This window comes from Lissotriton vulgaris, unplaced genomic scaffold (genome assembly GCF_964263255.1).
Source record: "Lissotriton vulgaris unplaced genomic scaffold, aLisVul1.2 SCAFFOLD_1450, whole genome shotgun sequence".
Lineage (NCBI taxonomy): Eukaryota > Metazoa > Chordata > Amphibia > Caudata > Salamandridae > Lissotriton > Lissotriton vulgaris.
This window is the reverse complement of record NW_028243200.1, coordinates 473,582-617,760: the sequence shown is the minus strand read 5'-3', so window position 1 is coordinate 617,760 and position 144,179 is coordinate 473,582. Positions and strand designations below refer to the sequence as shown.

Here is a 144,179-nt window from a genome sequence, read left to right as displayed (position 1 = left end):
TTCCTCAAGCGTCCCGTGCCACGGGTGACCACAAGTGTTCTTATGGCGCCTCCTGGCGCTGCAGCGCTGACGCAATGGTAGGCATGGTACAAGGGACTATGGGAACTGTAGTCCCTTCGGCAGAGCAATGGCATGTGGTCAGGACGCGGTGACTAAAGCAGCCCCTCCCGGGACCGCTATGGCAGGAGAAACAAACGTTGCAGTCTCTCCCGGGAATGAAGGCAGGTGACAGGTAAAGCCTGCTATAGGAAGGGTTTATACTATCTAATTAGACCTGATTTTTCAGTTTACTATTGGACACAGAAATGTCACGTTCCATACAAGCTGATAAGATAGATTCCAAGCCCTTACACACGGGTGTGAACTCTACGAACCTGGCAATCTGTGAAGTTGCGGGTCAAGCAAGGTAAACTTACATCACTTTCAATGAAGGCATAATAGTACTCATTGCATACAAATCACATTTGTACACAAATGCTGAAATGCATTTTGAATCCACTGAGTAGATACTTACAGCAGTACAAACTGCTGTAGTGAGAGAAAGAGCACTAGCTCAGGGGATATAAATAATTGGCATGACTCCATTACCAACCTTAAAGGCTGTTACAAACACAAGCGTTGCACACACAAAAACATTACATCCATGTGGATACAATGGGCTAATTTTCTCACTGCAACAGATGTAGATTACAGATTTGATCCTACACTGAACACACAAGCATTTTTGCAGTTTGAACAAGAATATCCTCTCCCGAATGAAGTCCTGCCTCTGAACCAGTATGAATATATTATTTATACTGACGGTTCTGCTCAGCCGGCCTTAGGAAGTAAACAGCAATACAGCGAAATAGTAAAGGGGCATATGCGGACGGCAAGTTCCGTACTAGCAATATCAGGCGCTGTCGCTAGGAGATTAAATGACACAGCTGGCAGAACTAAACGCGCTATTACTGGCACTGCAGAATACGGAACCGGAATTCCCCAGACTCGTACTGTGTGATTCGATTTCCTGTGTCCAATCATATAATTCATATCTTTACTATTGGGGCCAAAATGGCTTCTGAGATTCAAAAGGTTGCACAATCTAACCCAAGTTACTTTGAGAAGAGGTGGCGAAGCTGAAAGAAGGCATGCCATGGGCTCGTGTAATTCACATATTGAGTCATCAGCGTGTTAGACTACATATTGTAGGGAATTCATTGGCTACACATAACCGCTTTGCCAAAAGATTGTCCACTCAAGTACTCCTACAGGTTAGAATACGGAACGGGAATTCCCCAGACTCATACTGTGTGATTCGATTTCCTGTGTCCAGTCATATAATTAATATCTTTACTATTGGGGCCAAAATGGCTTCTGAGATTCAAAAGGTTGCACAATCAAACGCAAGTTACTTTGAGAAGAGGTGGCGAACCTGAAAGAAGGCATGCCATGGGTTCGTGTAATTCACACATTGAGTCATCAGCGAGTTAGAGTACATATTGTAGGGAATTCATTGGCTACACATAACAGCTTTGCTTTGCCAAAAGATTTTCCACTCAAGTACTCCTACAGGTTAGATGCATAAAACATTCCATATGCTCAGATTCCAGGAGTGGGGGACAAAGTAATACCAAACATAGTTTGCAGATTAGGTTTAATTCTAGCTGCACACGAGGGTCTGGGTTCTGCACATGCAGGGGTCGCTGCAACGATTTCATGAATGAAGCATTATTGGTGGTCCGGGTTTAGTGAACAGATTAAGAACCTTGTTCTCTGGTGCAACATCTGTCCGCAGATGAAAGCCTGCACCGTAGTACGTCCACCACAGACACCATTATTGATATCTGACAGACCTCTCGCTTGTGTCTATTTGGACCAATGCAGCCCCTTACAATCTGATGGGGCTTACAATCACATCTTGGTGACTGTGGATTCATGCCCTATATTCCTATGGGTTTGGCCTCAGCGCTCGGCTGACGCCCGAACTGTTAAAAAGGATTTGCAAGTCTTCATCGAGACATACACAATTGGCACGTTACATTCCGACCATGGCCCAGCATTTAGCTCTCGGGCTTACAAAGAAGCCATGGGAAGTTTGGTTGTGACCTTACGGTACTCATCCCTATATCATCCAGAGGAAAATTTGAATGTGGCGAGGAAGAACCGTGACTTAAAGCAATCCTTAACAGCGAGGGTATTAGGCTTGGGTGGCAATTGGGTCAATCGCCTACATGAGAACTACAGGGCACTAAACAACATGCCAAGAAATTCCCTGGGAGGCCGTACCGCTTAAGAGGTCCTGTTTGGGATAAGAACGTGGGTATCTGACCTCAACTTTGGCAGCACAGTGTTGGAAGAAAAAGCATTTGACAGCAATGATCGTTTGGCTGTTTTACAGGAACTCAATGAATTCCTGGCATTGCAAAGCAACGCCCAAGTAAAATGTACCTCCACTGGAGAAGTGAAAGTAGTTCCGGCAAGGCCTGCTTACATCCTGGAAGTTGGGGATCTGGTCAGAGAAAAGATTGTGGGCAAGAAAGAATGTGTACACCTGTCCTGGCTGTCATAAGAACAAGAACAGTAATCCTTGCACTCCTTGCCCCCCTTGCAAGCAAGAAAGACAAGAGATTTGTCTCAATTGATCTGATGAAATCATACTATATGGCTGATTCTCAACAGTAGTTTGCGTGAGGCCCTGGGTAGCCACCACTCTTCTCTCGCTACCATACAGGAAGTTCAGATGGAAATACTAATAACGTTTGAAAACTCAAAACAGCAAAGTGAAGGAGTTACCAACAATGGAATGCAATTTGTACCTGTTAAAATTGAACAACATCAAGTCTCAAATGAAACACAAATTTCAGTTCGACCAAATGCTGACATCTATGTGAGTATGTCTCAAAACACGTCATCTAACAGTTCCATAAAACCTGCTGAGCTACCAAAGATAGATCGGACTGCGTCTGGCTACTTCATCGACTTTGACGACTTTTCATCAGATCCAAGTGAACCAGAGACACTGCTATAGCCTGTTCCCTGCAAACAACAAATTTGTGATTTCTACCTTTGGCTGAAAAAGACTTACTTTGTTCATCCCTGGCTCTAGAAATGGCTTGCAATTGATCTACTTTTGCTAGTAATTTGGATTGGTATAGTGACTGTCTTTTTCCTGCTCATAAATGGGCATTATGTTGCAGAATGCTCTGCAGTACCACATGTGAACTTCGTTTTAAAATCACATGCATCATCACACTGTGAACAAGACCTGTCCTTAGTGAACATTACAGCAGTTCCAGTTCCCGAGGGAATAGTTTGGTATGGGGTTTCCTATGATGTATATGGTCCAACTGAACTTCTGAAAATTCTACACCTGTTTAAAATGTCTTTAAATAATGTAATCATGTCTAGTACAATCGCTGATGATTGTGACTTTGAAACTGTGCATACAATGATGTCTGATTTAGAACAATCTGCTGCACATGCACAAAATGAATTGTATGATAAAAAAACTTCTTTTGACACCTTGCTTTGTTACCAGCATTATAGTCACCATTTTCTGCACAAAGATTCAGGGGTACCACTTAAGGGTTTAGTATCCGTAGGCCAGACCCGCACTATGTACAATCAGAACACTCGGGGTGGTAACATCTTACAGTATCGGGAAGTTGTGCCTAGAGTGGCTAAAAACCTTGACATTCTCTGAGGTGAAGCAACACTTGTCCCTGCCATCAGACAACATGGATCTTCTTAGTTTTTTGTTAGGTCCCCAGAAGCCACGTCGAAAGCGCTTCTTATACGCTATTTACAATGAAATATGGGAAATCACCCAACAGCAGGCTGCTGAGAGATTACGTGAAATAGATAGGATTAACCTAAACAAAAAAGGCTTTGGCTGTGGTTGACAATGGCATGGCCACACTCTCGTCCAGAATGTATTCACTGGGCAATATTCGGTCTTCTGCAATCGATATAATGGAACAAAATGTGTTTAATTTACAGCACGGACAATCACAATTGTGCTCCATTATACTGCTAAGCTGGATGCTACAATACTTGCGTTCTGGCCACGTGCCTTGGCATTACATTAAAAAATTCGAAAATCCAGTATTTGTAAAGCACAAACTACTCACCCTTACGGGTCTCAATGTACTGGGGGCCGTTGTGGAAATTAAGTGAGATATTGCCCAGAGTCACATGGTGCTGAGCTGATCTGCCACCAGAGCCGGGATCCAACCGTGAGCCCTGAGCTCTGAAGTCAGATGCCCTAGCCGCTGTACCAAACCTGCCACGGGAGCCCGGATCCAACCGTGAGTCCTGTGCTCCGAAGTCAGCTGCCCTGGCCGCTGCACCGCACCTCTCCACATCAACAAAACATCTCTGTTTTTTGCAAATAACCTCACGGAAAGACAGATAATTATGGCACAAAGAGATGCAAAATACACCATGTTGCAAATTGAAAAAATGGACAGATCACCTTATATCGTGGCTGAGTCACCTTCCACAGAATGGTTAATCCATGGCAATCTTACACTGCCAATCACGACTTTCCAATTTCAATACTGTCTCCAGCACCATCAGGTAGGCAGGTATGAGACCCTGAGTGAGGGGTTCAAACATGAGTACTGGGAATTACCATACCAATTCAGATGTAGGAATGGGGACACTGAAGTTTTTTTAAGTGTCTCGAACTGTGAAAATACTTTTAGTGAATCCTTAGTTTCCAAAGAAATTACACTCCAAGCCACTATGACTCTAATCCAGAGTTGGATGTCCTCAAATCACCTCAAATTAAACCCAGGGAAAACTGAGTTGATTCTGCCCGGCAAGAGCGAAATCAGTTGGAGCCCTAACTTCTGGCCGTCGGACATGGGCCTTCCCCCTAAGAAATCTTCCACTGTAAAAAGCCTGGGGATTACCATCAACGAGGACCTCTCGTTAAAATCCCAAATTGGGACCGTGGTCTCCTCTGGATTTTTTCAGCTGAGGAAAATTAGGAAAATCGCCCATTTCCTCACTCCCTCCGCCTTAATCCAGGTAGTCATGGCCCTAGTCCTCTCCCACATTGACTTTTCTAATAGCCTATACCTAGGCCTACCCGTAGGACAACTGAAAAGACTACAGTACCTGCAGAATCAGGCCGCTAGGCTGATATGCAAAGTACCCAAATGGGAACCTATCAAACCAGGCTTAGAGAGTTTGCATTGGCTGCCCGTGGCTCAAAGAGCCGAATTCAAAGTCGGATGCATCATCTTTAAGGCTCTGCAACACAAGGGACCTCTATTTATCAGACAGCTGATTGGTAGATATGTCCCCTCACGGAATCTAAGATCTGCCCACAAAGACCTTTTAGAAGTTCCTCGTTTTAAGAAAAAACGACAAGGTGGCAGCAGCTTCCACTTCCTAGCAGCCACCCTATGGAACTCTTTGCCACTAGCCCTCAGACAGAGCAAAGACCTCCTTGCCTTCAGAAAGGCTTTTAAGACTCACCTCTTCATGAAGGCTTACCCGAAATAACTCCTCTGGCAGACTCACCTCTTGTTATGTTTTTTATTGTATCAGCGCCAAGAAGCCCTCGGGCGTACGTGCGCTCTATAAGTTTTTATTAACATAACATAACATAACATAACACTTCACAGAGCTTGTAATGCTTTAGTTGGAAACTTGTCCTGTTATTTGAAAGGCTCCCCAGCTGCTGTGATTTATCCAGTATTCGAGTTGCTCTTGAATGGAAGTTACTTAATGCTAAATGATCAAGGCTGCTGTAGGATGGTACCAGGCATCGTATATCTGGTCACAGTAAGTTCCATGGTTACTTGTTAGATGCAACTCTTGTTTACACCCGCCCACAGAGTTAGGGAGATGATGGTATGGCCTTTGCTAGATATTTCCTTTATACTGTTTGATTCTCTGAGCAGAATGAAAGCCATGCTTCTTCAGAAAGCTGTGGCCTTAACCTCAGACCGAGAGACTTTTGATCTCTAGCTCTAGTCTGTACGATATTTCCACTCCACTTTGGAGAAATGGTTCATCATATCTTTAACATGTCTGATACGAGGGGGATTGTGAACCAAGTTAAACGTATGTGTTTTAGACGGGTCAGCACCTTTCAGACAATTTTCTGAGTAATTCCGTCCTTGATACACTTCGTATTGGGAAGCGTTTTTGGAGGGCTTCTGTTGGTCCTACTATTTGTGTTGGGCATCCTGATTTTAATCTATATGCTTCACAATTAACTTCCCAGTTCATGGGGAGATGGAAAGAGCCCTACAGGTGCAACGTTGTCGTGAGCGCATGGTGCTCCATCTGGGCACACCTCGGCTTCGGGATGGCTTTCGATGTGCTCAGTGAATGAACTCATATATGGACTTTATAAGACTTTTAGAGCTCTTTTAGTTGTAGCAGCATCTCTTTTTAATGATTTGTTTCATTTTGACATGTTTAGGTCTCGCCTGAGACAATGCGCTTGCGCATTGCTCCGGCGAGATTATAGTAAGCGGAAAAGAAAAGTCTACCAAAACGGCTGCGGATCGCATACAGTTCATGTGATCTATGCGCCTGCACAGAGCCAGCCACATAACACACCACCATTTGTGCCCCCCCATCAGACTTGAAAGGAAGCCGCTCGCACACCACCATTTGTCTGAGCCTCAGCATCAGACTTCAAAGGAAGCCGCTCCCCCGACCCCACCAGACTTTAAAGGAATGCACTCCCGCGCCACGCAATGCCGAGAGCTTTTTTTTAATTTTTAGCTTCAGTCTCTGTGCTGCTGCACCACTCTCCGCCCCCTGCCTCCACACTTTTTCTCTCCCTCATCCTGACTAGCATATTACTTTGTCGCATTCCACATGAAGGTTTCTGATTTTCAAACATGCCAACACCACAGTAATCTTGGGTGCGGGCACAATATCCTTACATCGCTTTCCGATGCATTCTTTTCGTGTGCATTGCTTTATCCATTAGTCTATTTTTCATGCCATGTACTTTGACCGGGAACCATGCCGACTGCGGAAACCTCGCCACATCAGGCCGTTTCCTACATTCCTGACAATCCATCACACACAGGATATCTAGCTGATAGCGATACCTTCAGAGGGATGAACGCCCCCTTGAGTCTCTCTTCCCATGTACAGTTCGGTGCCCGCTCTTCACTTGTTTAAGCTTTTTGCCCTCACTCGTGTTGTTTACTGATGAACGTGCACTTTGCTCCAGCAAAGATCATGTATGTATCGTGTGTGGGTGCGGTCCTCCCTGTTTTGTGACATTTCACGCTGGACTAGTTGCTTCCACAGTTGCCTTGACAATAGCACACCTGTTGTTGCCCGTATGCACTTAGCTTGTGGTACATACATAGCCGCCTGACTAGAATACCGTAACCTGGCGCACTGCACATCACTCAGGGACACCACCATATCACTCAGGGACACCACCATATCACTCAGGGACACCACCACATCACTCAGAAACACCACCACATCACTCAGGGACACTACCACATCACTCAGGGACACCACCACATCACTCGGGGACACCACCACATCACTCAGGGACACCACCACATCACTCGGGGACACCACTAAGGGGCACCACCACATCACTCAGGGACACCACCACATCACTCGGGGACACCACCACATCACTCAGGAACACCACCACATCACTCAGGAACAACACCACATCACTCAGGGACACCACCACATCACTCAGGCACCACCACATCACTCAGGGACACTACCACATCACTCGGGGACACCACCACATCACTCAGGGACACCACCACATCACTCAGGGACACCACTAAGGGGCACCGCCACATCACTCAGGGACACTACCACATCACTCAGGGACACTAGCACGTCACTCAGGGACACCACCACATCACTCAGGAACACCACCACATCACTCAGGAACAACACAACATCACTCAGGGACACCACCACATCACTCAGGGACACACCACCGCACTCAGGAACACAACCACATCACTCAGGGACACCGCCACATCACTTAGGGACACCACCACATCACGCAGGGACACCACCACATCACTCAGGGACACCACCACATCACTCAGGGACACCACCACATCACTCAGGGACACCACCACATCACTCAGGGACTCTACCACATCACTCAGGAACACCACCACTCAGGAACACCACCACATCAATCGGGGACACCACCACTCACTCAGGGACACCACCACATCACTCTGGGACACCCCCACATCACTCGCGGACACCCCCACATCACTCGCGGACACCACCACATCAGTCGGGGACACCACCACATCACAAGGGGATACCACCACATCACTCGGGGACACCACCACATCACTCAGGGACACCACCACATCACTCAGGAACAACACCACATCACTCAGGGACACCACCACATCACTCAGGCACCACCACATCACTCAGGGACACTACCATATCACTCGGGGACACCACCACATCACTCAGGGACACCACCACATCACTCAGGGACACCACTAAGGGGCACCACCACATCACTCAGGGACACTACCACATCACTCAGGAACACCACCACATCACTCAGGAACAACACAACATCACTCAGGGACACCACCACATCACTCAGGGACACACCACCGCACTCAGGAACACAACCACATCACTCAGGGACACCGCCACATCACTTAGGGACACCACCAGATCACTCAGGGGCACCACCACATCACGCAGGGACACAACCACATCACTCAGGGACACCACCACATCACTCAGGGACACCACCACATCACTCAGGGACTCTACCACATCACTCAGGAACACCACCACTCAGGAACACCACCACATCAATCGGGGACACCACCACTCACTCAGGGACACCACCACATCACTCAGGGACACCACCACATCACTCAGGGACACCACCACATCACTCAGGGACACCACCACATCACTCGGGGACTCTACCACATCACTCAGGAACACCACCACTCAGGAACACCACCACATCAATCGGGGACACCACCACTCACTCAGGCACACCACCACATCACTCAGGGACACCACCACATCACTCGGGGACACTCCCACATCACTCGGGGACACCAGTCGGGGACACCACCACATCACACGGGGACACCACCACATCACTCAGGAACACCACCACATCACTCAGGAACACCGCCACATCACTCAGGGGCATCACCACATCACTCAGGGACACCACCACATCACTCAGGGACACCACCACATCACTCGGGACACAACCACATCACTCACGGACACCACCACATCAGTCGGGGACACCACCACATCACTCAGGAACACCACCACATCACTCAGGGGCACCACTCAGGGACACCACCACATCACGTAGGGACACAACCACATCACACAGGAACACCACCACATCACTCAGGGACACCACCACATTACTCAGGGACACCACCACATCACTCGGGAACACCACCACATCACTCTGGGACACCACCACATCACTCAGGGACACTACCACATCACTCAGGGACACCACTAAGGGGCACCACCACATCACTCTGGGACACCACCACATCACTCAGGGACACCACTAAATCACTCAGGAACATCACCACATCACTCAGGAACACCACCACATCACTCAGGGACACCACCACATCACTCAGGGACACCAGCATTTTAGTGCCGGTGGCCGCATCACCGCACTAAAATGCAGTAGTCACGGATTTACAAAACTCCTCAACACACAGAGGGATCATGGGAGGTGCTCCCTGGCTTAATTCAAGCACCCCATGCAGGGAATTCTTTCCTGCACTATATACAGATAAATATCCTGCAGCCTGAGGCACTCACTCATTGCTGTGGTGATCCATTAAAGTCCTAGACATCAGTCAGAAACACTGTCCCAGCGCTACACTGCAAAAACTAATTGTGATCTGGCGGCCCCTCTCCTGAAAGGACCCTGTAGGAAGGTACCTCCTGACTATGGTTGCCCCCAACTTTTTGCCCTGTGTTTTAGCTGGTTTACGACATAGTTGGCCTGGGACCCTGCCAATCAGGACCCCAGGCCTACTGCTCTCTCTGTAAAATGGATTCCATGTACCCTAGGTACATTTCCAATTGGTACTGGGCCACCCTATCAGACCCTGTAACTCAGGGCATAGGTGTACCCAGGGCCTACCAGGGGCTGAAGCATGTATTATGCCACCCCTGGCTGGCCTCCTAAATCTGACACAACTGGCTGCATGACAGCTGGGGCAAGGTGGTGTACTCACCCCTTGCTGTAGATATAGTATACCTATATCTAACCCTAAAAATGGACACATGTATTCCTGTAAGTCACTCCTATGGCAGGCCTTAACAATCCTGAAGGCAGAGTGCTTGGAATTATGTGAGATGGTGCTCTGGCATGAGCTGAGCCCGTTTGCAGCTTGCGGAACCAAGTCCTAATAGCTGTTCCGTGATAACGCATACCATATACTCTTAAGTGCATTATAATCCTCGCGGTTAAATGCTATCTTTGGTATTGCTTTATCAAAACATGTCGACTAAGGTGTCATACGAATTGGAATACTAACCCCTCGCCAATTCTGGCGACGGGGTAAGCATTCCACCCTTCTAGAGGGACACGACATGTATGTAACCCTGAACCCCGGTTAAAGTTAACTCGAGCCTCAGCATCACAAAATGGATGCTGCTACCACAGACACAAGTCTGACCCCCTACAGCTGGGAGTCCTTCCAGCGAGGGGAGCTTGGACAAACGGTTTCCTGTCAGGGGCGGTGCTAGCACCATCCCAGACAGGGTTTTGTGTATCCTGGGTAGGCAGGGCTTTACAGGAAGGTGACTGCAGAGTGGCACCCCGGTGCTCACTACGCATAGGCCGGCTAGAACCAGTTCCGGGGGCTCACCAGCCCCTGGCCTGGGGAAAGTCCGGCATGGGAGAGGGGTGTAACCACCCCCCTCCTAGTCCCACCCATAGGCAGGACCTAGTCACCGGGTCAGCCCCTTTTCCTAGTATAAAGTTAGGAGCGGGCCCCCTTCCAGATCAGATCATCTTTGGAATCAAGACACGACTTTCTACGAAAGGACTTCAAGATTTCTTCTTCAAGATTCTCCCTTGTGACTAAGGAGTAGTCACCCTGCATCCGCAGGCACCATCTTAAGAACACTGCGGTCTGCTGCAAGTCCTTCCTCCGGAATCCGACTGCCCAGCTCGACGAGAACCGGCTTCCCTGGCACCTCTGACCTCTACCCACCTCTACAGCTAAGCTGGGAACCGTGGGTGCAACGAGACCTCGTGGACCGGCCATCTTCAGGACTGCACGACTTCTTTACAGCACGACCGCCGAGGGATCCTCTGGTGAGTGCTTTGGGGTCCGAGAAGCCCCGACCCTGAGCAGCTCCAGCACCGAAGTTCAGCCTCCCAGCATCTCCCCGATCTGTGTGGGGCCCTTCTGCTTTTTGCTGCTCACCGCGTTGCTTGGCTACTAGCCCGCTGGCTTGTGGCCTTCCTAACGACGCCCGACGACATCACCGCTGCTGGTCTGGTTGCTCCAGACTGGCCCTTCCTCCCTTCCAAAAGAGGAGCACCCTGGACCCTCCTGGTCCACTCAAGACGCCATTTTAGGTCCACCGCGTGGGCTTGAATTTGCCAAGGCTTTGTTGCCCAATCCTGGGTCCAGCGACGTCGACAGCTTCATCCATCGTGGGACAGCTCGCTCCTCCATCCTGGTCGCCGACAACGCCTCCTGGTCCGTGAGATCTGCAGAGCACAGCGTCGCCCACTCACCTAGTCGAGGTGACTACCATCCGGTGCCCTCCTGGTGCCACCTGACTACTGGCTAGTAGTCACGAACTTTGTCCCCTCTGCTTTCAGGTGTCATCCATCTTCAAGATCCAGGCTTGGATCCCTTCGAACTCTCTTCACTGGTCGCCTGCCAGCATCTTTTCTTCAGGCTCCTGGTTCGACAACGAGGATTCCCGACGTCTCTTCAGACCTATGCAGCCGCAGCCCCTGGGCTAGGTAACTTCGGCATTTCGGTGCCCCAGCATAGCCTCACTATCCAAGGGTCCAGATCCACTTTCGTTTTCTTCCTACCAGGTCGGGTTCGCCCGAGAACACTAACTTTGCTTTTACTAGCCTCCATAGACTTTGTCCCGCATCCCGCGTGAGAGTGCACACTCTGCACCCGAGTCCCCTAGGCCTCCTATTCGTAATCTGACGATTCTATAGTCAAGTCCTAGCGATTCCAAAGCCTATTAGTACAGTACTTACCTGCTAGTAATTTCGCATTCCACTTCCATAGTATATGGTTTTCCGTGCCCCTCGGGCATTTGTGTAAATTGTGCAACTTAAAGTATTTTCATAAGAGTTTTGTTGTGTGCTTAGTACCCTGTCCTCATAAAGAGTACAGCGCTGTTGTGATTCTAATAAATACACTGTTTATTTTCATAACACTTGTGTGGTGTCCTTTCACTTGGTGTTCAAGGGGTATATGTGATGGTATAACAGCTGGCTTAACACGCCCTCTAGAGTTTAGCCCGAAGACTGCTCATATCCAGGCTACTAGGATAGCTGGTCTATAAGGTTGACTTACAACCAATCATCAATAAGGGTTGTTGGACTGATACATAGTGATCACTAGAATAGTGAGCACTGCATATCAGGCCACCTTCTCACAGACCCTCCCCTGACTGGATCATTTCTCTGGCTGGTGACAGCTAAGTTTTGACAGAAGAGTTGCATTTTATTTTATTCAACACTACATGGTCAGTTGCCAGAGAGTGGGGTGGGGTGTCCCCTCCATATCCACCGGATTCCAGAGAGAGAACAGGTCAAAGACTGTGCCCATCATATGTTTGCAGCTGGCTCCTGAACAAAACTGAAACCAGCAGAAGCATGTCTCTCAGTAACATAATTCAGCATTACAGCCACAATTTACTTTATGTTGCGCTCCATAGTTACATTTGTTAGATGATGTTTCTGTAATTTGTTTTTCATGCTGCGTGAGCCTGCGCATGTGTGTGGCGGAGCACACAGCGCTATCTCCGGGACACTCAGACAGATCACCTCTGCCACCCTGGTCTGGAGCTGCTGTGGAAACCTGTGATCGTGGGCAAAGACAAGAGTCATGGGCTGGGTAATGGAGCATCTCCCTATATACGAGGCAGCTCCACGCCACTCTTACCAAAGGTAATGGAGCCACACCCTATGTACGAGGCAGCCCCATGCCACTCTTACCCAACAGCATTGGGTTGGTTAGATAGAGAAGTGAACCTGCATCACACTTGGCAACCTTTTCTAAACTAGATGTCACAGCGGTACTATACCCCAGAGTGACACATTATAGGTCGTGATAGAGAACTGGGTGGCTGAGGCTGAAGACGTAAAGAGCTTCTCTCAGTACCCCAGAGTGACACTTTATAGGGCGTGATAGAGAGCGGTGTGGCTGAGGCTGAAGGGGTTAAGAGCTTCTCACAGTGCCCCAGAGTGACACTTTATAGGGCGTGATAGAGAGCGGTGTGGCTGAAAGTTTTAAAACATTTTTTTTTAATTATTTTAAAGGTTTTATAAAGCGCTGGGTAGACCCGGAGGTATCAGAGCGCTTTACATCAGTATCAGACCATAGATTGCAGGTTACATTGTTACAAAGGTTACACAGTTATTAGAGCATTGCAACATAGTTACATGAAAGGTCGAGACAAACAAGAAGAACATATGTACGTAAGGGAAAAAGCAGGCAAGGGTGTAGATTCAGGGGAGGGGGGTAGGAGCAGGGGAAGTAGAGAATGGAGGAGGGAAAGGGGAGGGGAGGATGAGAGACAGCATGGAAAGAGGAGGGGAGGGGGGAGAAAAGGGTGACGGGACACAAACCAGAAGACGAGTCAAAGCTGCGTCCAAAGTCCGGTAAACTGGGGTCCCAGGGCAAGTGGTATCATTTCCGCATCTCTGTTGCGAGAGGCTCCCTGTATGCAGTGGACTCTCTCAGAGGGGTCTCTGAGACTCCAAGGCCTACATACTGGATACTTCCAAAAAAGGGAAGAGGGGGTGCTTTGGCAAGGGGTGCCATACCATACCTCAACTGTGAGTGGCTCCCTTGGCGCTGTGGACTCTCTCAGCGGGTTAGCTGAGACTCCAGAATATAAATGTTGGGTCTTTCCCCAACAAGGGGAGAAGGAGTGCTTAGTAACAGGGCACAAAAGGGCAGGGGGCTAGGTGGTGTAGCCGGCAAAGGGGAGAGATTCAGGGGAGAGGGGATGGGAGCAAAGGAAGTAGACAAAGAAAGAGAGAGAACTCACTGGGAACAAACAGCATCAGTTTGGAGGACAGAACTGTTTTCTCTCTGTTGCCATGAGTTTGCCCCATCTCTAAGGTAAGAGCCTTGCACAGGCCATTCCAGGACATGAAGCACACAGTTAGTAATTCGATTTTTTTTTTTTTTACGATTCACAGAAGTTTATAGTACGCTGCACATCAGCAATCCAGGTGTTAACAAAGTAGGTTCTTGGGTGCAGAAAATGATGCGCAGTTCGCCATGTTGTGTTCCCCTGTTGTCGACACCTGTGAGTATTTGGCGGCTGTGATGGCAAAGTAGGAGGAAACTCTATTTTGCTGTTTTTTTGGCAGCATAGACTCAGAATACCTCAGAGTGACACATTATATGGCATGATAGAGAGCTGTGCGGCTGAGGCTGAAGGCGTAAAGAGCTTCACACAGTACCCCAGAGTCACACATTATATGGCATGATAGAGAACTGTGTGGCTGAGGCTGAAGGCGTAAAGAGCTTCTCTCAGTACCCCAGAGTGACACATTATATGGCATGATAGAGAACTGTGTGGCTGAGGCTGAAGGGGTATTACAAGGGGGATCCTGCTTTGGCCATTTCGGAGTGGCCCGTTGTTCCCAAACCTGGAATTACCTGGTAAATAAATACTGAGCCTGGTTTTACCTGGTGAGAAAACACACATGGTAAAACCACCAAGGCTGAGTCCGGGAACAGTCTCAGCCCAGGTGCCAACTTATCACTTTAACAGCACTATGCAGACCCTCCAGGATTTCGCGATTTCGCGGTTTGCCGCGAAATCGGCACTTTTGTAAAAATGTTGCGATTTTTACAAAAGTTCCCACGAAATCTGCACTTTTGTAGAAATCGCAGCATTTTTACAAAAGCCGCTATATCCTGGGGGGTCTGCCTGCCTAAAGAAGTCCATTTGTTATTGGGAGTGTGACATGCACCGAGCTGCGACGTGTCTCCCAGCATGGGTCATGTGTCAATTTGCATGAAGTGACAACAGCTTTCTAAGTACCCGTGTGCCATCCAGCATCTCTCCTGTAACCTGAGAACCTGGCACTCAGCTGTAGACAAAGGAGTCATCATTACCGTAGCTGGTGGACCAACACCTCCCCCCACCCCACACCCAGGAGGCTGCTATTGCCGAAGTTGGATGAACACTTAACCAGCCCGGTCATGCAGTTTTCTTCAGCAATGAGATCCAAGTGGTGGGCCTCTGCCACAACTCTGCTCACACTCTAAACTTGTGCGACTGCGAAGGGCACACAACACCCACCCACAACTTTGCTGAGGCATATTCGCACAGACTTTCCAGAGTGTCTTACGCTAGTACTGCACGTTGAAGGGAGTCAGAGTTTACTTTATCAGTGCTTTCACTTTAAAAGAAGTATTGGGTGCCCTCATGAACTCTATTGCAAGACACAAACTGACCTGACATGAGTTTACCTGCATAAACAGGGTAATAAACTCTCACCTTGCCAATTCTAGCCCTAGGCTTTCCTAAAGTAGGTTGGTAGCTGCAGCCACAGAGATAGATTGATGTAGAACTGCTAAGAAATACATTTGAAGCATGAAAATTAGGACACTTGCCTCAAATTTGAATAACAGCACTTTGGTAAATCTACCAAAGGTAGTGACAAGAGCCTGTGTTTGGGGGAGGGGAGCGAAGAGAAGATGCATGGTGAGTGCTACAACAATCTGACTCCGAAAACCGCTGTTGTCATATTGGAATAGATTGTATAGAGGCATTGGGCGCTCACCAACTCATGTGTTGGTAGACTGGGAGCTGCCATGTTAAAATCACGTAGTGTACCAGACGTAGTGGCTGCAGTACTAGCTGGAAAAAACTCCTGTACAGTGAGGAGGTGTTGTTGCAACAACAGGGGAAGGATGGGACGGGGAGCAAGATACAATAAAATATGGACAGGAAAGAAATATTCCTTCCTAGTTGTAGATTTGCTGTGAAACTGCAGCAGCCCATAATTGTGAAGCACACTCTCGAGGGAAACAAAGTGTCTACATTCTAAATAAACCAAATATACATAGCTTCATGTTGTTAAATAACTAAAAAACTAAGATATCTGTGTTTGTTGTAGGAAAAATGGCCACATAAAATGCCGCAAAATTGCCACTAAATTTTCATAATTGTGCCGCTAAATTTCCATTTTTGTGCCGCTAAATTTGCTAATTCATGCCGCTAAATCCTGGGGGGTCTGTCTATGTCCCCATAACTGCCCCAGAGTCTGCCCTGTCCACTCACATTCTTCTGACTTCCTGCAGCAGTCTTCTGTGACCCCCATTCCCCATCTGTTTGTTTGATCTTTTTTTTTAAATGTTTTAGTTATTTTGTATACATATAAACAAAACAATATAACAACATTACATTTTACAGGGGTGATGCCCCTTGACGAAACACGTGTTGACGTTTGGCTGTTGTAAATTATATCAAGACTGTACTGCTATATCTACAAGTCTTCGTGATCATCTGGATTGAGAAAATAAAATAAGGACTTTTTTCAAACTTGGATTCATAGATATGGACTATCATTGTTTGAATGGATATTATCTGTAAACCTTACAGATACGCTCATATATTCTTGTGCTCAGGGAACTCTGTAAAATTTGTTATTGTGACAAGAATTACTTTGTAATTTACTGTCTCTTGACAGTGGTGGGTGGTAGCTGTCTGTGGTTCCCTTGATGCCCCTTTTGAGATAATAATCTGTAGATTTATTGCTGCATAGGCTATGCGCTGACAATACCTCACCACCTATTTATCTAAGTGTGCAATATAACAACATTGATCGCATTGTACAGAGCCAGTAGGTAATCATAAAGTCAAGATAAGAAATCAATAGCAGACCGGCATGATCACATCAATGAACATAAACAACACCAATAGTAGCTGTCAACATATCCCCTCAGTCATAGCATCTGCACCTTCCATCAATAAAGCTGATCTAACACATTATGGTGCATCCTAACTGCAACTATGTGCCATGCAAGAAAGCACATAATTACATTTTGTGTGGCTTCCCTCCACCACATCACATAAGTGACCCTCATTCCCCACGTAGATTATGTTATTGCCAGTAAATTCAGGGTGAAGTAGGATATTCCCTGTTCAATAGACTTCATCTTAGAATGCCTGGAATTAGGGGTAGTGATACCGACCAGAAGCAGAAATTTCAACTTTGTTACCACTCCCATCCTGCCCCCTGATGATACTCAATTTGTGCTCAAAGGTCAATGGATTAAAAAATGAGTTAAAAATGATTACACTCAAGAGATGAATGTCTAATAGCTGGCTTCGCCCTCGAGGCCCCACAGTGAGCACTCAGAACAGAGACATAAAATGGTCACTAGCTAAATAGCTTACATATGAGGTCAAACAAAAGGGACAAAAAAGCTGCTGAAGATTTAACGGTGTGGGCAGATATGCTGCAGGTATTGACGACAATGCATGACACAGGGACACAAGATATACCACAGGCGAGGGCTGCAAGGGCTATAGGATTGATGTCCTGATGACCAGGACGTGAAACGGAGGCCACACACAGGATGGATTTAGGAAATGTTTTTAGGTAGAGCCTGGACGCATGCGCAGCTCTGCGAGTTGCGTGCTGGCTTTAGGCTCAATCTAACAAGTAGGTGAAAGAATCTCCGCCCACTCTCCGCCCATATTTGCCATTAGCTTGTGTCCTTGTCTATCCTAACTGCTGCCTTCTAATTCGTTGACAGCCTTGTCCCTCCTTAGTATCGCCTCCTCTTCATTTGTCAACTCCCATGGAGACTGGTCCCTTTACTTCAGCTGTTACATGGTACTGTTATTTAGAGTGTTACCACCATTTTCTTTAGGGTTCTCACAACGTGCTTTGGTGCCTTCTTTTCCACCCCCGCCTCCCCTCCCGTTGCCCGTGCATTCTCCCCCCCTGTTGTCTGTGCCTGGTCCCCCCTGCCCTCCCGTTGTCCGTGCCTTCCTTTCCACCCCCTGCCTTCCCTCCTGTTGTCTGTGCCTTCTTTTTCACCCTGCCCTCCCTCCCGTTGTAGGTGCCTTCTTCTCCCCAACCAGTCCTGTCAAGCATCACGCTTTAGGCGTGACTCTAACGCATTTCAGTGCGGTGTTCCGCTTCACCGCACTGAAATGCATTGTCACGCATTAATGCCACTCTGAAATTGGCTATGCCAGGGTACTAGCGCACGCCCCTGGCGCCTCTGTGTACCTGTGCGTCATCGGCTCTGCTGGTCCATGCAGACTTGCCAGCAGCTCTAGCTCAGTTACTAAACTGTTAACTGATCTTTATTGTCTGCTCAGCTCTGGAGTGCTACAATGTTACAAATCTGCGCCGCCTTGCTGCCGCTGCATATTGAATCCCCCGGCGCGGCTCTCCGTCACTGATTGACCGGCCTTTGACCTGGCTGACCCGGGACCTCGGCCGACGCCAGAGTGGTGTCTCAGCACCCTGAACTGAACTGGGGCCTGCCACCTGTTTGTCGTGCGAGTCGAGTCCTGCACTGGACACACTGCACGAGTCATCGCGGCTGGAGGCCTGTGAGGGAGACAGCCTGGAAGTCAAGTTTCTCCTGAGGTGGGCGGGGCCACGGTGGGAGCATGTGGCAGTGTTACTGAATTTCTTACTTTAATTTGAGTGGCAGCATTTACTCGCACTGCTCGCTGCCAGTGCCCAATTGGTGATCACAGTGCGTCATCATGCCTGCTGCTCTTGGCGCTCCGTTTGCGCACTACTGCTGACTCTAGTGCCTGCACTGGTTGGGCTGCCGCACAGTGGGGCTTATTTTATGGCCATTGCTCAGCTGCCACCAGGATAGTTATAGACAGGACTCAAATGAACAGGCCGCAGCATGGAATAACGCGGGCGCAGGCGGCAAACCAAAGTGAGTGCCCCGAGGGTTCCTGGAGGTTCGCCTGAGCCTGGAAGTTTGCTGCAGAGAGTCGCCACTGTCAGTCATGCAGGGCTGCCTGGCTGAAGATTCAGAACAGTTAGTAAGTAGTTACCATTTGCCACCCACCGAGTGTCTGTCCGACGTGTCCGTGCGTGTTAATTATATCATTTTGAGCGCACTCTCGGGCACATTGGTAGATCAGCGCCGACAAGATGTTGGGACTCCGGTGCTGTTGGGGCGCCGGCTGGCTCACGCCAATCACTCGGATCATAGTGGTACCAGCCCGAGTCCTGACCTGAGATTTATTTTACCGGTAGCGGGAGGGGTTTGGGGGGACCTTGGGATGCAAACTGTATTTTGTTTTTTCTTTTCGTCAACACTAGGTACCAGTGTGTTGTTGCAGTTGTTGGGGCCTCACACATCCTGTGGTCCCAGACGCAGGAGTGAGGCCCAGCCTGGAGTGCTGCTAAGCTGCCCCATTTATGTGTCACTACGTGCAATGTTCCCTCTGCCTTTCTACCCCGTTTCTGCATTAAATTGTAGTGGCAGTCTGTCCATGTCTTTATAATGCCCCCGTGTCTATCTCTCTGTATCTGTGTCCCAGTGTCAGTTAATACATCTCTTTCTGCCTCCTTGTCTCTCAGTTTGTGTTCACAGTATCACTGCACAGAGGCCTTTCCCAGCCTTCTGATGCTCCCATTCAAACTTTATTGATGTATATTTCACAAAGTGCAGTAATGACTGCCAGGCATTTCACTCCTGCAACAAAGGAAGCAGGGGTACACTGAGGAACTAGTACATGGTTTCTCATTGAGTAAATGGTTGCAATTAGAATTTTTTTATATGTTTCTCTTGTCTTCACTGCTTTGTTTTGCTCGCGAGAAAGTGTCACTCATACTTGTTGAAATGTCACTCATAATAACATTGAAATTATAAAAATGTCACACATGGCAATCTGAAACCCTGGCAGCTATGCCCAACCCTCCTGTTGTCCGTGCCTTCTTTTCCACCCCTGCCATCCCTCCGGTAGTCTGAGCCTTCTTCTCTCCTCCCCTGCCCCTCCCGTTGTCTGTGCCTACTCCCCTGCGCTCTCCCTCCCGATGTCTGTGCCTTTTTTTCCACCTCCTCGCCCTCACGACCGTTGTCCGTGCCTTCTTCTCCCCTCCCGCTGTCCTCCAATTGTCCGTGCCATCTTTTTCACCCTCCTGCCCGTTGTCCGTGCCTTCTGTACTGACCTGCTGGTCACTGGTCTAGTGTTCCAAAGTACCAGCCACTCCCAGAGGGCTGGCTCACACCCCACCCCACCATACATGACAATAGACCCGATCCAGGAGGGAGACTACCGATTTTTAAAGCCAAAAATTGCTTTATTTTAGCTGTCTCCCACCTGAAATTGCATTTTCAACAATAGAAGTCAACGAGGAATTTTCATTCTCACGATTTTTTATTTTAATTCTCCCACGTCCCTGTCCTAAAATGTTGGCATGTATGCACCCCACACCGATCCAGTGCAGGCGTCAAAGGACATGTGACCCTGTAACTAAAAGGGTCCAGGCGCACGTGCCCTGGGCAAGTTCTAACATCTAAGTACAGAGTCTGTGTCCTTACTATCAGTGCTTTAAATGGGCCGGTACTCACCGGTACGGAGTACCGGCACTTTTTCCTTTTCTCCCCTTGAGTACCGGCACTTTTCCAATGAACGAAGAGAGTACCGGTACTCATGGGACCCGACTTCAGCCCAGGCAGCGCTTCCTTTATCACCTCCACTCCTCTGCAGCTCCTTTTCCAAGCACTGCAGGGAATTAATCACGGGAGTGCTTGTCACCTTTGGAAGTCTTCAGAGTGGGGAGGGCGGGAGGGGGCCTGCAGAGTGCTTATCGGATCCATTGTTCTTTCACAGTGGGGCTGAGAGGGACTGAAAAATCAAATGGGTGGCGGCGGGACACACTGAACAGAACAGATTTAAAAGTGGGTTTATGGCTGTGAGAGTGATGTCCACGGAGTGTTAACTAACGGCGGCCCATTAAGCGCACCTGGGGGCAGGCGCCAGCTGGCCTGCCCCTGTCGGCCTCGGACCCCTTTGAATACAGGCCTCACTGGCCTGCCCTGGGGGGTGGGGGTGGGGGGGGGGGCACCGTTCTTTACCACTTATTAAGCACTTTGGCTGCCAATACAACTTGGTCTATATTTCGTAAAACTATCACTTGTTTTGAAACGTGTTTCTTTAAAATGGATAAGTGCCAAGTGTTTGTGTACGTGGAGGAGAAAACAAGCTGGAGGAAGGCACTGAACTCTGGCTGGTTTTTCAGAATGAGTCACAGGAATGAACACAGCTAATTCGGAATAAGACACTCTTCGGATACCCTTCAATTTTACTAACATTTTTTTTTTTTAAAACAAATGTTCATGAAATGCTTGATTTCACTGTTGCTCAAATAAAACATACCCTCCACAAATAGACAAGCACCGTAGGCAAACGCACACAACACATTAATGGATACATGCACACAAACCATAATGCACAGACACAGATGAGTACATACTGCACAGATGTACATGCACCACAGATTCATGCCCAAGCACGCACATGCAAACACTTGCGAAAAGCAAAAGCACGGACACACAGCACACACATTCCATCGTTAGACACACACATACAACAAGCACACATACAATTAAACACATACCAAACGCATCCGAACTCACAAAAGAAACTATGGAGCTTCTACTGGTCACCTTACAGTATCTTGCTGCGCCTTTCTTCACAGCATACGTCACATTTCCTTTATGGTTATCTTGACAAATAACTACCACCAATAGTGTGTGCTGTACAAACTGAGCAAAATACACACAATTGATGGACGGAATGCAGAACAAATCAAAACATTACACTTTTGTTGCATAGAGCCTTGTGTTACCTGCAGGTCAAAAGTTAAGATCCTGGTAAAATAGCTTAGTGAGTTATGACCCTGCAGCAAGGACCTGCCTGCAAACAAGAAGGCATATATTTAGAACCTCGCTGTTATTCCCTCAATCTTTTCTTATTTTAAGGATGCTAAAAAAGCCTACTTTGGGTAGTAATAAACACTTATAAGTAAGTGCCATATATATATAATTATTAGTAAGATAACTAATGGACAGATGGATCCGACATTCTAACAATGCATGCAGATTTTGTGCATACAACCTTGCAAAGTCAAAAAGCTAGCTCCGCCCCTTGTCCCACCTTAGCACCGCCCTTAACTCCACCCACTGCTCCTTTTGGTGAGTACCTGCACTTATTTTTTTCCATTTAAAGCACTGCTTACTATTATTGTATGTGGGCCTAGGGCCCCATGACTTGATCCGAAGCCGCCCCCTCCCTAGCGCCTTGAGACCCTCACAAGTGAGTAGGGCGCTATACAAACCCCTGATTGATTGATTGATTGACTTTACACCTTCTTTTCCACCCCCGTTCTCCCTCCCGTCGTTGTCTGTGCCTCCTTCTCCCCTCCTGTTGTCCCGTGCCTTCTTCCCCCGCCTCCCTTTGTCTGTGAGGCCTACCATTTGCAATGCAATAAGTCTTGTGTAAATGCAACACCTACTGCATTGCAAATGCTTGTTTGATATGCATTCTGGTACTGTAGACCTGCTTTCATATTGGAACAAACAAGGATTCGTGTCTATAAATACAAATACCCAAATTCGGTAAAACAAAAAAAAAATTAAAAACCATAAATGCATTTAGAGTTCTAAAAAGTATAAAGTCCCCAACTCCCTCCCCCCCTAAATATAAATTGAATGACGTTTTACCAAAAAGGTTCTCTACAACCTCATCCAAGATGGCTCCTCGATTTTTAATGCATAGCTTGAACCTAGGAGGCCTAGTTGTTGCTCTTCGGTGTTGTCGTGACCCGGAAGCAGTTCTGCTTTCAGTCCTCCAACTTCCATGCTTCTTCAGACATCGGCACTGGGTCTTTGGAGGGCTTCGAGTAGCAAACCGAAGGCAGCAGCTGCAGCCTGTGGGAGGCGCTGCACCCGCAGCCTGTGGGAGCCGCTGCACCCTCAGCCTGTGGGAGGCGCTGCCCCCTCAGCCTGTGGGAGGCGCTGCCCCCCAGCCTGTGCTCGGAAGGGCTCGTCTCTGTCTCTGGGCAGACTCTGTCGGACTTTAGGGTAAGTTTGAAGTGAAAGCATGAAGCGACCCTTGTACTTAAAATGGGTGTTTGGTTATTGTGTCAGATTGGACAGATGTGACATTTTCTCTCTAAACTGCAGAGTAGGTGGAGTCCTGCCTCGTGTCCAAGGTTCTCATCACGCAGATATTTTACTTTCGGTTTGCATTGTGTGGTGCTAGTGTGAGTGCTGCACCGGAGTGTACACGGTCTGGCCTTGCAGGGCGTGGCTGTGTCAACACAGTGTGGACATGTCAGATGGGCAACGACATGGGAGGACAGGTCCCACCCGCGAGATTTGCAGACAAAGCATCGGAAAATCTTCCCTTCACCCATTCTCCTCGCTGACATAGAGTTTAAGTGTGATGCACAAAACCTATTAATGTTCTTCGCTAAACTATGAAGCGCTATAAAATCAGCTACACACGGTACAGTATAGCGCTATATGAACGATCAGGGCAATGCAATACTGGGGTCACCATGTGTTTTACACGTGATTGTGTTTACTAACGTTTGCCATTCCACCACGAATGGTTGTAAATCTCGTGCTGTAAAAGGACATTCAACTTCGGAAGATAATTGTGCTCCGTCTAAAAGTACTCGGGTGTCTGCAGCAGTGTAAGCTCAGTGCTCATTTAAGGAACTCTTAACAAAAGTCACCCATAATACCTTGCGTTCTTGATCTTAATATGTGGGTTGTAATACTGTTACTTCTACATCATTGAGGGTTTCAGACAGTAAGTAGCAGGTCCCTGCTGCCACTTCTTAAGCTACATATTTATTTATTTTAAAGGTTTTATATAGCGCTGGCTAGACCCAGAGGTATCAGAGCGCTTTACAGGAGTGCAAGGAGGAACCGTAATTGACACATTTGGTCAAAAACATTGCCATACAAACCAATATAACAGGATATGTCCTACATCACATTCAAAACACACAAAAATATACAACTCCCCTGCACTGACACCTACTCAGCAAAGGACACCAAACCTTTGGAAGACATAAGCTTGAACGCACCCTAGTAAAGTGTTGGGCTTCGGTGAGCTAAAGCCTGTTTGCCGCAAGTACTCGTATGCTTTGGGCCGTAGGAATAGAGTGTGGCTGCAAAGTGCCACTGTCTCTTGCTGTAACCATCGGGGTGCTGTTAATGAGCCCCAGGGGCAAGGCTGAGAAGGGAAGAGGAGAATATTTCAACACAAGGAAATAGACTTGCCCTCCAGCCCCCAGGCATCCACACTGCTTGAAAGCAGACATGAGAGGAGAGTCTTTATTCTGGCAAGAGCAGGAAGTACAAAAGACAGAGGGGAAGTGACGTGTGTGCTCAGTTATGACAAGAGGGGCGCACAGAATCAGACTGCACCTCCTAATACAACACCAAGACCATAAGCTGCAGCACCGGAAACCCTGACAGTGTTTCTCTGGGAGGGCCCAGTTATTACAACTTTGCACGTTTTGGATTTCTTGTGAACAGGCAGCTGGTTTAGATGCAACTAGAAGTTAGTGGTTCATGGATATTTCCAACTCTCGAACTAAGTTTTGCAAGTGGGAAACAGAAACTGGAGTGACGACTTGTCGTCAGATACGGTGGATTAGTCCAGCCCTTTTCTTGCCAGTTGTGTTCTGGGAAATACTCTCTCTTCAGCCTCCTGCAGCCACCCTGAGTTCGTGGTGCTGTGCCTGCTGTAGGTCTTGAGGCTGGCAATGCCTCTGTAGTTGTCCATGGTGCCTTCACGCTGTTGAGGACACGTCAGGTGGCTTGGATCCCTGACAACTTTGAAGTGATGTCGGATTCTTTTGTATTTTTTTTTGTTTAAATTCTTTTTATTGACAGATTTTAAATATTTTCCACCCTCTGGAACCCAGAGGGGGCGTGGAACAAGTAAACAATAATACATAACCATGGAATATACATACAATACAACTCAGTATACCATAAACAGAAAACTTATTCTTCATAACAACATAATACATCAGTCCCTATTGAGATGGACTCAATATCCTGAAAATTACTTATTGATATCAGTTATATACATTTTATATACATTAGATATTATTATCAATTATATACAGATTATATACATTTCCTATGCACGTCATCCTTCTTCCTTCCATTTCGTTATTACCTCCCATATTTTCAAACCTAGTTTCCTCGAGTTTTTCCCCCTTCTTGAGTAGATTGCTCTTTCTAAATAATATATACTCAACAACCTAGATAACCATTGCTGAAATGATGGAGCCGTTTGTTCTAACCATGCAGATGCAATACATAGTCTATATACTGCCATAGCAATAAAGATACAGTATTTCCCTGCTTCGTCTTCATTACTTCCATCTACCCCTAGCAAAATAATCACAGGTGTTAAATTAGCAACTAGTTTTAGTGCCCTTTGTAAGAACATTTCTATCTCCTTAAGTAATATGGCTAAGCTTGGACATGATGCAAACATGTGAATAGCATCTGCATTTACACTCATACACCTAGGGCAGTGTATACCAGTTGTCGCCCCCCATTGTGCTAATTTAGCAGGGGTGTAATAAAGCCAGTACATGGTCTTATAATGCTGTGCCTGCAGTGATGCGGAACAAAGAATATTTATCCCTAAGTCTAATGAAACATTAAAACATTCTTGTTCTATACCCAGCTTCGTTGACCAAGTTTCCCCCCATTTAGCCATGTCGTCTGATCTATGTTCATTTAACTCTGCGTAGAACCTTTTAATAGTGCAATCTACTCCAGTCTCTATTATTTCTAGTATATTATTTTTTCCAATCCTCTTGTCCCCCCTCTTTTATTTTGTAGGAAACTTCTTACTTGTAGGTATTTGAAGAAATGACTTCTTGGCAAACTAAATTTTTTCTGTATTGTTACAAATTGTTTCACCCCTTGTGTCCCCATAATGTCCCCCAGTTTTAGTACCCCTTTCCGATACCACTCTGTGTATATTGAATCAGAGAATATATCTCCCGGAAATGCCATATTCTCATATATCCTCGTATATCTATTGAATTTTCCCAAACCAAACTTTTTCATAAAGGCCTTCCATATATTATAAGCTCCCAACATAGTCTTAAAGCGTGTTCTTTTAAAGTATGCCGTATCAAAGTTTTTCAAAAAAATGTTTTTGGTTTCTTCACCCATTAGAATGCCATATATTGCCAATGACCCCAGATGATCCTCTCCTTCTGCTTCAGCTCCACCTATTAATCCCATCATATACTGCAGAGCAGTAGCCCAGTAATAAAGCTTGACGTCTGGTAATGCCCATCCTCCTCTTTCACGTGGGAGTGCCAGGAATCTCGCCGCCCTTCTAGTTTTACCTTTGGACCATATGAATTTGTTGATCATATTCTCAATCTTTTTAAACCAGACATTGTCAAACCATAGGGGGATTGTTCGAAAAAGGTACAGGAATTTTGGCATAATTAACATTTTCACAATGTTTACTCTTCCAACCAGAGTAAGGTGGAGGTTGTTCAGTCTATCTAGCTCTCCCCCTACTTTCTGTATAATAGGATCAATATTCAGTTCTATTATTTTTTCTAAAGCTGAGGTTATAGTTATTCCCAGATAGGTTCCCGTTAGCGCCACCCGAGAATCCTGACATAGAGCTTTGTTATTTTTTATGATTTGTGTTTTTCCGGTGTTCAAGGAGTACCCATGTCAGATTCTTTTGATGTTAAGTTGAAGCTCTTTGTCCATATTGGGGTGACCTGGTTTTCTCCTTATTGTGAAAGTTTATTTTTTTTAATCCCCTTGTCCATCCCTGAGTGTGCGGAAAGTTCTATTCGAGGATGTCAAACGTGTTATAGCTGTTTACAGAGCATCTGTTCATCACTCCTTCTTGTGACCTCTTGTTATCATTCTGAAGGACGCCGCTTGTACAGTCAGGGGTCCCACTCCAACCGGATTTTGTGAAGCCTGGATTCCCCCATGAGCCACCCTCCAATGCTACAATTTCACGAGGATATAACGTAATAAATGGAAAACTTGTTAGTAAACCACTCTGGAACGACAATGTGTGACAAGCTCAGTGTCAGAGAGAACAGTGTTTTTTATTTCTTATTTTCTTAATAACATCCCTGGTTTTGCTATTCTTTTGTCTGGTCTGGGAGGAAGCACGTTCATCTAACCTTCACACTGAAGCCTTTATTTGCTTTTAACTTTTTATTTGCCATTGAAGTACCACAAAGCGACGAGATATGCATCCTCTGCATTCTAGAAGGCTTTTTTCTGGCCAAAGGTTCCATTTTGGTGGAAGGTGCTATCCTTCTTCCCCTCTGCCGAATTATAGAACATAGCTGCAGTTCAGCATTTACAAGCCTGTACATTTAACATAAAAAGTTTGCCAGCACCTGGAATTTGTTTGTGCTTTTGAGTTTTTTTCTGGTACTACTTTTCAGAAGACATTCTTCTGTAACTCACATTACAGCTGTGAAATTGTGGCTTCCAGATGTAGTGAAGTTCCTAGTTTCCCACTAGGCCCTGCGCATTGGAATAACATAAACAGTAGTATCGACGTGGAACTGCGGATATTCCAGGCCTCCACTGACTATGCTAAACTTAATTGGGTTGTGTTACCAACTAGCTCAGAGGTCACTGGAAACTTTCTTCTCTGCATAGGAAGTGATCAGCTTCCTTGGCACAGACAAGAAGGGATTCAGTTTTCCAACAACCGTGCAACATGACAACTTTGCTCCTCAGATCAAGAGTCAATCTCTAGGGTCGTGTGAAACAATAGACATAGATTTCACTCAGTCAGTCTGGTGCAGTTTACTTTCACAATATGTAGAGAATAGAGAGACGGGCGTGTATCAATAAAGGTTAACATTTATTGAACAGTCTTTCTTCTCATACAAGAGAAATGTATTGCCACAATTGCAATAACTGTTATTATAAAAAGTACGTACAGTAAGATAAGAATTGCGAAATAGAACTGTAAAAGCATTGATATGGTTTCTTAGCCATACAATGGTTTAAAAGTAATAAAACATATATACAGTCATATATACATTAGGCTAACATACTCAACTGGTGCTTCTAACTAAGCCTACCCCAGTGTGCCTGACCTAGGCCTAACACGTGAGAAGGGGGAGTAAGTAAGTAGCTTAAGTTAAGTTGGTTTTGCCAAGGTTTGTTTCAAGAATTCTCTTCTAAGGGTTTAGTCAACACCATACCTCTGAATAGAATGATGGAGGATTGGTATCTCCTTCAGGGGTCTCTCTCGATATCCCAGTCACCCGCGAGGGTAAACCGGAAGCGCCGGGACTGGATTTCTCTGCACGAGAAATGCAGCGGCTTCTCTCAGCGCGTCGGGAGGAAGGAGGGGTGACAGCGTCCGCGGGCAGCTGGGCTGGATGTCTTCGCAGAGGACGGCTGCACGGCTCCTCAAGCGTACTGAACCACAGTTCGCGCTGTAGCGGCGATAATGGTAATCAGTAGCTTCACCACCACGGGATAGCAGGCTGCAGCGACAGAGTGCTAGTTTTTACCAACACTGGTCATGCAGGCAGCTGGCATCAGCAACAGTAGCTCTCGCTCAACAGCAGCTAGCTTCGCATTGCTTAAGGCAACGTTGGTAATATTTATACCTGACAGGTGCCGGGTTTGACGCAAGTTTGCTGGACATAAGACGTCAATTAAAGATGTCACTAGGAAGTGGCAGCTATCAGTTGCTCATTAGAGTTCTATTACTAATCAAAACATAGCAAGCGGGGATTTCCAGGTTTGCTAAGTTTTTATCTTGTTGAAGAACTCGGAGTGTTATCTAGGAATATCAGATAGTGACTGCTGCTCTGTCATTGCACTAATTGGTCGCAAAGGAAGTAGCAGAGAGTCATGCTGGAATGTGGCTCTGTGGCTCTGCTCGTGTGAGGCCAGAGATGACTTTTCAGAAAATCGCACTTGAACGGTTATGCCAATATAGGGAATAAAAGGGCTTTATAGCCGAATAGGGGCATAAGGTCACAGTATCGATCAGGAACCTAGATAAGCACATGACACCCACTCCACGAATTCATGTCCATCAAAATTACTAAAACTAAGCAATTAGATGCATGTGTAACATTGTGTAACATAGCCCACCCCAAAATACATAAATGCATTCGAAATAGGCGTACTTGTAATACATGGAATTTAGGTACTGTACGTAGTTTTAAAGCATAGTAATCATTCAAAAGGTATTGCATATAAAATCAATGAACGATTATGCAAAAAGATTTACACATGAAGTATCTCTGACAGAAGAAATGCGAGATAAATCATCACATAAAAATGCATTGTAATAACATGTGTGCTAGAGGCTGGTGTAATGTTGTTATGTCTCTAGATGTGTTTAGAAATAGAAGTGTGAAGCTTCTGTTCTCTAAGAATAGTTTTTACGTTAAGCAAAGAATTGTTCGTGCCAAAAAGAGAGGGTCAATATTTAAAAAATTGTCCAATTCAAAGAAAAATCAGTTTACCAAAGCTCCTGGCAGTTTTTTGTTGATCAAAACTGAAGGCCGAATCCAGAGTTCATAGGAACGCTGTGTGTCGGAAAGCTTTTCAAAAGTTATTGTTTCTCTATGGGTGAGAACATCGTATCAGACAGGCTCGCAAAGAATTGGTCTACAAAATCAGGTGATAGTTCAACCAAATTAGATAGCGCTGAAACTTGGCAGGTGTGAGAATGATTGCTGTCATCGAAGTCGGGACCAGCAATGCTCACAGCACGTTGTACCTGGGTGATGTTGCTTTTGTCACTCGCTCCACTGTTACCACTTGGCTGTAGTACAGGAGTCTCCACAAATGCCGTCATCAGGATTGGTAGCCGCTGGGGACAACACAATGCGTGAGCCGTTATTGGACTTAGCAAAGTATCGACGTCCATTGGTACTGCTGATGGAAGTGAAAGACAGATGTCCAACACGCATTCCTCGCCGCAAAGCATACACCGTAGCACAGGTAAAATGCAATTTTGCCATATCGGTCTGAATGAAAGGAACCAGGTCATGTTTAGATCTCTCAGCCTGGCCAATCCGAGGACGTTAGTTATCCTGTCCCTGTAGCGCATTGCTAGGATTGTCTCTTCTATTCCCATGGGAGCTATGTCTGAGCCGAGGCTTGCCATAACGTAGCAGGATGGTCAAAAATAGAATCCCTGCGATGAGTCCCAAAAATAGTGGAATACCACCAAAAATGGAGTGCACAAAATTAGGAAAGATTCCCAAAATTGCCTGGAAGGGTGTTAGCAGTCCCGTAAAGACTTGCTTAAATATGCCTGGGATGCTTGTAGCACTAGACATGTTAAGGAGTTGGTCGAGCATTTGTACGAAATGCACGGGGCAATTTGTTGATAAAAGGTCATGGACTTCAGTAGCCGTCCTTGCGACTAGAAGATCATACGTCTCTTTAGATGACGTTATAGGCACTGTTGTCTGTAAAAGCACAGATTTCATTTTGCTTAATGTATCAATTCGTATAGAATAGAGATTCAGACGAGGCCAGATGGGAGTCACTATGTCTGGAGGCCCGCTCGGGAACAATGCTTGCATACAGCATTTGACCATGGACGTTACTTCTACTAGATAACTTAGTCCGGGCGCGAGGCCACAGCACCTGTGATCCGTTCTTAGAATGTAACTCCCGTTTGCGAGTTGCATAAAGAAGGGCTCTATCTGAGTTGCAGGTGTGACTAGCTGGTGGCATGAGAGGTTGTTTGAATTTCCATCACATGCTCCGTGTAAATTAATACCCTGACACAAAAGTATACCGCTTAGTGAGTGTCTACAGTTGTCACCACTAAGAAATACATTTTTGTCGCTGTCACTATAGCAAGAATGAGTGTATGGTAATTTCCATTCGGATTTTACATATCCTTTACCCAATTGTTCATACTGGCCAGCAGGTATGTATTCAAGGCACTTATGAAATCGGAAAGTTGTAATCGGAATTGTGATAATTCCGTGTATTATCCATTCAATGACAGGGCTCTCTGACATTGTCAATGGTAATCTCTCGAGTTTCTCGATGCTCAAGATTGTATAGTCTGCTCCTTTCTGTGCCAAACTGATCTGTTTATCAGTAAGGTTAAAAATGGAAAACAATGACGTTGTGTTGATTAAACGCCAAGGCACATAGCCTGAACGAAGGTTTTGCAGCGTCCAGCCTAGTTCTATAATAGAGCGTAATTGAGACTGGCCATGTTGTAACATTAGCAAATCTCTGTCTATCACATCAAAGGCAGATGATACAATATTGTCCAAAGAATATATTCTGGAAGACAGAGTCATTAACCCATTGTCTACTACAGAAAGTGTTTTCTCCAAATTAATACGATCAATTTCTCGTATCTTTTCAGCAGTTTCAATTTGCTTTACTTTCCAAGCCTCGTTGTAAGCCGCATAGATGCTGGTCGCAATGAAACGCTTTTGACGCTGTTTGCGTGGTCCAAGAATGAAATCGCGCAAATCAGCACCATCTTTTAATAAAGACAAGTGTTGCTTAATTTCAGCCAGTGTGGATGTAGTTAGCCATTCTAGGCAGAGTTTACCTACACTGTATGTTGTTATTATTCCTGGATGTTGTCTCTGGGAATATCTAGAGTCTAATCTGGTCATTTTTAAACCCTGTGTTTTATTCAGGAACCTATCTTGACAGTTATTTGTGTCTGTAGGCCAGATTAACCACTTTTTCCAATCAGGATGTGTTCTGTTGAAATGTAAAATGTGTGACACGTCTAGCTCATTATCTGCAGTTGCATTCTCAGCTATTGGCTTTGGTATAGACGGTGTTTTCATTTCTTTGTTCTTAGCTAGGCCAAGACAAGATGTTTGGTGTACAGTGTCATTTAAAAATAACATTTGTTCTGGTATCATGCAGGTTCTAAATAGTGCTTCTATGCCTTGCACCTGCCAATCTTTTGTACCCCAAATTGTTTTCGTTTCAATATTATTTTTCCAATAATCAAAACCAAATGTCATCATTTTGTCATAAAATGCTTCTGAATATATCAATTTAGAATTTGTCAGCATTGTTTTCATTCCTGTTTTATCTAACAGTTTATAATAAAACGTTTCTGCATCACTTGTGTTAAACCCTGAGAAGTATTTGAATTTCTCAAAGAATGCTTTAGAACTGCTTTTAGGTGGTGTAGAACAATGTTCCCATTGATTATACATAAAAACATTTCTAGGCTGTGCAGATTTATGCAAGTAATGATCCCCATAGTGGGTGTAACAGAATAACTGCTCATAACTAGATGAACCTTGTAAATAATCATGATCTGTGAATCTAGCTGACATTACTAAATCAGACATCATGTCATTAATACTGTTAAAGTCCCAATCATCAGAGAATGTACTTGGTGTAACAAAGTCACTTAAGGAAACCTTTAGTTGATGAGGATACTTCAGGATTTCAACCGGACCATAGATCTCATAGTCTGTTTTCTCCCATACTACCCCACCAGGTATTGGAATTGCTGTGACATTTACTGCTGACAGTTCTCTTTTCTTCACGTGGGATGATCTGTGTGGTTTCAGGACTAGGTTGATGTTCTGACTTGCTGTGTCCATTGTAATATATTTTCCTTCAATGAATTTTCCCAAACATAGTACCATGATGAGCCAAAGCAGGAGGAAAAATACACCTAGACCGAACCAGAACTCTAGCCAAGGGGAAACAAGGTAGATTTTCTTCAGTTGATGAAAGAGTTCCGTTGCTTTTTTTTTAAAAGACTTTTTTGTTTCTGGCATCACTTCGGGGTCGTTTAAATCTTCAGAGAAGTTGTCGAAGTTGATGAAATAACCAGAGGCAGTTCTGTCAATTCTTTCAATCTGTCTTTCGGTAGCACTTTCTGATGCCACATTAGTGTAGACTGGTGTTGTTTCTTGACGAACTGTTTCAATTTGTGTTTCAAGAGGCACGAGTTCCATGGCTGTATTGTATAGTCCTTCATTGTGCACTGCAGGCTGATCGAATGTGATTAGTCTTTCAGTTTGAACCTCTTGGATTGTTGCAAGTTTGGGTATTCTGTTGTTTCTTGGGAGTCCACTGGGCCTACTGTTGATTATAGGCCACATGCTTGTGGTTTTACCAGATCGATGGACACGATTCTGTTCTCCTTTTTACCAGCAAGGGGCGGTAGCACAACTGATCTTGTTCCGGTGACTGCTAAGACAGGTACTGCTTTTCTGTAAGAAGGCCCAAATTCCTTCTTAACCGCGATCTTTTCTCTGACTAGATCCCCAATCTTTGGAATCCAGACAGGCCTTGCTGGGGCTGTTGCGGGTGGTGCCTCGTCAGTGGTATTTGGCTGTTGCTTTAACTTTATGTTGCTTAATGATTTTCTTGTTTCATTCAGTTCCTGTAAAACAGCCAAACGGTCTTTTACTTCAAACTGCTTTGTTTCTTTTTGTACCACTGACATCTGACTATCGAGGTCCTGAACGTTCATTCTTATTCCGAACAATAGTTCGTATGGGCTGAAACCTTTTAGAGAATTTCTTGGCATGTTGTTAAGACTAGTCTGGACACTTATTAAATGTTTGACCCACCCAGCGCCTGAACCTAATACCTTCGCTGTTATAGATTGCTTTATATCCCGGTTTTTTCTTTCTACCACACTTATGCGACGGACAAGAATACCGCAACCCAATTCCCATGCTGGCCATGGCCCCCTTATAGGCTCGAGAGCTGAAAGCAGGACCCTGGTCAGAATGGAACGTGGTAATTGCGTATGTGCCGATATGGACTCGCTAATCTTTTATAACAGTTCTAGCGTCAGCCGAGTGCTGGAGGCCTCATTATTTAAGTGTATTTCGTCTTAAACGTTGTACACTGGGACGCGCTTCTCTTCTTTGATTGCGCAGATAGACCGCCTTATGCTGTCTAGAAGGGATCCTGAAACTACACTGGCCTGTTCATTACTGCGATCTCTGTTGCAGTTTTCACAATTTTGAGCAAAACATTGAATATCTATACTCATTCCTGGCCACCAGTACTCTGATTGCAATTTTTTCAGAGAGGCTTTGATTGTTTGGTGTCTCAGTCCCAACCCCATGTGTGCTTCCAGTAAGAGGAAGCCCCTCCTGCTCCTGTTTGGAATTACTCTATCCCCCACTCCAGGGATTCGAGCAAAAGGAACGGAGTTTGCATCGATTATGTATGCATAATTGAGTGGATAGTTTACGGGTAGTGCTGCACAGTCGCCTTTTACGGTCGTTCTTACTGCCAGCATGGTTTCCCCGTCTATATACTTATCTGTACGCTTTTTTGTGGCTACGGAAGCCGGGTTAGTTGCTTCCGCTTTGGCTGTATTAGCCAATGAATTCCCTGCAACGTGAACGCCATCACGTTGAAGACTCTGTGCGTGAATCACGTGAGTCATTTGTAGTTCTTTGTGTAAAAGAGCTACCTCGTTCCAGAGCTTTTTATGCTTTATTGTGGCACCTGTGTCATCTTTGTAGTCGTTTTCGATCCAACTCTGCAGTTTGTTATTGAAAGAATTGACGCAAAAATGAGAATCGCACATTATAAGTGTGGGGAATTCGCGTTCTGCATTTTCGAGCGCCATCTTTAAAGATCTGATTTCAGTTCTTTGAGCCGAACAGTACTTAACTGATTCAGTTTTTGTTATTTTCGGTTTGATTTTACCGCACAGCCAACGACATTTAATGATCGCACATGCTGCATCGTAGGATTTTCTCTCTACGTTGAAATGCTGTACAAAGCTATCTGTATAGATTATACAGGCGTATTGTGGGAGAGGCAGGATTTCGATTGGCAGAGGATATTCTTCTTCATATTCTAAATCATTCAGTTCTTTGTATTGCGGGGCGAAATAGTATTTCACATCTTCCGCTCCTAGAGAATCTATACACTGTATCCATTTCGGATCCAGTGACACTGTAGGCCGGTTTACTGGGCTGAATAGCGCTTCGAAGGCGGATTCCGCTGTAAGGATATTAATCCGTTTGCCGTGTGCTAGTTCTCGTTCATTTGCTAATGCGATCTGCACTGCGTTCACAGTTCTTTCTGTGTGACTGAATGTTTTTTCTGCTTGTGTGTACAAGTGAGATTTAATTGAAATAGGTACCTTTTCTCCCTCATTAGAGGTTAGGTACGTGAATCCGCATCTTCCTGGGATGACTCGGATTACAAGATCACGTGTGTTGTCACGTGTGTCTAATTTTGTTTTTGCTAACATGTCTGTTTGCAGTGATCTCAAAATTTCAGTGTGTTTTTGAGTCCAATTGATTTGTTTTAAATCAGGTTTAATTAGTTCGTAGAGAGGTTTAACCCTCTCTGCGTAATTTAGAATGTAAGTTCTTCCGAAATTCAGAAAACCTAGTATTGATTGTAAATTCTTCAGCGTTTTTGGAGCTTGGAGTACAGCGCACTTCTCTAAGAAGTTGTCCGCTAGGCTTTTCCCTTCACTTGATAATTCGTACCCTAAAAACAGTACTGTCAGATGGGCAATTCGGGACTTTTTAAAGTTGAATTTGTAACCCTCTGCTGCGAACCCAAGTATAATGGTGTTCACCCTTTTCAAGTGAGTATCCAAGTCGTCGTCTGTGAGATAAATATCATCTACGTAAGATAATGCTTCATCATCATAGATTTGTAGTAACTCTGTTACCCTAGCTGAGAATAGTCCTGGGCTGTTCTTGAACCCCTGTGGGAGTCGACAGAATTTTTTCTGCGACCCAAATGCGGAGAAAGCGGTCAAGTATCTGCTTTCTGGTGCAATGTTTTGACAAAAGAAACCATTAGAAATGTCTAATGTCGTTTTATATTTTTTCCTAACTATGTTATTCATTAGGGCTGCACTATGCGAGTTTTGTACTGCAAAAGTTTTGCAACATGTATTAAGGTGTCTGTAGTCCAAAACTAGACGATATGAATTGTCTGGCTTGGAGACAGGAAACAAAGGATTGTTCATTTGAGAGGTGCATGTTTCAATCACCCCCTGGTACTCAAGTTGATCTAAGATCTCCCTGACCTGTTTCTTAGCTTCTTGCTTTATGGGATACTGCCGTTGGGCAGTTGGTTCACTTTTTAGCTGGATTTTGTGAGGCGTTGAATCCTCATCCCATCCTACATGATTTTTATACAATGCAGGTGCCTGGGCTACTGCCCATTTCCTTGCATATGTGTATTTTTTATGAATCGGAATGTGATTCGAGAAGGCAGGCATAATCACCTCTTCGCCACGAGGGCACTCCCTGACAAACTCCGGGGGCCAATCTTTTTCAGCTAACAGAATATCATAGCCTTTCGAGAGCTTATCCCAAAATAGACCCTTAATTTTCCTAGTCTTATCACCCTCCATACGCAATGTTATTTCGTATATTTTATGGGGCTCGCTAAGTCTGGCGTCGGCAGTTTCAACCTGAATGTATTCATTCGTGTCCACTGTCTCCAGATGACTCATCAAGTTCTTGCGTGCTATACTGATCTCTGCTGCACTGTCCAACATTGTCAATGCCCACTCCCCGTTTTTCAACTGTGTCCTCAGTATTCTCGGCATGGTTAATTACTCTAATACTGGCTACCTTCTTTTTAGGAAATTGAGATTTCTTATTTTGAGCAGGTTCCTTGTCTTTGGACTTGGTGTGCTCTCCTGGGTCTGACCGTCCTCTTCTTTCCGAATTCTGTGGAAAAGATCGAGAGGGACGTGTATCAATACTTTGATATCTATCAGGTCTTTTTATATTATCCCTATTTCTAAGGTTATATCTTTTCTCAGAGGGCTCCCGTTGGGGAGACTGGCGTTCTCGAGTCGGAGTTCTTTCCCTCCGTCGAGGAGACCTTCCTCTGGACTGGAAAACTTTTTCCTTGGGAGTGGATTGTTTATTTCCATCCCAGCTCTTTTTAGGAGTATTTAAATTATTTTTAATAAATAATTTTTCAGGATTTTCGAGCAGTTGGGGCTTAACTGGTTTTCCACCCAAGCTGTCTCTACCTAATTCTTCATAGCATTTTTCTATGATTTTTGCAAGCTCAACAGGATCTTTTATATCTGTTTCCCTCAACTTCTGGCGAATCGCCACAGATGCTGCTTCTCCCTTTACGTTGGCTAATAATATAGCCGTGACCTGCTTGAAGTCTTTCAGTAATTTCATACCTAGATTTAAAGCTGGCTCTGGACCGAATTCATTTTGAATCTGTTTTAGCACGTCTGGTATTACCGCCATAGACTGAACACCGTGTGTTTTTGTGTAAATGGAAGCAAAGACTGTACCCCAAGTGTCGCAGTCCTCCACGTGTGGTGCGATTCCCATAGGAAGGCAGATGGTCAAGATTCTGTGTTTCTCAATAGGGGTAGTATCAGGAAATACTGCCTCTATTTGAGTGATTTTCTGGGCTAACCAGAAAGGAATTTGTTCCCGTTTTACGGGTGTTTTACCAAGACATGACTGTATGTTCTGTGGTGTAATTTTATTTGTGTTCCCCTGATGAGGGGTCAGCTGTGGTGAATTAACAGCTGGCTGGACTGTTGCAGTCCGTATTACATATTGGACTAATTGCCTATGTATTTTTATTAATGTGTTTAGCTGTGCTAACAGCTCTTCTCTCGACATTCTTGCAATGTCAGGATGTGGTGTGTAGCTGGCTAGAACCGGCCACGTGGCTCCTGGTCTACCTAGTGGACCGAGCCTGGTTATGTGATCATTGTGTTTTAGGGCGCCATTAAACCAGAGCAGGTGCTCTTGAAATTTAAGTGGGATTTCAATCTCCTCGAAAGGAGCGTACTCTCCCGGAGGTTCCTCTATTTTGTAATAGTGAAACTCTTGTTATAGCGTTTACCGCTGGAAAGTTTATCCATGAATAGAATACCTCTGTCTGCCGATACTCGTGAGCCTCTATCACGAAAACTACTGTACCACCTTGAGGTGTCAGTCCGTTTTCTATAAGTTTTAAAGTTATAGATCTTCTTAACTGGACCGGGATGATAATAGCATCCGGGTCTGCTTGTAGGAGACTTGTGTCTTCCTCTATTAGTATGGAAGCCAGCCTAGCTGCTCCTTCATTGTCTGACATTTTTTATAAATGCAGTTTTTGCAGAGTAGGTCTCCAAGGAGACAAAGATTAGATGCACAATATTTTGGAACACTGTATCCTTCAACGTTGAATAAACCGGAGCTTTACATAGGAATCTCTTCCTACTAAGGTCGGGCGGATTTTAACCTTTCACCCACTCCAGACGTCTATTGGAGTATTTACGGGTGAAAGGGGTGTGAAATATGCACGACTGAGTTACTCTACAAGTCTTACGTTAGTTTATCGCCTTACCAAACGTTGGGCGCCATGTAGTGTAGTTCCTAGTTTCCCACTAGGCCCTGCGCATTGGAATAACATAAACAGTAGTATCGACGTGGAACTGCGGATATTCCAGGCCTCCACTGACTATGCTAAACTTAATTGGGTTGTGTTACCAACTAGCTCAGAGGTCACTGGAAACTTTCTTCTCTGCATAGGAAGTGATCAGCTTCCTTGGCACAGACAAGAAGGGATTCAGTTTTCCAACAACCGTGCAACATGACAACTTTGCTCCTCAGATCAAGAGTCAATCTCTAGGGTCGTGTGAAACAATAGACATAGATTTCATTCAGTCAGTCTGGTGCAGTTTACTTTCACAATATGTAGAGAATAGAGAGACGGGCGTGTATCAATAAAGGTTAACATTTATTGAACAGTCTTTCTTCTCATACAAGAGAAATGTATTGCCACAATTGCAATAACTGTTATTATAAAAAGTACGTACAGTAAGATAAGAATTGCGAAATAGAACTGTAAAAGCATTGATATGGTTTCTTAGCCATACAATGGTTTAAAAGTAATAAAACATATATACAGTCATATATACATTAGGCTAACATACTCAACTGGTGCTTCTAACTAAGCCTACCCCAGTGTGCCTGACCTAGGCCTAACACGTGAGAAGGGGGAGTAAGTAAGTAGCTTAAGTTAAGTTGGTTTTGCCAAGGTTTGTTTCAAGAATTCTCTTCTAAGGGTTTAGTCAACACCATACCTCTGAATAGAATGATGGAGGATTGGTATCTCCTTCAGGGGTCTCTCTCGATATCCCAGTCACCCGCGAGGGTAAACCGGAAGCGCCGGGACTGGATTTCTCTGCACGAGAAATGCAGCGGCTTCTCTCAGCGCGTCGGGAGGAAGGAGGGGTGACAGCGTCCGCGGGCAGCTGGGCTGGATGTCTTCGCAGAGGACGGCTGCACGGCTCCTCAAGCGTACTGAACCACAGTTCGCGCTGTAGCGGCGATAATGGTAATCAGTAGCTTCACCACCACGGGATAGCAGGCTGCAGCGACAGAGTGCTAGTTTTTACCAACACTGGTCATGCAGGCAGCTGGCATCAGCAACAGTAGCTCTCGCTCAACAGCAGCTAGCTTCGCATTGCTTAAGGCAACGTTGGTAATATTTATACCTGACAGGTGCCGGGTTTGACGCAAGTTTGCTGGACATAAGACGTCAATTAAAGATGTCACTAGGAAGTGGCAGCTATCAGTTGCTCATTAGAGTTCTATTACTAATCAAAACATAGCAAGCGGGGATTTCCAGGTTTGCTAAGTTTTTATCTTGTTGAAGAACTCGGAGTGTTATCTAGGAATATCAGATAGTGACTGCTGCTCTGTCATTGCACTAATTGGTCGCAAAGGAAGTAGCAGAGAGTCATGCTGGAATGTTGCTCTGTGGCTCTGCTCGTGTGAGGCCAGAGATGACTTTTCAGAAAATCGCACTTGAACGGTTATGCCAATATAGGGAATAAAAGGGCTTTATAGCCGAATAGGGGCATAAGGTCACAGTATCGATCAGGAACCTAGATAAGCACATGACACAGAAGCAGTTACTTAGAGACGGCTATGAATAGACCAAGACGTCCAGCTCTTGACTTCCACCACATCTGCACCTTCATTTATCAATAGCCATCCAAGTAGGCTGCCACTCTAAGGCATCCATTGACGCATCGTCACAGACACTGGTGCATCAATACATTCACCAGCGTGACCTGTTCGCAGGACACCCCCGCGCCGCACGGCCACCAGCTGTGTGTGTGCCCCCGCCTTGCTGCTGCCTGAAGCCTCGTTGTGCCTGCCTCGCCCCTCCGCCGTATTTGCGTGTTTTCGTGTGCCTGAATAATCTTTTTTTCTTCCTATTTGTTTTTATTTGCCTCTGTACTGTTGTCCCTGTTGTCCCCCTGCACGTTGCTGATTAGGTTTTTGTTAGCCAGTCCCCCTGTGCCTGCCCGCCCCGCTTCCCGCCGCCGTGCAAGCAGACACGTCCCCTTTTTGTTTTGTGCCCTCCCTGCTCCTGCCTCCCAGCTGCTCCTCCCACTTGGCCATAAATGGCGACCGCGCGGCGCAGGTGAGTGTGACCTGTTCGCAGGACACCCCGCGCCGCACGGCCACCAGCTGTGTGTGTGCCCCCGCCTCGCTGCTGCCTGAAGCCTCGTTGTGCCTGCCTCGCCCCTCCGCCGTATTTGCGTGTTTTCGTGTGCCTGAATAATCTTTTTTTCTTCCTATTTGTTTTTATTTGCCTCTGTACTGTTGTCCCTGTTGTCCCCCTGCACGTTGCTGATTAGGTTTTTGTTAGCCAGTCCCCCTGTGCCTGCCCGCCCCGCTCCCCGCTTCCCGCCGCCGTGCAAGCGGACACATCCCCTTTTTGTTTTGTGCCCTCCCTGCTCCTGCCTCCCAGCTGCTCCTCCCACTTGGCCATAAATGGCGACCGCGCGGCGCAGGTGAGTGTGACCTGTTCGCAGGACACCCCGCGCCGCACGGCCACCAGCTGTGTGTGTGCCCCCGCCTCGCTGCTGCCTGAAGCCTCGTTGTGCCTGCCTCGCCCCTCCGCCGTATTTGCGTGTTTTCGTGTGCCTGAATAATCTTTTTTTCTTCCTATTTGTTTTTATTTGCCTCTGTACTGTTGTCCCTGTTGTCCCCCTGCACGTTGCTGATTAGGTTTTTGTTAGCCAGTCCCCCTGTGCCTGCCCGCCCCGCTCCCCGCTTCCCGCCGCCGTGCAAGCGGACACGTCCCCTTTTTGTTTTGTGCCCTCCCTGCTCCTGCCTCCCAGCTGCTCCTCCCACTTGGCCATAAATGGCGACCGCGCGGCGCAGGTGAGTGTGACCTGTTCGCAGGACACCCCGCGCCGCACGGCCACCAGCTGTGTGTGTGCCCCCGCCTCACTGCTGCCTGAAGCCTCGTTGTGCCTGCCTCGCCCCTCCGCCGTATTTGCGTGTTTTCGTGTGCCTGAATAATCTTTTTTTCTTCCTATTTGTTTTTATTTGCCTCTGTACTGTTGTCCCTGTTGTCCCCCTGCACGTTGCTGTATTAGGTTTTTGTTACCCAGTCCCCCTGTGCCTGCCTGCCCTGCTCCCCGCTTCCCGCCGCCGTGCAAGCGGACACGCCCCCTTTTTGTTTTGTGCGCTCCCGCCTCCCACCTGCTTCTCCCTCCCTCCCTCCCACTTCGCCATAAATGGCGACCGCGCGCACGTGCAGCGGTCACGCGCAGCGGGCGCGCCGTTTGTGCGCCGAAGGTGCGCCAAAGGCAAGCCCGTCTGCGCCCGTCCGAGCCTGGACCGTGCCCAGTGCCAGGACCCCTGGCTCCAACCGACGCAAGACGACCCGACAAACCTACGACGCCGCCGCCCTCAACGCACTCAATACCGGCCGGATGCCCACCTGCTGCAAGGCCGCCCTGAAACATTTCCACGGACCCTTCACCTGCACAACCTGCAAATTCACCTGCCTCCGAACAGGCACCGCACCCGCCAAGCCAAACTCCAGCAGCGACCTCAAGTGCATCCTGCTCAACACCCGCTCCGTCCACAGACACGCCGTCGAACTCTGGAACCTGCTCGACACAACCTCACCAGACATCGCCTTCCTTACTGAAACATGGATAAACGCCTCCTCAGCCCCCAACATCGCCATCGCCATCCCGGATGGATACAAGATCATCAGGAGGGACCGCGTCAACCAGACCGGAGGAGGAATCGCCGTCGTCCACAAGAACACCATCCGCATCACGACCGACGCCGACGACACCTTCACCGCTGCCGAACACCTCCACTTCCAGATTCACACCAACCCAAAAGATGACCCTCAGAGGCACCCTCATCTACAGACCCCCGGGACCACGCGCACAATTCAGCGAAGACATCACGGACTTCATCAGCCCACACGCCCTCCCCTCCGCCGACTACATCCTCCTAGGGGACCTCAACTTCCACCTGGAGAACAGCAAGGACCGCAACACCGTCACCGTGCTGGAGATCCTCGGACTCAAGCAACTGGTCAACACCCCCACCCACTATGCCGGCCACACACTTGATCCCGTCTTCTCATCCAGCAAGCACATCGCCTTCAGCCACTCCACCGGACTCCACTGGACCGACCACAGCTGCGTCCACTTCAGCTTCAGAAAAACCACAACCCACCACCACCCGCAACAGGCTCCTCACAGAAGCTGGAGCAAGATCACCGCCGACCAGCTCACCACCTCCCTCAGCCAAAACCCACCAGCCAGCACACCGGACCCCAACGAAGCTGTCCGCCTGCGCCGACGACCTCGCACCACTGAAGAACCCTCCCAGCAGATCTAGAAGCAAGAAGGCCCCCTGGTTCACCGAAGAACTCAAGGACTCCAAGAAGACCTGCCGCACCCTCGCGAAAGCCTGGCTCCTCGACCGGACCACTTACAACATGACAGCCCTCAAACTCGCGACCCGCAAGCACCACCAGCTCATCCGCACCACCAAGAAGAAATCACTTAAGGACCGACTGGACAACAACGCCCACGACAGCAAGGAACTCTTCAGCATCGTCAAGGAGTTCTCCAACCCCAGCACCGGCAACATCAACAGCACCCCTTCACAAGATCTCTGCGACTCCCTCGCTTCATTCTTCCACCGTAAGATTGCCGACATCCACAACAGCTTCGGCGCACCATCCACGCTCCCAACCGTCGAACCAACGCACCCCACCGCCACCCTCCGCACCTGGACCACGGTGACCACCGAAGACACAGCCAGCGCGATGAACACCATCCACTACGGATCCCCGACGGACCCCTGCCCCCACCACTTCTTCAACAAGGCCGACTATACCATCACACCCCAACTCCGAGACGTCATCAACACCTCCTTCGACACCGCCACCTTCCCGGAGAGCTGGAAGCACGCCGAGCTCAGCGCCCTACTGAAGAAACCAACAGCGGACCCCACCGACCTCAAAAACATCCGCTCCATCTCGCTCCTCCCTTTTCCTGCCAAAGTCATAGAGAAGATCGCCAACAGACAACTTGCCGCCTTCCTCGAGACAAATGGATCCCTCGACCCCTCGCAGTCCGTTTTCAGAGCCAACCACAGCACCGAGACCGTCCTCATCGCAGCCACCGACGACATCCGAGCCCTGCTCGACAACGGGGAAACAGCAGCACTCATCCTCCTGGACCTCCATGCCAACACAACCTCAATATCATCTCCTACGCCAACGACACCCAGCTGATCCTCTCCCTCACCAGAGACCCCGACACCGCCAGAACCAGCCTCCACGAAGGGATGAAAGACTTCGCCGAGTGGATGAAGAACAGCCGCCTGAAACTGAACTCAGACAAGACGGAAGTCCTCATCCTGGGACCATCACCCTCCGCCTGGGACGACTCCTGGTGGCCCCCAGCCCTGGGCACCGCCCCCAAGCCTACAGACCACGCACGCAACCTGGGCTTCATCCTGGACTCCTCGCTCTCGATGACCAGACAAGTCAACGCCGCCTCCTCTTCATGCTTTCACACCCTCCGCATGCTCCGCAAGATCTTCCGATGGATCCCGACCGAAACCAGGAAGACAGTCACCCAGGCCCTCGTCACCAGCCGGCTGGACTACGGAAACACCCTCTACGCCGGAACCACAGCCAAGCTACAGAAAAGACTCCAACGCATCCAGAACGCCTCCGCCCGACTCATCCTGGGCATCCCCCGACGCAACCACATCTCCGGCCACCTGAGGGACCTGCACTGGCTCCCCGTCAGCAAGAGGATCACGTTCAGGCTCCTCACCCACGCACACAAGTCTCTCCACGACCTGGGCCCCAAGTACCTCAACGACCGCCTGACTTTCCACACACCCACCCGCCAGTTATGGTCTGCCAGCCTCGCCCTCGCCACCGTATCACCCATCCGAAGAGCCACCGCCGGAGGCAGATCCTTCTCCTACCTGGCGGCCAAGACATGGAACTCCCTCCCCATCCACCTTCGACTGACCCCGGACCACCTCTCCTTCAGGAAGCAACTGAAGACCTGGCTGTTCGAGCAGTAGCGGACCCCTTCCCCAAGCGCCTTGAGACCCTTCCGGGTGAGTAGCGCACTATACAAATGTCATGATTGATTGAATGATTGAGCGTGCGTCCTTGCACTGTGGCCCCATTGTGTTGTGGCCATACTGTCCTCAATGCACCAGACTTTCACTCGAAACAAAATGGCATCATGTTATGGGACTTGAAATTCGTCCCTTCCTGATCCCAGCATAGCCATGACAATGCAACCTCTCCCCAGATTTGGGTTTCATGGAGCTGGAGAAGCATTTGTTTTCTCTTCCCTCAAAATGTGTAGATAGTGGCAAGCGTCCATCTTTTCACACATTCATCTTTTCATCCATGCACACATGCTTTTTTTTTTTATTTTTTTTTTTTATTAGATTTTGTATAGCGCGCAGATGCCGCAGCCAAGAGGCGTCCCGGCGCTTTTGGAGATAGAAGACACAACACAACAATGATGACCAAAACACATAGCTATACAGCGGAGAATAAATGGGTTTTTAATTGTTTCCTGAACTGAAACAAATCGTGGATGGAACGAAGTGAAGCAGGCAAAGAGTTCCATAGAGTAGCCGCCATCACCGAGAAAGAGCGTCCACCCATTCTGGACTTTTTAAAACGAGGAACAATGGCCAGATTAGACCCTGCAGACCGAAGAGCTCTTGCGGGGACATAGTGGAGGATGGTCTGGGTGAGAATGGGAGGGGAGGCCAAATTGAGAATTTTAAAAGTAAGGCACAAAGCCTTGAACTTAATTCTTTGGCCTACTGGGAGCCAGTGAAGGTCACGGATAGTGCTGCGAGCTGAAACAAATTTGGGGAGGCCGACCAGCATCCTAGCCGCCGAATTTTTTACCCGCTGAAGACGGGCAAGCTCAGCTTGATTAACACCCAGAAACAGGGAACTGGCGTAGTCCAATCTGGTCAGCACCAGAGCTTGGACTATGATCTGCCTGGTGTCCGCGTCAAAAAATTAAAAAATAGGCCGTAGGCTTTGTAGAGCGCCGAAGCAGGTTCCTGCAACACGTTTGATGTGGGGAATAAAAGACAATTGATTGTCAAGCCATACGCCCACATTTCTGACTTCGGTTACAGGAGTAGGAACAGGGCCCAATTCAGAAGACCACCATTGGTCTCCCCAGAGCTCGCTGTCTCTACCGAAAAGAATGACCTCCGTCTTGGTGGCATTGAGTTGTAAGCGATTGTTCGCCATCCAGCCGGCGACAGCTTTAAGGGCTGCCTGAAAGGTGGGGGCGTTCATGTTGGAATCGCCATTGAGTGACACCGCCAATTGTGTGTCATCGGCGTATGACACTATTGTAAGCCCAAAACTGGCAGCTACCTGCGCCAGCGGTGCAACATACAAGTTAAAAAGGGTGGGGCTGAGGGCCGAGCCCTGTGGAACTCCCTGCAGAATGGGGCGTGGGGCAGAGATGTAGGGAGGAGTAGAAACTTTAAAGGTTCGACCCGTAAGAAATGATCGAAACCATTCAAGCGCCTGTTCTCCAACTCCTGCCTCCGTGAGGCGATGTAAAAGGATGTGGTGGGAGACCGTGTCAAACGCGGCACTTAGATCCAATAGGATCAGTGCCGCCGTCTGACCTTGGTCAAGTATATTCCTGATGTGTTCCACCACCGCCAAAAGAGCGGTCTCGGTACTATGACCGGCTCGAAACCCATTCTGGGAGTTGTCCAGTATGTTTGCTTCTTGCAGGTGGAGGGATAAGATCCTATTGGCGTGAGCTTCAGCTATTTTAGCCATCCAAGGAAGGAGGGAAATAGGTCGGTAATGCTCTGATTTGGAAGGGTCAAGAGACGTTTTTTTTAGGATTGGTATGATAGTGGCCTGCTTCCAAGCAGTGGGAACACTACCAGTTCTAAAGGAAAGATCTATTAAGCTCTGCATCGCCGGATAACAGCAATCTGCGAAATCACGAAATTGCATGGGTCTCATCGGGTCCTCCGGAGAACCTGATTTAACTTTAACCGTCAGATTTAGGAACTCCTCTTGGGTGGGACCTGGAATGGCTAATAGGGATTTAGAGACCGGAGGGGCACTATTAATTTCACTGACAAAAGGCGTGGCAAACGACCTGTATATGGCCTCCACTTTTTCGACGAAAAATGAGGCCAGATCTTCGCAATGCTTTCATCTTTCCAGCTATGCACTCACTCACACGCATGCATTTGCACCCTCTACTTTCAGCCCACCAAAGCCTTAGTAGCCCAATAGTTCCATTCCCCCAATGGAAGAACCTAGGCATCGGCATTGATCTCTTATTTATAGATCTTGCCTACAGATGCCTTTTAGCTCTCTGTGCGTAAAAGACGTGCTGTGAACCAAATCAAAAACGTCCAGTGGACTTTGTGCCAGCCCATTGCTTATCATTGGTTGCCTGCCTAATCGCTTATTTGCTTGCTTCTTACTTGATCTCTTTTCTTCCTCTCGTGTTTGTCATTCCCTTGGAAAATAGCTTCTGTACAATCCCTTTGACTGGATGACATCTATCCTTCCGCTGCTCACGGTCATATAACTACTTTTTTACGTCTCAGCCTATCAAACAGTGCAGCTGTCAGGTTTGCTAAAGACATTGGAGACATTCAGAAAGTTGACCCAGGAATGCGTACTGCTTGTTTCTTACCATTAGCTTTGTGGTTTGTTTGCTGGCTTTGTTTTAGACTGTTGAGTTTGTCCCTTCCATTGCCAAAATCTTGTATACCGTGTTCTTCCACAAACTCGCTTTCTGTAAACCTGCTTTTAAATCTTGTTCTTATCTTGTCACCTTTGCTGTGCAATCCAAGACAGAGGTCAAATGTTAGGATATGTCTTGCTAGGAGCTCGGTGTTTATTTTTATTTCTCTGATTTAAACATGAGACGATTTATGTGACAATCATGCTGTATGTGGGGATCTGCTTGAGGAAGGCTGTACAGATTTTCTTTTCCTTGCACACAACAAAATTTCAATATCGAAATAAATTTTGTTGATGATCAAATCAATACATTGGGTGATGACTTTTCCACACATTATCATTTGTGTGCTGTATACTTTTATCAGTAAAACTGGGTGTGATTGCAATTGTAAAGGTAATTTCAATTGAAGATATGTGGTCTGAAATGGCAGCATGCTACCATATCATGCATACTCCACGTGACCCCACTGTACTCTACCCCGCGCCACTGCACTCTTCTCTGCACCGCTCAACTCTACGCCACTCCACGTCACTGTACTCTTCTCTACACCACTCCACGCCAGTGCTCTCAACCTCACACTACTCTACTATGCTCCACTGCACTGTATGCTAATGCACTATACAACACTTTACTTTAAATCAATGCACTCTACGTCAATCTACTTTAGACCACTGCACTCTGTCACTGCCCTCTACGCCATTCTATTCAGCACCACTGGACTGTACATCAATGCACTCTTTGACATTGTACTTTGTGCCACTGCCCTCTATTCCACTCCACTATACTCCACTCCACTGAACTTTACAACAGTATGCTCTGACACACTGCACTCTCTGCCACACTGCACTCTCTGCCACACTGCACTCTCTGCCACACTGCACTCTCTGCCACACTCTGCCACACTGCACTCTGCCACACTCTGCCACACTGCACTCTGCCACACTGCAGTCTCTGCCACTGAATTCTGCACCAATCCACTCTAAGCCGCTCTGCACTCTATGGCACTCTACTCTATACCACTGCACTCTTCGCCACTTCACTCTACTCTAAAAAAATCTACTCTGCACTGCAGTTTGACACTCTATTGCACTCTACGCCACGCAAGTGCACTCTACCCCAATGGACTCTTCATCACTTTACTCAAAACCAATACACTCTATGCCACAGCAGTCTATGCCAATCTACTCTGTATCACTGTGAAGGCGTAAAGAGCTACTCACAGTACCCCAGAGTGACACATTATGTTGGACAGGCCACGTGAAGGGCCGCTCCCCCTCTGCCCGACCAGGCCCGAGCCCGGCCCCTCAAGTGTCACACACCACCACTTCACGTTTTCCGTCCCCTCCGGGACCCTTGCCTCTGAACATATCGACCTCGTGGGCCCGATCCACTACCGGCCCGCGCCCCCAGCCTGGGCGCCATCTTGGACCCTCCACCACGAGGCCGCGTGGCTCCCGACCGACCCCAACCCTGGGCCTGGCCAGGCCTCAGACATCCCGGCACCACCATCCACCCAGGAGGTGAGCGGACTACTTGGCAGGTCAATGGGAGAAAGAGGTGTCGATGGCTCTCCCCCGCCAGGTACCGCTCGCCCACAACCTCCCCGGGCGCTGGCTCCACCCCCCTGCTGGGTGTCTGGACTCCTTTATCCCGGACCCCCCGACCTCCAAGTGCGAGGGTCCGGACATCAAAGGGCACCAGCCCTATAACTGGGGCAGCTCCAGAGCAGGAGGGCAGTTGTATCCTGGAGTCGAGAGACGCAGAGAAGAACTCATCCTTGACGGGCTATTGGCGCTGCCGTAGCTCGGCCTTGCGAACTATCGTCCTGCCTGCTGGCGCTGCCGCAACCTTCGTAAACCTTCATCGTCGTCGGGACCTGCTGGCGTGGCCGCGGACCGTTTGTAACCACCATCTTCATCGGGACCTGCTGGCTCCGCCGCGGACCGTCGCTTCCTTCATCCATCTCGGGACCTGCTGGCTCCGCCGCGGCCCGTCCATCTAGAACGCCGAGCTCGAGGATTGAGAGCTATTCCATCTATTGGTAACAAGACTGTCCCGCTACCCTTTTCCCAATCCAGAGACCAGAATCGAGGGGACCCCTGAGTCCAGACCTCCTTGTATCATTTCACCGTACTTAAAGAATTGCTTATAAAGTATCGTTAAACCTTAACCTGGTGTGGTGTCCGTCTGTGGGGGGGAAGTTACTTGTCTGTACGATCGCTGGAGGCGGCTCTCCCCGGAGACCTCTCCCCTTATCCTCGGCCGACCCTCTCGGTCCGTCTAACATTGGTGGCCAGCGGCGCGATCCGAATCACCGCATAATCGTACAGAAAGTAGCTCACCCCACGACGAAATCACGATGACAACCAAAGAAAGCGGATCCACCGAGAAATTTCAGATGGAGAAATTGGACGAGTACAGCCATCGTGAATTAAAACAATTCTGCATCGAACTAGGTATCGCTACCACCGGTCTAAGTACCAAAGACGATTTCAAGCATGCCCTAGAGTCCTGGGCAGAAACCGGGGCCGTCGGAACCACCGACCAAAGCATCGCAGCAGTAGAAAAAAACACCACGGCCCCCGAGGAGCAAAGAAAGGGTCTCTCGCAAGACGAGATCCAGGAACGAGAAAAAACACGGCTACATGAGCTAGAAATGGCCCGGCTCAAAATGGATGTTGAACTTAAGTTGGCCGAACAAAAACTGAGCTTAGAGCACCTGCGTCTCCGAGAAGAAAGAGAGGAAAAACAGAGACAAAGGGAGCTCGAGGAAAAGAGACTGGCATATGAACACGAGCGCAAGTTAGCTGAGATAGACTTACGCAAGCAGAACAAAGAATTAGGAGTGCCCGAGCAACCCCCCACCCCAGGGACAACAGATAAGAAGGTACACATCCCCAAGGATGTCGTTCGAGAATACTTCCGAGAGGACGACATCCAGCAATGGTTCAAGGCCTATGAAATCGCTATGACCGCCCACCGGATCGATCGAAGCGACTGGGGAGCCGGTCTATGGGGGAGATTCCTCAATGAGGGCCGCGATGCCCTGCTACAGCTCCCGGACCACCAGATGACCTCCTATGACCACATGAAAGCTGCCCTCCTCACCCGCTATGGGCTCACACCCGAGATGTACCGTCAGAGGTTCCGAGACTGCACCCGCATCCCGGGTACAACTTGGGTGGACTACGTGAACTATTTTAGCCGAGCCTTCGAGGGCTGGATCAAAGGAAGCAATGTCACAACTTACGAACAACTATTCAACCTCATGGTGTGGGAGCATCTATCAAACAATTGCTTCATTGAGCTCCGGCAGCACCTCCTCGACAGCAAATTGACTGATCCACGGCAGCTCGCAGCCGAGGCTGACCGGTGGGAAATCACCAGAGTGGGCCGAAATGGATCCTATGAACAGAACCGGAACAACAACGGTCAGCACCGTCCCCGAGGAGGAGGAGGAGGGGGCCAAGGACGAGGAAGAGACAACGCTCCGGTCGCCCCCGCTACCAGCACCACCCCCCCGGCCAACCGGGGCAGCACCCCGGCGCGACCGGGATACAGAGCCAATGTCACGTGTCACCGATGCCAACGAGTCGGCCACTATGCAAACGACCCAAATTGCCCGCAGTACCAGAGCCCAAGACCCCGCCAAGTGGCCGCTGCTGCTCTGGGGGAAGAACAGATCTCCGAGGAACAGGAAGAATATGAGCAAGAGCATCAAGAATGGGAGCCAGCCGCCATGGTTCTAGCATGCTTAGGGGGGAAAGACATGGTCCCGCGGGTCCCCCTACCCGCTAACACCCGGAAGTACAGCCAATGGGTGAGCATCAATGGACGCCAGGCCGAAGCTCTCCGTGACACCGGGGCCAGTGTAACAGCCGTCCGCTGTCACCTGGTGACCCCCGAACAGTTCCTACCAAACATTCTCTGCCCTGTCCGTTCCGCCGATAACTCGGAAAGTCTGTGTCGGATGGCCTGCGTCCCTTTCGAATGGGGAGGGGTCTCCGGCATGTTGAAAGTGACGGTCCGGGATGATGCCCCCGTAGACTGCCTCCTGGGAAATGACCTTGAAAGCTCTCCGTGGGCAGCCGTAGAACGAAGAGAACACCTGGGGATGTTGGGCATCCCGGACTGGGCGTGCGTCATCACCCGGTCCATGGCCACCCGTGCCAATCCCCGACCGGAGGAACCCGAATGGCCGGCGCCTCCTCCCCCAGTCGCCCCAGTCGAAGACACCGACCGTGCCGTCCCCCCAGAACCAGCTCAACCTCCGGACCTCGCTGGCCTCGACCAGTGGCACCAAGAGGGGGGGCCCACTCAGGAGCAGTTTCGACAAGAGCAGAAGACCTGTCTCTCCCTCGAGGGACTCCGCCAACAAGCCCTCGCCCAGAGCGCAGGGGATACCTCCGGAACACATTGGATTTACTGGGACAATGATCTGCTATACAGTGAGCAAAGGATCGCGGAGCTGGGGGCCAGCCGAGTGCTAGTGGTGCCCCTCCGTTTTAGAGACTTCTTGCTAAACCTGGCCCACGATGTCCCCCTGGCTGGACACCTGGGTCAGGATAAAACCTACAGCCGCCTAGTGACCCACTTCTTCTGGCCCAAAATGAGGAATGATGTACTCCAGCATTGCCGATCTTGCCCCACGTGCCAAGCCAGTGGAAAGAGCGGCCGCAAACTAAAAGCCCCCCTGCAAACATTTCCCGTGGTCACCACCCCGTTCGAGAGGGTCGGGATAGACATTGTGGGGCCCCTGGACCCCCGTACAAGACAAGGACATCGGTTCATCCTGGTACTGGTGGACCACGCCACCCGCTACCCCGAGGCTGTTCCCCTGCGAACTGTGACAGCCCCGGTAGTCGGCCGGGCCCTGATGGGGATCTTCTCCCGTGTGGGCTTCCCCCGAGAAGTCGTCAGCGACAGAGGCACAAACTTTATCTCTAAGTATATGAAGTCCCTCTGGCAACAGTGTGGGGTCACCTACCGATTCACGACCCCCTATCACCCTCAAGGAAACGGACTCGTTGAGCGGTTCAACCGCACGCTCAAAGAGATGATTGGGGGGTTGGAAGAGCCCCTCCGTCGCCAGTGGGATGTGCTGCTGCCGTGCCTCCTCTTCGCCTATCGAGAGGTCCCCCAGAAGTCCCTCGGCTTCAGCCCATTTGAATTATTGTATGGACACCCCGTACGGGGGCCCCTCAGTCTAGTCAAGGAAGGCTGGGAAATGCCCCCTCTAAAGGACCCTCCAGATGTCTTCAAATACCTCCTAACCCTCCGCAACCAGACCCGACGGTTCAGAGAGCTGGCAAAAGTAAACTTGGAGGCCAGTCAAGAGGACATGAAAAGGTGGTATGACCAAAATGCCTCCTCCATCGAATTTGAACCCGGACAACAGGTATGGGTGATGTCCCCCACCGAACCCTGCGCCTTGCAAGACAGGTGGACGGGGCCCTTCAAAGTGGTCGAGCGCAAGGGTCCCGTCACCTATCTCATCGACATGGAATCTTCACGGAACCCCCTCCGAGTCCTCCACGCTAACAGACTGAAACCCCACTTCGTACGTTCAGAACTCAGCCTCCTGATGGCCACGGACAATGGAGCCGAAGGAGACTCCGAACCCCTCCCTGACCTCCTACGGACTCGGGAGAAAGATGGCGCTGTGGATGGGGTCCGACTCTCGGAGGCCCTCACCCTGGAACAACGCCAGGAATGTCGAGACCTTCTGTTGCAGTTCGCCGGCCTGTTTTCCCTCACCCCAGGTGTCACTTCCTGGTGTGTGCACGACGTGGACACGGGGGACAGCCCCCCTATCCGCCACCGGGCCTACCGCGTACCAGATCGGGTACGGGCCTGCATCCAGGAAGAAACAACCAAAATGCTCAACGACATCGCTGTGTACAGCCACCATTGGTCCGACCACCTCCACCACCTCCGAGCGGTGCTACAGGCCCTTCAGCTAGCTGGCCTCACGATCAAGGCCAGCAAATGCCAAATTGGTCAGGGGTCCGTAACCTACCTCGGACACCAGGTGGGAAGCGGCCTGGTGGCCCCTCTGCAGCTCAAGATTGCCGCCATCCAGTCCTGGCAGCCCCCCATCACCCAGACCGAGGTACGCGCCTTTCTGGGACTCACGGGCTATTACAGACGGTTCGTGAAAGACTATGGTACCATAGTGGGGCCCCTCACCGAACTCACGTCCAAAAATCAACCCAAGAAAGTCAACTGGACCCCAGATTGTCAAACAGCCTTCGAACAACTGAAGGCCGCCATGTGCTCCGCCCCTGTGCTCCAGGCCCCCGACTACAGCCGGGAATTCGTCGTCCAGACGGATGCCTCGGACCACGGCATTGGGGCGGTCCTGTCTCAATTGAACACCGAAGGCCTTGATCAGCCAGTGGCCTTCATCAGCAGGCGACTCCTACCTCGAGAACAACGCTGGAGCACCATCGAGAGGGAGGCCTTCGCTGTGGTATGGGCCCTCAAGAAGCTCCGGCCTACCTCTTTGGCACACACTTCCGGGTGCAGACCGACCATCGACCCCTGCAGTGGCTGATGCAGATGCGGGGGGAGAACCCAAAACTACTACGTTGGTCCATCTCCCTACAAGGGATGGACTTCACTGTTGAACACCGGCCTGGGCCAGATCACGCCAACGCGGATGGCCTGTCCCGCTTTTTCCGCCTCGACGAGGAGAGTCCCCAAGAGGATGGGTGACTCTCCCCGCCTTCAGCTGGGGGGGACGCATGTTGGACAGGCCACGTGAAGGGCCGCTCCCCCTCTGCCCGACCAGGCCCGAGCCCGGCCCCTCAAGTGTCACACACCACCACTTCACGTTTTCCGTCCCCTCCGGGACCCTTGCCTCTGAACATATCGACCTCGTGGGCCCGATCCACTACCGGCCCGCGCCCCCAGCCTGGGCGCCATCTTGGACCCTCCACCACGAGGCCGCGTGGCTCCCGACCGACCCCAACCCTGGGCCTGGCCAGGCCTCAGACATCCCGGCACCACCATCCACCCAGGAGGTGAGCGGACTACTTGGCAGGTCAATGGGAGAAAGAGGTGTCGATGGCTCTCCCCCGCCAGGTACTGCTCGCCCACAACCTCCCCGGGTGCTGGCTCCACCCCCCTGCTGGGTGTCTGGACTCCTCCATCCCGGACCCCCCGACCTCCAAGTGCGAGGGTCCGGACATCAAAGGGCACCAGCCCTATAACTGGGGCAGCTCCAGAGCAGGAGGGCAGTTGTATCCTGGAGTCGAGAGACGCAGAGAAGAACTCATCCTTGACGGGCTATTGGCGCTGCCGTAGCTCGGCCTTGCGAACTATCGTCCTGCCTGCTGGCGCTGCCGCAACCTTCGTAAACCTTCATCGTCGTCGGGACCTGCTGGCGTGGCCGCGGACCGTTTGTAACCACCATCTTCATCGGGACCTGCTGGCTCCGCCGCGGACCGTCGCTTCCTTCATCCATCTCGGGACCTGCTGGCTCCGCCGCGGCCCGTCCATCTAGAACGCCGAGCTCGAGGATTGAGAGCTATTCCATCTATTGGTAACAAGACTGTCCCGCTACCCTTTTCCCAATCCAGAGACCAGAATCGAGGGGACCCCTGAGTCCAGACCTCCTTGTATCATTTCACCGTACTTAAAGAATTGCTTATAAAGTATCGTTAAACCTTAACCTGGTGTGGTGTCCGTCTGTGGGGGGGAAGTTACTTGTCTGTACGATCGCTGGAGACGGCTCTCCCCGGAGACCTCTCCCCTTATCCTCGGCCGACCCTCTCGGTCCGTCTAACACATTATATGGCACGATAGAGAGCTGTGTGGCTGAGGCTGAAGGGGTATTACAAGGGGGATTCTGCTTTGGCCATTTCGGAGTGGCCCGTTGTTCCCAAACCTGGAATTACCTGGTAAATGAATACTGAGCCTGGTTTTACCTTGTGAGAAAACGCACATGGTAAAACCACCAAGGCTGAGTCCAGGAAGAGTCTCAGCCCAGGTGCCACCTTATCACTTCCACAGCACTATGTCCCCTTAACTGCCCCAGAGTCTGCTCTGTCCACTCACATTCTTCTGACTTCCTGCAGCAGTCTTCTGTGACCCCCATTCCCCATTTGTTTGTTTGATCTTTTTATTAAAGGTTTTAGTTCTTTTGTATACATGTAAACAAAACAATATAACAACATTGATCGCATTGTACAGAGCCAGTAGGTAATCATAAAGTCAAGATAAGAAATCAATAGCAGAGCGGCATGATCACATCAATCAACATAAACAACAACAATAATAGCTGTCAACATATCCCCTCAGTCATAGCATCTGCACCTTCCATCAATAAAGCTGTACTAACACATTATGGTGCATCCTAACTGCAACTATGTGCCATGCAAGAAAGCACATAATTACATTTTGTGTGGCTTCACTCCACCACATCACATAAGTGACCCTCATTCCCCACGTAGGTTATGTTATTGCCAGTAAATTCAGGGTGCAGTAGGATATTCCCTGTTCAATGGACTTCATCTTAGAATGGCTGAAGTTAGGGGTAGTGATACCGAACTGAAGCAGAAATTTTAACTTTGTTACCACTCCCATCCTGCCCCCTGATGATACTCCATTTGTGCTCAAAGTTCAATGGATTAAAAAAAAGTTTAACATGTTTACACTCAAGAGATGAATGTCTAATAACTGGCTTCGCCCACGAGGCCCCACAGTGAGCATTCAGAACAGAGACCTAAGATGGTCACTAGCTAAATAGCTTACATATGAGGTCAAATAAAAGGGACAAAAAAGCTGCTGAAGATTTAGCGGTGTGGGCAGATATTCTGCAGGTATTGACGACCATGCATGACACAGGGACACAAGATATACCACAGGAAAGAGCTGCAAGGGCTATAGGATTGATGCCCTGGTGACCAGGACGTGAAACGGAGGGCACACACAGGATGGATTTAGGAAATGTTTTTAGGTTGAGCCTAGAGCCTGGACGCATAGGCTGCTCTGCGAGATGCCTGCTGGCTCTAGGCTCAATCTTACAAGTACGTGAAAAAATCTCCGCCCACGGACCGCCAATATTTGTCATTGGCTTGTGCCCTTGTCTATCCTAACTGCTGGCTTCTGATTAGTTGATAGCCTTGTCCCTCCTTAATATCGCCTCCTCTTCATTTGTCACCTCCCATGGCGACTGGCCCCTTTACTTCAGCTGTTAAATGGTACTGTTATTTAGAGTTTGAGCACTATTTTCTTCAATGAGGTTCTCACAACGGGCTTTGGTGCCTTCCCTCCCATTGTCCGTGCCTTCCTTTCCACCCCCTGCCTTCCCTCCCATTGCCCGTGCCTTCCTTTCCATCCCCTGCCTTCCCTCCTGTTGTCTGTGACTTCTTTTCCACCCTGCCCTCCCTCCCGTTGAACGTGCCTCCTTCTCCCCAACCCTCCCGTTGTCCGTGCCTTCTTTTCCACCCCTGCCCTCCCTCCTTTAGTCTGAGCTTTCTTCTCCCCTCCCCGCCCCTCCCGTTGTCTGTGCCTTCTCCCCTGCACTCTCCCTCCCGTTGTCTTGCCTTTTTTCACCTCCTTGCCCTCCCTCCTGTTGTCCGTGCATTCTTCCCCCCTCCCACTGTACTCCCATTGTCCGTGCCATCTTTGCCACCCTCCCGCCCTCCTTCCCGTTGTCCATGCCTTCTGTAGTGACCTGCTGGTCACTGGTCTAGTGTTCCAATGTACCAGCCACTCCTCGAGGGTTGGCTCACACCCCACCCCACCATACATGCCAATAGACCCGATTCAGGGGGGAGACTACCGATTTTTCAAGCCAAAAATAGCTTTATTTTAGTTGTCTCCCACCTGAAATTGCATTATTATTATTATTATTATTATTATTAGGTATACACCTGTTACAACGCAACTTTTACAACTACCTACTATTACAACGCAACTTTTACAACGCATACCATTACAACGCATTGCGCTGGGGGGCGCTCTAGGATAGGGAATAAGTTTAATTTACTATCCAGCACCTTCCCTAGTGTCCACGGGGACTGGAGTTGGAATAGTAAATTATACTTACCACTATCCAGGACCTCTAAGCGCTATGCGTTGTAATGGTATGCGTTGTAATGGTAGCGTTGTAATGGTAGGCAGTTGTAATGGTATGCGTTGTAACATGGTACATCCTTATTATTATTGTTATTATTATTGTTATTATTATTATTATTATTATTATTTTCTTATGTTAAATCTCCTACGTCCCTGTCCTAAAATGTTGGCATGTATGCACGCCACACCGATCCAGCGCAGGCGTCACAGGACATGTGACCCTGTAACTAAAAGGGTCCGGGCGCACCTGCCCTGGGCAAGTTGTACCATCTAAGTACAGAGTCTGTGTCCTTACAATTATTGTATGAGGGCCTAGGGCCCCACAACTTGATCCGAAGCCCGCCCTCCCTAGCGCCTTGAGACCCTCACAGTTGAGTAGCGCACTATACAAACCCCTGATTGATTGACTTTACACCTCCTTTTCACCCCTGCCTCCCTCCCGTTGCCCGGTGCCATCTTTTCCACTCCCGCCCTACCTCCCGTTGTCCGTGCCTCCTTCTCCCCTCCTGTTGTCCGTGCCTTCTTCCCCCCTGCCTCCCTTTGTCCGCGATGCCTACCATTTGCAATGCAATAGGTCTTGTGTAAATGCAAAACGTATTGCATTGCAAATGCTTGTTTGATATGCATTCTGGTACTGTAGACCTGCTTTCATATTGGAACAAACAAGGATTCGAGTCTATAAATAGAAAATCCCAGCGCAAAATCCCTGGGTGCCATACTCGACAAAAATCTCAATCTAATCTCCCACATCAACTCCATTGCAAAGTCTGCTCGATACCAACTACGCCTTCTTTGGGGACTTCGTCGCTTCTTCCCGGAGCAAGACCTTAACACCCTTGTCCAATCACTGGTCCTCTTCAGACTGGACTACTGCAATTCTCTTTTCACTGGCCTCCCCAAATCCCACCTGCCCCCCCCCTAAAATCTTTTCTCCATTCAGCAGCTTGCTTCATTTATGGGGCCAAAAGAAGCGACCACATCACACCCATGCTATCCACCCTCCGCTGGCTTCCCATTGAGGCAAGATCTATCTACAAGACTGTCTGTATCACCCACAAAGCCTTGCACTCCTTGCTACATGGCGAACAAACTGAAACTCTATGGAGGCTCTAGACCATCACACAATGCGGAAAATTTACTGCTTGAACCTCCCACTTTCAAGAAGGAAAGATTGATGGCCCAATCCTTTTCAGGCAACGCGGTGAGAATCTGGAACTCACTTCCGCCTCAACTCCGCACCACCACCTCCTCCCAGGCCTTCAAAACTGACCTCAAAATTCTCCTCCTTCAAAGACACTTCCAAATGTAATTCACACCCTCTCTATTATCTGAAGGAAGACCCTCCATTATAGAGAATCCCTTTCTCAATGACTATGGAAGTGCCTTCCCGGTGTGTTCTTGTGGTTTGAGTGTCTGCTATTTATTGCAGTATTATCCTTCTACCTGTGTTTGGTACTCGTTTGCAACATGCACACGTCACTTTTCTCTTGTAACACACTGTTTGCTACCTCTTACATTTTGTTTGCTTTAGATACTTCCACTGCTACAGCGGAACTCCAAAAATCATTTTAATCATCATTACCTTTTCCCTAAAACCTCCTAACACATATTCATTCGTCAGTGGGGCCCATAACACTGGGCATTTACCTTGTTCTCTTAATTCGGTTTCAAGGATTGGTGAAACACAAAGGAGTAATGCTGTAACATTTGGCGGAGTGTCTACCTATTTAACCAGTTATTATTTACACCTATAGTTTTATACGATTTACCATGGTCTTAATAAACATGAATTTTATTCAGACACACCACCATAGTGGCAATGGATCTGCTAGAAAGAAAATCAGGCGAAGGAAAAATTACAAGACCAGCTTTAATATTCAATTTTATTAAAAGCAAAACTTTAATATGTCTGACATTTAGGTATTAAGTAATTCTTTTTTCAGTAAAATCTTAAACTTTATTTCAGAATGATCATTTTATTTAGAGCTCAGAAAACAGTCATTTATTTAGAAGTCAGTTAAAAGATTAGCAAAGAATAGATAGTTCCAAACTCATTCTCTCCTAACATCCCTAACTAACTCCCTCGTCTTATTCTTCAGTCCTGCAAAGCAAACAAGAAATAAATCAAAGTATCTTACATCCAGAAATCGATCTGCAATCCAACAGCACTTCGAGAGGAAATCGAAAAAGCGACACTCTCTAAGCAAAATCAGGGGGGTTTTATACACTAATTTCCTAACTTAAACTATCTAAATCTATCTAAAAAGTATCTAACATCACCAATTTGGGTTCTGATTGGACACATTTGGGATGGGTGAGCATCTCCTCACCATTACATCATCATATTCACAGGGAATCAGCATTTTAATAAAGGGGAATTGTTTAGGACAGTCTTTGGCCTGGTCACTTCCTTGACTTGTAACTTCGCATTACTCTACCACGTTCAGAACACTCTAGTGTCCATGTTTTGGCATCCATCCTGACTTCCAGGGCAAGGTAGCCTTGAACTTCCCATCCGAGCACAGGCAGTTCGCTCTCTCTTGCAGGCTTTTGGGTGAGCATGCGCAGTCCAGCACTTGCTCGCAGTTTACCAGAGCTGCCATGTTTTCGCTAGGCCTCAGAGGCCACTTTTGGCACTATCATAGAAACAAACACAAATTCATGTTAAATGACTTAGACATATTGTGAACCATATCAAAAACTTCCAGTGGACTTTGTGCCAGCCCATTGCTTATCATTGGTTGCCTGTCTAATTGCTTGTTTGCTTGCTTCTTATGTCTTTTCTTCCTCTTGTGTTTGTCATTCCCCTGGAAAATAACTTCTTTACAATCCCTTTGGATGACATCTATCCTTCCACTGCTCACATTCATATACCTATTTCTTTTCTTCTCAGCCTACCAAACAGCGCAGCTGTCTGGTTTGCTAAAAACATTTGGTACATTCAGAAAGTTGACTTAGGAATGCATTCCTCTCGTTGTTTACCATTAGCTTTGTGGTTTGTAACTCACATTTTCTGATTGCTGGCTTTGTTTTAGGCTGTTGAGTGCGTCCCTTCTATTGCCAAAATCTTGTATACTGTGTTCTTCCACAAATTCGCTTTCTGTAAACCTGCTTTTAAATCTTGTTCTTATCTTGTCGCATTTGCTGTGCAATCAAAGACAGAAGTTAAATGTTAGGATGTGTCTTGCTAGGAGCTTGGTGTTTATTTTTCTTTCTCTGATTTAAACGTGAGACGATTTATGTGACAATCATGCGGGCTAGTGGGGATCTGCTTGAGGGTGGCTGTACTGAATTATTTTTCCTTGCGCACAACAACATTTGAATATCTAAATGAATTTTGTTGACTATCAAATCAATACATTGGGTGATGACTTTTCCACACATTATCGTTTGTGTGCTGTATACTTTTATCAGTAAAACTGTGCGTGATTGCAAGTGTAAAGGTAATTTCAATTGAAGATCTTTTGTCTGAAATGGCAGCATGCTACCATATCATGCATACTCCACGTTACCCCACTGCACTCTACCATGCACCATTATACCTTGCGGTACAAAAGGGAGTGTTTGATTGGTTCAGATGCTCCGTCCATTACCACCCCCTTTTGTTCCGCTTTTGGCCGCCATAAGTGTGGCAGGGTATGCTCAGACGTGAGTCCCTTGCTCACTTTGCCACTGGATTCAAGCAAGCCGGGCTGAAGACGGCTGGAATGCCAGAAACCGGTACTCGGAAGCTTGTTTCCGGTCCAGGGAAGGCATGGCTTGGCAGTTCGGGCTGGACTGTTCCCATGAGGCACAGGGTCAGACTGATTTGCATATAGCCATGTCTGAACTGGGGTGGCAGAGTGGGCTAAAGAACGGTGATGGATTAAACCCAGATCTTTTGACTGGGTGTGAGTGTTTGATTGGTTCAGATGCTCCGACCATTACCACCCCCTTTTGTACCACATTATACCTTGCAGCACCCCACTTCACTCTACTCTATGCCACGGCTCTCTACACAACTCTACTCTACACCTCTGCATTCTACCCTGCACCACTCCACTCTTGTCATTTCACCCTTCTCTACGCCATTGCGCTCTACATCACTCCACTCTGCGTCATTACACTTTACGCCACTGCAACCTAATGTGCCCCACTCTACTGTACGCCAATGCTTTCTACACCACTTAACTCTAAACCAATGCACTCTACACCAATCTGCTCTGCACCTCTGTACTTTACGCCACTTCACTATGCCGCTCTGCTCATCTCTGATGCTCTACTCCATTAAACTCTGCTCCACTGACACTCTGCTCCACTGTGTGCCAATCCACAGCACTCTACTCCACTCTGTGCCATTCTAAAACACTACTCCACAACGCTGTGCGCAATTCCCTCTATACCCCTCCATGCCAATTTACTCCACTCTGTTCTATGACCCACTACTCCATTCTGTGCCACTCCACTCTGTCAGTCTACTTCACTGTATGCCACTCTATTCTACAGCACTCTACTCTACTCTAAGCAACTCCCTCTATGCTACTCCACAACACTCTATGCCACTCCACCGTACGAGACTTTACTCAAAACTCTGACACTGTGCTCCCCTCTGCGCCACTCAACTACATGCCCTTCCACTTTATGACACTCTACACCCTCCAAGACACTTCACAACACTGTGCGCTACCCATGACACTCCACTCCACTGTACGCCACTCCATAACGCTCCACTCTACTCCACGTTACGACACTCCACGCCACTCTCCTTCACCCAACTTACTCAGCCATGCTGAGCAGCAGCCACCCTGGTGTACAACAGTGCTAAAACATATTGGCACAGCCAATAGCTCTTGCAAAGGCGAGACCTATTGGCTTTGCCAATGCTTGTTTCCCATGGTAAGAGTAGGAATGAGTGCTATATGATAAGTAAAACACTCTGACTCAGATGCTCTGTGTAGACTTGTTATCTTTGATGTGAAAATGTGCTGTTGTAAAGCGCTCTGATACCTTTGGGTCTAGTCGCTAGTGCTATATAAAATTCTCAAATAAATAAATAAGTGAAGGTGGCTGTGCTACTGTCTGTGTGTTACCAGTTATGTGGGAGGGAAGCGCACACTGCTGCTGCCTCCAACACATGGCCGTGGCTGTAACGTCACTTCCTCTCCCATAGGTGGTACTACCATTAATTTTATGCAGGAGACTGCACATTTTGTTAGCAAAAAAGTATTATTTTTATGAAAGTAGGTCTTAAAGTCCCCCCCCCCAACCTAAATACAAGTTAAAGGTGTAATCATTTTACCTTGGTTTGTCTTTGAATCTCCCTCTTATTTTTATCCCAAATGTTGACATAGATATATGCTGTGGATGAAATAGAACTGGTGGTTGTCAGACTCCATTCGGGAAGGAGTGAGGGAGGGGGCTTGAGGGCTATGGGGTAAATGGGGGCTACAGGTAATTCACTTTAGGGGTTGCTCAAAAACAAATTGGAGGGAGCAGTAAATAGCACATAATACTATTTCTGCCTTTCTTAATCTCTCAGTGTTTTCTACTATTGTAGCTTTAGCAGTGCCTGTTACAAGCTGCAAAGTGACAGTGGGGACGGGTCATGGAATGAGTAGCATTAACACAGGTTCTAAGTTAACTCCTCCTACTATCTGTATATTGAATATAATTTAGATTCATTCTTGAAGTGGTTTCTGATGACTTAATCTGTATAATTCGAGAGTTGTGACTTTGGTCTGGTTTTTGGGCTGACACTGGTCTGCTTTGGGCTAAATTTGGGTTTATACTTGTGCAGCTTCGGGCTTGGGACTGGCCTAAAAATCTGGCAACACTGTCATTCAGTCAATTTTCTATATTACTTTTGTTCTCAGCTCCAGATGCAAGGATTTGAAGGAAGCTCAGACCAATAACGGTTCAGTCTTGGTTCAGATTTTCTGGTGAGTGTTTGATAATCCTGTAGCTCCTCTGGTCAGTGCTCTGCTGCTGATCCTGTACCCCCACCCCCTCCGGTCACCTCTCTGCTGCTGATCCTGTAGCTCCTCAGTGCTCTGCTGCTCATCCTGTAGCTCCTCCAGTCAGTGCTCTGCTGCCTATCCTGTACCTTCTCAGTCCTCTGATCTCTCTCCATCCTCAGTGCTCCTATGAGCTCCCTGCAGCCTCAGTGCTCCTCTGACCCTCTTCCTGCAACCTCAGTGCTCCTCTGACCCTCCTCCTGCAGTCTCTATGCTCCTCTGAGCCCTCACAGTCTCTGTGCTCCTCTGAGCCCTCACAGTCTCTGTGCTCCTCTGAGCCCTCACAGTCTCTGTGCTCCTCTGAGCCCTCACAGTCTCTGTGCTCCTCTGAGCCCTCACAGTCTCTGTGCTCCTCTGAGCCCTCACAGTCTCTGTGCTCCTCTGAGCCCTCACAGTCTCTGTGCTCCTCTGAGACCTCACTGTCTCAGTGCTCCTCTGAGCCCTCACAGTCTGTGCTCCTCTGAGCCCTCACAGCCTCAGTGCTCCTCTGAGCCCTCACAGCCTCAGTGCTCCTCTGACCCTCCTCTTACAGTGCTCCTCTGAGCTCCTACAGCCTCAGTGCTCCTCTGAGCCCCCTGCAGCCTCAGTGCTCCTCTGAGCTCCTACAGCCTCAGTGCTCCTCTGAGCCTCCTCCCTCAGCCTCAGTACTCCTCTCTGCTCCTCCGCAGTCTCAGTGCTCCTCCGAGCCCCCGCAGTCTCAGTGCTCCTCCGAGACTCCGGCAGTCTCAGTGCTCCTCCGAGACTCCGGCAGTCTCTGTGCTCCTCCGAGTCCCCGGCAGTCTCTGTGCTCCTCCGAGTCCCCGGCAGTCTCTGTGCTCCTCTGAGTCCCCGGCAGTCTCTGTGCTCCTCCGAGTCCCCGGCAGTCTCTGTGCTCCTCCGAGTCCCCGGCAGTCTCTGTGCTCCTCCGAGTCCCCGGCAGTCTCTGTGCTCCTCCGAGTCCCCGGCAGTCTCTGTGCTCCTCCGAGTCCCCGGCAGTCTCTGTGCTCCTCCGAGTCCCCGGCAGTCTCTCTGCTCCTCCGAGTCCCCGGCAGTCTCTGTGCTCCTCCGAGTCCCCGGCAGTCTCTGTGCTCCTCCGTCTCTGTGCTCCTCTGAGCCCCCCGCACTCTCGGTGCTCTTCTGACCCACCTCCTGCACTCTCGGTGCTCTTCTGACCCTCCTCCTGCAGTCTTGGTGCTCCTCTGTGCCCTCGCAGCCTCTGTACCCCTCTGAGCCTTCAGCCTCTGTGCCCCTCTGAGCCTTCAGCCTCTGTGCCCCTCTGAGCCTTCAGCCTCTGTGCCCCTCTGAGCCTTCAGCCTCTGTGCCCCTCTGAGCCTTCAGCCTCAGTGCTCTTTTGAGCTCCTGGAGCCTCAGTGCTCCTCTGAGCTCCTAAAGCCTCAGTGCTCCTCTGAGCTCCTAGAGCCGCAGTGCTCCTCTGACCCTCCTCTTGCAGTTTCCGTACTCCTCTGAGCCCTTGCGTTCTCCGTGCTCCTCTGAGCCCTCGCAGTCTCCGTGCTCCTCTGAGCCCTCGCAGTCTCCGTGCTCCTCTGAGCCCTCGCAGTCTCCGTGCTCCTCTGAGCCCTCGCAGTCTCCGTGCTCCTCTGAGCCCTCGCAGTCTCCGTGATCCTCTGAGCCCTTGCAGTCTCGGTGCTCCTCGGAGCCCCCCGCAGTCTCGGTGCTCTTCTGCCCCACCCACTGCACTCTCGGTGCTCTTCTGACCCTCCTCCTGCAGTCTCTGTGCTCTTCTGACCCTCCTCCTGCAGTCTCTGTGCTCCTCTTAGCCCTCGCAGTCTCTGTGCTCCTCTGAGCCCTCCTATTCTCCGTGCTCCTCTGAGCCCTCCTATTCTCCGTGCTCCTCTGAGCCCTCGCAGTCTCGGTGCTCCTCTGAGCCCTCGCAGTCTCGGTGCTCCTCTGAGCCCTCGCAGTCTCAGTGCTCCTCTGAGCCCTCGCAGTCTCGGTACTCTTCTGCCCCACCCACTGCACTCTCGGTGCTCTTCTGACCCTCCTCCTGCAGTCTCTGTGCTCCTCTTAGCCCTCGCAGTCTCTGTGCTCCTCTGAGCCCTCCTATTCTCCATGCTCCTCTGAGCCCTCCTATTCTCCATGCTCCTCTGAGCCCTTCTATTCTCCATGCTCCTCTGAGCCCTCGCAGTCTCGGTGCTCCTCTGAGCCCTCGCAGTCTCGGTGCTCCTCTGAGCCCTCGCAGTCTCGGTGCTCTTCTGCCCCACCCACTGCACTCTCGGTGCTCTTCTGACCCTCCTCCTGCAGTCTCCGCGCTCCTCTTAGCCCTCACAGTCTCCGTGCTCCTTTGTGCTCTCGCAGTCTCCGTGCTCCTCAGTACTCTTGCAGTCTCTGTGCTCCTCTGTTTATTTATTTTATTTATTTATTTATTTTAGGAAATTTGTTAAGCACACAAATACCTGAGGGTGTCTCGGCGCTGAGGGTCCACTATACTTGTCCGTGAGCAATTATTGTTTAAAGAGCCAAGTCTTTATCTGTTTGCGGAAAGAAAGAAGGGAAGTACAGGTTTTGATGTGGCTTGGAAGACTATTCCAAAGTTTGGTAGTGGTCGGACCTGTCGCCCCAAGAGACCTTCTTAGTCCTTGGGACCTGCACAAGACCGGCAGTAGAAGAGCAGAGGGATCTGACAGGATTGTAGGGGCAGAATGCATCCTTTAAGAAAGCAGGTCCTTGACTGTGGACTAGCAGGTCTGTGCCCTAGCAGTCTCCGTGCTCCTCTGTGCCTTAGCAGTCTCTGTGCTCCTCTGTGCCCTAGCAGTCTCCGTGCTCCTCTGTGCCCTAGCAGTCTCCGTGCTCCTCTGTGCCCTCGCAGTCTCCATGCTCCTCTAACCTCTTAGAGCCTTAGTGCTCCTCTGACCTCATAGAGCCTTAGTGCTCCTCTGACCTCTTAGAGCCTTAGTGCTCCTCTGACCTCTTAGAGCCTCAGTGCTCCTCTGACCTCTTAGAGCCTCAGTGCTCCTCTGGCCTCTTGGAGCCTCAGTGCTCCTCTGACCTCTTAGAGCCTTAGTGCTCCTCTGAGCTCCTAGAGTCTCAGTGCTCCTCTGAGCCCTCACAGTCTCAGTGCTCCTCTGAGCCCTCACTCCCTCAGTGCTCCTCTGAGCCCTCACTCCCTCAGTGCTCCTCTGAGCCCTCACAGCCTCAGTGCTCCTCTGAGCCCTCACAGCCTCAGTGCTCCTCTGAGCCCTCACAGCCTCAGTGCTCCTCTGAGCCCTCACAGCCTCAGTGCTCCTTTGACCTCCTGAGCCTCAGTGCTCCTCTGAGCTCCTACAGCCTCCGTGCTCCTCTGATCCTCCTCCCTCAGCCTCAGTACTCCTCTCTGCTCCTCCGCAGTCTCAGTGCTCCTCCGAGTCCCCGCAGTCTCAGTGCTCCTCCGAGTCCCCGCAGTCTCAGTGCTCCTCCGAGTCCCCGCAGTCTCAGTGCTCCTCCGAGTCCCCGCAGTCTCAGTGCTCCTCCGAGTCCCCGCAGTCTCTGTGCTCCTCCGAGTCCCCGGCAGTCTCTGTGCTCCTCCGAGTCCCCGGCAGTCTCTGTGCTCCTCCGAGTCCCCGGCAGTCTCTGTGCTCCTCCGAGTCCCCGGCAGTCTCTGTGCTCCTCCGAGTCCCCGGCAGTCTCTGTGCTCCTCCGAGTCCCCGGCAGTCTCTGTGCTCCTCCGAGTCCCCGGCAGTCTCTGTGCTCCTCCGAGTCCCCGGCAGTCTCTGTGCTCCTCCGAGTCCCCGGCAGTCTCTGTGCTCCTCCGAGTCCCCGGCAGTCTCTGTGCTCCTCCGAGTCCCCGGCAGTCTCTGTGCTTCTCCGAGTCCCCGGCAGTCTCTGTGCTCCTCCGAGTCCCCGGCAGTCTCTGAGCTCCTCCGAGTCCCCGGCAGTCTCTGTGCTCCTCCGAGTCCTCGGCAGTCTCTGTGCTCCTCTGAGCCCCCGCAGTCTCGGTGCTCTTCTGACCCACCTCCTGCAGTCTCGGTGCTCCTCTGTGCCCTCGCAGCCTCTGTGCCCCTCTGCGCCCCTAGAGCCTCAGGGCTCTTCTGAGCTCCTAGAGCCTCAGTGTTCCTCTGACCCTCCTCCTGCAGTCTCCGTGCTCCTCTGAGCCCTTGCGTTCTCCGTGCTCCTCTGAGCCCTTGCGTTCTCCGTGCTCCTCTGAGCCCTTGCGTTCTCCGTGCTCCTCTGAGCCTTTGCGTTCTCCGTGCTCCTCTGAGCCTTTGCGTTCTCCGTGCTCCTCTGAGCCTTTGCGTTCTCCGTGCTCCTCTGAGCCCTTGCGTTCTCCGTGCTCCTCTGAGCCCTTGCGTTCTCCGTGCTCCTCTGAGCCCTTGCGATCTCCGTGCTCCTCTGAGCCCTTGCGTTCTCTGTGCTCCTCTGAGCCCTTGCGTTCTCTGTGCTCATCTGAGCCCTTGCCTTCTCCGTGCTCCTCTGAGCCCTTGCCTTCTCTGTGCTCCTCTGAGCCCTTGCCTTCTCCGTGCTCCTCTGAGCCCTTGCCTTCTCAGTGCTCCTCTGAGCCCTTGCGTTCTCCGTGCTCCTCTGAGCCCTTGCTTTCTCCGTGCTCCTCTGAGCCCTTGCTTTCTCCGTGCTCCTCTGAGCCCTTGCGTTCTCTGTGCTCCTCTGAGCCCTTGCGTTCTCTGTGCTCCTCTGAGCCCTTGCGTTCTCTGTGCTCCTCTGAGCCCTTGCCTTCTCTGTGCTCCTCTGAGCCCTTGCCTTCTCCGTGCTCCTCTGAGCCCTTGCCTTCTCCGTGCTCCTCTGAGCCCTTGCGGTCTCCGTGCTCCTCTGTGCCCTAGCAGTCTCCGTGTTCCTCTGTGCCCTAGCAGTCTCCGTGCTCCTCTGTGCCCTAGCAGTCTCCGTGCTCCTCTGTGCCCTAGCAGTCTCCGTGCTCATCTGTGCCCTCTAAGTCTCCATGCTTCTCGGACCTCTTAGAGCCTTATTGCTCCTCTGACCTCTTAGAGCCTCAGTGCTCCTCTGAGCTCTTAGAGCCGCAGTGCTCCTCTGAGCTCTTGTAGTCTCTGTGCTCCTCTTAGCCCTCGCAGTCTCTGTGCTCCTCCTAGCCCTCGCAGTCTCTGTGCTCCTCTTAGCCCTCGCAGTCTCTGTGCTCCTCTTAGCCCTCGCAGTCTCTGTGCTCCTCTGTGCCCTAGCAGTCTCCGTGCTCCTCTGTGCCCTAGCAGTCTCCGTGCTCCTCTGTGCCCTAGCAGTCTCCGTGCTCCTCTGTGCCCTAGCAGTCTCCGTGCTCCTCTGTGCCCTAGCAGTCTCCGTGCTCCTCTGTGCCCTAGCAGTCTCCGTGCTCCTCTGTGCCCTAGCAGTCTCCGTGCTCATCTGTGCCCTCTAAGTCTCCGTGCTTCTCGGACCTCTTAGAGCCTTATTGCTCCTCTGACCTCTTAGAGCCTCAGTGCTCCTCTGAGCTCTTAGAGCCGCAGTGCTCCTCTGAGCTCTTGTAGTCTCTGTGCTCCTCTTAGCCCTCGCAGTCTCTGTGCTCCTCCTAGCCCTCGCAGTCTCTGTGCTCCTCCTAGCCCTCGCAGTCTCTGTGCTCCTCTTAGCCCTCGCAGTCTCTGTGCTCCTCTGTGCCCTAGCAGTCTCTGTGCTCCTCTGTGCCCTAGCAGTCTCCGTGCTCCTCTGTGCCCTAGCAGTCTCCGTGCTCCTCTGTGCCCTTGCAGTCTCCATGCTCCTCTAACCTCTTAGAGCCTTAGTGCTCCTCTGACCTCTTAGAGCCTTAGTGCTCCTCTGACCTCTTAGAGCCTTAGTGCTCCTCTGACCTCTTAGAGCCTCAGTGCTCCTCTGACCTCTTAGAGCCTCAGTGCTCCTCTGGCCTCTTGGAGCCTCAGTGCTCCTCTGGCCTCTTGGAGCCTCAGTGCTCCTCTGACCTCTTAGAGCCTCAGTGCTCCTCTGAGCTCCTAGAGTCTCAGTGCTCCTCTGAGCCCTCACAGTCTCAGTGCTCCTCTGAGCCCTCACAGTCTCAGTGCTCCTCTGAGCCCTCACTCCCTCAGTGCTCCTCAAGGGCCCTCACTCCCTCAGTGCTCCTCTGAGCCCTTGCGTTCTCTGTGCTCCTCTGAGCCCTTGCGTTCTCTGTGCTCCTCTGAGCCCTTGCGTTCTCTGTGCTCCTCTGAGCCCTTGCGTTCTCTGTGCTCCTCTGAGCCCTTGCCTTCTCCGTGCTCCTCTGAGCCCTTGCCTTCTCTGTGCTCCTCTGAGCCCTTGCGGTCTCCGTGCTCCTCTGTGCCCTCTCGGTCTCCGTGCTCCTTTGTGCCCTCGCGGTCTCCGTGCTCCTTTTTGCCCTCGCGGTCTCCGTGCTCCTTTGTGCTCTCGCATTCTCCATGCTCCTCTGTGCCCTAGCATTCTCTGTGCTCCTCTGTGCCCTCGCAGTCTTCGTGCTCCTCTGTGCCCTAGCAATCTCCGTGCTCCTCTGTGCCCTAGCAGTCTCCGTGCTCCTCTGTGCCCTAGCAGTCTCCGTGCTCCTCTGTGCCCTAGCAGTCTCCGTGCTCCTCTGTGCTCTAGCAGTCTCCGTGCTCCTCTGTGCCCTAGCAGTCTCCGTGCTCATCTGTGCCCTCTAAGTCTCCGTGCTTCTCGGACCTCTTAGAGCCTTATTGCTCCTCTGACCTCTTAGAGCCTCAGTGCTCCTCTGAGCTCTTAGAGCCGCAGTGCTCCTCTGAGCTCTTGCAGTCTCTGTGCTCCTCCTAGCCCTCGCAGTCTCTGTGCTCCTCCTAGCCCTCGCAGTCTCTGTGCTCCTCTTAGCCCTCGCAGTCTCTGTGCTCCTCTGAGCCCTCGCAGTCTCTGTGCTCCTCTGAGCCCTCGCAGTCTCTGTGCTCCTCTGAGCCCTCGCAGTCTCTGTGCTCCTCTGAGCCCTCTCAGTCTCTGTGCTCCTCTGAGCCCTCGCAGTCTCTGTGCTCCTCTGAGCCCTCGCAGTCTCTGTGCTCCTCTGAGCCCTCGCAGTCTCTGTGCTCCTCTGAGCCCTCGCAGTCTCTGTGCTCCTCTGAGCCCTCGCAGTCTCTGTGCTCCTCTGAGCCCTCGCAGTCTCTGTGCTCCTCTGAGCCCTCGCAGTCTCAGTGCTCCTCTGAGCCCTCACAGTCTCAGTGCTCCTCTGAGCTCCTAGAGCCTCAGTGCTCCTCTGAGCCCTCGCAATCTCTGTGCTCCTCTGAGCCCTCGCAGTCTCTGTGCTCCTCTGAGCCCTCGCAGTCTCTGTGCTCCTCTGAGCCCTCTCAGTCTCGGTGCTCCTCTGTGCCCTAGCAGTCTCTGTGCTCCTCTGACGCCTCGCAGTCTCTGTGCTCCTCTGAGCCCTCGCAGTCTCTGTGCTCCTCTGAGCCCTCGCAGTCTCTGTGCTCCTCTGAGCCCTCGCAGTCTCTGTGCTCCTCTGAGCCCTCGCAGTCTCGGTGCTCCTCTGAGCCCTCGCAGTCTCGGTGCTCCTCTGAGCCCTCGCAGTCTCGGTGCTCCTCTGAGCCCTCGCAGTCTCGGTGCTCCTCTGAGCCCTCTCAGTCCCGGTGCTCCTCTGAGCCCTCTCAGTCTCGGTGCTCCTCTGAGCCCTCGCAGTCTCCGTGCTCTTCTGACCTCTAAGAGCCTCAGTGCTCCGCTAAGCTCCTAGAGCCTCAGTGCTCCTCTGAGCCCTCGCAGTCTCTCTGTGCTCCTCTGAGCCCTCGCAGTCTCTCTGTGCTCCTCTGAGCCCTCGCAGTCTCTCTGTGCTCCTCTGAGCCCTCGCAGTCTCCGTGCTCCTCTGTGCTCTCACAGTCTCTGTGCTCCTCTGTGCCCTAGCAGTCTCGGTGCTCTTCTGACCCACCTCCTGCAGTCTCAGTGCTACTCTGTGACCTCGCAGACTCTGTGCCCCTCTGAGCCCTCAGCCTCAGTGCTCCTCTGAGCTCCTAGAGCCTCAGGGCTCTTCTGAGCTCCTAGAGCCTCAGTGTTCCTCTGTCCCTCCTCCTGCACTCTCCGTGCTCCTCTGAGCCCTTGCGTTCTCCGTGCTCCTCTGAGCCCTTGCGTTCTCCGTGCTCCTCTGAGCCCTTGCGTTCCCTGTGCTCCTCTGAGCCCTTGCGTTCCCCGTGCTCCTCTGACCCTTGCTTTCTCCGTGCTCCTCTGAGCCCTTGCGTTCTCTGTGCTCCTCTGAGCCCTTGCGTTCTCTGTGCTCCTCTGAGCCCTTGCGTTCTCTGTGCTCCTCTGAGCCCTTGCCTTCTCCGTGCTCCTCTGAGCCCTCGCAGTCTTCGTGCTCCTCTGTGCCCTAGCAATCTCCGTGCTCCTCTGTGCCCTAGCAGTCTCCGTGCTCCTCTGTGCCCTAGCAGTCTCCGTGCTTCTCGGACCTCTTAGAACCTTATTGCTCCTCTGACCTCTTAGAGCCTCAGTGCTCCTCTGAGCTCTTAGAGCCGCAGTGCTCCTCTGAGCTCTTGCAGTCTCTGTGCTCCTCTTAGCCCTCGCAGTCTCTGTGCTCCTCCTAGCCCTCGCAGTCTCTGTGCTCCTCCTAGCCCTCGCAGTCTCTGTGCTCCTCTTAGCCCTCGCAGTCTCTGTGCTCCTCTGAGCCCTCGCAGTCTCTGTGCTCCTCTGAGCCCTCGCAGTCTCTGTGCTCCTCTGAGCCCTCGCAGTGTTCCTCTGTCCCTCCTCCTGCACTCTCCGTGCTCCTCTGAGCCCTTGCGTTCTCCGTGCTCCTCTGAGCCCTTGCGTTCTCCGTGCTCCTCTGAGCCCTTGCGTTCTCCGTGCTCCTCTGAGCCCTTGCGTTCTCCGTGCTCCTCTGAGCCCATGCGTTCCCCGTGCTCCTCTGAGCCCTTGCGTTCCCCGTGCTCCTCTGAGCCCTTGCGTTCTCCGTGCTCCTCTGAGCCCTTGCGGTCTCTGTGGTCCTCTGTGCCCTCTCGGTCTCCGTGCTCCTCAGTGCCCTCGCGGTCTCCGTGCTCCTTTGTGCCCTCGCGGTCTCCGTGCTCCTTTGTGCCCTCGCGGTCTCCGTGCTCCTTTGTGCTCTTGCGGTCTCCTTGCTCCTTTGTGCTCTTGCATTCTCCGTGCTCCTCTGCGCCTTAGCATTCTCCGTGCTCCTCTGTGCCCTAGCAGTCTTCGTGCTCCTCTGTGCCCTAGCAATCTCCGTGCTCCTCTGTGCCCTAGCAGTCTCCGTGCTCCTCTGTGCCCTAGCAGTCTCCGTGCTCCTCTGTGCCCTAGCAGTCTCCGTGCTCCTCCGAGTCCCCGGCAGTCTCTGTGCTCCTCCGAGTCCCCGGCAGTCTCTGTGCTTCTCCGAGTCCCCGGCAGTCTCTGTGCTCCTCCGAGTCCCCGGCAGTCTCTGAGCTCCTCCGAGTCCCCGGCAGTCTCTGTGCTCCTCCGAGTCCTCGGCAGTCTCTGTGCTCCTCTGAGCCCCCGCAGTCTCGGTGCTCTTCTGACCCACCTCCTGCAGTCTCGGTGCTCCTCTGTGCCCTCGCAGCCTCTGTGCCCCTCTGCGCCCCTAGAGCCTCAGGGCTCTTCTGAGCTCCTAGAGCCTCAGTGTTCCTCTGACCCTCCTCCTGCAGTCTCCGTGCTCCTCTGAGCCCTTGCGTTCTCCGTGCTCCTCTGAGCCCTTGCGTTCTCCGTGCTCCTCTGAGCCCTTGCGTTCTCCGTGCTCCTCTGAGCCCTTGCGTTCTCCGTGCTCCTCTGAGCCCTTGCGTTCTCCGTGCTCCTCTGAGCCTTTGCGTTCTCCGTGCTCCTCTGAGCCTTTGCGTTCTCCGTGCTCCTCTGAGCCTTTGCGTTCTCCGTGCTCCTCTGAGCCCTTGCGTTCTCCGTGCTCCTCTGAGCCCTTGCGTTCTCCGTGCTCCTCTGAGCCCTTGCGATCTCCGTGCTCCTCTGAGCCCTTGCGTTCTCTGTGCTCCTCTGAGCCCTTGCGTTCTCTGTGCTCATCTGAGCCCTTGCCTTCTCCGTGCTCCTCTGAGCCCTTGCCTTCTCTGTGCTCCTCTGAGCCCTTGCCTTCTCCGTGCTCCTCTGAGCCCTTGCCTTCTCAGTGCTCCTCTGAGCCCTTGCGTTCTCCGTGCTCCTCTGAGCCCTTGCGTTCTCCGTGCTCCTCTGAGCCCTTGCTTTCTCCGTGCTCCTCTGAGCCCTTGCTTTCTCCGTGCTCCTCTGAGCCCTTGCGTTCTCTGTGCTCCTCTGAGCCCTTGCGTTCTCTGTGCTCCTCTGAGCCCTTGCGTTCTCTGTGCTCCTCTGAGCCCTTGCGTTCTCTGTGCTCCTCTGAGCCCTTGCCTTCTCTGTGCTCCTCTGAGCCCTTGCCTTCTCCGTGCTCCTCTGAGCCCTTGCCTTCTCCGTGCTCCTCTGAGCCCTTGCGGTCTCCGTGCTCCTCTGTGCCCTAGCAGTCTCCGTGTTCCTCTGTGCCCTAGCAGTCTCCGTGCTCCTCTGTGCCCTAGCAGTCTCCGTGCTCCTCTGTGCCCTAGCAGTCTCCGTGCTCCTCTGTGCCCTAGCAGTCTCCGTGCTCCTCTGTGCCCTAGCAGTCTCCGTGCTCCTCTGTGCCCTAGCAGTCTCCGTGCTCATCTGTGCCCTCTAAGTCTCCGTGCTTCTCGGACCTCTTAGAGCCTTATTGCTCCTCTGACCTCTTAGAGCCTCAGTGCTCCTCTGAGCTCCTAGAGCCGCAGTGCTCCTCTGAGCTCTTGTAGTCTCTGTGCTCCTCTTAGCCCTCGCAGTCTCTGTGCTCCTCCTAGCCCTCGCAGTCTCTGTGCTCCTCTTAGCCCTCGCAGTCTCTGTGCTCCTCTGAGCCCTCGCAGTCTCCGTGCTCCTCTGTGCCCTAGCAGTCTCCGTGCTCCTCTGTGCCCTAGCAGTCTCCGTGCTCCTCTGTGCCCTAGCAGTCTCCGTGCTCCTCTGTGCCCTAGCAGTCTCCGTGCTCCTCTGTGCCCTAGCAGTCTCCGTGCTCCTCTGTGCCCTAGCAGTCTCCGTGCTCATCTGTGCCCTCTAAGTCTCCGTGCTTCTCGGACCTCTTAGAGCCTTATTGCTCCTCTGACCTCTTAGAGCCTCAGTGCTCCTCTGAGCTCTTGTAGTCTCTGTGCTCCTCTTAGCCCTCGCAGTCTCTGTGCTCCTCCTAGCCCTCGCAGTCTCTGTGCTCCTCCTAGCCCTCGCAGTCTCTGTGCTCCTCTTAGCCCTCGCAGTCTCTGTGCTCCTCTGTGCCCTAGCAGTCTCTGTGCTCCTCTGTGCCCTAGCAGTCTCTGTGCTCCTCTGTGCCCTAGCAGTCTCCGTGCTCCTCTGTGCCCTAGCAGTCTCCGTGCTCCTCTGTGCCCTTGCAGTCTCCATGCTCCTCTAACCTCTTAGAGCCTTAGTGCTCCTCTGACCTCTTAGAGCCTTAGTGCTCCTCTGACCTCTTAGAGCCTTAGTGCTCCTCTGAGCTCTTGTAGTCTCTGTGCTCCTCTTAGCCCTCGCAGTCTCTGTGCTCCTCCTAGCCCTCGCAGTCTCTGTGCTCCTCTTAGCCCTCGCAGTCTCTGTGCTCCTCTTAGCCCTCTCGGTCTCCGTGCTCCTTTGTGCCCTCGCGGTCTCCGTGCTCCTTTTTGCCCTCGCGGTCTCCGTGCTCCTTTGTGCTCTCGCATTCTCCATGCTCCTCTGTGCCCTAGCATTCTCCGTGCTCCTCTGTGCCCTCGCAGTCTTCGTGCTCCTCTGTGCCCTAGCAATCTCCGTGCTCCTCTGTGCCCTAGCAGTCTCCGTGCTCCTCTGTGCCCTAGCAGTCTCCGTGCTCCTCTGTGCCCTAGCAGTCTCCGTGCTCCTCTGTGCTCTAGCAGTCTCCGTGCTCCTCTGTGCCCTAGCAGTCTCCGTGCTCATCTGTGCCCTCTAAGTCTCCGTGCTTCTCGGACCTCTTAGAGCCTTATTGCTCCTCTGACCTCTTAGAGCCTCAGTGCTCCTCTGAGCTCTTAGAGCCGCAGTGCTCCTCTGAGCTCTTGTAGTCTCTGTGCTCCTCTTAGCCCTCGCAGTCTCTGTGCTCCTCCTAGCCCTCGCAGTCTCTGTGCTCCTCTTAGCCCTCGCAGTCTCTGTGCTCCTCTTAGCCCTCGCAGTCTCTGTGCTCCTCTGTGCCCTAGCAGTCTCTGTGCTCCTCTGTGCCCTAGCAGTCTCCGTGCTCCTCTGTGCCCTAGCAGTCTCCGTGCTCCTCTGTGCCCTTGCAGTCTCCATGCTCCTCTAACCTCTTAGAGCCTTAGTGCTCCTCTGACCTCTTAGAGCCTTAGTGCTCCTCTGACCTCTTAGAGCCTTAGTGCTCCTCTGACCTCTTAGAGCCTCAGTGCTCCTCTGACCTCTTGGAGCCTCAGTGCTCCTCTGGCCTCTTGGAGCCTCAGTGCTCCTCTGGCCTCTTGGAGCCTCAGTGCTCCTCTGGCCTCTTGGAGCCTCAGTGCTCCTCTGACCTCTTAGAGCCTCAGTGCTCCTCTGAGCTCCTAGAGTCTCAGTGCTCCTCTGAGCCTTCACAGTCTCAGTGCTCCTCTGAGCCCTCACAGTCTCAGTGCTCCTCAAGGGCCCTCACTCCCTCAGTGCTCCTCTGAGCCCTTGCGTTCTCTGTGCTCCTCTGAGCCCTTGCGTTCTCTGTGCTCCTCTGAGCCTTGCGTTCTCTGTGCTCCTCTGAGCCCTTGCGTTCTCTGTGCTCCTCTGAGCCCTTGCCTTCTCCGTGCTCCTCTGAGCCCTTGCCTTCTCTGTGCTCCTCTGAGCCCTTGCGGTCTCCGTGCTCCTCTGTGCCCTCTCGGTCTCCGTGCTCCTTTGTGCCCTCGCGGTCTCCGTGCTCCTTTTTGCCCTCGCGGTCTCCGTGCTCCTTTGTGCTCTCGCATTCTCCATGCTCCTCTGTGCCCTAGCATTCTCCGTGCTCCTCTGTGCCCTCGCAGTCTTCGTGCTCCTCTGTGCCCTAGCAATCTCCGTGCTCCTCTGTGCCCTAGCAGTCTCCGTGCTCCTCTGTGCCCTAGCAGTCTCCGTGCTCCTCTGTGCCCTAGCAGTCTCCGTGCTCCTCTGTGCTCTAGCAGTCTCCGTGCTCCTCTGTGCCCTAGCAGTCTCCGTGCTCATCTGTGCCCTCTAAGTCTCCGTGCTTCTCGGACCTCTTAGAGCCTTATTGCTCCTCTGACCTCTTAGAGCCTCAGTGCTCCTCTGAGCTCTTAGAGCCGCAGTGCTCCTCTGAGCTCTTGCAGTCTCTGTGCTCCTCCTAGCCCTCGCAGTCTCTGTGCTCCTCCTAGCCCTCGCAGTCTCTGTGCTCCTCTGAGCCCTCGCAGTCTCTTTGCTCCTCTGAGCCCTCGCAGTCTCTGTGCTCCTCTGAGCCCTCGCAGTCTCTGTGCTCCTCTGAGCCCTCGCAGTCTCTGTGCTCCTCTGAGCCCTCGCAGTCTCTGTGCTCCTCTGAGCCCTCGCAGTCTCTGTGCTCCTCTGAGCCCTCGCAGTCTCTGTGCTCCTCTGAGCCCTCGCAGTCTCTGTGCTCCTCTGAGCCCTCGCAGTCTCTGTGCTCCTCTGAGCCCTCGCAGTCTCTGTGCTCCTCTGAGCCCTCGCAGTCTCTGTGCTCCTCTGAGCCCTCGCAGTCTCTGTGCTCCTCTGAGCCCTCGCAGTCTCTGTGCTCCTCTGAGCCCTCGCAGTCTCAGTGCTCCTCTGAGCCCTCACAGTCTCAGTGCTCCTCTGAGCTTCTAGAGCCTCAGTGCTCCTCTGAGCCCTCGCAATCTCTGTGCTCCTCTGAGCCCTCGCAGTCTCTGTGCTCCTCTGAGCCCTCGCAGTCTCTGTGCTCCTCTGAGCCCTCTCAGTCTCGGTGCTCCTCTGTGCCCTAGCAGTCTCTGTGCTCCTCTGACGCCTCGCAGTCTCTGTGCTCCTCTGAGCCCTCGCAGTCTCTGTGCTCCTCTGAGCCCTCGCAGTCTCTGTGCTCCTCTGAGCCCTCGCAGTCTCTGTGCTCCTCTGAGCCCTCGCAGTCTCTGTGCTCCTCTGAGCCCTCGCAGTCTCGGTGCTCCTCTGAGCCCTCGCAGTCTCGGTGCTCCTCTGAGCCCTCGCAGTCTCGGTGCTCCTCTGAGCCCTCTCAGTCCCGGTGCTCCTCTGAGCCCTCTCAGTCTCGGTGCTCCTCTGAGCCCTCGCAGTCTCGGTGCTCCTCTGAGCCCTTGCGTTCTCCGTGCTCCTCTGAGCCCTTGCGTTCCCTGTGCTCCTCTGAGCCCTTGCGTTCCCCGTGCTCCTCTGACCCTTGCTTTCTCTGTGCTCCTCTGAGCCCTTGCGTTCTCTGTGCTCCTCTGAGCCCTTGCGTTCTCTGTGCTCCTCTGAGCCCTTGCGTTCTCTGTGCTCCTCTGAGCCCTTGCCTTCTCCGTGCTCCTCTGAGCCCTCGCAGTCTTCGTGCTCCTCTGTGCCCTAGCAATCTCCGTGCTCCTCTGTGCCCTAGCAGTCTCCGTGCTCCTCTGTGCCCTAGCAGTCTCCGTGCTCCTCTGTGCCCTAGCAGTCTCCGTGCTCCTCTGTGCCCTAGCAGTCTCCGTGCTCCTCTGTGCCCTAGCAGTCTCCGTGCTTCTCGGACCTCTTAGAACCTTATTGCTCCTCTGACCTCTTAGAGCCGCAGTGCTCCTCTGAGCTCTTGCAGTCTCTGTGCTCCTCTTAGCCCTCGCAGTCTCTGTGCTCCTCCTAGCCCTCGCAGTCTCTGTGCTCCTCCTAGCCCTCGCAGTCTCTGTGCTCCTCTTAGCCCTCGCAGTCTCTGTGCTCCTCTGAGCCCTCGCAGTCTCTGTGCTCCTCTGAGCCCTCGCAGTCTCTGTGCTCCTCTGAGCCCTCGCAGTCTCTGTGCTCCTCTGAGCCCTCGCAGTCTCTGTGCTCCTCTGAGCCCTCGCAGTCTCTGTGCTCCTCTGAGCCCTCGCAGTCTCTGTGCTCCTCTGAGCCCTCGCAGTCTCTGTGCTCCTCTGAGCCCTCGCAGTCTCTGTGCTCCTCTGAGCCCTCGCAGTCTCTGTGCTCCTCTGAGCCCTCGCAGTCTCTGTGCTCCTCTGAGCCCTCGCAGTCTCTGTGCTCCTCTGAGCCCTCGCAGTCTCGGTGCTCCTCTGTGCCCTAGCAGTCTCTGTGCTCCTCTGACGCCTCGCAGTCGCTGTGCTCCTCTGAGCCCTCGCAGTCGCTGTGCTCCTCTGAGCCCTCGCAGTCGCTGTGCTCCTCTGAGCCCTCGCAGTCGCTGTGCTCCTCTGAGCCCTCGCAGTCGCTGTGCTCCTCTGAGCCCTCGCAGTCTCTGTGCTCCTCTGAGCCCTCGCAGTCTCGGTGCTCCTCTGAGCCCTCTGTCTCGGTGCTCCTCTGAGCCCTCTCAGTCTCGGTGCTCCTCCGTGCCCTCGCAGTCTCCGTGCTCCTCTGTGCTCTCGCAGTCTCCGTGCTCCTCTGTGCTCTCGCAGTCTGTGCTCCTCTGTGCCCTAGCAGTCTCTGTGCTCCTCTGTGCCCTAGCAGTCTCTGTGCTCCTCTGTGCCCTAGCAGTCTCTGTGCTCCTCTGTGCCCTCGCAGTCTCCGTGCTCTTCTGACCTCTAAGAGCCTCAGTGCTCCGCCAAGCTCCTAGAGCCTCAGTGCTCCTCTGAGCCCTCGCAGTCTCTCTGTGCTCCTCTGAGCCCTCGCAGTCTCTCTGTGCTCCTCTGAGCCCTCGCAGTCTCTCTGTGCTCCTCTGAGCCCTCGCAGTCTCCGTGCTCCTCTGTGCTCTCGCAGTCTCTGTGCTCCTCTGTGCCCTAGCAGTCTCGGTGCTCTTCTGACCCACCTCCTGCAGTCTCGGTGCTACTCTGTGCCCTCGCAGACTCTGTGCCCCTCTGAGCCCTCAGCCTCAGTGCTCCTCTGAGCTCCTAGAGCCTCAGGGCTCTTCTGAGCTCCTAGAGCCTCAGTGTTCTTCTGAGCTCCTAGAGCCTCAGTGTTCCTCTGTCCCTCCTCCTGCACTCTCCGTGCTCCTCTGAGCCCTTGCGTTCTCCGTGCTCCTCTGAGCCCTTGCGTTCTCCGTGCTCCTCTGAGCCCTTGCGTTCTCCGTGCTCCTCTGAGCCCTTGCGTTCTCCGTGCTCCTCTGAGCCCATGCGTTCTCCGTGCTCCTCTGAGCCCATGCGTTCCCCGTGCTCCTCTGAGCCCTTGCGTTCCCCGTGCTCCTCTGAGCCCTTGCGTTCCCCGTGCTCCTCTGAGCCCTTGCGTTCTCCGTGCTCCTCTGAGCCCTTGCGGTCTCTGTGGTCCTCTGTGCCCTCTCGGTCTCCGTGCTCCTCTGTGCCCTCGCGGTCTCCGTGCTCCTTTGTGCCCTCGCGGTCTCCGTGCTCCTTTGTGCCCTCGCGGTCTCCGTGCTCCTTTGTGCTCTTGCGGTCTCCTTGCTCCTTTGTGCTCTTGCATTCTCCGTGCTCCTCTGCGCCTTAGCATTCTCCGTGCTCCTCTGTGCCCTAGCAGTCTTCGTGCTCCTCTGTGCCCTAGCAATCTCCGTGCTCCTCTGTGCCCTAGCAGTCTCCGTGCTCCTCTGTGCCCTAGCAGTCTCCGTGCTCCTCTGTGCCCTAGCAGTCTCCGTGCTCCTCTGTGCCCTAGCAGTCTCCGTGCTTCTCGGACCTCTTAGAGCCTTATTGCTCCTCTGATCTCTTAGAGCCTCAGTGCTCCTCTGAGCTCTTAGAGCCGCAGTGCTCCTCTGAGCTCTCACAGTCTCTGTGCTCCTCTTAGCCCTCGCAGTCTCTGTGCTCCTCTTAGCCCTCGCAGTCTCTGAGCTCCTCTGAGCCCTCGCAGTCTCTGTGCTCCTCTGAGCCCTCGCAGTCTCTGTGCTCCTCTGAGCCCTCGCAGTCTCTGTGCTCCTCTGAGCCCTCGCAGACTCTGTGCTCCTCTGAGCCCTCGCAGTCTCTGTGCTCCTCTGAGCCCTCGCAGTCTCTGTGCTCCTCTGAGCCCTCGCAGTCTCTGTGCTCCTCTGAGCCCTCGCAGTCTCTGTGCTCCTCTGAGCCCTCGCAGTCTCTGTGCTCCTCTGAGCCCTCGCAGTCTCTGTGCTCCTCTGAGCCCTCGCAGTCTCTGTGCTCCTCTGAGCCCTCGCAGTCTCTGTGCTCCTCTGAGCCCTCGCAGTCTCTGTGCTCCTCTGAGCCCTCGCAGTCTCTGTGCTCCTCTGAGCCCTCGCAGTCTCTGTGCTCCTCTGAGCCCTCGCAGTCTCTGTGCTCCTCTGTGCCCTCGCAGTCTTTGTGCTCCTCTGTGCTCTCGCAGTCTCTGTGCTCCTCTGTGCTCTCGCAGTCTCTGTGCTCCTCTGTGCCCTAGCAGTCTCTGTGCTCCTCTGTGCCCTCGCAGTCTTTGTGCTCCTCTGTGCTCTCGCAGTCTCTGTGCTCCTCTGTGCTCTCGCAGTCTCTGTGCTCCTCTGTGCCCTAGCAGTCTCTGTGCTCCTCTGTGCCCTCGCAGTCTCCGTGCTCTTCTGACCTCTAAGAGCCTCAGTGCTCCGCTAAGCTCCTAGAGCCTCAGTGCTCCTCTGAGCCCTCGCAGTCTCTCTGTGCTCCTCTGAGCCCTCGTAGTCTCCGTGCTCCTCTGTGCCCTCGCAGTCTCCGTGCTCCTCTGTGCCCTCGCAGTCTCCGTGCTCTTCTGACCTCTAAGAGCCTCAGTGCTCCGCTAAGCTCCTAAAGCCTCAGTGCTCCTCTGAGCCCTCGCAGTCTCAGTGCTCCTCTGAGCCCTCACAGTCTCAGTGCTCCTCTGAGCTCCTAGAGCCTCAGTGCTCCTCTGAGCCCTCGCAATCTCTGTGCTCCTCTGAGCCCTCGCAGTCTCTGTGCTCCTCTGAGCCCTCGCAGTCTCTGTGCTCCTCTGAGCCCTCGCAGTCTCTGTGCTCCTCTGAGCCCTCGCAGTCTCTGTGCTCCTCTGAGCCCTCGCAATCTATGTGCTCCTCTGAGCCCTCGCACTCTCTGTGCTCCTCTGACCCCCTCGCAGTCTCTGTGCTCCTCTGAGGCCTCGCAGTCTCTGTGCTCCTCTGAGGCCTCGCAGTCTCTGTGCTCCTCTGAGGCCTCGCAGTCTCTGTGCTCCTCTGAGGCCTCGCAGTCTCTGTGCTCCTCTGAGCCCTCGCAGTCTCTGTGCTCAGTCTCTGTGCTCCTCTGACCTCTTAGAGCCTCGGTGTTCCTCTGACCTCTTAGAGCCTCGGTGCTCCTCTGACCTCTTAGAGCCTCGGTGCTCCTCTGACCTCTTAGAGCCTCAGTGCTCCTCTGAGCCCCAGCGGCCTCTGTGCCCCTCTGAGCTCCTAGAGCCTCAGTGCTCCTCTGAGCTTCCTCCTGCAGTCTCAGTGCTCCTCTGAGTCCTGGCAGTCTCAGTATTCCTCTGAGCTCCTAGAGCCTCAGTGCTCCTCTGAGCTCCTAGAGCCTCAGTGCTCCTCTGAGCTCCTAGAGCCTCAGTGCTCCTCTGAGCTCCTAGACCCTCAGTGCTCCTCTGAGCTCTTAGAGCAGAGGTCTACATAAGTTTGATGCTGAAACCCCCTTGTGAAATTATTTTAGCCTAAAGTCCACCTCCTGACAAAAATTTCTAGAATCTGGTCATCCTCATCGACAACCATACACACCCCAATTCCCACGCCAAATAATTTTTACGGTGGGGAAATAATATTAAACAGTGTTTCGCCAACCAAAGGTCAGTGAGCATGGGGGCGTGGCCAGGGTGTATGAAAACATAGGGCCTCATTTACAAGAAATTGGCATAGGGCAGCGCCGCAAGTCTATTTGCTACGATGCCCTACGCCAATATGAAAGGGCAGGAATGCACCATATTAATGAAATACGGCGCATTCCTGTCCTTTCCCTCAGCATTGGCTCACAAATTGGTGCCTAGCACCAACATAGATAGACAGGACTTTTTGGGCTGGAAGGGCCACTAGGTTTACATGATTTTGTAAATATGGGGCAGCATCAAAATCCATGGGTGTTACATGGGAAACCCCAATCAACGCCTATGGAACACCTTCTTGACGCAGAGTAAGGCAACACAGTGACTTGCGCTGCTTTGTCTCACTCCATATTTATGAGGCCATGCAGGGTGACTTTGTGTCACCTCATAGGTATGATTGAGACACTTGCACCGCCGGAGCATCCAAAAAAGGATGCTCTGGTGGTGCAATCCTCTCCTAAATAAGTTCCAAAATATTCTGTACTTTTTTTAGGTCTTTCACCATCAGTTACATACATATAAAATAATGGGCAGCATAAATGAAAAATACATTTAAAAAAAAGTTGTTACTCAGTGGGAAATACACTGTAGTACATTATGAAACCTCTATTAGTTAATGCACTGCAAATCTATGTGTAACCAGGGAGCCACAAAATTAAATCTTGGTTGGTGCAGTGGAGAAAGTGACTTGTGTATTTTTAGTGCTATGAGGTCAAAGCCTGTGACAGAAAGGACTGTGAATATGCAAGTCATTAAATTATACTTGCATTGCATTTTATTACACACAGTATATCAACAAATCCCTAGGGGTACTAAGGGCCGTGTAAATACAGTTAGGATTAAAAGGAAACACATCACAGCCCAGTTAACTTTTTGCACTACCACTAAAAAAAAGAAAACAAATCTTTGTCATCACAAAGGTTGGAGTCATTCATGGGGTCCCATTCACCCTATGCACGCCTCAGTGCTCCTCTGAGTCCTCGCAGTCCCAGTGCTCCTCTGAGCTCCAAGAGCCTCAGTGCTCCTCTGACCCTCCTCCTGCAGTCTTGGTACTCATGTGACCCTCCTCCTGCAGTCTCAGTGCTCTTCTGACCCTCCTCCTGCAGTCTCGGTGACCGTCTGACCCCCTCCTGCAGTCTTGTTGCTCCTCTGACCCTCCTCCTGCAGGCTCGGTGTTCCTCTGACCCTCCTCCAGCAGTCTTGGTGCTCCTCTGACCCTCCTCCTGTACTCCCGGTGCTCCTCTGACCCTCCTCCTGCAGTCTCTGTGCTCCTCTGACCCTTCTCCTCCAGTCTCTGTGCTCCTCTGACCCTTCTCCTGCAGTCTCGGTGACCGTCTGACCCCCTCCTGCAGTCTTGTTGCTCCTCTGACCCTCCTCCTGCAGGCTCGGTGTTCCTCTGACCCTCCTCCAGCAGTCTTGTTGCTCCTCTGACCCTCCTCCTGTACTCCCGGTGCTCCTCTGACCCTCCTCCTGCAGTCTTGGTACTCATGTGACCCTCCTCCTGCAGTCTCAGTGCTCTTCTGACCCTCCTCCTGTAGGAATGAATGAATGATGCTTTTATTTGTGCGGTTAATCAAAACCATTGCAAAATGCAACATGATTAAAAAGGAAGAGAGCAGCATTTCAAAGTGTAAAACAATAAATATTTTATCAAATCATTTATTAAAATCTCCATTTAATTTTTGTATATAACATAAGACGTTGGTTATAAAAACCTTAATGGGCAGAGCAAGTCAAAGGTTTGATATTGGCTAAGCATCCACGGCCCAGGCCCTCCATTTTAAAGAACCCGAAGTTTGGGCCCCACTCGGCGTGTGGGCAGTTTCCCTTCAATAGAATGCGGATATGGTAAACAAATTTCCCCAAACTGGTTATGTGCTTTACAATGTCCAAAGTGTAAAGTTCTTGGACTGCCTCCTTTGCTGTACAAGTGCCCAATTGGAGAAGGGTCGGCCTAAGGTAAATGCTACGAACTAATTGAAGGGCTAAACAGCAAAGTATAATATGGGCCAGGGATTCTCATTTGTAATTGCAGAAGCGGCCTTCCCTAATACCTGGTCTTGTATTCAGAGTTGGATATAGTTCTTTTAAAGGGAGAGGGTGGAGTCTGGCAGCTAAAATCCTGTGTAGGGCTTGCCACCCCACGACCTGTATTAGATGAAGGTTCCGACTGGTCCGTGTATGTGGTAGACTTTGAGTCTCATGAAAGCCTCTTGCTGCCAGGGATTCCATATCCAGAGTGCGAGAGCATAGACGCAATTGCTTTTTATTGTTGCTTTAACCCCTTCGCTGCTCATGACGACCTCAGCTCGTTATGAGGCACGGTTGAGCTGTGCTTATGACGAGCTCGTCATGAATAAAGGTAACTCTGTGAGTCCAGCCCCGGGGGGGAAAACCTCTAGCAGCCAAGGTGTTAATAATAGTGTAGTTGGTTATGCTAGGGTCCCAGTTCTCTGTAGTTAGCTGCAGAAGACCTTTGGCTAAAGCAAGACAGGCAGTCCATGGGTTGCTGGATTGTAGAAAAATCTATTTTAAAACAGCCTTCATAGAGTTTGTAGGGGCCGCTGTTGTTAAAAAGAAGTATTTCGAGAGTCGCTAGCTCTTCTAGCTTTTGTTGGTTGAGATCAAATTCCAAACAAATTAAGGTATTCCGGGTGCAGGCTGGTAAACGGAAGAACTTTTTTTAGGAGGTGCAATGTATTTTTTTTTTGGTCTTGCTCAAATTTCCCTGGGAATGCCTGTTACGCATAATTGAGGGATGGTAAAAGTTTAGCCCTGAAGACTCTTTGTATGGCCATTGTTGATGGACTGCCCAAAGTCACGTATAGTTTGCAGAGTGCGTAGGTGCCCATTTTCCTCTTCTTCTGCAGTTTGTGGAGGTGCACCCGTGGGCGGCCCGATTAGCTGATCCAAACCACAAGGTAATTATTAGATTGGAAACAGTCCAGGGTGAGCATGCCCAACCCTTTTTAAGTTTTGCCTGAGCCAGCGCTGGCTAGACATTTAGTGAGTGGGCTTTAAAAAGCAGACCCACAGCTATTTGTGTCGCCCCAGAGCGTGCGGTTACGCGCACAGTAACTGTCAAGCGTCAGCTCACGAGATTCCTGTTGTTTCCTTCTTGATGATGCTATTTATTTATTTATTTATTTATTTAATGACATTTATAAAGCGCATACAATTACCCCTGGGCGTCTCGGCGGTGAAGCTAGCTCCCAACTCCTTCGTGAATAAACCAGTAGACCAAGAATATAACACCTGGTGCGACTGATGTACCCACAAGGGAAAGGGGAAGTGGATTGAGAGAAACAAAAAACAACACTGGATCTCTTCTTCTCAGAGACGTCTGATGTAGTTTCTCTTTTTGAAGTGATCTGGGCTACTTTGATTGTCTCCAGGAAATGTATAAACACTACTTCTAATAAACATTACATGTACATTAATCACTTGAACTAACTCACTTTAATCTTCTTCCATACATAAAGCTAGGTTTTCAATAGTACATACCATATTCCTGTAAGCCCATTCTAACACTTCTGTAATTGTTTGACGGCTTGAATCACCCTACTGCTTGAATAACAAAAGATGCACGTTTTTAAAAAACAACAACAATAAATATACCAAGAATGAGAATCAAGAACTGGTTAGTTTGTTGTAAATAGTAGGGTTTGAACTAGCACAACTCAACTCGTCCTACCTTTCAATTGCGTACGATTCTCCTTGCATGGATTCTGAAAGAGAGAAGCAGAAACAACAACCTAGCTACTCTCTGTAGTACTTGGATTCTAATCACAGACTCCTAAACCTCGGAGTCTTTTGTTTAGTTGATTCTAGAAAAAACAACCTAAAAGCATTATCACGGTTTTACAAGGAAGAATAATAAATATCAAATTAGCCCTTTTGGCTACAAGTAATCACAATGTTCGTATTAACCAAGTCCGCTTTTAACACTATCTTTGCCAGGAAATATCACAATTGTGTTCGTCAATTCTTATTTGAATATCACGATTTCCTTTACCAGTGTTTGTTTTTCTGTATTTGCTGATGCGATGAAAGTTTGCTTCTAAATTCACTTGCTGCACCCAAAGCTTATTGTTTTCCTCTTTGTTGCTTAGTAACCCATAAACTTTACTTTTGTTTACAGGAACCGGAAAGTCATCCACTAGCGTCGGGACCGGAAAAGAACTTGCACCGGAATCGAGGTTTCCAGGACTGCTGCCGTCGGAGCTTCAGGGATGAGGAGTCGAGAAGTCCAGGTAAGAAAAGACTGGGAGGGAGCTCCGGGTACAGAAATCCGAGCTGCGCAGGAATGAGGGTGGAGGTCTCTGGGCGGCTGAATGGCCAAAGGGAACCTAGGAGAGGAACGCTCGTGGAGACGCTGCAACGTGAAGCGAAGCATCTCTGTGAGCAAGAGAAAGGCTTTTATAGTCTAGGGCTGGGCGTTGGCTGCCTTTTCACATGCGGTTTCAGAATATTTAAACACGTGCAATACAGGCAATGACAAATCCAACTGGGAGAACCATAAACAAGCATTGCTAAAAAAATAACAAGCATTGCTAGTGTTGGACAGGCCTCGTGAAGGGGCCGCGTCCTCCCCGCATAATGAGATCCGAGCACCGGCTTTCCCGGTGCCACCAGAAGAAACCATCCCGGCAACCCACAGAAGCACCACGCAACCCGTCACCCGAGGCGGCCTGTCCCCGAACACCACAACATCGGCCGGCCCGGGCCACCATCAGCCGCGCTGCCCCGGCCCAGCCGCCATCTTGGACACTGCACCACAAGGTAGCGTGGCCTCAGCTCGACCCCAACCCTGGGCCCGGCCAGGCCCCGACATTGAGGCACCACCATCCACCCAGGAGGTGAACGGACCACTTGGCAGGTCAATGAGAGAGAGGAGTGTCGATGGCTCTCCCCCGCCAGGTGCCGATCGCCCGCAGCCTCCCCGGGTGCTGTCTCCACCCCCCTGCTGGGTGTCTGGACTCCCTCATCCCGGACCTCCGGACCTCCAAGAGCGAGGGTCCGGACATCAAAGGAGGCCAGACCTATAACTGGGGCAGCTCCAGAGCAGGAAGGCAGTTGTATCCTGCAGTCGAGAGACACCTAGAAGAACTCATCCTTGACGGACTGCTGGCGCTGCCGCAGCCCTGCCTTGTGAATCATCGTCCTGCCTGCTGGCGCTGCCGCGGCTTTCTGCAACCTACATCCTCGTCGGGACCTGCTGGCGCTGCTGCGGCCCTCTGCAACCTACATCCTCGTCGGGACCTGCTGGCGCTGCCGCGGCCCTCTACAACCTACATCCTCGTCGGGACCTGCTGGCGCTGCCGCGGCCCTCTGCAACCTACCTCTTCGTCGGGACCTGCTGGCGCTGCCGCGGCCCATCCTTGTGTGAACCATCGCCTTGCCGGCTGGCGCTGCCGCGGCCCTTCTGTGGAGAAGTGTGGCTCAGGGGTTAGAGGCGGCAGACCCGGAAGCTGAGATCGGCCCTGGACCAGGGTTCAATTCTCTGCCTCGGCGGGTCTTGGGCTCAAAAATTCCACGGACTCGATAATTCTCGCTCCGGTGCCTTCTCAACTCACGGGTTCACACTCTGCGACTCTGGGCAATAGCTTGCTTAATCTCCACAACGGCCCCTCGCGGCGGGATGCCTGGCTTTCACCTTGTGGATACCCTGCCGGGGTTATCTCACAGGGGAATACCAGGACGAGTTCCCTAAGCAAGCGCCGGGAAACCCTTTGTGGGTAGCTGTGCGCTATATAAGCTCAAATACATTTACATTTACATTTGTCATCCGAGCCTGCTGGCGCTGCCGCGGCCCGACCTTCCAGACCTCCGAGCTCGAGGATTGTGAGCTATCCATCGTACCACCTCAGTACCAGACCGGTACCAAGACTGTCCCGCTACCCCTTTCCCTTCCAGAGACTAGAATTGAGAGGACCCTCGTGTCCCGATCTCACTGTATCGCTGATATCCTTGCTTCAAGAATCGTATATAAAGAGTGTTGACCTCATCCTTGTGTGGTGTCCATCTGTGGGGGGGAAGTTACTTGTCTGTACGATCGCTGGAGACGGCCCTCTCCGGAGGCCTCTCCCCTTGTCCTCGGCCGACCCTCCAGGTCCCGTCTAACAGCTAGCTACAAGAGCTCACAGGTAGTTACATTTAACAGTCTAACCTCAAATAAACCTCAGTATACACCTAATCAGTTATGCTGTGACATGCAACATGTGATCCCATAACAGTAACAGTGCGGTTACGAGCACAGTAACACGCATTCCTCGCATTGCTCGTGGGAACCCTTACAGCGGGCGATCAGGCGCTATCTGGCTTTCCTCTCATTTGCTCTCCCAAGCGCGTGCTGCAACGCTCCTCCCCCTCCCCCACCACAGAGCGTGTCTCGTCACTTTAACGGCCGTGCGGCCAATGCTTGTTTTTATTTTAAAGTTTCTGGCTAGCTTCAGCATTGATTCCTGTCCCTACAGCACTTTTAGGGCAGCGTTGCCAGTTTTTAAAAAGCTTTCAGCGCGAGGCGCATGCTGAAAGGCAAGTACTCTCCCGCTTTCCTTTCCTTTATTACCTTTTTAGGTCTCGCCTGAGCCAATGCGCTTGTGCAATGCTCCGGCGAGATTATAGTAAGGGAAAAGAACTGTCTACCATCGGGCGGATTATACACAGTTCATGTGATCTATGCGCGTGCACAGCAGCAGCCACGTCACACACCACCATTTGTCTCCAATTAGACTTCAAAGGCTACTGCTCTGGCCCCCCCATCAGACTTGAAAGGAACCGTTTGCACACCACCATTTCACCATTTGTCTCAGACTTCAAAGGAATGCCTCCCGCCCCCGCCACAGCAATGCAGAGAGCTTCTTTTGTACTAGTACTAAAGCGTGTCCCCTTTTACTTAGCCTCATACGATCTTACGTATATTTTTTGCGGCCCTCGGGCTGTACAGCAAAGGGTTTGCTTCGGTTTATAACGCCGTTCAGTACATGATGACGTGCCTCTATGTCACACCCCGTGTCTCGCGTGTTGTTCTATTATACAACGTTATGTAATTTTGTGATGCTCATTTTCCCTCTCTCACCGTCCACTTAATCACCCCTCTCTCTTTTCCATACTCCTCTGCCTACTTTCTCTAACTTCTCCGTTCTCTCCCGTGCACTTTTATTTTCAGTCGGTCAATCACTCCTTTCATCTCCTCGCCTCTAGCCTCAGTCTTTCCTCCTTATTCCTTTATTTTCGTCTTCCTCATCCCACTTTTCTGCTCTTCGACTGCATGCCACACACTGCTGCACGCCTCACACTGCTGCACGCCTCACACTGCTGCAAGCCTCACACTGCTGCACGCCTCACACTGCTGCACGCCTCAAACTGCTGCACGCCTCAAACTGCTGCACGCCTCAAACTGCCGCACGCCTCAAACTGCTGCACGCCACACACTGCTGCACGCCACACACTGCTGCAGGCCTCACACTGCTGCAGGCCTCACACTGCTGCAGGCCTCACACACTGCTGCAGGCCTCACACACTGCTGCAGGCCTCACACACTGCTGCAGGCCTCACACACTGCTGCAGGCCTCACACACTGCTGCAGGCCTCACACACTGCTGCAGGCCTCACACACTGCTGCAGGCCTCACACACTGCTGCAGGCAGCACACACTGCTGCACGCAACACACACTGCTGCACGCAACACACACTGCTGCACGCAACACACACTGCTGCACGCAACACACACTGCTGCACGCAACACACACTGCTGCACGCAACACACACTGCTGCACGCCTCACACTGCTGCACGCCTCACACTGCTGCACGCCACACACTGCTGCACGCCTCACAACACCACCACATCACTCAGGGACACCACCACATCGCTCAGGGACACCACCACATCGCTCTGGGACACCACCACATCGCTCTGGGACACCACCACATCGCTCTGGGACACCACCACATCACTCAGCCCACCCACATCATCACTCAGCACCACAACAGCATCACTCAGCACCACAACAGTACTGTCCTTGCTTTCTACCAACAAGCATTGCCATAGCCAATAGGACTTGCATTAGGAAAGTGTAAGGTATTGGCTTTGTGAATAACAATGCTATTAATTTATATATTTTCAAACCCAACACTTATTAAAAACAATTGTCATTTACAATACCAATAGCTCACACTTTCCTAATGCGAGACCTATTGCATTGCAAATGCTTGTTTTTTCCCCCTTTTACTTCAAGCGCGAGGTGCGCACTGAAAGGCAAGTAAGACCCACAGCTGAAATGCCCTCCTGCCAGGCGGTGAATAACAACTTGGGAAGCACGGGGAGCCTTTTATTTTTATTTAAACTTGCGACCGGCACCATCCACTAACACGCCGAACTTTATTCGGCGGTGTTTATCGAGGACGTGGCCTTCACCGAGGCGGACATCGAGGAGTAAGTCTTGTTCTCTATTTCTCTCTAAAGCCTTGCCGATTCGAACTTGTTTTTTTTTTCCTGAATCCAGTTTTGCACGCCGTGTTTAATATGATTGATATTAAGCTACTCACAGGCTTAAGCAAACAGTAAGTATCTCTTAGACGCTCTGCTGACATGCTGTCTTAAAAGGATGGGGTGAACATCTAAACACATCTGCTCCGGTGAAGCATTCTTGTAATAAATAAATAGCATGTTCAGACACTTGCTTCTTCATCAGCCCCAGGGTGCATGGTTTGTTCCTCCAGCTTCTGTCTGGTAAAGGGCCTTGTTTGTGCGACAGATATCGGTTGCAGAAGGTTCACTTCTTGCAAGTGACCAGAGGAGGTGCTTCGGGAGGTTGTCGTACCCATATTTCATTCAGAGTGTTTCCACTCACACTGCTGCTAGCTGCCCCCAGTGTTGTGAGGCTCCTTCAGCCTGTCCTGCTTCCTTCGCCACATCACTGGACAGAAGAGATGGAATCTTCTCACTGCATGGAACGCTGCTGCGTCCACACTGGGAAATCACCTCGGACTTGTTATCATTGGAACAGAGGGTCAGATGCCTGTTGGCTTCCTGGGGAACGTATGAAATGAACTCTTCTCTGCTGAATGTGTGCTGCATCCCGGCTCTTGTGCGTCAGCAGAGGGAGAGAAGATGGCAAAGGGGCAACCCTACGTGCTACATCTACAGTTCACACTGCTGAGGTCAGTGCAGAGGGGAGTTTACATCCATCTTACACAATTGATTTGTTTCTCACCGGCGGTTGCCCCGCGTGTTCCCCAGCATCACATGTGTGTCAGTCACTCTACTGACCTTACAGGTGCTCGAGTTGTCTAGCGCCTGGAGGGCGCTTTCATCTACTGGCTTCTCTGGACGGATCGATTTAAACACAGCCTGCCCTTGAGAGTCACAGAATTCAACACTGTGCACTCCCCTTGCCCCCATCACCACCAGGGCCACACTGGGTAGGCGGGCACTGGGCGAGGTCTTAGGGTGGGCTGAGTTGTGTTTTTAGGGCCTCCGTTACCCGCCCACGGCTGCCAGTTCATGTCCATCGTTTCCTTCCTATTTCTAGAGCAGTTGCAGCTGTGTGCTTTTTCTGACCCCTTCCCGTGTCACCTCGGCTCCAGTGTCTTCCAGGCCTTGGTGGATGACCAGGGTGCTTGCATAGGCCTGCTGAAACAACACCTTCCCCAGAGGAACAATCATTGGCATAGCCAATAGGTCTCGCCTTTGGGACCTTATAAGTGTTTAGCCATGCAACAGTTAATGTTGTTGCAGTAAGGATATTGTACTGCATAACTAAACACTTATAAGGTCCCAAAAGCGAGACCAATTGGCTATGCCAATGCTGGTTTATATATTGGTTGCAGCAGTGAACCCCTCCAAGAGTCTAGGACGTCTGCATATAACTGCGCCAGGGTGTCGGGCCAGAAGTCTGTATCATCCCCGAAAAGGGAGCCGGGTAGACCGCTGGGGCTAGGGGCTCCGTTCTGTTATATCTTTTGTAGGATTAAACAGACCTCGCCTTTACCTGGGAGAATTTAAGCGGCTGGAAGGACAACGGGCTCTACTAAGGTGTTTCTATATCCCTCCCCGGGTGTTGTAGCACTGTTTTGCAAAGTGCCATTCAGATCCTCTGTATACAGACTTTTAACATGGGCTATCCATGTAGCTGCATCGAGAGGGTTCTCTCTGTTGGAGGTCCTGTGAAATAGTTGGTTTAGATATTGCCAAACGTTCGAGGCATGTGGGCTGCTGAATTCATATCTGTGCATAGTCCGCCACCTAGTGTTGGGTCCGGATGATTGCACATTGTTGTCCTGGAAGAGTCTTCGAAGTATCACGAGATAGGTGGCTCCTCCCCTGGACTACAGTGCGCATGGGCATCGCCTCCATCCCCAGATTGTTTTTTTCCGCCATAGGGTTCGGATGTGTTTTCGGTTCCCTCCTTCGGAACCGATAGTTGTTCGATTTCACTTGAGACCAAAAGGTCTTTAGGCTGGGCGTCGGTATAGTTGCGTTCGGGTTCTCTTACTGACTCTCAGCTCCTATCTCCTACTGCCCTTCCACGTGCTTCGACGCGGACGGGCCTACACTACCGCATTTGCGATGGAGCGGACTCCATTCAAGAAGTGTCCGCTATGTCACTCTAAATATTCGCACCTCGACGTGCACCCTGTGTGCAACACATGCTTGTCACCGGATCACCGTGAGGACACCTGCATGGCGTGTTCAAAGTTTAGGAGTAAGAAAACTTTGAGGATTCGCCGGGCTAATCGACTCCAGGCACAGTTGTCGGCTTCGGCACCCCCACCTGATGACATCTTTCAGGAATCCATCGAGGAGGAGGCCGACGTGCAAGAGTCGGACTCTGGCCCCGCGTCCGAGGAAGAGGCCTACGACGCGGACGAGGAGGCCTGCGACGAAGTCTCCGGTGAGGTAGGGGACGACGAACTGATTTGTGCCGCGATGGGAGATAGCTCAGAGGAAGAGCATCCCCAAACGGACTCCGGGGTTTCCCCCCGTTATACGGCCCAGGTCGAGGGATCGCCTTCGGGCCTTACCCGAGATCTTACTATAAGTCCTACGTCCCCGCCTCCGGGCCCGGTCACGGACATTTCTGGCAAGAAAACGAAAGTGAAGGCAACCGGTTCCGCACCCTCAGATGCGAAAACGAAACCGAAACTGGCGTTGGTGAAGAAGGTTCTGGAGGCGTCAACTTCCACGAAACCCAAAATGGCCGACTCGAAGAGCCACGCCAAGATGGCCGACCACAAGAGCCGCGCCAAAATGGCCGAGCCGAAGTCTTCTGGGTCGGCGCCGAAGGTGAAGACTTCCGACGCGGCTGCGGCGGCGCCGAAAGGGGTTGCGGACCCGAAGACGTCTTCGAAGAAGCGTCACGCTGACGGTGCGACAGGCCAGGGGGCGTCGGCACCGAAGAAGAGGCCTGACGACGACCGGGCTCTCGGAGGCGAAGAGTCGCTCGAGACGGTTCAGCCCTCGGCATCCCTTACTAAGAAGGTGGGAGAGTCCTTGAAGCGGATCCGACAGTCCACTGTGGTTCCCAGCCAGGACACTGTCGTGCCTAGGCCCACGCCGAAGCCTGCTAAGGAACAAACGGCCATCCGTTTTACCCTTCCTCCCAAGTCGGCGCCGAAGGCCTTCGCGCCTAAGCAGAGCGGACATTCTCAGGATGTATTGACGCCGAAGGCTGCCTTGGTGGTATCGAAGCTTCGGCTCCAACCCCTCGCGGTGGAGGAACGTCGAGAGGTGACGATCGACGCCAACACCGGAAAATTGTCGCTCCTCAAACGGAAGATTACGTCGGAGCCGCCATTGGAACCTTTTAGGATTCCACTTAAGAGCAAAAAGTACTCTGCGGACTCTTCGGCTCTGATGGAACCTCTGTCTCCACAAGCCATGGAACGCTCGCCGGCCCATTCCCCAGTGCCTGATGTGGACGAGGAGAATGACGAGTACAACTATCCTGCGTACTCGGATCCGGACGAGGTGCAGGTGCCCTGGACGGCAGGAGGCGACACCGACGACCTGCAGTCAGGTCAGGACACTCATCTTTTCGCCGCGAAGACGTCCCCGACGGAGGACTCGGCGGCGTTTAATGCATTAATAGAGAGAGCTGCAGCGAACCATGACGTCGAACTGCACTCAGACCCTGTGGATGCGGACTTCTTGGTCGACACCTTCTCGGTAGCCGAAAAGCAGGTCAAGACGCTACCTATGCTCAATGGGGTGCTGAAGCATGCACAGGAGGTATTCAAGGAGCCCACCCGGGCGCGGGTGGTCAATCCTCGCATCGACAGGAAGTATAAGGCGGCGCCCACGGATCCCACGTATATTAAGGGACATTTGCCATTGGACTCCCTGGTGGTGTCCAACGCTCGGAAGAGGGCGAATTCGCAGTCTACTGGTGATGCTCCTCCCCCAGACAAAGAGTCGAAGATCTTTGAGGCATCAGGCAAACGCATTGCTGCACAGGCAGCAAACATCTGGAGGATCTCTAACACTCAAGCCCTGCTTGTCCGTTATGATAGGGCCCATTATGACACGTTAGAGGCCATCCTACAACATTTGCCTGACCAATACAAGGAGGCGGGGGAGATGCTCATTCAGGAGGGTAAACTCATTACTAATGCATCCATTAAATGTGCCCTAGATGTAGCAGACACTGCCTCCAGGGCTATCAATACAAGCGTATTACTCAGACGCCATGCCTGGCTTCGAATTTCTGGGTTCAAGCCCGACATACAAACCACATTACTGGGTCAGGCGGTGAATCCGGACCATCTGTTCGGCCCTGAGGTGGATGCCTCACTAGAAAAAATGAAGAAAGATACCGAAACTGCCAAGTCTATGGGGGCTTTACAAAGTCAGCAGTTTCGGGGTGGTTCTTTTCGCCGCTCCAATTCAAGAGGCACCTCAAGAGGCCAGGCACCCCAGACCACGCAGTACTACAAGGGTAACACCCAGTCCTCGTATAACAACAACAAGGGCAGGGGTGGCTACAGAGGCAATAACATCAAGGGCAGAGGACGTGGAAACAACGCCTCCAGGTCCACCGCCTCCAACAAGCAGTGACGTCTTGTCACTTCCCCCCGATCACACAACACCTGTCGGGGGGAGACTACAGCAGTTCCTGCCGGCGTGGAGGTCCATCACCACGGACAGGTGGGTGAGGTCTCTTATCCAGTACGGGTACTGTCTAGAACTTACGTCCAATCCACCGGACATACCACCAAGAGGCCGTGCTATGTCCGACGAGCACTTGACCTTGTTGCAGCAAGAAGTACTAATCATGCTGCAAAAAGGGGCGATAGAGCTCGTTCCATGGCAAGAACGGGGAACAGGGGTTTACTCCCTGTATTTTCTAATCCCCAAAAAGGACGGATCACTCAGGCCGATCCTGGACCTCAGGCCCCTGAACAGGTACATCAACTCAGAGCACTTCCATATGCTCACATTGCAGCAGGTGCTTCCCCTGCTTCAACAGGGGGACTTCCTAGCAACGCTGGATCTGAAGGATGCATATTTCCATATTCCCCTGCATCCTTCCCACAGGAAGTATCTCAGATTCAAGATCTTAGACCAGCATTACCAGTTCAGAGTCCTGCCGTTCGGGGTCACCACGGCACCGAGAGTTTTCACCAAATGCCTAGCGACTGTAGCAGCGCATCTCCGTCGCCAGCACGTCCATGTCTTCCCATATCTAGACGACTGGCTTATTCAGGCAAAGACGGAACAACAGTGCGTAGACCACGTGTCACGCACCATTCACCTCCTGCACGATCTGGGATTCTCTCTGAACTACCCAAAGTCCCATCTCCAGCCCGCCCACGTGCGACAGTATCTGGGCGCGACGATCGATACTCTGGCGGCCACTGCGCAGCCGAGTTCAGTGAGAATCGCCGGTATCCAGGCGCTGATCCAACGATTCAGACCCCAGACCTCGCTTCCAGCGAGGGTATTCATGCAGTTGATAGGCATGATGGCCTCCTGCATCTCCATTGTCCCGCACGCGAGACTACATATGCGTCCGCTTCAGGAGTGCCTGGCACGTCAGTGGACTCAGGCTCATGGGCAACTGACAGACCTAGTGTTGGTGAGCGGTCGGGCGTACAACTCTCTGCATTGGTGGAACCCACAAAACCTTTGCAAGGGCCGACCATTCCAAGAGCCTGTCCCACAGATCATCCTGACAACGGACGCCTCTCTCCAGGGATGGGGAGCGCATGTACTCCATTACACGGTGCAGGGACTGTGGACACTTCAGCAGAGGAAGATGCACATCAATGTGTTAGAACTGATGGCAATCTTCATGGCTTTAAAGGCGTTCAAAGTACATCTGTGCAACAAGGTCGTGTTGATCCGGACGGACAACATGACGGCCATGTACTACATCCAGAAGCAGGGGGGGACACACTCTCCACAGCTGTCTCATCTGGCTCAGAGCATGTGGAAGTGGGCCATTCAGAGGAACATCTTCCTCATGGCAGAACATCTCCCAGGCAAGGACAACCAGATGGCGGATCTGCTCAGCAGGCACAGCCATCAGATGCACGAGTGGGAGTTACATCCATCAGTACTCCAACCGTACTTCCAAAGGTGGGGTCATCCAGAGATAGACCTGTTCGCCACAAAGGAGAACGCAAAATGCCAAAGCTTCGCCGCCAGGTTCCCACACCCCCAATCACAGGGCAATGCGATGTGGATGAACTGGTCAGGCAGATTTGCGTACGCTTTTCCCCCAGCGCCTCTGATACCGCTGGTGGCACGCAAGCTCAGGCAACACTCGATGACGCTCATCCTGGTTGCTCCAACGTGGGCTCGCCAACCATGGTACACCACGTTTCTGGAACTCTCCGTGGTACCGCATCAACGGCTTCATCTCACTCCCAGCCTTTTGACGCAGAGCCATGGCGACATTCAGCACCCAGATCCGCAACAGCTCAACCTGGCGATCTGGCTCCTGAGGTCCTAGAGTTCGGCTATCTCAATCTTCCTCCCGACTGCATGGACATCATTCGGGAGGCGAGAAAGCCCACTACGAGAGCTTGCTATGCGGCTAAATAGAAGATGTTTGTCGTCTACTGCGTGGAGCACAGCATTGACCCGCTAGACGCTTCCATTCACAACATCATATGCTACCTCTTTCACCTGTATCGGTGTAATCTAGCGTACTCTTCCATCCGCATTCACCTGTCGGCTATGGCAGCATACCTCCAAAATAGACAGCACCTGTCACTCTTTAAGGTCCCTGCTATCAAGGCTTTTCTGGAAGGGCTCAAAAGAGTCATTCCACCAAGGACTCCACCAGCTCCAGAATGGAACCTCAATGTGGTTCTTACAAGGCTGATGGGTCCTCCCTTTGAGCCACTACACTCTTGCGAGCTGCAGTTTTTGACCTGGAAGGTGGCGTTCTTGGTAGCAATCACATCGCTACGGAGGGTGAGCGAGCTGCAGGCGCTCACCATCCAAGAACCTTTCTTCCAGGTACATGCCAACAGGGTGGTGCTCCGCACTAACCCTAAGTTCTTACCCAAAGTGGTCTCGCAGTTTCACATAAACCAAACAATTGAATTGCCGGTGTTCTTCCAAAACCCAGAGACGCTGGCGGAGCGGATGCTCCACACACTTGATGTAAAAAGAGCCTTGATGTATTATGTGGACAGGACAAAAGATTTCCGCAAAACCAAACAACTCTTTGTTGCTTTTGCCACACAACACAAGGGAAATGCAATCTCCAAAGCAGGAATAGCTAGATGGATAGTAAAGTGCATTCAGATATGCTACGCTAAAGCTAAGCGCACTCTCACTATCCCACCGAGGGCCCACTCCACTAGGAAGCTGGGGGCCTCTATGGCGTTCTTAGGTAACATTCCCTTAGAAGACATCTGTAGAGCAGCCACATGGTCTACCACTCATACTTTCACCAAGCACTACTGCGTAGACGTGCATTCAAAACAACAGGCAGCTGTTGGTCAGGCTGTTCTAAAAACTCTTTTTCAGACTGCTGCAGCTGGCACAGGCGGCCGCCGCTAATGGAGGGACTGCTATGTATTCTATGCACAGATATGAATTCAGCAGCCCACATGCCTCGAACTGCAAATGCTACTTACCAGTATGCATCTGTTCTTGGCATGTAGGGCTGCTGACATTCATATCGCCCACCCTCCTCCCCGGCGCCTGTAGCAGCTGCAGTATGTATTCATATACACACATATGCTCATAGCATGGTCATCACTCACTTCTTCACTCCATCTCTGCCTATGGCTAAAAACAATCTGGGGATGGAGGCGATGCCCATGCGCACTGTAGTCCAGGGGAGGAGCCACCTATCTCGTGATACTTCGAAGACTCTTCCAGGACAACAATGTGCAATCATCCGGACCCAACACTAGGTGGCGGACTATGCACAGATATGAATGTCAGCAGCCCTACATGCCAAGAACAGATGCATACTGGTAAGTAGCATTTGCATTCTTGGGATTTGCGCTGCCCCAACAGGTCAAAGATCTTCACCTATTTTGCCTCTGTGAGTTCACGTTTTGCCTTCCAAACCTGTTGTGAATTTTTTTTGCTACTAATTTAAGTTCATTCTTGCCGGTCTCTGACCTGGTTTTTTGATAGGCCCTTTGTTTGATCTTTAGATGTTTTACGCATTGCTTTATCCCTGGAGCTTGACCCAGAGCATGTGTTGGGTTTAGGGGGATACTGTCTGTGGTGTTCCCCCGGAACAGTGTGGCTAGTGCATATGCGAGTTTGTCCCAATCCCCTATACGACCCCAGTTATTAGGACCGGTCTGCCATTCGATCCATGTTGTGTTCCATGAGACAAATTCGTTAATTGTCTTTGCCCCTCATTTGATCCTTCTGAGGAGCCTGTGCTGTTCCTCACCCTGGTACACTCCAATGCAGCGGGGGGTGTAGCGGATGTCCTCTGTGCTGGTTAAAGGCAGAATTAAGGCAGCGTGGACACTTTCACTTCATGGAAGCACTTTGAAGTTTAGCATATGTTTTTGTAGCCTCTCACCTAGTAAAATATAGTCTATAGTTGTCTGATTGTTGTAGGTGTGTGCATGAGATACCCATGGCTTGGAATTTGTGGCTAGGGAGTTCGTAGTGGCCAGATTGTATGCCTTCATGAAGGCGTTAAATGTCCCAGCACACCCCGCGGAATGGCTTTCCAGTATATCCTCTCCTATTTTATGCATGTTAAGATCCCCAAGGATAATAGGTTCCATAGGTGCAAACTGTATGAGCAAAGACTCAATCTCAGCAATCAGCTGAGTGAGCTTGTCTTTTTGTGCCGGCCTGCAAGGGTTGTAATATACGTTATTTTCGAGTTGGGATAGTGGGCCCTCGCCCGTATTAATGCCTTTCAGGGTCCCGGACAGGATTATGTCCGAGACGTTATTTATCTCGGTAAAATGGATTTTCAAGGCATGTTTCATGTATATGGAGATGCCCCCCCGGCCTCCCGAATATATTGCCTTTGGTTGCAGGTTTAAAGTATTCTTTATAGCCTTCTATTGGAAGGGATGTGGTTGACCACGTTTCTTGAATGGAGATTAAATCTGCCCCTGCAAGAAGCGGGGTTGCTGAGGTGCTTTGCATATCCTTGGTCATCCCAGTGACATTCCAGGTCATAATGCTTATTGATTGGATGTTATCAGAAGGGTGTCTGGGCTGAGCAGGGCTGTTGCTTGAGGGGGGCCGGGCCTTTGACGATCCGGACCCCTTACTTGATAAGGCCCTGAGATTTGTTGGCCACATTGGCAGCGACCCAGCCCCGAATTTGGGGATGGTGGGGGACAAAGGAGTGGGATATTAGATGTAGAAATAACCTGTCTTCCCCATGCCCGACCCAGCACTGAATGTTGAAGTTTGCTTGTGCAAGGGAGCCCTCCCCACCACAAATCACAAATCACCTTCAGTTTGCTAACTGTAGTGGGGTTCTTAGTAGGAACCTGGAGGATAAATAGATACTTTTCCTGTTCCAACCTCCACACTTCGGTTCCCCCATTCTGAAAAGTGTTCTTTTTCCATAGTGACTCTGTCAGCGGTGTCCGCATTGGCCCAAGTTACAATTGTTTGTTCCTTCCAATGTAGCAAAGTCAGGAAGGTGAATTGGACCCTGACAATATCCCCGGTTGTAATATGGGAGAGTGTCTGTATGTGGTGGAGAAGTGTCAAAATGTTTGTTCTATTAAAAGAATCATGATTGCCCTTTGAGGTATAGCTTGGAATCGTACTCTTTTTTTTGCGCTTTGTCCTCTTCTAGAATTCCCATGGGGGGTCTGAGTGTTCCAGCATTGTGGGAGGGCCGTTGTGTGATGAGGGTTGTGCCCACGTGAGTTGACCTGGTCTGGGGGTTTGGCCTGGAGGGTCAAATTTCATCCCTTGTTTTAACCTTGGGGGGCTCAATTCTAGTAGGGGCAGCGTTGGATTGATGAAAATGACCCGTTGGTTGGTCTTGAAAGTTTCCCGAGCAAGTTGGTAAATTTCCTCCATGCCTGGTGTTGTTCTGGGTGCTAGTGGGGGTGGTTAGAGTCCAGCCATTGGGCTGGTGGGACTGTCCCATTCGTTGGCCTTGTACATTACCCGGGGAAGTTGTTAAATGTCCTTCATACCTGGTGTGGTTCTGGGTGTCGTTCGGGGCTCCAGTAGGAGAGAATGGAGACCAGGTAGGGGGCCAGTAGGTTTTTTTTGGGGGGGGGGTGGGAGGGGCAGTTGGTTGCGGTGCTCACGGTCGATAGCCACCCTGCTGGATCAGCGCTTTGTTCATCGGACATCATCGGACATCCCATTATTGATGGGCATTTAAGGTGGAGGTGGCAGGCTGTCTGCGCTGGTTCAATGTTGGCGAAATCCCCACTGTGTCTGGCCCCCCCAAACGTGTGGCTTCTTGACTTCTTAGAACCGCCCCCTGTCGCTGCATCCACTACTGAGGGCTGGTTAATTGATTGTGTGTTCGATACGTTTACGGCGGTTGAGGGTTTGCTGTTGGACTTCTTACAAAATATTTTAAAAATAGGCTGAAGTTGCCCAGCTCATTTGACCGATTGACTGCTGCATTTGTTTGTTCTGTGGCCATAGTATTGCACTGGCGATTTCTTAGTGCTAGACTCCTGGCTTGCTTCTCTTGTTTTTTGAGGCGTTTCTTTTATGTCCGTGTTATTGGCGGAGCGTCCTGGGAAACTTCCGACCGACGGGTGGACCCAGAATTAATGGGGATGGAGTCTGCTATGGGGTTACTCTCCCCCCCCCCCCCCCCCCCCAACCCATCGAGCCCTCTAGAGGTGCAGGAGGGAAGGGCTGGGTTGCCGTTGTTGTTTTCCTCTGATGTAATTGTATGGGCTCCAGATTTTCGTCCCCGACCACTGGTGTGTGGCTCCTGGTACACAGCTCCGTGCTAACTGCAACTGGCTGTGTTCTAATACTGTGCTTTAGTTCCTCTACCAGCGAGGTGAGTACCGTCAGGAGCAAAGCCAGTTTGTCAATTAGGATAGGGCATCGGCAGTCGGGGGGGAGGGAGGAGAAGAGGGTTGTCACTATTTGCGGCCAACTTGTCAATTTATTTGGCCATCTCTACCATTTTAGATGCCATGATTTGCAGGGCATCTGTTGGACTTGGCCCTTCTGTCAGGTTCGCCCCTAAACTTTTTGCTTTTAATTGTGACCTGGTGTCAGTGATTTTTGGCTTCTGCGTACTTTACCTCTGTGTCCCAGGGTGAAGTGCGTGCGTGTGGTGAGGTTGGCCTGCCCTCCCGTAGGAATGCATGGAGAATGTATGTGCCCATGTTAGTTCCTGATGTGTGGGGAGTGCAGGGTCGAGTTTGGTATGTGCGGACTCGTGTGACTAAATGCTGCGCGATGATGTGTGCGGCGTTATTGTGTCTAGTGTGGAAGTGCAACTTCTAGAAGTTGGCATGTCTGTGTAATTTATGTAAATTGGCTGTCTAGCTTGTGATTGGCTAGAGCTGGCTGGTGAGCCTGGCTCCAGGAGGCAGGATGGGTCTGCCCCGCTGGTGAGTGGAGAGATCTACATGATTGATATGAGAGAGGAGTGCACCTGGGACCTGAATAGGGCTTGGCTTTCCCCACACAATGCTGTCTCCGCCCCCTGTGGTGCGACTGATGACCCTAGCCTGGCCAGTGAATGGGAAGAGGGGCTGAGCACATCAGAGTGCTCCAAAACCAGCTACGACTGGTTTTCCTCCCACCCTGCAGCCTAGACAAAGGATTGTGTATAAAAAGGGGCTGTGACCCCTTGCAAAAGGTTCTCCTCCTGATCCTAATTTGAGGGGGGCCTGCTACTGCTGGGCGCCAGGAGGACCGCCACTGGGGACTGCCTCCCTGCCTGAAGGGCCCTGTGAGCTGGCCCCTGGGCTCAGCCTTTGCCCCCTTGCCTGCCTAAGAACTTTTGCTAGGCTTTTCCTGGACTCTGCCTGTAGAAGCGCCTGGGGAGCGCTAGGTCCTGAGTGCAGGGAGCCCTCATACTTTTAAACTGCAGCCCGAGCTTCCATTCCCTGTCTCGAGGGATTCCGTGGCGTGGTGATCCACCCATTTTGCTTATTCCAGAGCAGGTGCCCACCCTGCAGGATTGCTGCTATTTTTTTTATTACCTTCACAGGAGCCCACCCCGTTTTATTTATTTATTTAGGCAGGTGCCACCCCGCCAGGGACTTTATATTTAATTATTGAGGGTGCCTACCCCTCGTTTGGCACCTCGAGAGACCGCCGACACAGCCATCAATACTACGGGCCCCTGCTCTGTCCGCGGCGACCCGGAAGTGCTTCCACCAGAAACTGGAAGCAGGAAGCGACGAGAGCCTACCCTGTGCTCCTGCGTGTGCCTTGGGAAGCCATGCCGCACTTCGCCGGTCCCCTGTGTGGAGAGGGAGACCGGCAGTGCTCCCCGCAGCCACCAGCGAGGTCCTGAAGTGCGGAGAGCCCCGCCCGCCGCCAGATAGGAGCACCGGCCGCCAGAGCAGCGAAGCTCCCTGAGTGAAAGAAGAGACCTGGAGAGCCGGTGAGTGGCGCCAGAGACCGCCTACGTGGAGCAGCAGGTCGGGGGCACACAAGGAAAGGTGTGCAAGGCTTCCGGGGGCATTTTTGCTAACTCTAGTCCCCCGAGCGGGACTCCCACGATACCGGGCATTATTTACTTAGAGCCTGTCGGGCTCCAACATCCTCGGGGGACATTTCTGGCAGATCGAGCCAAAACGCTCCAACGTCAGGGGCATTCCTTTGTTGTTCATAGCCCACGAGAGGCTCCTGAGGGCAGTTGGCTATTCCGAGTCCCCAGAGGGGGGACTCCAACGACGGGGCACATTTGATTAGAGCCCAGAGGCTCCACCAGCAAAGGGGCATTTCTGAGGGTAGAGCGGCCCGTTTGGTAGCGGGCCGCTCCCCCAGTGGTGGCAGCATTTCTGTTTCGACCCCACGAGGCTCCCAACTGTTTGGAGCACAGCTGTGCCAGAGCCCAGGAGGCTTCCACATTGTTTATTTAGAGCCCAGAGGAGATCTCCAGCTGCCCAGCACGTAGTGGGCAGCTGCTTCGTTTAGGACCTGATTAGAGAAGTGGGTAACCCAATATACCCTTGCGGGATCGGGCAGACAATATATAGTTAAGGGAAAGTTCCAGCAAGGGATTTATTTAAAAGTTTTTGTTAAAACAGTATGATAGTCTTTATTACTTAAGACTTTTCGACTGAAACAATCAGTCACTGTTGTAATTATTGATATTTTTGCTTAAGACCTCATAGAAGCTACCACACTAGCCCTGAGGAAATACACCTAAAGAAATGGTAAGTCTGTTCAATAAATGAAGTTCAAAGAGTAATAAGAAGCAACACAGGAAATTATTTTTAAAGAAACTTATTATTTATGTCTTCAAATCAAATTCAAATTTTGCAATGGTTCATGATCAAAATAGATGCACAAAAATCTTAGGTATAAGGAAACGACAAAATCAATCCATCAATACATAAGAAAAACAGTCCAGTCTGTAAATCAAATAGAAATTGACTCCTTATAAAAATAAACAGAAAGTTAGATGCAGAGTGTAGACATAGACTGATGTGTCGACGTTTCGGTCTCACAAGTTTTATCCAAAGACCATCATCAGGACGATAGATTTTAAATGCAGTACGAATGACCCTTATAGTAAAACAGAGAAAGCACAATGAATATTCTAAAGTGCAGTTCAACTTGTGAATTTGTGCCCTCAGAGATTCAACAACTTATCCCTTTGTTTGCGATCCACGTGGTGATCCAGGTATGAGAATAAATTCTTTGTTTTAGGGTCCAGATGCGTTCTGAAGACAACAGATCGCCTTTTGACCCGATACTGACGAGCCTGTGCGTCTGTTGTCTTCAGAACGCATCTGGACCCTAAAACAAAGAATTTATTCTCATACCTGGATCACCACGTGGATCGCAAACAAAGGGATAAGTTGTTGAATCCCTGAGGGTACAAATTCACAAGTTGAACTGCACTTTAGAATATTCATTGTGCTTTCTCTGTTTTACTAGAAGGGTCATTCGTACTGCATTTAAAACCTATCGTCCTGATGATGGTCTTTGGATAAAACTTGTGAGACCGAAACGTCGACACATCAGTCTATGTCTACACTCTGCACCTGACTTTCTGTTTATTTTTATAAGGAGTCAATTTCTATTTGATTTACAGACTGGACTGTTTTTCTTATGTATTGATGGATTGATTTTGTTGTTTCCTTATACCTAAGATTTTTGTGCATCTATTTTGATCATGAACCCTTGCAAAATTTGAATTTGATTTGAAGACATAAATAATAAGTTTCTTTAAAAATAATTTCCTGTGTTGCTTCTTATTACTCTTTGAACTTCTTTTGTTGAACAGACTTACCATCTCGTTTAGGACCTTGCATCTCCTTTGGCTGCCTGCGCAGCCTGCCCTGACTTTTTTGGACACAGGGCGTTTCAGCCCCTGAGAGGCCAGTTGGCCTGGGGGACAGTTCACGTGTGGTGCCCTTGCGTGGGGTATATGTTTTTTGCCTTAAGTGATTTTCCTGTGCAAATGTGATTACCTCTGAAGGTGTTTTCATGCATCATGTGTAAAGCTTCTTTCTCTATACCTCTGAATGTCTGTGTCATGCTTAGGAGGTTCTACTAGGGAGTTCATGGTTCCCTGCGTGATATTTGCCTAAAGTGTTTAGGATTGTGTAGGTGGTACTTACCTTTTACCAGTGGTTACTGGTTGTGTGCTACCTTTTGCTATTTTTGTTGCTCAGTTATTATATGTGCTATGTGCTAAGTGTTATTCCTTCAAAGTGCTCCTGACAGTGGCCGACGTGGCCCTATCCCATGTACATAATCCCCCGTAAATTCTGCCTGTGCCTATGGCACATTGTAAGGTGTGAGTTTACTATCTATTTAAAGCTATATTTAAAACAATTACTAATGGGGGATGTGAAGCCTTGAGATTCTCCCTCTTTCTTCCACACAAGGATAATTTTAGAGGAATTTTGTTATATAGGCCACCAGGGCGAGAAATTCGTTTATTGATTTAGTGGGTAATTTGATGGAGGAAGGCATAAGTGACAGATCTTTTTCCATAATGCGCGACTTTAACTTCCATTTAGAAGACACTGCAGATTTAGACACACAGGAATTATTGGACCTCATGAATGGACTAGACCTTTTACAAATAGTTAAAGGGGCCACCCACTCGGCAGGACATACACTGGATGGGATCTTTTCAAATTACCCACAGCTATCTGTCTTTGAGGTGTGCCCAGTAGTATGGTCGGACCATGCTGCTATTCTATTTGAGATAGCCTGCTTGGCTAAACAGAATCATGTGAAAGCTAAAACAAAGCCCAGCTTCACACGTGCCTGGAATAAGATTGAAGCTAAAGATTTGTCAGACCTCTTGGAATCCACATTGCCCTCTTTAGTTGGCAGGGATGTGGAATTCCTATAGCCCGATGCCCGAGGCATATTGTTTGGGGTCAAGGGTAACAAGTTTTAACCACTTCCATGCTAGTGACAAGGTCAACTCGTCATGGGTTTTACCTGCCCTGTGCTTATGACGAGTTGACCTTGTCACAAACAATGGGGAAATTCATTGTCCAGCACCGGAGGGGGAAAACCCTTAGCACCCAAGGTGTTAATGTGCATTTTGTCCTTTGGACAAGTAGGCCCAAGCCCCTGCAGCACAAACACTTTGGCTGCCAGTTTACAGTACCACATTGTGGCTCAGGGAAGGGCTTTCTCTACAATTAAGGTAAAGTGTGTGTTATATGTAATATGTGTGTTAATGCAGTTCAAACTTGTATATATGGTTAATTAACGCAAAGCCTTTATTATTAGGGTGAGCACTAAAAGTAAATGTTTTAAGCTCAGCCTGCACTACTGACAGTGGTTCCAGTATAAAAGTGTACCCACATTTCCAAAGTTTAATAATGAGGCTCTGTAAAATGTACCCAGAATGCTCTTTGATTATATGCAAATATTTGCAGAAGCTTGAAATCAAGAGTAATGATTTTTTGCTTTTAAAATAAAATGTTCACAAAAAAATGCATGTAAGAAAAGAAAACATTTAGCTAAACTACTGTAAGGTTTTAGGTACTGTATCTTTGCAGCATCACTTAGTAACATGTTGATGTATGTTAGTATTTCCCAAAAACATTCAGAATGGAATATCAGTGTAACCAGTTTAAATATGAATATGGAAAACAAGAACAAACAAGCATTGGCAAAGCTAGAGGGTCTGAAATTGGTGGTCAGCCTTTTGGTTTTGTCAAGGCGTGACTTGTTTAGGCATGGTTTTTGTAAAACCTTAACAATGTGGGAGCTGCTGGGTCCTCACCATTCTAACAAGCATTGGTAAAAGCAAAACAAAAAAATGTTGGTCTCAGCACACGTTGCCACAGCGGTTCTGGGCACTGTACAAAACTACTTTGTGTGCCAATATGCTTCTTCTAAAAGAGCAAAATACTGTCACTTACAGGGAGGCCAGCTGATAGACAGACACAGAGAGACAGAATAAAAAACTAAACAAAAGGTCATGGTTAACGCCAGGCCTAATTAGAGGCCCAATTATTAAAGATAGTCTCAAATGTGCATCCATTGTTTATATCCTTGCATTAAGTGCATATGTACAGTTTCCATGAATTCACAAGAATTTACAGAAATAGGCCAAGAAATAGTACTCCCTGAAAATATTTGTGAACTGCATTTTAGCATGAGCAAATATGCAGGTGTAGATTTGCTTATGTGAAAATCTCAATGTTATCAAGTTCACTTTTCCTCCTACCACTTTTTTCCCAACCCTGGAAGAAGTTTTAAGTCTGCCACTGTCAGTAGTAAATTTCTGACCGTTCTCAGAAGAATTGGTGAAAACCCTTAAAACATGCAGGTTAGTAGGTTTGCACGGACTAAAAAGGGCATTCCAACCCTGGAACTATTGCTTACCACTACCTTCAGCCCCAGTATATAGACCTGCAGAAACATAGCAGCATAAGTGAATTGCTAGTATTCAAACACTACTAGGGTATGAACCCTGGCATAATCAGACAGGCTATATCAGAACTCTTATATAATGAGATTGCTGCGTAATTTGTTGCCGCATTACATGGCAAAAAGGGGACATTTTGTTACAGGACAAGTAGATTTATTAAGCAGCCTGCCCCATGGACAAGTAGATATTTAATTAAATTCCACACCCCTGAGTTGGTGAGGTTGACATGGTTACTACCAGATTTAATGATTGGGTTAATGAAGCTTGTGATAAGCTCGCCCCAAAAAACGCTTCTACCCTAAAAGGATCTATCCTTCTGCCCCCTGGTATACCCCTAATCTAAAAGCTCAGAAATGTATCTGTAAGCACTCTGAACGGGAATGGAGGAAGGGTTATAAGGCAGAGGATAAAACAAAACATAAAGTATACGGGCATATAAGCAACTGTTGCTTACGACTAAGCAAGAATACTTTGCTAATCAAATTGAACTAGCGGAAAACTCAGCAAAAGAACTTTTTAAGATTGTCTGCAAATTGGCCAACCCTCATACGTCACAAGTGGCAGAGAGCCAGGAACTCTGTGATAAAATCGCCAGGTACTTTTTAGATAAAGTTGAGGATATTTTCTCAACCTTCAATAATGCCAACAATGGTCTCTCTCTCAGGAACCTGGCATGGATAATAACATGGCCTCACAAACGCAGAACACTTTGACTGAATTCCCTCTGCTATCCAACACTGATACTGCCATACTTTTGCAAAACTTGAAATCACGCTCCCCTTATGACCCCATTCCTATTAAAATAGCCAAATTGATCCCTCAAATCTTTACTACGGCTCTGACTCCCCTTTTTAATACGGTATTGGGGGTGGGCATCTTTCCGGCGTATTGGAAGACGGCCTCCTTGATCCCTTTGCTAAAAAAAAACGAATCTTGACTCAACAGATGTTCGCAAGTTCAGACCCATTTCTCGCCTACCTTTTCCAGCCAAAATGTTGGAGAAATGGATTAATAGATATTTGAGCAGATATCTTTATGACGCTGAGGTGCTTGATTGTACTCAATATGGCTTCCGGGAGGGCCACAGTACAGAAACCTCCCTCTTAAAATCTACTGACGAGATTAGGAAAACTCTGGATCAGGGTGGTAAAGCAGCAATGATTATGCTGGATCTCTCAGCAGCGTTTGACACGGTCCATCATGATCTTCTGATGGACCGTTTGTCAGCCTGCGGAGTAAAGAACTCTGCCTGGAAGATCTTCAAGTCTTTCCTCTCTGATCGTAGGCAGATAGTAGTCCTTGGAGAGTTTTGCTCAGCCCCTTTTCAACTTCCCAGTGGGGTCCCAGAGGGATCATCATTAAGTCCAACTCTATTTAAAGTGTACGTATCGTCCCTGGCTCCATTGATAAGATCTTTTGGTTTCCATCTTACCTCCTATGCGGACGATACGCAGATAGTGGTATCCCTCCTTCCAGGATTAGAAGGGGCTGTTAGCCACAAGCTACATGAATGTATGGAAGCCGTTGGATCATGGATGGCCAGTAATTGTCTTAAATTAAACTCAGACAAGACTGAGGTAATTCTATTTGGGAACGATAGTAACTTGTGGACCCCAGAATGCTGGCCTGACTCTTTGGGACCTCTGCCTGTACCTTCCACACATGTGAAAAATTTGGGAGTGTATCTGGATGACAGATTGGACTTGAAAAAACAGGTCAACGCCATGGTGTCATTCACGATGTTCACTATTAGAACTACCAAGAAAATCCTCCCTTTTCTGCCTAAGGAGAGTCGACAGACGGTGGTTACGGCACTGGCCATGTCAAGACTGGACTATTGCAATAGCCTCTATTTAAACATCCAAGAGAGGCTGTTGCATAGGCTACAGATGCTGCAGAACATAGCTGCTAGGCTGATTTTAGGCATACCTAAATTCTCCCCTATTTCTAGTGAAATCCGACGACTTCACTGGTTGTCAGTGAGACAACGAGTGCACTTCAACTCGATGGGCCTCGTTTTTAAGTAACTTCAGAACAAGGGACCACGCTGTCTACAGGACCAACTTCAATGGTATCTACCAACTAGGCCTCTACACTCATCAGCTCAAAAACTGGTGAGAGTACCACCAGTGGAAAAAATCCCGCTAGGGCGGGAAAAACTTTGTGGTGGGCGCAGCAAAACTGTGGAATCAGCTTCCCTTTTATTTGAGGAGTTGCACGGATTTGCCACCATTCAGAAAAATGCTTAAAACTTGGTTGTTCTAGAACCACCTCTTTACCGTGCAACTCGTCTGTTTTCCCTCCCTCGGGATAGCAGATAGCGCCAGGACACCCACGGGTAACAGACGCGCTCTATAAATTAATTAACATAACATAACATAACAATGTGTTTGGTATAATACGACGGCTATTTTTATATATAACCTTGTGTGGAGTTCCTTTTGTGGGGGGCCTGGGATGTTGTTGCTGGTGGGTGTGTGTGCAAATACTTAACTTATATTGCCTCCGGGGTAAGCCTTACTGCTCGTGTCACGCTACCAAGGGGGTGAGCAGGGGTTATCTTGGCGTGTAACTCCCTTGCCCTGACTAGAGTGGTGTTTTCTGCCTGGTTTTGGTGCAAGCCTTAGCCAACCGGAAATCCCATTTCTAACAGCATCCATTTGCAGTTCAAGTTTCTCTGATTGCCATGATAACACGTTTATGGCAGTTGTGAGGGATGGGCTGACTGATCTTAACAAGTTGTCCTGAGCACATGAGAGCTCGAATGGCAGGAATGATGGTGATCTATATAAAGAGTCCCTTTTCTCCGGGTCGAGCTCAGGGGAAGATCCTATGGTTGTGCATGACCCTCCTTTGCTAATAATAGCTGTGGTACCCGGGGTTGGAGTGGCGATGGCCGTATCTTCTTTTGGTCTGAGGCAGGTGACCGTCGAGATTATTGGAGTATTGTGCGGGCTGCTAGTGCCGGTTGAAGTCCTCCCAGCTGTTCCCAAGCCCAATCCCTCTTCCTGGTTTGCTGCCTGTTTTGTTGTATTTAGATCAAATAAAGCTGGAGGGGCTCCCAAGTTGTGCCAAGACAAAGATCTTTTCGTCTACCCCCTGAACAGTGTACCTGAGAGCCGACGAGAAGATGACTCCTGCCCCATTGGTGAGAGAGGGGTTAGATCTTTTGGCCATCCACCTATTGTTATACTTGCCCTTGGGGATTTGCCTTTTACAGTTGTAGCTCCAAGAAGCGTTTTGACTGTAGAAGGCTCTAGGCCCTTAAAAGCATTGCCATAATCATGTATGAATATGGGAGATGTTGTGTCCATAGATCGTATGTATTCCCACCCTTGGGGTGACCCTTAGGCTGGACCTAGTTGGGCCGCCTCTGTGGGACACTCCCGGGGGGCACTTCAATCCACGGCCGCCGCGAAGGGAGACCGGGCTCTCATGCTTATGTTCCAGATGCCCGCTTGAAACCTTCGCACTTGCCTGCCGAGGCCTGTCTCTGGGTTCTGCCTCGCCGCTCTACCGGGCTCTCAGACGGGGACCCCGTAGTCACTGCTTCCGGCTGGTTAAAATGTAACCCAATGGTGATTTTCTCCAGGTGGGTCAGGTCAAATTGGAGCCAGGTACGTGTCCGAGCCGCTGTGATCCGTGACTCCCCCGCACCGCCAACTCGATCGCCTCGCTCGCCTCACCTCGACCCTCCTCCTGTACTCTCAGTGCTCTCATGTAGGAATTCTGCAAATAACAAAACTATGCACAGGTATATGGAACCTCGGTGTATAGGGGCTAAGTCTTCCTATCGCCTTCGTACCCACAAGCCCAAGACGGACTAGCTATAGTGTCATATTCGCTCTCCTACTCACAAATGGAGAAACAAATGATTAGACAACCCAGAACACAACACTCCCTGATCTCTCTGGAATCGTGGTAACAAGACACTCACTTTTGCTCACACTCTCGTACCTGTCCACTATAATATCTGACAGAGTCACTGAATTAGTTTTAAATATTTATTTCTAACTAACGTGCTCTAAAAATCAGTATACATGCCACTACTAGAGTAATAACTCATAATACAAATATTGTCCGCATCGCAGCAAGCCCATACATTATGAAAAGAGATGTCATTTTTAAAAGACAATGGGGACAGGACTATAATGCCTAAGCTCCCTCCACGTGGACAGAATATGTAATATTATATAATAGAAGATCTCTGGGCTTTGTCAGCAGACCCCATACTATAGGACCTCAATCATATTTCTACATCACAGGTGCATGTTGCTCATCTCCCTGGAAAGGTCCCTCTCCAAGTCTGTGTCTGTTAAACAAACATTCTTGTAATATCAAAAATGTGAGTGTTCCACAAACAGCAGCTGCAGGGTATTTTTTGCCTACGTGCTAGGGCCTGAACAGAACAGAATAACAAGGGGCATTGTTGTTTGACCTTGCTTGTTCAGGCTAAACTCCAGGAATAAGCAGAGAATGGTTGCAGCAGGCAGTTCTCATGTGAACAGAGTAACAGTCTTGCATTAGAGAAAGCGTCTAGTAGTGTGTGCAGAAGCAGCATCATGGCTCTCGGGCCATGCTAACTTAAAGATGTTGACAGTGCCCTCTGTAACTATGTGACAGCTCCTCTGAGCTCCTAGAGCCTCGGTGCTCCTCTGATCCCTCGCAGCCTCAGTGCTCCTTTGAGCCCTCGCAACCTCAGTGCTCCTTTGAGCCCTCGCAACCTCAGTGCTCCTTTGAGCCCTTGCAGCCTCAGTGCTCCTCTGAGACCTCGCGGCCTCAGCGCTCCTCTGAGCTATCTGCAGCCTCAGTGCTCCTCTGAGCTCCCTGCAGCCTCAGTGCTCCTCTGAGCAATCTGTAGCCTCAGTGCTCCTCTGAGCTATCTGCAGCCTCAGTGCTCCTTTGAGCCCCCTGCAGCCTCAGTGCTCCTCTGAGCCCTCGCAGTCTCAGTGCTCCTCTGAGCCCTCGCAGCCTCAGTGCTCCTCTGAGCTATCTGCAGCCTCAGTGCTCCTCTGAGCTATCTGCAGCCTCAGTGCTCCTCTGAGCTCCCTGCAGCCTCAGTGCTCCTCTGAGCCCTCGCAGTCTCAGTGCTCCTCTGACCCTCCTAGAGCCTGTCAGACCCTCCAGCATTTTGTTATTTCGCAATTTGCGAAATAATTGTGAAATCAGGTGAGGAGCACGATGTCTGCTATATTTATCTTCTTGGCCACAAAAAAGGTCTCTGGCTGAAATGGCGCTATCTGATTGGCTTTACGCGCACATGTCACTACGGGGTGCCGTACAGCAGTAACATTACAGAAGTGATTGTGTAACAGTCTTCTCTCTGAGCGTGGATACTGTGACTCTGTCACTTCCCTGTTTGTTATCCTGCTTGCAGCTCTGTGATCATACCCAGAGCCGAGGATAGCTCAGGTCTGTCATGGTAATACGTGATTTGTGGCAGAGATCAGCCTGGCCCGCTCACTCTACGTGAGCTACTCACAGGTGCTGCACTAAGGCAGATTTAAAAGCTTGCCTCAGACCTCAGGGCATCCAGGGCTGGAGTGGAGAACCAGGCAGCAAGCACCCGTAACACATGACACTTGTTAGCAGGCAGAAGAATACCTTGGAAGTTGCCACCCTCCCATGCTCCTCGAGCTAGGTTCACAGCTCACATTCTGCAGCGCCCAGCTGCCCCCCCTGCCAGTGAGGAAAGATGGAGTTCATGGAGGCCAAGAGGTGGTAGATGAAGCTCACGGACGGCCATCACTTGTCCTCCGTTGCTGCTCCAGTCCAGTTTCCAAGTAGCAGGCAACAGACGTGCATCCACTGCAGTCTACAGCAGGTCTTTCCAATCCTTATTTTCTACCACACATTGAATTCTCCCTGTAAAGGGTGCCTTCCATTAAGGAAAGTTGGTTCAGTAAAGAATTGAAACCGCTGAACCAGAAAAAAAAACACACATAGATAAAATATTAATTTCATGCACATTTGCATTATGATTCAGAAAGTATTTTTGGTGAAATTGTTGGAAAAAATGACAAGGTTTTGCATACCTATGTCTACGAAATGCATTATATTAGTGCACACCTCTGCTTTTTCAGGCTTGGCAGTGATAACATTGTAAACTTTTCATCAAAATTAAAGGCCCTGCTTTTGTTGTTTACATGTGGATTGTCTGCCTATTGCACTAGCAATGTGTACACTATGCAGACTCTTGCTGTCTGAAATGCTCTGTATTGAGTGTGAATTATGCAACACAAATCTTTTTTGGGGTCGAAACTAAGATTATTATTTTTTTAAACTTTGGATGTGGGTCTCAAACGTGCAAATCTGAATTTTAAGCAACACCACTTGCGTAGTGGACCTCAGAAGCCTGAGCCTTAAAAGGGAAAAGTAAATTTGCTTACACCAGAATCCAAAGCGTTGTTGCCAAAAATGCCATAATATGGGAGTCACTTGTTATTGATTCTTCAGTCCAAATTAACAATCTGGATTGTGCATTAGATATATAGACTAATAGATAAGGCTTCAAAGATTGTTCCACGGAGAGCAGAATTGTTACATAACTGCCATTATATTTTTTCTGTAGGTGGTCCTTCACAACACCATGATTGCATTTCTGAAGACAGCTTATGGTATTGTTGACTGCAAGTCCGATTTGGGGTGATGCTTTTATTGAGAGATTTGATGGCAATGTTCATTAATTTGTGAGAAGATATTTCGGCACTTGGATCATTTGTTGTGAAGAATTATCCATAACCTATGCTTGTGTGATTTATGATTCACTGATGTGTGTCTTTTACTAGTAGTGGGTTAATAAATATAGAATATATTCCTCCAGAGACCAGTTGCCTAGTCTCTGTTGGTTTCTTTATGCTTCCTTACCCAGTTAGTCAATGAGTACAAGCGGAGAAAGTTTCTACTGCAAAATCTCTAAATGGATTTTTCAAATATCATGACACGCCCTCACATCGCTGCTTTACAGGAGAAAACTAACTGCATTAGGACATTGTAGGTCTGCAATGTTATGAAACCGCTCCTTAGATTTGAAAGACTGCTAATTTGTTCAGAGACGTAATCCAATATTGCCTGCATTATGGAAGTTTACTTCACAAAGTCAATAAAATTCTAAGGCGGTTCCAGTGGCGCTTACAGGGATCTGGTATTTAGAGTCTGAGTTAGTGGAGGGACAGTTCACACACTCTACTAGTCCTAAAAGTTACTGGTTAATCTTGGGTGTACTAGTACTGTTGCTGGGTTATCAACCAGAAAATGTCATGGTTAAGAGGCGCACATTTTTTCAAAACTGAACAGTCTGATCAGTTCTGATCTGATTGGAGGAGACACCAATAGGATCGACTAGTTCACCAGTTGCAATCAGAAAAGTGGACTTTACATTTATCCTCTAACTCTGACATTAAACCTAAATATCTTGAGTGCAGACCCCGTTGCGTTTCTGCTACCTCCTTCTCTGCCTTTCCCCTTCAAAATCACTCCTTCCTCTTCAAAATCACTCCTTCCTCATCTATTTTCTCTGTCCTTTATAGTCCCTTTCCTAGCCCTACCCTTTTTAATGTCTTCATATCATCATTGGCGAAAATCACCGAAAAATGGGGAGTCTAATTCTGCTCTTACGCAGATGATACACAACTGTCGATTGCTATTGATGGGCTCAAAGATACAAGGATTAGACTAACCAACTGCCTCTCTGGAATAGTGGCTTGGATGTCCAATCACTGTCTGAAACTGAATGCAGACAAATCTGAGATTCTGCTCTTTAGAGGAGCATAGTCAGTCTGGAATGCAACCTGGTGGCACTCGTCACTGGGCAATGCACCCGCAGTTAAATAGGCTGCAAAAAACGTTGGCATTCTTGTTGATAATGCACTAAACATGCGTACACTTTGTGGGAAAAGCTTTGCAACTCTAAAATTGCTAAAAAGACTCTTTCAATGGATTCCTCTAGAGTGTTGGATGACCATCGTCCAAAGCACTGCTAATTAGCAAATGGGACTATGGGAACGCACTCTTTGTGGGTATGGTGGACTACCTCTTCACTCCATTGCAGATGGTTCAGAATGTGGCAGCCAAACTGGTATGCAACAAAAGCAAGTACAGTTTAGCATCAAAAAGCATGAGGACGCTCCACTGACTCCCTGTGCGACAAAGGGCCAAATTTAAACTGTTCGGTCATACGTACAAAGTCCTACATCAGTTGGGCCCTAGAATTCTTAGTGATAGAGTTGTCTTTTAAGCACCCACACGGAACTTGAGGTCATGCCACTAGGCACTGGCAAAAACTAAGCGCCTCGAGAAGAGCAGGGCTAGAGATCGCTCCTTTTCACATCTAGCAGTGACTCACTCAAATTAATTACCTCTAGAACGTAGGCTTATCAATGACTACCTAATATTCAGGAAAACATGAAAACCAAATCTGTTACCCAAGACCTGTTTAACAACCTAAAGACCCTCTGTCAGAACTCTACCCTCACTAATAATGTGCTGTCCTTAACGCCGTGATATCCATATGGATGAATGATGTGCTGTATAAATAAATAAATGAAAAAGTCCCTTTGATTTCATTCCCATCCTCACAGAGATTTGTTTTTCATTCACAGAATCAATAAAGCCTGATGAAGAGACCTGCAGCACCCCAGCACCAGTTAATCAACTGTACAAGTGTGTAGAGTCTGCGAAAACCCTCGGCTGGAGGTTGGACCTGGATACACACCCTACGATGTATACATTCAGGGAAAAAACACAGACCTAGTTCGTGAAAAATTTCATGCAGAGCTCATCTTAATGGACAGTTATAAAAGATTCACACCAGAAATCATCTCTTTGAGTATACAGAGTGTGAAAAACCTTTGGTTTACTCAGAACTCCCACAATTGTAATTCTAATGTGAAATTAGAGCAGTTAATCTGAATATCCTGAGGATAGGTCATACCAGTGTAAGGAGTGTGAGAAAAGCATGATCCCAGAACATTTCTGTTGAAATATCATAGAATGTTCACTGGGGAGAAAATCTAGCTGTCTATGGAATGTGGATAAACCTGCACTGAGGGTTCTTCTCTGTACAGGCATCAAATAGTTCATTCTGAGGATAGGCCGTACCAGTGTACCGAATGGGGGAAAAGCTCCACTGAGACAAAGAAGCTGTTGAGAGACCAGAGAGTCCATACAGGTGATGAGCGCTATAATTGTACAGAATGTGGGATTAGCTACACTGAGAATGGCACACTGGTAAAGCAACTGATAATCCATGCTGGTGAGGAACACTTTCACTGTAATGAATGTGAGAAAAACTTCGCTGAGAAGAAATCACTGTTGTCATATAGTCCATACTGGTTAGAAACCATGCCACTGTACAGAAAGTGCAAACAAAATTCAATAGTGACGCATAAGATAATTCATGTTGGTGAGGAACCCTATCAGTGTACCGAATGTGAGAACATCTTCACTTGGAATAGCATAGATCAGATTCATCAGAGTAACCATACTTGTTAGAAACCCTGTCACTGTACAAAATTTAGGAAATGATTCAGTGAGAACGGCATACTGATGATGCATCAGACAAGCCATTCCGCCAATAAAATCTATCAGTATACAGAATGTAGGCAACGCTTCATTAAGACAAACAGTTTTTTAAAACAACAAATAGTGCATAATGGAGAGAAAGACTTCCACTGCACAGAATGTGGAAAAAGGTTTACTCTGAAGTTTGCGCTGTTGAGGCATCAGAGACTCCACACTGGTGAGAACCTCTATCAGTGTACAGAATGTGGTAAAAGCTTTACTCAAAAGAGCACGCTGTTGAACCATCAGAGACTCCACACTGGTGAGAAACCCTATCAGTGTACAGAATGCTGGAAAAGCTTTACTCAAAAGGGCGCGCTGTTGAACCATCAGAGAATCCACACTGGTGAAAAACCGTATAAGTGTACAGAATGCTTGAAAAGCTTTACTGTGAAGCATAATCTGTTGAGCCATCAGAGATTCCATACTGGTGAGAAACCCTATCAATGCACAGAATGCAGGAAGAGCTTTACTGTGAAGGCTACGCTGTTGACCCATCAGAGAATCCATACTGGTGAGAAACCCTATCAGTGTACAGAATGCGGGAAAAGCTTTACTGAAAAGGGCACGCTGTTGAAGCATCAGAGAATCCACACTGGTGAGAAACCCTATCAGTGTACAGAATGCGGGAAAAGCTTTACTCAGGAGGGCACGCTGTTGACTCATCAGAGAGTCCACACTGGTGAGAAACCCTATCAGTGTACAGAATGCGGGAAAAGCTTTACTCAGGAGAGTACACTGTTGAAGCATCAGAGAGTCCACACTGGTGAGAAACCCTATCAGTGTACAGAATGCTGGAAAAGCTTTACTGAAAAGGGCACGCTGTTGAACCATCAGAGAATCCACACTGGTGAGAAACCCTATAAGTGTACAGAATGCGCAAAAAGTTTTACTCAGAAGGATATTCTGTTGAAGCATCAGAGAATCCATACTGGTGAAAACCTCTATCAGTGTACAGAATGTGGAAAAAGCTTTACTATGAAAAGCAATTTGTTAATCCATCAGAGAATTCACACTGGTGATAAACCCTATCAGTGTACAGAATGTGGAAAAAGCTTTACTCGAAAGGGTGCACTGTTGAGTCATCAGAGAATCCATATTGGTGAGAAACCCTATCATTGCACAGAATGCAGGAAAACCTTTAGTATGAAAAGCAATTTGTTAATCCATCAGAGAATTCACACTGGTGACAAACCCTATCAGTGTACAGAATGCGGGAAAAGCTTTACTGAAAAGGGCAAGCTGTTGAACCATCAGAGAATCCACACTGGTGAGAAGCCCTATCAGTGTACAGAATGCTTGAAAAGCTTTACTCTGACGGGTACGCTGTTGAACCATCAGAGAATCCACACTGGCGAGAAACCCTATCAATGCACAGAATGCAGGAAGAGCTTTACTGTGAAGGCTACGTTGTTGAGCCATCAGAGAATCCATACTGGTGAGAAACCCTATCATTGCGCAGAATGCAGGAAGAGCTTTACTGTGAAGGCTATGCTGTTGAACCATCAGAGAATCCACACTGGTGAGAAACCCTATCATTGCGCAGAATGCAGGAAGAGCTTTACTGTGAAAATCAATTTGTTGAAGCATCAAATACTCCACACTAATGAGAAACCCTATCAGTGTACTGAATCAGGAAAAGCTTTACTGAGAAGAGCACATTGTTGAAGCATCGGAGAATCCACACTGGTGAGAAACCCTATAAATGTACCGAAGGCAGGAAAAGTATTACTGCGAATAGCAATTTGTTGAAGCATCAGAGAATCTACACTGGTGAGAAACCATATCAGTGTACAGAATCCGGAACTCGGAATGGTACGCAGTTCACCCATCAGAGAATCCATACTGGTGAGAAACCATATCAGTGTACAGAAGCCGGAACTCGGAATGGTATACAGTTCACCCATCAGAGAATCCATACTGGTGAGAAACCTTATCAGTGTACAGAATGCATGAAAAGCTTTACTGAGAAGGGTACCCTGCTGAGCCATCAGAGAATCCATTCTAGTGAGAAACCCATCCGTGAACAGATTGCTGGAAAAGCTTCACTGTGAAAAGCACTTTGTTGAAACATCAGAGAATCCACACTGATTAAAAACCTGATGAGTGCACAGAATGCAGGAAAAGCTTTACTGTATAGGGTAAGCTGTTGAAGCGTCAGAGAATCCATACTGGTGGGAAACTGCATTGGTGTACTGAATGTATGAGAGGCTTCACTAAGACGAAAGCTATCTTAAGACATCAAAACATCCACACTGGTGAGAAACCGTATCCATGCACAGAATGTAGGGTAAGCTTTACTCATACGAAATCACTCTCAGAGAATCCATACTGATGAGAAACCTTTTCATTGTTCAGAATTTAGGAAACACTTCACTTAGATACCCTTAATAAAGGCAATTCATTGTGCAAACATGAGAAAAAGCTTCACAAGAATGCAGATATTGTAAAATAATCTGAGAATCCATTCATTGTAGAAAACTCATAGCTTAGAATGTGGAATACTAATGAAGCAAGGGGACTTGAAATATATCCGCATTTGGGAGATAGAATGAATGCAAAAGCGAATCCAGAAGACCAATTCAAAATAAGAGTCCTCTCTTTCACTTTACGTAATCTATTATTTTTAGAATTTCTTCATATTATAAACCTTGCGATCTTGCCTTGCATAAAGGTACGTGACTGGTAAATAAGAATGTCTATGGAATTGTTGAAAGTATAAAGGTAAAGATCATCGCCATGGTGTCCAATCAAGAGCTTTTTTAAAGTCCGTATTACCCCATTCACTCGCTTACTAAGATTCCCTGGCCATGACAGCTGTTTGTCCTTTTATAAATACTACTTGTTTCATTAATTCATATGCACAAATATAGACACACACCTGTGAAAATAAATGTGCAATAACACGTTATTTGCAACAACAAAACAAAAATCAAACATTTCTTACTATGACAAAATTCTGTTCTAGCCTCAATGCAATGTGGCTGACATGTGACTAATTCTCATTAGAAAACATCAGGTGTATAGAGATCTGTAACATGAAATATTCTGTTCATTATCATTGGTTTTTTAAGACTCATTTTTATTTCAGGAGTAGGTGAAATGCTATACTGTTTGGTTATTTGTTGTAAAAGAACGAACGCAATGCTTAATTATGTTGTTAAGTGTGAGAGACTCTTTTTGCAATCTCCCCCGTATGCTTTTTGCCCTACTGTTGCTCGAGTTAGTGCTGTGTAATGACTGTAGTGCCTGTGGACCCTGCATTCCAGGACTCGGTGCATGTACTCTGACCCTAAAAAGTGTATGTTTAATTGGCTTATCTCCAATTAGCATAAGTTTACTACTACATTGCTGTCTATTGTATGACACCCGATGTACCCGCAGTCTATACATTAAGTGTTCCTCATGGACTGCAATACTTATTGTGCCACCACAAGTGTGACAATGTGTAACATCTCCTACACTGCCATTGCAGGCTGGTAGAGTAGCATTAAAACAGCTAACTCGGCTGTGCCATTTCAACCTGTGGCAAAGCCAAAACCTTCTTTTTTTAATATTTGTAAGTCACACCCAAGGTAGGTCTAACAAGCCTCAAAGGAAGAGTGTATTATATTACAGAGAATGATAACCGTTATATTTTACATATCCTGACAGCAAAAACCCTGAATCGTCAATTTTACTGTGTTAAGATGAGTAGCCCCATTGGTTCATGTGGAGTTACACACTGACAACTCCGTATTGCTAACTTCCAAATGGCACTACTAAAGTTGAAACTTTACGGTATCAAAAGAATCATTGCAAAAAATCTAGCTTGATGCACAAGTTGAGTTTAATGTACCTATATTATACATTTTTTGTATTAAATCTCTTTATTGACATATTATGACGCATGCATAAATAACACCTGACCATATGGCCCCAAACCCTCATTACATTGTAAGGTAGAAAGCTTAGGCAATAAGACAGAAAGAGCCATATCCCGCTATAGAACAAATTCCAGGAATGAGCACACTGTAGATGCGAACAATCTATATCAGGTATTAGAAAAACCAGAAGCAACCAAAACCCCCAAATGCCCACCTAAACCCACCACCTCCCACCCACCACCCAAGTTCCAAGTCCACTACCCCCTTCTATCGAGGGCCCTTAATTTGTAGAAAGTTGTCATTTTGTTGCCCAAAACTTTCCACTAACAGTCTTTGGTTGCACCCAACTGCTGTCCTCGAGACAGCCTGCTGCCCTCCTAGGGAGAGGTGAGAACAACTCTCTGGAAGGGGAATTAAGGACCTGCCCAGGGGAAGAGGTATGATCTTCTGGCAGGACGGCCTGAATGGGTGTGAGCCCAGAAGGCGTGTTGTGTGTTTCTTGCATGGCCCATTGGTGCTTTACTATTTTAACCTAACTGTGCATGTTTTAGGCCGCTTTTCTTTTACACACATTACTACATAACATGCTTGCTTTTGTGCCACATTGTATTTTTGCACAGAACCTGCACATCTCCGACAAAGTTAACGGGGCCACCGATATCCCCAAAAGCCAAACAGGATTATTTGAGTGGGGAGTGTAGTTTGGTCAGTGCTGGGGACTATTTGGGAGAGGTGCTTGATTTAGATTTGGTTGATTGGTCCAAGCACTTAATTCCTAATCGTTTCCAGGTCCTGTCGTTAGATATGGGTGATGGTGATGATGTTGCACAAGTCCAGAATGAGGTGAATTTAAGTTTACTGCAGCAGGTTTCGCTCCCTGAAGTAAGTAGCTTTGGGGTTATTATTGGCCCCCCTGATAGTCCTAGCATACCAGGTGCAGAGTGAAAGCAGTCCGACCAGTTGGTCCAGCAGAAGGTGGCAGAATCGGAACAGGATAGCAGTGATTTCTCTGTTGTCGCTTTGCTTAAAATGTTTAATTTGGAGATGCATAAGAAATTTGAGGTTTCTGAGCTGAATCAGGAAAGTATCAGGGTGGCTTGTGGCTTGTTGGAGAAAAAGATAGGTGGTTTGAGTAGCCGTACGACTGCATTAGAGGTGGAGGTTAAGTACCTTAGAGAGGAAGTTATGGTCAATCGGAAAGAGCTAGAGACAATCAAGATTAAAGATAGGGAGCATGAGGAAAGGGTAGAAAGGTTGGAGAATATGCAGAGAAGAAATAACCTGAAAATGTTAAAACTCTTGGAGGGCAAAGAAGGAACGGATATCAGAAAATTTGTAGTGCAGCTATTGAAGAGTGAGTTGCAGCTGGAGGAGATAGAGGAGGAGATCTCCAAGGATATTCAGAGAGTACACCATGATCCTTTCAGGTTGAACCCGAATCATGCTAAACCCAGGAGAATTTTGATTCATTTTATGATATATACTCTGAAAGAAAAGATCCTAGCAAGCGCCCTTAAGAAAAAAACAATTGAAGTAGATGGTGTTAAAGTGGAGGTAAGATCAGATTTATCATCCATCACTGCTAATAGACAATGGGAGCATGGTAAAAGTATCGAGCCGTTGAGGAAATTGGGGGCTTCGGTCCAATTGAAGTTCTCTGCGCTGTTAAAGGTTATATGGAGTAACAAGATGCAATCCTTTCGTTTTGTTGATGAGGTCAGTGTCAATCAGGGGGGTATGTAAGTCAGGAAACGTTATCGCCACGTATCGTGTTTATTAGGTTGCTCATGTTCTCTCTTAAAGGACTCTATGTGTGTACATCAGTTTTTATTTAAGTTGTAATGTTTTCTAATTTCACCGCCCGTCAAGGGGCACTCATAGGGTTTATTTAGCCATGGGTAATTGGGATGGGTTTTCCGAGGAGACGGGGTGGTTTCTAGGGTCTCTCTGGGGTGGGGGGAGGGGAGGAGGGGGAAGGGAAACTACAGAAAAATCCTGAGGAGCATTTTTGCTGTCAATGGAAGAGAGGGTGTGAGAGATTATGTGTCTATGTCTGGGATGAGTGGGGGTACTTCTAAAGAGTTGAGAATTTTATCTTGGAACGTAAATGGAATGCGTGTGAAAAGAAGAAGGGATTTGATTTTAAAATATTTGAGGGATTCTTTGGCCCAAGTAATAATATTACAAGAGGCCCATTTATCCGGGGATGAGAGTAAGAAGTTCTTCTTGTGTCAGCGGTGGTTGGCTCATGAAGGTTATACTCCCTAGACAGCTGTGACTAAAGGGGTCGCAGTTTTAATCAAACATGGTCTAAATATCTCGGTTGAAGGGAAAGCGGCCAACGTATGAGGGAGGTGGCTGGTTGTAAAGTTAAAGGTTTACGGGCAAGTGCTTATTGTGGTGATATTCTATGGTCCAAACCAAGATAATATAGGCCCTCTGACGATTTTGCTAGGGAACTATTACATTTTTCAGGACAGATCTTCTTGGCAGGTGATTTTAACACAGTGCTGGATCACAGATTAGACCGTTCTGAAAGTAGTAGAGCAGCTGTGAATCCTAAAATGTCAAATAGTCAGGCTGATGATGTCCCAGCTAGGGGTATGTGATATTTCGAGATGCAGGTTTGGACAGCAGCTAGTATTTACGTTTTATAATAAAAAATACAATAATAAATCCGGAATCGATTATTTCTTGGTAGATAGAAGGCTGGTTGATTCAGTTGTTCAGGTGGGCCATGTTGGAGCACATCTATCTGACCATTCAGCCATAACCCTCCGCTTGGCGATAGGGGATGGCACCTCTGATTCAATCTGGAGGTTAGATCGCACAACACTCTCTGATCACGAAGCAGTAGAGGTTTTGAAGGAGGAGACAAAGCTATTTTTTTCAAAGAATCCTGGATCAACCAGGACACAGACTTTTTGGGATGCGTACAAGGCATTTTTACAAGGGAGATTGGGCGCTTTGGCGGATAAGAAAAGGAGACTTTATTATGGTAGGGTTACAGACCTTGAGAAGAAGATCTGTATATTGGAGGCGGGCTTGGTAAACTCTGGTAGTAGGGGCCCTATTGAAAAGGTCCTTCAAGATCTTACGGAGTTAAAGACAGAGCTAGTGGGAGTTCTGAGGGAGAGAGTTAAGGAGAAGTGAGATTCCAGCCAGCTTGCTCATTTTGAGTATGGTGAGGGCTGCAGTAAGCTGCTAGCGTGGAAGACAAAGAGTGACCAAGTTTGAAATCTGATTAACCCCTTCACTGCTGGCCCGATTCCGCCCCTGTGCTGTAAACAAATGAACAGGGGCGGGTCATGACGAACCCCAGCCGTCATCAGCACACGAGCACTGTAGTGCATGACGGCTGGGGTTCGTCATCAGCATGGAAGGGGTTAAAGAAGTAAAGAATGTGGAAACGGGTCTGATGATTACAGATAACAAAGGAATAGCTGCTGCTTTTTATGAATATTTTGGGAAGTTTTATGAGGAGGATATGGTAGTTGAAGATCAGGCTGTGCAGAGTTGGGTGGAACTGTTGGACCGCCTATCGGATGAACTTAAGGATGTTCTGAATCAGGAGATTACTGAGTTGGTGGTTGAGGAGGTTATCGGGGGGAGGAGCCAAGGGTCCTGGGCCAGACGGCCACCCTGCTGAAGTTTACAAACCATTGGTTGGGATACTAACACCGATTATATGTCCGTTGTTTAATGAGATATTTTTGGGTGATATGTCTTTGCCCTCCTCTTGGAATGAGGCAAATAGAACATTAATACTGAAGCCAGGGAAGTCACCGAAGTCTGTGGAATCATATAGGCCCATCTCATTACTTAATACTGATTATAAATGTTTTGCTAAAAATATTGCAGGGATGCTGAACGGTGTCATACCACAATTAGTTAATGAGGACCAAAAAGGTTTTATTAAGGGAAAATATTTGAAAGAGCTGACCTTTTCCCTCATTGGTGCCATAGATATGGCTTCTGCTCATGATCTTCCCTTGGCGGTTATCTCTTTAGATGCCGCCAAAGCGTTTGATCGAGTTAACTGGGTCTAGTTGCATGCTTTAGTAAAACATCTTAACTTGGGAATACATTTTAATAAATCTCTTTCAGCAATATATCAGGCCCCCACTTCAAGAATACTAGTGAAGGGGATGCTAACTCACCCAGTGTCAATTATGCGAGGCACCAGACAAGGGTGCCTGCTGTCACTCCTTTTATTTGACTTGTAAAGAGAGCTCCTAGCGCATAAGATAAGGTCTGCTGAGAATATTGTTCCTTTCGAGTTTAAGGTATGGTCTAAGAAGATCGGATTGTATGCAGTTGACATAATTATCTATACTCCTAATCTACAGGAATCGATGACATGGCTCCTAGATTTAACTAAAGAGTTTGGGGCTGTTTCAGGCTACGATATTAATAAAGAAAAAACAAGTTATGGCCTGGAATATAAATACTGAGGTAATAGTATGTAAAAATTAGATGAGGTTTCTCATAGTTGGATAACGCAGAATATTGCAGATCTCACCAAAATGAATTTTGTTAAGCTTAAAAAGGAGATAAGTGCTAGTTTACGAGGGTGGTCCCATTTACCACTTACACTGTTTGGTCGGACAAATTTGGTGAACATGATGCTTTTGCCAAAGTTAACTTTTTTATTTCAAACAGTCCCTGGAATCAAAAGGGCTGCGCCTGTCTTGGAAGAAGCTCAGGAGAAGACTTGCTAAAGGAGGTTTAGAGGTTCCGGACTTGCGATTTTACGCGCGGGCTTTTTTGTTGAAAAACAGCAGGATGTTGCTGGACATTCTGACTAATACGGTGATTGGGAAAATGTTTTGGAGCAATGTTGAGGAAGCAAAGCTATAATGAAAATGGTTTTATGTATACATTTGCTGTTCCCAAATTCTTCAAAAAGGTTAGGTTAAACGTTTTAAGACACTTGGCAGAGACTTGGTTCAGAATCAGTAGAGCTTTAAAAATTAATTTTTATAGCCAAATGGCTTCGATTTGGGATGCACCTGGCCTGACCATTAAAGGAGATCGGTCTGCAGAGATGGAAGGAGTTATTCCCAGATGGAAAAGGAGTTCCCTGGGGGCACTGTGAGGAGGTATGGGGTCGCAGTTTTTCGAGATTTAAATTTTACAGATCCAAAGTTGGTCGGTGGTATCGGGTGATCAAATTGGAACTCATAACGAGCTGGAGGATAAGCTTTTCTCTAACGGTGTATTCAGAAAAGAAATATCACTGTGGTACTGGCTGATGTTAGAAATGGAGGATGGCCGCTTCAAGTTACCTGAGATCCTGTGGGAAGACTGCTTGCCGGAGATCGCTACGGAAGACCAATGGAAAGTAACAATGTCTATGCTTTATAAAATAGTAAAGCCTGCAAATTTAAGGAGGAAACATTTTTTTACGATGCACAGGGGGTATTGGTCTCCACGAAGACTCTTCAAATTTGGTTCAGGGGGTGTGGTGGTGTGTCCCAAGCGCAAAAGCCCTAATGAAAATGATCTGCATATGTTAACCAAAAAGGGTAGCTGAACTGTTCCTGATAGAGAAGAAGCTGTGTGTTAGGCGTGACCATGGGTGTGGATGTGACACCCTTGGGCATCCATTTTGTTGGAAATATTTGCCTCACACACCCGAATGGGTGTCATGCTTCATCATCGGCGTTGCTCCTCGTCGGGGAGGCGGTGCAATCCCCGACGGGCTCACCTCAAAGAGGGGCTCTTTGACGGAGATCTTTTCTTCCAACAGCCTTATGGTGAACTGTGGGCAATGAAGTAAGGGAAAGGTGATTTAAAATGTAGTAGGGGGTACCGCAAAGTACTACTTTATTCTGGGGGTCTCCCTCTACAGTTAAAAACGTGAAACCAACTTCATAAGTACCACTGAGTTAAGTGTGGTGGGACTCGGTGAAATTGGATATTGACATGGTCAACATGTTTCTCGCACAAGGAATTTTCCGCGATTCTTCAGGACCTAGAGTATGTACTATGCAATCATACAACAGCATGCAGGTGTCAGGTGTGTAAATGCAAGCACTATCGGGTTATTTTACCTCTGTCAGCATATCCTCTGCCTGGATTGGAGAATAAAATCATGTAAACAAGGTTAATTTACATTGGGACAAAATAAAGAACTCAGGTGTGATCACGCCAAAGTCACACATAGGGTGTCATGCCAGTGTTGGACAATTCCATGTCTATGTCTGCTAGCTATAGTGAACTAAAGCTGCCAAAAGGCAGCGTGTAGTGAGCACATTCCACCTACCAATCGTGTCTAAGAGAGTGCTCTACATTTAAAACCAAAGATAAAAACAGTTTAAAAACAGCAGTATAATGAGGGACTTCTATTTGGGTGCACATTGATTATAGGGCGTGCCAAACCGGTGATAGTGAATTATCGGGGCAAGCATGCAACCATCTCACCTAAAAGTCTGGGATTAAATGCCGCATGAGTCTTCGGCAGTAATAGACCATCGGTGGAGAGCCATAAGGTGTAGCTGTAGGAGAACAAATGTATAGGCTAAGGGAGACCAGGCAATTTTATGTTGAACAAAACCTATTGAATAAAGGGCAAGAGGGCGAGGGCATTGGTCAAGGGTGGCCCCATCATTACCAACAAATGCTGGTTGAAGTAACACACCCCCATCTACCAGTCAAAATAATGGTTAGCGGTCACTATTGAGACCCGGGAGACAAGGGAGGCAAGTATCTGGGATGAAGTCAAGGTTAATTAAAATCGATTCAGAGTACTGCTACCCCATTTTTTGGCCTGTTTAATAGCCCATTTTCCAAACTAAGTTGTGGTCTACAGCCACAAGCGAGTGCAGGGAGGTAAGCATCTGGGATGGAGTCATTGATTAATTAATACCTGTTGATTCGGAGTAATGCTCCCCCATTTGTTTGCCCGTTTATCAACCTAAGTTATGGTCAATAACCACGAGCGAGTGTAGGGAGGCATACGGCATCAGTAGACCCGACAAATAAACAGCGAGGGTCATCTTACCTCAATCTGCCCGTGTTCTTCCTCCTTCACCTACCCGTTACCGCTGAGCTCGGAAAGGTACTGTAGCTCGGCGGCGCCCGCCATAATAAATCATTCGTGTAGTGGAAGTCCCGCAATGCTCCGCCCATCTAAAGGGTCACGTGACGCGTCTCAGTATCGCGTCGGCCATATTGAAATGCCGGTGATATCCAGTGTTCCTACCTGGGTTCTGGAGTGGGGGCTAAAATAATTACATTGAAAACCAATGATACTATTATATGGAGGGCGAAAGTGGGTTTTACAATATTGCCTGCAGCGGCGTGGTGCACAGGCCAATATATAGTGGCCATGTACGAGGGTGCACGCCGCGGGCGCCATCTTGAAGTGGGTTTGAGAGGTTATGGTGCAGGCCGGATCACCTAAATGTAACTCCACAGGGGTGGTGTATGTGTAAGCGTGTGTTTACCGGTGGGCTGCAAGTCTAATGGAATAGTGATGGTATGAGGCCTGTCGGTGTGCCCACATTGTATACTCTGGGTATGTCCACATTATGTATTATTGTTGGTCATATGAGATGTGGTGCCCCTATATATAAAGATTGGGGGTGGTGTGGTGTCAGAAATGGCACTTCAACAGCGTAAGGGCTGAAGTATATCTGAGTCCCCTCTACAATCGTGAGGCTCATGTGCCTCAAGGATGGCCCCATTTAGACCCTGGAGGTGGTATCGTGTCGGACATGACATTAGAAAAGCATTGGGGCTGCAGTGTGTCTGAGTCCCATATACAAAGGTGAGGCTCATGTACCCCCATGATGTCTAATATTGTCGTAGTAGTTATAGTAGTTGGGAGACAGTGGGGCGTCTGGATAATTGTAATGGAAGGCTGGAGTGTGTAAACAGTTATATGATCAACCTGGCAGGTTGTGTCTAGAGAGCATGCCAGGGAATATCCTCATTCAAGCCTCTACTGTCGGACGCTAATCGGTGGACCCATCTTTGCTCTTTGCGAAACAGGGCTTGTTTGGGGCAATTAGGGCTGGATTCCAACACAAGCCATTTCAGTGAGTCTGGAGTGTGGTTCAAGTCAAGAAAGTGTTTACACATTTTAGTGTTCATCTTCTTGCAGCGAAAATTACTGCGGTGTTCTATAATGCGGGTTTTAATTGGGCGCGTTGTCATCCCAATATATTGAAATCCGCATGGACAAGTGATCATGTAAATACAGTGGGAGGTATTACAATTAGTATGGCCCCTTATTTCCCAAATGAAGGTGTCACTTAATTGGATGTTTTTATGTATGTCTGTAAAGGTACATACTCCACAGGATCCACAGGGATAATGGCCTCTGACTGGAGGTAAGTTCCACAAGGTCTGTTGGGTTACCTTCTTTTGTGCTTTCGGTCTTGTGCTGATCAGAATGTCTTTTACATTTTGAGATCTTTTGAAAGCAAATCTGGGTGTCTCGAAGCTAAGACTGCCAGTGTTGAGAATCCCCCAGTGCCGCTTAATAACACTTTTGATCTTATTGGACCCTGGACTGTAGGTCGTGACACAGGTCATTGGTTGGTTCTCAATCGGTGCCACTTCCCGTTGTTCAAGTAAGGCTTCACGATTGTTGTTTCTAGCTCTTCTTTGGGCCATGGTCACTTCTCTCCTGGGGTAACCTCTGTCTAGTAGGTTCCTGGATAAAATTGCAGATTCATGCTTGTAATCAGCTAATGCACTGCAATTTCGCCGGACCCTCAGGAATTGTCCGAAGGGCAGGTTTGACCGTAAGGCTTTGGGATGGTGGCTGGAATAGTGTAGTAAGCTGTTGCGGTCAGTGGGTTTCCTATACATAGTGCTGCTAAGCACTCCCTCTTTCAATTTTATCGTGAGGTCTAAGAAGGAGATCTCCGTAGGTGAGGCAGACATTGTAAAATGGAGATATGGGTTGATAGTGTTCACCCAATCAAAGAAGGTCTCATGTGAAGTTGGTGGTCCTGTCCATAAGATGAGAATATCATCTATGAATCTTTTCCACATCCTGATGTTGTCAAGGAAGGGATTGGACTCATGATGAATATGCCGTTGTTCAAATTCTGCCATATACAGACAGGCCACCGAAGGAGCAAATGTACTGCACATTGATGTCCCTTGGGTTTGATGATAGAACTGCCCCTCAAATTCGAAATAATTTTCAGTGAGTGCTAGAGTAGCACACTCCACAATGAATGTCTGTGGAGTGCTTGAACTCCAGGTCTCAAGTCCAAGTCTTTCCTCTATTACCTCAAGTGTGGCCCTCTGGGGAATGTTCGTGTAGAGAGCTTCTACATCAAGGGTAATTAGAAGATTAATCTGCCCTGTATCATGTACAGTGTCCAGAATACGTAGGACATCTGAAGTGTCTTGGATATACGAGGGGATTTGTTTCACTAGGGGTTGTAAAAAGTGATCACAAAATTGTGATAATGGTTCCAAGATTGAATCAACTCCTGAGACAATTGGCCGCCCAGGTATAGGTCTGGTATCCTTGTGGGTCTTGGGAAGGATGTAAAAGTATGGGACCCTAGGATCTTTTTTGGACAGGAAGTCTGCTTTCTTAGTGATCCACTGTTCGCATTCTGCGTTATCAACCAAACCTGTAATAATGGTCCGTAGGCGTGGTGTGGGATCACCAGGGATCGGTGTATAGTATCGTCTGTCATTGAGTTGCCTCATACACTCACGATCATAATCTACAGTATTCATCAAAACTGTAGCACCCCCTTTGTCCGCCTGTTTGATGGTAATCAGTGGGTCTTCCGCAAGTGATTCAAGGATGTCCATCTCTTTGCTGGAAATATTGCAATGTTGTCTTTGATGGTCTACGCTTTTCAGGTCTTTTAGTACGGCCTGTTCGTAGGTGAGGACTTCATTGGGAACCATCCCATTGTGAGGTGTAAAGGTTGAGGGATTATGGAGGCCGGAGTCTTCCTCTTGGTCCCTAGGTCTCCCCTCAAAGAAAGCTTTCAATCTAATCTTTCGAAAGAAAGACTGGATTTCCCGAGTTTGTAGGAAGAGGTCAGTTTTTGGGGTCGGTACAAAGCCCAGTCCTTTTTGCAAAACTTGCTCCTCCTTGTCTGTTAGGGGGCGGTCTGATAAATTCACCACCAAGCTTATCTTTGACCTGAGCGGTTCGTGTTCCGTGTGTCCATCCCCTGTGGTCAGGTGTCCTCCCACTGTACTGTCTTCTCTGGAACGTTGCCTCGCTTTCGCCCTCGCCCTCTGCCCCAGCCTCTGCCTAAAAAAGGGGGGCGTGGGTTACCTTGTGGGGCATAAAAGGGTGGATACTGCGGTGCAAAAGGTGCTTGGAAAGGGGGGAATTGTGGGTATTGCCACATTTGTGGGCCCACAGGAGGTCCCTGCGGTGGGAAGTTTTGGTAAAACTGTTGTTGTCCCCGTCCCCTCCCTCGTTATCCTCTTGGTTGTAGATGTGGAGTTCCATAGTCTCCACTGTTGTCGGATCCGCTACTAGATCCCCTTCTGGAGGAGTTGGTGCTTGAATCGGAGTTATAGTTATTGCCTGATGGTACATAGTCCTCCTTCAAATAAGGGTAGACTTTTTCTTTTGAGAACCTCTTGATATCCTTTTGTAACTTCGTTACTTTTTGGTTCATGAGGTATTCTCTGTGTTCCGCCATTTCTTTATTGAGTTCCGCCAGTTTGGTTTTAAAACCTGGATTAGGAACTGCGGTTTTCAAAGCCGCCTCTGCCGCTTGAATGCGAGTCAATAGTTCATCGGCCAATCGTTTGGCGGTGTTCACGATCAGGATGAGGAGGTCGTGGGTACACTTCCATGAAATCTGTGACCACTCTATTTTGAATTGTCCATCTTCCCAGAATATTCTTGGGAAGTTTTTGACAATTAAGCCGTTCGGTGCTATTTTGTCTTTGAAATATTCGGCCATCATTGCCCCATGTAAGGTGATCCTGATCCATTCTCTTTTGAGGTCTGATAGGGTTTGCCATTCCACTGTATTGCTCCCTGTAGCCGGTTCAATGTCAAGGCCAATAAGTGATGGAGTCCTCATTATAGCTGCTGCATCTTCCTCCCCAAACCTTAACCCCTGGCCGTCCATCTTGTGGGGGTCTGGAGGTTCGTGTCTCGGGACAGAAGGATGAAGTTTGGTCCTAAGTAATAGGACTAGAAAGAAAAAATAATGTCCACTCCCCAATGGGGGAAGTGGGTCGTGACTAGTCAGAAAGAATAGAGAAAGTCACGGAGAGAGGGATAGAACAATCTTACCCACCAAAGAGAGTACTCCCACGGTGTGAGCCGCGCTAGAAGTAGTTATCAAAAAGGGGAGAGAATGATCAATTGATCCGAAGGGTACTCGTTACCACTCAAGGAAGTGGAAGGTCCAGTTTCAGCCTGTGCCCTCACCAAGTCAATGTTAACCAAAAAGGGTAGCTGAACTGTTCCTGATAGAGAAGAAGCTGTGTGTTAGGCGTGACCATGGGTGTGGATGTGACACCCTTGGGCATCCATTTTGTTGGAAATATTTGCCTCACACACCCGAATGGGTGTCATGCTTCATCATCGGCGTTGCTCCTCGTCGGGGAGGCGGTATGTAAATGTATAGGCATTTATATAGCGCACTACTTACCCAGAGGGTCCCAAGGCGCTTCGACCGCTGCGAAACCCTTCCTGGCTTCCCTGAGAGATGGTCCCTTAATGGGTATCTCCAGGGTGAGACCAGGCATCCCCGGCGGTTTGGTGGGGCCGTTAGTGAAGATGAGGCAAGCTAATGCCCAGAGTTGCAGAGTGTGATCGCTGATCAGAGTGGGCACCGAGGCGAGAGAATTATCGAGTCCGCTAACCCTGGTCCAGAAACCTGCCGCGCCGGGAATCGAACCCTGGTCCCGGTCCGTCCTCTGCTCTCAGGTCTGCCGCCTCTAACCAGTGAGCCCGACGGGCTCACCTCAAAGAGGGGCTCTTTGACGGAGATCTTTTCTTCCAACAGCCTTATGGTGAAGTGTGGGTGTGTGGGCAATGAAGTAAGGGAAAGGTGATTTAAAATGTAGTAGGGGGTACTGCAAAGTACTACTTTATTCTGGGGGTCTCCCTCTACAGTTAAAAACGTGAAACCAACTTCATAAGTACCACTGAGTTAAGTGTGGTGGGACTCGGTGAAATTGGATATTGACATGAGGACATGTTTCTCGCACAAGGAATTTTCCGCGATTCTTCAGGACCTAGAGTATGTACTATGCAATCATACAACAGCATGCAGGTGTCATGTGTGTAAATGCAAGCACTATCGGGTTATTTTACCTCTGTCAGCATATCCTCTGCCTGGATTGGAGAATAAAATCATGTAAACAAGGTTAATTTACATTGGGACAAAATAAAGAACTCGGGTGTGATCACGCCAAAGTCACACATAGGGTGTCATGCCAGTGTTCGACAATTCCATGTCTATGTCTACTAGCTATAGTGAACTAAAGCTGCCAAAAGGCAGCGTGTAGTGAGCACATTCCACCTACCAATCGTGTCTAAGAGAGTGCTCTACATTTAAAAACAAAGATAAAAACAGTTTAAAAACAGCAGTATAATGAGGGACTTCTATTTGGGTGCACATTGATTATAGGGCGTGCCAAACCGGTGATAGTGAATTATCGGGGCAAGCATGCAACCATCTCACCTAAAAGTCTGGGATTAAATGCCACATGAGTCTTCGGCAGTAATAGAACATCGGGGGAGAGCCATAAGGTGTAGCTGTAGGGGAACAAATGTATAGGCTAAGGGAGACCAGGCGATTTTATGTTGAACAAAACCTATTGAATAAAGGGCAAGAGGGCGAGGGCATTGGTCAAGGGTGGCCCCATCATTACCAACAAATGCTGGTTGAAGTAACACACCCCCATCTACCAGTCAAAATAATGGTTAGTGGTCACAATTGAGACCCGGGAGACGCGCTGAAACTGTCCTGATGGAGAATCGAGGCAAAACGAGGAGGAACATGGTGGCGGTAGGCTAACGGCTGCTGCGAGGCTCCGTTCCCTAAAGCCCTATGAAGCACTTGGACAGGTCTCGTCCCCGGTATTACCACGGATGATTGCGGCTTACCTAATGGTGAGATGAAGAGTTGTTACTGATTAACGTTTATATCCCGCTATATTGAGTTTTTTCCCGTTCTTTTCCTTTCCCTGCACGGTCTGTGAGGCTGCGGAATACGGGACGCGGAGGCCGGAGGCGCTAGGACCTACTCGACCTACTCAACCTACTCGGCGTACTGGGATGCGAGGGGAGGACCGAGAGCGAGAGCGGAGGTACGCTGAGGAGCCGAGTACGGGACAGCTGTATCGAGTCACGAACCACGAGGAGACCCTGAAGTTAGGGGGCACAGGACACGGTACCATCACCACGCAAGTAGTGCAACATACAAGATTGCGGGTAAGCTGTTATAATGCATGGCTGCGCTCGAGAGCAGCCTTCTGGTATCGGGCAGCAGCAGTATTTACACGCCGTGCTCCTGTTACAGCTATAGCGTCTCTTACCTGTGGTGATTTGGCTGTGTGCTTGGAGGCAGACAAAGCAGTATCTAAGTCACAGCATGCTACCCTTAGCCTAGAAATTGCCTCCAGTGGTGAAACTACAGTTGGCTTTCCTGAGTTACCCTCCAAAGAGACTGTCAGCAGCAGTAGCAGTGAAAAAAGAAGCGCAGCTAAAAATCGCTATCAGCTGCGTTCTAAACAAGAACTTAAGAAGAAAGGAGTTCTTAATACCGCTGACTTGCATGAGGGTGGAAGTAGTGGCCCGATGCCTATCTCACCTTGTAAGCAAAGTAAGAAAGGGGGGGTAGGAAGGGGGAAAGCTAAAGGATTAAAACAGACCCAAAATTTGAGGGGGACCCCTTCACTCAAGAGCTACTTTAAGATCATGGAGCAAGCAGTATCATCTAAAGTAAATAATATTGAAACAAATATTGAAACAAATACAGAGGAGAGAGAAATAAACAATCAGCATGGGCTTGTGAAGTCCGCAGACAACTCCACCGATAGAATGAACATGGTTATAGTCTCCCCCCTTCTAGTTACTTTTCCTCTGAGCAATAAATATGCGGCTTTGGAATCAGCCAACTCCTCAGAGGTATCTGGGGTGGCTGGAATTGTTGGGGGAGTTGGGGGGGCCCGGTACAACCTCCCTTAAATTGCACCAGTAAACAGCTAGGCGAGGCTTTAATGAATGGCGAACAAGTATCTCAGGCCACAGAGTTCCAATTTGTTCACACAGTGCCTATACTAAGCCTGGAAAGCGATGGTTTATTTTCACCCTTAAATGAGGAAGCTGGGGCTTGTGGAGGAAGCGAAGCAGTAGAGAAAAGCCTGGGTTCCCTACTTCACTCATTAAGAGGAGACTTGTTGGAAAGATTCGAGATCTCCGAAAAAAATCAGAAGGGATTGCATGATAGATTTGATCTTTTGGAGGCCAAAATTGAGGGCATTAGTACTAGAACAAGCGCTTTAGAGGGAAAAGTCTCATTACTTACAGAGTCCTCAAAAGTTAACTCCCAAGATATAGTCGCCTTAAAAGCTCAAAATCCGACCCTAACAATGGATTTGGAGAGGTTGGAAGCGCCTATGTTTCTGCTGTGTCCGAAGATTCAGACATTTTGGGAGGCCATGAGTAGCTGGTTTTCGAGTGCCCTAGGGTTGAAGATCAAGGTAAGCCCAGAGTCAGTCATAGCTAGAAGACTTGACCTGCAAGGTAAGGGCACAGATGATAATGCAAAACTTATTTTCTATGCTATACTCTTGGCAGGAAGAGAGATATGTAAACTGTGGGCTTCTCCGGTCTCGCCAATAGAAGCGGACTGGTCACGAACTATGAGATTTATTGCAAAATTGGATATTTTGGATCAGACGAAGATGAGATACAAATTTTGGACTCCTTTTTTGGCATGTTTTGGATGAGGGCAGGGTGATTTGGTTTCAAAACATATAAATCCAATGATTAACCCTTAGCCTGCTTCGGTTGGTGAAAGTCTTCTTGGTTACTGGGAAGATTTGGGGTAAGGGCTGACGTGCTGTGGAGGAAGACTCCTCGTCCCTCTCCTTCGACGGGCTTTGTGCGGAGGGGAGTTTCTATTCTAAAAAGCATTGTTCTGTCTCTTCCTCTATAGCCAGTAAATGAGGTGGAAAAACCCAGGGTCGTTTCGCTTAGTTTTGGGCGGTGAAAAAGCAAATGAGAAAAAAAAAACAGAACCTGCACATGTTCCCGTATTTTATTATTTTCCTGGGATTTAGTCAAAACACACTAGACAAGGTCAAACAGCAGTGCCCCTGGTTATTCTCTTTGGTCTGTCACTATCACATAGACATAGCAAGAGAATGCAACTGCTGTTTGTGAGTACACATATCTTGTCATATAACTGAGGACCAGGGTTTAAAAAAAAACACACTGAAATTCGACTCAGATTGGTGCAATTGAAGGTCCTCCATCGTTGCTATGTTACCGGCCCGCATTTGGTGCGAATGGGTTTGGCTGCTAGTGGTGAGTGTAGAAGGGGATGTGGTGAGACTGTAACGTTTATGCATATGTTATGGGACTGTACTGTCATCCGGGGGAATTGGACCACAGTTCATGATAAGATACTCGAGGTGTGGGGAGTGGGCCTTGAGTTGGAAGCACGTCATTGTCTCTTGAATGTCTGGGAACCAACTGATCTTACGTCTCACGGAAAGGTATGGGTCACGCTTGCATGTGCTATTGCCAAGCGCAATATCGCTCAACTATGGGGGGCTAATCAGCCCCCACATATTGGGAAATGGATGGAGGGCCTGGACTGGTGCATGTTTAGAGAGCGATTTGTGTACATGGCCAGGGGTAGGCCCAGGAAGTGGGGGAAAATTTGAGGGGCCTGGAATGTGTACATAGGAGATATTTGTGTTCCCCCCGCTATACTGGAAGATCATGTTGTGTCGGAGGATCCCTGAACCCGTTTAGTATTATTTGCATTGTATTTTGTAACTTGGAGGATGTGACAACATTTATTGTATGTTTGGATGCCACCCAGTGTATTTTTATGTTCGTGTTTTTGTTTTCTTATTTGTGTGAGTTAATAAAAAGGAAAAAAAACACACTGAGCGAAGGTCCTGAAGCAAGAGTGCTGTGCCAGCTGAGATGCAGAACATCCACCTATGTATGCTACGATACGGGGTCTGCCACTAATCCCAGAGAGCTACAATATATATAATCATTTAGTTTCAATAGAAAGGAGGAGGTAGGCTAAACTGTCTTATAACATGACAGGCCGTTTGTGGTTTTTTAACAATGCTAATTATATTTTTGGTGTGCATTCATTGTCTAATTGTAGCACAATACTGCATCTTAGAGCACGACAGCTTAAATAATTATTATAAACTTCCTTTGTGTCTTTATCTTATTGTTGAAAAGTACGAGTGCGACAGCGGAACGGTGTGTCCTGTTACCACGGTCCCTGAGAGGGTTGAGTATGTTGTGTTCTTCAGTGCCACTTACTTGTTTCACTGTTTCTTCCACCTATGAAGGGCAATTGGTTGGTACATTAGGTATGGGGTGCTCTTATGTTTGGACAAACAAGCTGGTTTCTTGGGCAAAGAGGGAAAAGCCGCTGTTAAACTGTTTTTTCAAGGGGAGTGTAGCCTCCAGGTGACCATACCTATTCGATGGGCTAGAGCCCTCCACACACAGAAAGGTCCCGCCATGTTGGCAATCAGCCAAATGTCGTACTCTTTGATATCTAAATGCCACATGTAAGAAATTGGGTTTTTTTGTTTAGTGGGGTGTTAACCCTTATCAAGCAACAACCACAATCCTTGTCAGGTGAACCAGAAAAGGTCACAGACTTACCTGTGCTTAACCCTCTGATAGCGTGGCACAAAAGCTGTCAGGCCTAACTTAATATTTAACAACAAGGGGTGGTGATGGACAGAGTTTCTGAATTAAGCAGAATACTCTCACCCAGTCGAGATCAGGGCTAGATCCAACACCGTTTTTTAGCTCACTGCACCATCCCAGCTCAGAACCTGGCTATATGCAAATTAGTCTGTTCCTGTCCCAGTGCATGATGGGAACAGGGCAAACCAAACTACCAAGCCAATTCTTACACTGGGAAGGAAACAAGCTTCCGGGGACCGGTTTCTGGCATTTCAGCCGTCGTCGGCCCGGCTTGCTTAAATCCTGATGGTGCAATGAGCAAGGGACTCACATCTGAGTATACCCTTCCACGCTTAGGGTGGACAAAATATTTAACAACAAGGGGTGGTGATGGACAGAGTTTCTGAATTAAGCAGAATACTCTCACCCAGTCAAGAGATCAGGGCTAGATCCAACACCGTTTTTTAGCTCACTGCACCATCCCAGCTCAGAACCTGGCTATATGCAAATTAGTCTGTTCCTGTCCCAGTGCATGATGGGAACAGGGCAAACCAAACTACCTAGCCAATTCTTACACTGGGAAGGAAACAAGCTTCCGGGGACCGGTTTCTGGCATTTCAGCCGTCGTCGGCCCGGCTTGCTTGAATCCTGGTGGTGCAATGAGCAAGGGACTCACATCTGAGTATACCCTTCCACGCTTAGGGTGGACAAAATATTTAACAACAAGGGGTGGTGATGGACAGAGTTTCTTTTTTTTTTTTTTTTTGGAAAACCTTTATTTACCAAGACAAGTACACCGCTATTCAGCCGTACATCCCGGAGGCCAGGCAGCATTGTAACTCAGTTCGTAAACATGCACAATACAAGATACAGGAGCAGTCAGGTTTAATTTTATGATATAAAAATTCTAAAAGAGCGAAAGAAACCAAAAGAGTCAAGAAAAGAAGAGTAGGGAGAGAAAGGAAGAGGGAAACAGAGAGAAAGGAAAAGAGCGAAAAATAACAAGGCTGAGGAGCACAAAAATGTTTTATGCACATATCACGGGGAGGGGTGGGGTTGATACATCAGACAATCATCAGGATGCAAGACAAGCACGTGGACGGGGAGTTGAAAATCAGGATAAACCATGTGGAACCTAGGGAAGGGGGAACTACGGGGATAGGCGGACCTCCGGCTGAATCATCTCCGGGGGTGCACAAACATCACCTCTATACGTGTTCCAAGCACTCCAGACCGACCCCCACATCTTGGGCTTACCCCGGGCCACGTAAACAGTCTTTTCTCGGAGCATGCACCAGTCCATATTGGTTTTCCACAGGCCAACCGTGGGTGGGGTCGAAGCACCCCATTTCTGGGCGATGTCTCTCTTAGCTATCATGTTGCCCAGGGTGACCCAACGGGTCTGGGCTACGTTGTAATCCACACGTTTAGCAGACAGCGCCGAGCCTCCGCATGCAGGGTCACACCAGTCACAACTCTCATTACCGCATGCACACGCTCCCAGTAGGAGGCAATGACCGGACACTCCCAGAGTATGTGCAGAAAGGTGGCAACTGCACCACATCCTCTCCTGCAAAGGCCATCCTGGGAGAGTCCCATATGAATCAATCGTGGGCCCGTGATATAAACCCTGTGGAGCACCTTCAACTGGACCAATCGCAGCCTGGCTGAGATGGCCACCTCCTTAGGGGAGGAGACCGCAGATTGCCATTCCTCATCATCCATCTCAATCCCGTCATTCACCCAAAGGTCTCTCAGTTTCACCAGGAGGACCATCCGTACATTAATTAGTTTTTTATAGGTCAGGGAAATGGCACTATCCGGCATATGGCCGTCCAGCACCCTGTCTTCCAATGGAGACGATTCAGGAATTTTCTCCCCCACAGGCATAGAAGATGTGAGTGCGTGCCGTAGTTGTGCATATCGGAAGTATTCCGTGGCTTCCAGTTGGAACTCGGCCTGCAGTGCAGCGAACGGTTTAATTTCCCCTCTAGATAACATATCTGCAACTTTGGAAATACCAATGAGGTCCCACCGGTCAAACCCCTTGGAGTGCCAAAGTTTCCCCAGCAGGTCAGAATCATATAGGGGAGTAGCCATGGTGAGTCTACCCTGCCAGCCCAAGGTTTTGGTCACCGCCCTCCACAAGTGTACCGCCGTCTTAGTGGGTCCAGTTAGTTTCCGGTCCAGAGATCTAGAGTACAGCGCCCTGTAGTACATCCCATCATTCATAAGCCAGCGATCCATGGCGTACCTCGGGTTAACCGCCGGACCGTAAAACCCGTGATTGACAGCCGCCAGCTGAGACGCCCGATAATAGCGACGTATGTCCGGCAAGGCAATGCCTCCGTCATACCACGGTATAGTCAGCTTAGCAATAGAGATCCGCGGTCTACCATCCCACAATAAGGTACGCTGCAGGCTCTCAACCTCCCCAAAGTACTTGGACGACACTGGGTCTTGCGTGTTCTGGAGCGCATAGAGGAACCGCGGCAGGGACATCATTTTGAACAATGCCGCCCGGCCCAGCAGGGACAGCGGCAATCTCTTCCAATCTTCCACATCTCGCCGCAAACGCGCCAGAGGGGGGAGTAGGTTGTTAGAGTAACGAGCACGGGCATCCATTGAAATATAGATGCCCAAGTACTTGAATCCCTGTTGCGAGATCTGTATAGCGCAGCCTCTAGGGAGACGAGGGGTGTCACCACACAGCACATAGAGGTAGGACTTGGACCAATTGATGACCAGGCCCGAGTAACCACCGAAAGTACCCAGTACGTCAAATGCCATAATCAAAGACCGGCAGGGAGATGTAAGATAGAGAAGGATGTCGTCTGCGTAAAGCGAGACGCGATCCTCAAAGCCTGGCGACCATTTAATACCCGCAATGTCGGGATGCACACGGATCCATGCGGCCAACGGCTCAAGCGCCAAAGCAAAAAGGAGCGGTGACAGCGGACAACCCTGTCTAGTACCTCTGCGCAAGGCAAACAAGGCCGACAGACGACCGTTCACCGTCACGTTGGCCATCGGGGAAGAGTAAAGGAGCCGAACCCAACTGATGTAGTCAGGCCCAAACCCGAATTTGGCAAGCACCGCCCGGAGGTAATTCCACTCAAGCGAGTCGAACGCCATCGTCGCGTCCAGTGAAGCAAGTACAGTCGGTTCCGTGAGCGTGTGAGCTCTCGCCATAACCGCGTGAAGCCTGCGGAGATTGAGGGCCGTGTTCCGATGTGGGATGAAACCGGACTGGTCCGGGTGAACCAAGTCAGCAATCACCCCCACAAGCCGATTGGCTAGTAGCTTCGCCAGGATTTTAGGCTCGGCATTCAATAGGGAAATAGGACGGTATGACCGACAAAGGTCTCGAGGCTTCCCTTCTTTGTGAATGACCACAATAGTGGCCAAACGTTGATCAAGCGGGAGCTTGCCGGCCTCTCGAGCCGCCAGGAACATATCTCTCAGGGGTGCAGCGACGGTGTCTGCCTTGAGCTTGTACAGCTCCACTGGGATACCGTTGGGTCCCGGTGCCTTACCAGAGCGCAGCGACCTGATCGCCAGCGCCACTTCATCCACCGTCATGCCTCGGTCCATGTCCTCGCGCTCAACATCAGACAAACAAGGGAGCTCAATCTCTTCCAAAAAGGAAACCGAGTCAGATTCGGACAGGGCGGAGACAGACGTGTGGACCGTCTCAAAATAATCAGCAAACGCCTCAGCAATAGCAGTAGGGTCAGTGGATGGACAGAGTTTCTGAATTAAGCAGAATACTCTCACCCAGTCAAGAGATCAGGGCTAGATCCAACACCGTTTTTTAGCTCACTGCACCATCCCAGCTCAGAACCTGGCTATATGCAAATTAGTCTGTTCCTGTCCCAGTGCATGATGGGAACAGGGCAAACCAAACTACCAAGCCAATTCTTTCACTGGGAAGGAAACAAGCTTCCGGGGACCGGTTTCTGGCATTTCAGCCGTCGTCGGCCCGGCTTGCTTGAATCCTGATGTTGCAATGAGCAAGGGACTCACATCTGAGTATACCCTTCCACGCTTAGGGTGGACAAAATATTTAACAACAAGGGGTGGTGATGGACAGAGTTTCTGAATTAAGCAGACTACTCTCACCCAGTCAAGAGATCAGGGCTAGATCCAACACCGTTTTTTAGCTCACTGCACCATCCCAGCTCAGAACCTGGCTATATGCAAATTAGTCTGTTCCTGTCCCAGTGCATGATGGGAACAGGGCAAACCAAACTACCAAGCCAATTCTTACACTGGGAAGGAAACAAGCTTCCGGGGACCGGTTTCTGGCATTTCAGCCGTCGTCGGCCCGGCTTGCTTGAATCCTGATGGTGCAATGAGCAAGGGACTCACATCTGAGTATACCCTTCCACGCTTAGGGTGGACAAAATATTTAACAACAAGGGGTGACGATGGACAGAGTTTCTGAATTAAGCAGAATACTCTCCCCCAGTCAAGAGATCAGGGCTAGATCCAACACCGTTTTTTAGCTCACTGCACCATCCCAGCTCAGAACCTGGCTATATGCAAATTATCTTATCTTATCGTATGCTGTATTTATAAAGCGCGCTGACACCGAAGGTTTCCTGGCGCTGTGATTGAGATTGAGGGTGGGAGTCATAGTTTACATGAGTTTTGAGAAGAGCCATGTTTTTAGGCTCTTTCGGAAGCTTAGTAGGGTACCAGAAGTTTTAATGTGGAGAGGGAGGGAGTTCCATAATTTAGGTGCCAAGTAGCTGAATCTACGGCCACCCAATTTATTTAGTTTGGCCATCGGAGTGGTGAAAAGGTGGAGATGGGCAGAGCGGAGGTTACGAACCGGGCAATGAGGGTTGAGAAGGGATTCTAAGAAGGCCGGGCCCTTGGACTGCCGGGCCTTGTATACCAGGCAGCCGATTTTAAAAGCAGCTCGCTGTTCGATAGGCAACCAGTGCAGCTTGGCCAGGAGAGGCCTGGCGGATTGCCATTTGGGAGTTTTGCAGATAAGTCTTGCTGGCTGGTTCTGCACCAACTGGAGACGATGGAGGAGGGACTTAGGTAGCCCCCAGTGAATTGAATTCGAAAAATCCAGACGGGAGAGGACAAGGGAGATGACAATTTGCACCAGGGATTCGTGGGAGAATAAGTGGGAAATCTTGCGAATTTTACGTAGCTGGAACATGCTGGCAGAGATGGTAGTACCAACATGAGTTTTAAGGGAGAGATCAGTGTCGATGGTAACGCCCAAGCTTTTTACCGAATTCGAAGGTTTAGGTGGGGTGTCAAGCTCCTTAGGCCAGAAGTGAGGGCCCCAATATAGAGGGCTAGTACCAGGCAAGAGGAGTTCCGTCTTCTCAGGGTTTAATTTGAGCTGGTTGGAAATCATCCATTGTTGGATATGCAGCATTGCTCCCTGAAAGTTGGGTACAGCATCCGGGGAATCTAATGGAAAAATGATTTGCATGTCGTCAGCATAATTGAGGACAGTGCAGTTCCAAGAGCTCAGTGAATGGATAAGTGGGCGCAGATATAAATTAAACAATAATGGAGACAGGGAGGAGCCCTGGGGGACTCCACAGGTAGTGGGGACCTGGGTGGCGGTGAAGGGGCCTAGATGGACTGTTTGAGCTCGGCCCGAGAGGAAGGACTTAATCCATTCCCGGGCGGGTCCCTTGATGCCTGCCTGTCCGACACGGTGGAGAAGGATGTCGTGATCCACCGTGTCGAAGGCGGCCGATAGATCCAGAAGGACCAGCGCCTGAGGGGACCCTCTGTCGGCATTCTTCCGAAGGGTGTCCAAGACTTTTAGAATGACTGCTTCGGTTGAGTGAGCCGGTCTGAAGCCTGCCTGGTTAGGTACCAAGAACCCGGAGCTCTCGACGAATGCCGAGAGGCAGGTGGTGACGTAGGCCTCGAGAAGTTTAGAGATGTAAGGCAGAAGAGAAATGGGCCTGTAGTTGGCAGGGTTGGCGGGGTCGGCTCCTGTCTTCTTTAAGAGGGGGACCAGTATGGCTTCCTTAAATGCCCTGGGGACCGTGCCGGAGCTGAGGGAGGTATTCAAAAGGGGGAGGATACAATCAGGCAGAGCAGAAAAAGTTGCCCTAAGAACTTGGGGGGGCAGCAGTCCCTAGGAGATCCAGATTTGACACGAGTGGTAAGCTCAGAGAGAGTGCTGGCGGTAATTGGTGGGAACTGGGTAAAGGAGCAAGGGTTAAGACGGGGGGAGTCAGAGAGGCTAACAGGGGTGGAGAGAGGAATAGCATTCTTGATATTTACAATTTTTTGAATGAAATAAGAATTGAGCGAATTACAGGTTTCTTGGGTGGGGGCCTGGGTTGGAAGTACTCTGTGGTCAGATGAGAAATCGTTAAAGATTTTAAAGATTTCTTTAGATTTATCACTAGCTGTGTCGATTCTTTCCGTGATGTGTGAGGCCTTTGCTTTAGTAATGGCGTTTTTATATTCATTACGGGCCCTCACAAACTCGGTGCGGTCCTCCTTGGAGTAGCCCCGTCTCCAGTTTCGTTCCAGGTGACGCAGTTTAAGTTTCTGTACTTTCAATTCCTCTGAGAACCAGCGCTGAGAGTTGCCATGTCTGGTATG

The 144,179-nt window shown here is 49.3% G+C and overlaps 1 pseudogene across 1 annotated transcript; it reads left to right on the top strand.

Annotated features, from left to right (window-relative positions):
* The first annotated feature begins 23,074 nt into the window (after positions 1–23,074).
* LOC147668672 (uncharacterized) lies at positions 23,075–119,907 on the top strand (annotated as a pseudogene). Its single transcript, XR_015303844.1, has 5 exons — positions 23,075–23,159; positions 23,235–23,303; positions 63,243–63,308; positions 85,936–86,047; positions 115,886–119,907. The product of XR_015303844.1 is annotated as an uncharacterized LOC147668672 (transcript).
* The last annotated feature ends 24,272 nt before the right edge of the window (positions 119,908–144,179 follow it).